Source organism: Vigna unguiculata, chromosome 3 (assembly GCF_004118075.2).
Source record: "Vigna unguiculata cultivar IT97K-499-35 chromosome 3, ASM411807v1, whole genome shotgun sequence".
Classification (NCBI taxonomy): Eukaryota; Viridiplantae; Streptophyta; class Magnoliopsida; order Fabales; family Fabaceae; genus Vigna; species Vigna unguiculata.
The window spans coordinates 2,205,280-2,349,458 of record NC_040281.1 but is presented as its reverse complement, the minus strand read 5'-3'; the positions used below and the strand labels follow the sequence as shown (position 1 = coordinate 2,349,458).

Here is a 144,179-nt window from a genome sequence, read left to right as displayed (position 1 = left end):
ATGAACTCATTAACCTGCTTTTCGGTGATATCTCTAATTAAAACTCTCCAGAAAAAATAATAATGACAATAATGATGACAGCGGTGGCCAAACGATGATAAATAGAGAATTATAGTGACAAAAACAATAACAACCACAACTAATTCTAATGGTAGTAAACATTTAACACTAGGAAACATAGGACAAAACGAGAAAGAACAAGTTTAAATGTGAAGCCTTTGAATTGTAAATGAATAGTAGACTAATTAGTAGGATAATTAGTCTTTATAATCTATCAATAAAGATATATATAATAAAATAACAATTCAATAAAATAAAGATAAGATTATTTAATATTGCTGAATAACACAATAGTACAAAAGATCGATCAATAAAAAGTTATAATGGTGATAATAATAACCACGATGATGATACAATAACAATAAACTTTTAATAATAATAACATAAATAAATGATTAAAAAACAATAAGAAGTAGTTATTACCCTATTGTGGATAATTAAAATTATAAAACTGGTGATAATGCTAACAATTATGAATTATATATATATATATATATATATATATATATATATATATATATATATGTGTGTGTAAACAATGGTTATAATTTATTTTGTTAAATATTATTAATTTTTTAACTTCAATGAAAATTAAAATTAATCATTATTTAAAATTTTAAATCAATTTAACATTCATTCAATTTAATTCTCATTAATACATAAAATTTAATTTTTTAACCAATTATTTAAGTTTCAAATATACTTTTTAACTAACATAAAAACAAAAACATATCAAAATAATATAATCAACTCAAATATTATTATAATACAATCAACTAACATATTTAAAACAATCAAATCAATTTCAAACAATTTGGTTAAAAATCATATTTAATCTTAATTTCTTTCATAGCAATGATAATCATGTAGTGTGAAATAGCTCTAGCAATAAACGATACAAAATTACTATATGAAGCCACCTCAAGTTCCTATTACACATGGTTCTAGTGCCTTAAAAGCTAACCCTTCTTTAAAATAAACATAATGACGTTGGTAAGAAGTATCTTTCTATAAATGAGATCATTTATAATTATTCTAATTTTTATAATAACAAAAATAGAAGCAATTAGATATAAATTGTCAAAACAATAGTTAAGATATTATAAATTTAAGAGATAAAGCTAAAATAATTAAAATAGCTATTTTTAATCACATTCTAATTTCAGAAATTTAAATCTCAAAATTACAGTTTCAATTATTTAAATCTTACCGAATTTCGTGATTAAAACCGCAAGACTCAGTTTCGATTTAAAATCTCAACGGGTATCATTATGTCTGGATATAATGACTTGTTGATTGGCAGTCGTCGTTATTTCATCATCGATCTCGTGGTTTACAGTTTACACACTTCAGTTCATCCCTTTGCAGATTTAAAATCTCAACGGGTATCATTATGTCTGGATATAATGACTTGTTGATTGGCAGTCGTCGTTATTTCATCATCGATCTCGTGGTTTACAGTTTACACACTTCAGTTCATCCCTTTGCAGCAGTGCGAATTAAAATGAAAATCAATACATAGATGGCGACAAAAAAATATATACACATTCATTTTCTTTTCTTAGTGACACTTGCATGGCCACTTGCACAAGAAGCGAGAGATTCCCATAGCGCAAAAGAAAACTATAACTAACGAAAACTGTAACTAAGGGGTTCAGTCTAGTCTACTAACCCTTATCCTAAATACGGGAAAAACTTGCTTAAACATAAAAGAAGATAGTAAGTGGTAGATGTAACAAACAAATCTCAGCGGGTCCAAGAGATGGGAGTTGAGGTGTTGTGAGGAAGCTGAGGCAACAAGCAGTGTTGCTGGAATCCCTCTGTTATTCCAGAGTGCGCTGTTGGGTAGTGAATGCTTGATGTGTAAGTTTTAGGGTCACTATCAGTGTCACCTTCTTGTTCAATATCCATCATCATAGAACCCCCACCTTCTTCCGTTTCATCAGCTTCCATCAACTCAATATTTGAGTCGTCGTCAATATCATGAACATCGGAGAACTGGTAAGAAGAAGAAGGTACCCAAGGCACGAGAGCCAATTCATCATTACTCTTCTCACGTGATTGTAACCCTGTCACAACACCATCACTCTGTTTGGACAAGAGAAATTGATCTGCAATAATAATAGCAATAATTTGATCATTTATCAATTAGAATTGATGCCATTTCAATGAAGAACACTAGTAAATAAGATGAAAAAAAAATTAAGTTTTAGGTTTGACATCCTCAATTTCCGGTCAACGTGAGTCTTAGTCTCCACATTTTCAAAACGATAAAATTTTAGATATTCATGTGCCTCCATCCTAAGAAATTGGGTCGCGATCGTTCATGCACTTAATTCTAGCTGAGGATGCAATTAGACCAAAATTTCATACAATTCCGATTAAAGGACAGCAGTATGAAAGAAAAATGAATTCAATAACTACCGGCTAGAAGGATTCACGTATTACTCATAATGAATGAACTTCGCCTCTTAATCTAGCATCCCAAGTATCATAAAGAGGACGAAAATCATCTATTATAATATTGCGAACACTAAACTCATTATTATCAAAATATAGGAGTTTAGAGGAGTTTTAATTGAGAATCGAAAAACCTAAAACACATTTTATCAAATTAAATCAACGGAAGAAAACACTTACTGTTTGTAATTTCATTGATAAGGTCAGAATCGACGGTGAATGAGAAAGAGGAAGGGGAATGAGCAAGAGGTTTGAAAAGCACGAGAGCTCTCTCATCGTTAGAAGACGGTGACGGACACGGTGAAGGTGACGGCGACGGCGACGGTATTGGTTCCTCTTCTTCCACAATTGGCGGCAACTCGGCATCCTGAGACGGTGCAAACGGAATCGATTAGTATAAAAACAATTAGGTTAGTTGTAAGTAGCGAAGAAATTAAGAGAGGAAGCACTCACGAGACGGCGAATCTTGGTGGCGGGAGAAGAGAGAGGGAAATCGTCGTTAACTTCATCGACGCATCCTTTCCTTTTCAACAATCTGTGTAGCTCCATGGAGATGTGAAACTAAGGAATCGAATCGAACCAACGAGTGGAATGAGCGACGAAGATGATCGCGTGAGGTGGTGGAGAATTTGGGTATGTTGAGTAGTTGTTGGCGAAGATTGGAGGGAGTAGTATTTATGGAGTGGGGTCTAGATTTTTCTGGAATTCTCCAGTGTTTACCATTACATTCCCAAACCCACTACTTCCTAACACACGTGTTACAATCCTTCTTAATTTTATATCCTTTTCTTTTCTCGTGTTAGATAAAAACGTTAAATAATAGTTAAATTGAAAATGATAATTTCAATTGAAATATTTATCTTTAATTTTTTTTACAATCTCTCCAAATTATTAAATATTTAAAGAATAAAAACAGATTTTAAACATATACCAATTATCTTGTTTCTTAAACAACTCATCACCATCTTAACTGTATAATTATTACTTTATTGATGAGTGAGAATCTTAAAAAAATAATGTGATAATTAAATGATTTTAGTACGTGAGAATTGTTTTTAAAAGATATTTCCACTAAAATTCTAGATATTTGATGAATAAAGTGTTTTATTTTAAGTCTTTCATTAAATTTTACAACTGAATCAGTTCCCAAGATGATTTATTCTTGCTGTCACGTTATATATCCCTAAATAATTTTTATATTTTACTTTGATCTCGATTGCCTATTTATAAAATATATCAGTGATTTCAAAGTAAAACGAATTAAACTAAAAGGAGTTTTTTTTTTAAAATAAAAATTGTATTTACTTATTTTTAAAAACAACACATTTTTTTAAGGTTCTTGAACAGAATATCATGTATATTTTTCTTATTGAATTTTCCATTGTACACACTTCATTGATATTAGATTAATAAGAGACGTTAACAAAAGGTTTACCTTGGTTGAGAAAAAAAAGGAAAAGATGATAACATTATTTTTGCTGAATATGGGTGGTGTCATTTTCGTATAGAACAACCTCATGATACGACACGACTTGTTAGTAAATGTGTTGTTCTAAAATTTTACTATAATTGATTAAAGTAATTATATAAATTATAAATTTAAGTGACGTCCACATTCATGATTTTGCAACTTTTAACAAATTTTGGTCAAGAAAAAAATATAGCAAAATATGCTTTGATAACACTTGTCAAACAAATTTAAATGGCCATTCTTTCTTTTCTTCATCAAAGCAGACACCAATTCCTTTTCTAGTACGCATTAGGTAATTCCATACTACTGATAATGGAGATCTTAGGCACATATATTGCGTGTATTCGTATTAGAGATTAAAAAGACAATTAACAATAAAAAAAGGGGTCAAGGACATACCTTTACGTTTTGGGCGCTTAGTAGCCAGAAGGCAGAGTGGCTATAGATGTCATAGAGGGCTATGTTCTTTAGAGTGAATTCAATATTCAAGAAAAATGGAAAGCTTAGAGGGTGAAGGTGCTCAGGTTCATACCTTCACAAGGTCAATTTTTGACCTTCAAGTGCTCCTTTCTCTGCTCCCTCACTGGATGAAAGGCGTTACAAAAACGTGGAGCAAACTCGCTCAAATATATTGCGCCAATACAACTTATCCACTTTTCCATCATCGTATAATTACATCACTAACTCCTTATTGTTTCCTTTCCTATGTAAACTAAAGAAAATTTTGGATACATTTTTTATTCCTTATTTACCGATCGAACGATTTCTTTTATGGTTAATACTAGAAAGAGAAACATTAAAAAAAACTGATAATAACAAGGAAACACGATTCTCGAAGCTACGCATTTTGATCTGGAGTGCGCAAGAGGATAACGGACGAATAACTAAGCATGGGATACATATTGGCGTCCAGAAAGTGAGCGTACTGTTGTATAGCAATTTCTCTTCCAGGAAGGTCAGGGGTGAGGAAATCATATGGCACAGGCTTGCTGGTATCTACAAGAGGTTCCCATCTGTACCCAGGACGCTCTGGTAATGTAATTGTGAAAGGTAAATGACTCGTATTGAAAGCAACGTAGATTTCTCCCTTCACCGAGTCTACCTGTATTCAAGTTCATGCCAAATAAGGGTGTTAGTTATTTATGGAGTATCCAATAATAGAACGTTTAGGATTTAACATTCTCGCTAAGATAATTACTAGTAAATGAAAAAACTGAGATTAAAAGTTCCACTGATGCTAATCTGAGCATGTCATTGACAGCTTTGAAAGAGCGGGTATTGGTTTAAGTCCTGGAGCAGCTCAGCCTATAGTTTATACCATGTGCCAATATATAATGTTCGATTATTTGGCCCTTCAAAATAAAATTTGGGGCTAAGAGTAAATTATTCTTCACGTGTTCAAATGGTAACCAGAGATGTAGCAAACAATCATAACAGGAGTTCGTACTCAACTTGCTACATTTGTTCTGCCAGCCAATCTTAATGTCTAGAGGAGACTGCTAACCTATGAAGCTCGAACACGCCAAATGTGTCCCGTGTCCGAAACTATATTCGATTTGAAAGATATTTTTTTATCTTTGATATGATTTTAACATGAATACAACACAAAATTAATAACCACAAATCTAATGATTTTGTAAAAAACTCATAAATTTGTAAACTTATTACATAAATTTCTATTATGATGATTAAAATAAGGAACAATTCTTATATGATCAATAATTTTCACTTTTTGGAAATTAGATAGTTTTTATGTTAATTGACAATATATTAGTTGACAGTTTAAAATTGATATTATATACACATCGTGTTCTGTATCTCATACTTTTTCAATTTAATCTTATCTTTGTGTCCGTGTATTCATATCCGAGCAACATAGCTGCTAACCATAGATTCTTTGTCCTTAAGATAGAAGCACCATGTTGATTATTCCTCAACCTAGCTAGGCAAGCACATACTGCCATTGCCAGATGCTGAGTTTCTCTGGTCGACTTCAACTCATAGACTCAAGGTTTAGTTATTGGAAATACGTCCAAATTCCACATTTTCAGGCCAGGTTAAAAGAAATAGATCCCAAGATTTGATTCTTGCAGTCTTTACCATTTACAATTCTTATGCACGGCAATATGGCCAACAAAATTATCTTACCATGGTAAAAGCCACAAAACGGCTAGTATCGGACCAGTCAGGCCTTCCAGGAAAACGACCATGCCACTGCAGCCTCTCTGATGTTGGGAAGTCATCTAAGCCCAGAGATTCACATTCCCTGCAGATTATAAGGTTGGAATATGATAAAAAAGCAAAAGTCTAACGAGAAAACAATTAAACTGAAGAAGTACTTACTGGCGGAACTTAGTCACAAGGCAACAAAATCTGAAGAAGTCTGACGAGGATTCTTCCTTTTTGTCCCATTGGAAGTAATTAAGCTGCAAAAAGGTTGAAATCAATAGAATTAAAAATGTGGTGGGGTATGCATCGAAAATTTAAGTGGACAAGAGGATCACATAATTGTCATGACAATAGGTATTATTGTTTCCCCCTTTTGTGTGTCCATATTCATCGCCCATATATATCATTGGAACTCCCTGATAAGATAAACTGAAAGTCAGTAAGCAGAATTTGTGCTGCTAACATTTATATAAATAAAGAATAATTTGATCAATGTAAAAAGCCAACAGCATTAAACTACAGTAATTTCACATTTTAACTGTTTCTCCATCTGTGCATTACAAAGTCATATTATACTTAAAATCCAACTAATGACCACATTCCCCAGTTATTGAAGTAGCAAACAATACTTTATTGTACACCTTAAACGAGTCTTTATATGTGCTTCCACACCATAGAGAGATGCATAAAGCAAAACTTATTATTAACTGACACGCAACACAAAGAAGTTCTTTCAGTCCAAACAAATTTGATAAGGAACTATTCTTTTAATTGGGTCTTACCTGGGAAACCATGAGAGAGAGAAAAAAATTCCGCATTTGTCGCTTCCTCAATTTCTTCACTAAGGGACTGACAAATTCCCCCTCCTACATTAGTTATAAAAATGGAATTAACATTTAATACAAAGGTATGTCATGTAACTTTATATAAATAATCTAATACTTTGAGCATAACCAAGAAAAATTAACATTCTAAATTATTACTTTGCCCCCACTAAAAGAAAAAATACGGATCCAAAGAACCAAGAAAAAATTTGGAGAAAGATTCTAAGCAATGTTCCGAATGACGGGAGCACACTGGACAAGTTTGTCTCCGTCGTGACTTACAACAAAAGAAAGATTATATTAGCCCCATGTATCCTCTTTATTCATTTTCTGTGAACAATTTTGACCAACATATTAAAATTTATCTACATAAATCTACTATGTTCATTTCCTAACTGCTGAAGTATTGAGCTTTAGATCTTGCCATGAATATTGAAATATTAATGGCATTCATGTTGCTTAAAAAATCTTGAGATGAAGTAACAGCATTCCATGGAAGGAGAAGTAAAAGAAAATCACTTTAAATGCGACTCTGAAGCAGGTTTCTAAGCATTACCTGTCCACAGTTCCAGCTATTATTATGATTTTCTCCATCATTATTGTCTTCCCCATTTGACAAATTATGCTTGCTGTTATAGGTCACCAAATCAGCTAGCGTGAACCCGTCGTGTGCACATATAAAGTTAATACTATTCCATGGTTTTCTTCCTCCTCCCTGGACCAAAGACACAAGTAATGTAATGTCCATTACAAGAAAGAAGAAAGTACAAGAAAAGAAGATGGCAAAAAAAAGAGCTAAAGATACAAATTTAGCTGAAATTAAAACTAATATATATCAAGCAAATCCGAACAGCCAAACAAGATGTTTACTGTACAAAGTGGGAAAATAAAACAAAAAAAAGACCCATTAAAGCAATAATCACTGTGACAATAAATCAATAATAATTATCACAATTGTAAGAGTATATGTGGGACTTTATATACAAAGTAAATTATTATTATATGATGATATGAGACGTCAAATAAACCTGATATAAATTAGGACTCCCACAAAGGCATTCAGCAAATGCTCCAGCAAAGCCATCTGTACCCTTGATAAACTGGCGCACCGTGTCTCTATACTGCAAAACAATAGATAGTTGATAACTCATACACCTCACCACAAGTACACTATATAATTTACAATTTGTGGATCATGCATTACTAAGAACATATGTGACCATATTGATTAAAGAGACATAGATGGAAAGCAAAGAACTAACAATGGGGAGGGGAAGGGGAGCGGCTGGCGGCAGAGGAGCTTGTAGATGGGTGAATGCATTTGGCTAAAGGTAAACAGTCCATATATTTTGGTTAAATTCTCAACATTTTAGCTTGTGTCGAGGAAATCAATGAAATTCTCATTAAATGCATGCATAGGTAATTCCATACTACTGATAATTATAAAATATTGCAGACTGGTCTGGAGAAGAAGAGAATTCATTGTAAATTAATCATAACAAATAATTGACCACTTTTGTGCCAAGTTCATAGTCCAACATTTTATTCAAGATTGAACATTTGGAAAAGCCATGACAGTTTTGTGTGGTTTACAGTAATCCACTATTGTATAGCATATCTGTCATAAATTAAAATTGCGGAGAAATACTGAAAACAGAATATAAATTACATACAAAGTTTAATTGCATTTCAGTTGACAAGTTCATATAACTTAAAACCAGGTTATTTTCAGTAAAAATGAAACCTCATGCAATTATTCTTGCAGTTTCATTTAAATAGGCTACAGGATGCATATGATATGATGCAATAGAACAGATGCAGTTATGACCTTTGTGTCTTTTGTTATCAAGTTCAAGATGTGCTACTACATGCTTTTGTTACAGCAAAATAACAGGGTTATGAATCCAACAGTTACTTTTGTACTAACCTTCCCGTTCCATTCTGACCAAATACCCCAGTGAGGGAAGGTGCCAACTTGGTAGAGGCCTCCAGCATCCCAAGCTTCAGCTATAAGCTATATACAAGAAGAAATTAAGAAACTTGGCATGTTAGCTAACTGCTTCCAAATGATTGAAAAACTAATCTATAAAACAGATAACAATGATTACAATGACCAACAAAATGCTGAAGCATGACCAAGTCCAACGAATCGTGCTACACACTCAATATAGATGAGGTGAGGCAACAAGACAGTAAATGGCACCTAGAAGGAAACACTACTTTAAAAGGCTGTCTTTAACCTGTAAATATTCTAATTCAAAAGTGACATAAGATAATAAGGATCAACAGTGAGCACCTATTGCAAAAAAATAACACTCAATCACCTAAATCTTTGTGACCAGTTTAGCCATCTCCTTTGAAATTACTCAATCAATATATTTGTCTATTTAAATCAGCGGACTTTCACTTGTGATACTAGTTCTAAAGGTTAAGTATATTAGAATACGTACTTAGTGTTGAAATTTTTCAAAAGGGATATATTGAGGGGGTTTGATACCAATGAACCACGAGCAAACCTATATAAGACATTATGACACCACTTTTAATTAAAAACCTTTTAAACAATAGGTTTGTTGAGGATGGTGGATTTGATTTCTTGGCGCCAACTACTTGTAGGATGCGCTGAGAGTTTTACAGACTATGCAACTTCGAAAGCATGTTCCACTAGAAGGTAGTCTAGGTGTAAGGAAAACTAGTTTAATCATTGTTTGGGGAAAAGGTTCTGGGCTTAAAGAAGCATTGAAGGAAGGTTGTTGGGTTTTTTTGGATGACCATCATCTTGCTCAACAATATCTAGAGAGGTTTATTTGTACAATCCCAGATAACTTACAGAAAATCCTAATTTCCAATCCAACAGGGCCCATACTATCATTTTGGTGAAATCTGTTTATTTCTTGGAAACTACGTTAAAAAGGATTCCTTCAATTCAGATTTTACTTTGATACACTTCAAAAGTTAATTTAGAAAGCACGGAATTGGGATACAGTGTATCTCCACAAATTGATGACAAACAAAGGTACACAATTGATTGTAAAGAATTAAGTTGGAAAACCTTCACTCCACGAAGTATAGGATCGTTACTGATCAAGTCAATTAATGGTGGACTGCCTAGAGGGGTTCCAGTTGTCAACAATTCACCTTCTATTGGAGCACCAAACACATTAGTTGCATCCCAGAGACTGGTAATAAGCAATGAGAGGTAATAAGAACAGTAAGATCTATCAGTCTACAGAAATCTTTTAGAAACAATGCACTATGTATTACCTACTACTCCTGGTCATAATAGAAGCAAGATCAAAGCGAAAACCATCCACGTGCATTTCTGTAACCCAATATCTGTTGCACAAGAGAAAATTAGTAAAATATTCTATTAGCAACTTGTAATAAGCCCAAGTAAATAACAACTGAAACAAATCTGACCAGACTGTAGTAGTAAACTGAAAGAGCATAGCATCATGCACTGTATAAGGGTAAAAGATATGGCATTAAGGTAAATTACATAGGAAGTGAAATGCTAGTTGTATGACAGCAGACTCGAAAATTAATCACTAATCTAGGATCTAAATTTTATATGTTCTCTGACGCTTTAAGGAATAGTCTCTCTCTCACACACACACCCCTCTACATCTGAAATTTATGATATAAAGCATGCATGTAATTGTACACCTATGCCAAGCATGTAAATGCCCACAAGCAAAAAAGTCAACAATCTTTTAAATATCTGATTATAAATATTTGTCTTCAAATCAAGAATTGGGACATATAATAATAACAGAAAGAGTTTTGACATGTTTATAAACAAAATCCACGAGAAATATATTTCATATTTATTGTAATCATACCTTAAGCAGTCCACTATAAATTGTCGTACAACTGGATGACTGCAATTGAATGTGTTTCCACATCCAGAATAGTTATAGAACTCCCCCTGAAAATTCATAAAAGTATATCTAGTAATCTAGTTTACATTATCCGTGATACATAATTAGAATTAGAAGAAACAAAAGCTCACAAGAATAAATTAAAATAATTTGAAATTATTCATAGAGCTACAAAAACCTAATCTGCAAAATTAATTACTATCCTTAAGAAGTAAAGACGCAGACCTTAAACAAAATTTGAATTTTATTTGTCAGTTAGTAATTAAAAAATTAGAAATAATTGTACCAAGAATCCCCTTCTTATAAATATACTACCTTGTAGTGTAATATTTGAGTTCTTCCTCTTCCAACAACAACAAAAGTCTTTTCCTACTGGATGGAGAATGTTTTGAGTTATTACAAAGCTTGAAAATTTCTAACTTATGGGCCATTTATAGTAAACACGAGAAGGAAAAAGGGGGAAGGAACAGTTAATTCAGGCCAAGAGAGTCAAGGAGTTAGGGCTGACAATCAAGGCCAGTGAGTATATGAGAGAGGACAGCAGCTGGAAGAAAAAGTAGTTTGTAGAGAGAGAGAGGAAAATAACAGAAAGGACAGGTGGCATGAGAGGTGTAGAACAGGAATTCTGCTAATAATTAAGGAGGACTAAAGGAGGCGGAATAGAATGGCACGGTAGAAAGAATTTGAGGATTTCAGATGATCCAGTAGTCTTTTGACTGACTAAGGGAATTTTCCCTGTAATTTGGCAATTATCTCATTTTCCACACTATATTTCTGTTTTGTTTATCCAAGGAGAGTTCTGTTAAAGAAATTCAGTCTTAACCCCAACTTACAAGCGGAAACAGGGAGCAAAACTATTGAACTCACCTTGGGTGCTACCATGTAATAGATACTGTTGTCCACACCTCTGAAAGAAATAATGGGACCATTCTCATTCCCTTCAGCTGTATGATTGAAAACAACATCCATGATAACCTGAAGCAGTAAAATAGCAATGAAAACATAATTTCATTTAAAAATAAAAAAGAAGCAGAAAACAGTGAATGAAATGGAATCATATATATTTTTGGTGACCTCTATTCCTCGTTTGTGTGCCTCTTTGATTAGTAATTTAATTTCATTAATCCCATCACGGCCACAATTTCTTATGCCAGCAGATGAGTATCTGATCATTGGAGAGAAGAAATTGACGGTTGAATAGCCCCAAAAATTGACCCTACAACAAAGGGATATAATTAAGATAAACTCTAAGAGAAGTCAAAAAACGAATTGTAATATAAGATGACTTCGATTCCAATATAACCTGAAGTCAATCATAATAGAAGTATTCCATGAACAAAATAACTCCCTTACCTGTAGTCCCCTTGTACAGAATTGTAACTGGAGTATTCCAGCTCATTGAATTCATGACATGGCATTAGTTCAAGACAATTGACTCCAAGTTCCTGCAAAACAAATAAAACCACATGAAAACAGTTTCATATGGATTAGAAAACATTTTATATATTCATATCTGCTTTTGTCCAGTAGCGCAATATAGAGGAAAAACACATAAAGTAAAACCCCAAGTTCATGAAAAAAAATATATATTGTAGATTCAACAGCATGGGAGAATAGTATGGCTGATGAACCTAGATGAAAGTATGACTCAACCCAAAGTATAACCCTGACCCTGAGTTCAATTCAAGTGCCTTTAAAATCATGCATTGTGTTATCTCGCTGAAAAAGTACCTCTATTTCCTAAATAAAGACACAATTCTTTCCTTATACTGTTGAGGAGTTCATTACCATTATTTCAGAAATGCACAATCTATTAGATTCAACAAAAACTTCATAAAAAAAAATACTGGACTACTTTTACATAATAAAACTTCACAAGGAACTCTCCAAATTATCCTAAAAAATTATCAGAAACTTCACCTTTAAGTGGTCAAGCTTCTCCACCACACCAAGATATGTACCAGGGAACTTGGTGTTGCTCGACTCATGCTTTGTGAACCCTCGCACATGCATCTCGTATACTACAAGATCCTTTTGTGGATACTTCAGAGGCAAATCTCCTTCCCAATCAAACTAAACAAGTTGCACAAGTGAAACATAATGTTTAAAAAGTTACAGTAAAAACTAAAAACCATTAAAACAAATAAAGCACCTCATCATGATCAGAAGGTACCATGCCAGCCATCTGGGGCCAGCAGTTACCATTAGGCCCTAAAGCCCCAAACTCCCCTCTGCTTATAACTGCCTAGACAAATGAGTAATATATATGATTAGGGTCCACTCCAATAACTAAAGAAAACACAAAAGATCATCAATAGATGGAGTTTTGTTGCGCCACTCTTCAATTTGTACAAAATAATCAAAAACAAGAAGAGGCAAACTGCACAGGTACTAACTTTTGCATAAGGGTCCAACAGTATACGAGAAGAGTCATAGTAATGCCCCTCCAGAGGAGAAAACTTGCCATCAAATTTGTATCCATAAAGCATGTCACTAAAATCTCCTTTCAGGAAAACATGCCAAACACCTCCAGTCTTATTTACCAACGGATCAAGAGGAATAGACTCCGTCACTCGATTCTGCAACAAATAAACCCAAATGGTCAACAACCACAAACTCCCACCGAATTAAGTTTTCAGAAGTTTTAATATGTATTTGGATGATCCTTCGGAAACTTGATTTGGAATATTTTTAATTATTGTTATAATGAATGAATGTTCTTATTCCCGAAGCAAGTTAAGAGTACTTTTGTTACTTAAATTGCTTCAGGTTGAGACCTAGAAACGTTTCGTGGACGTCAAACAAAACATGCAAACATTTTAAAGTGATTATAGAGCATCGAACGTGAATCCACATACACAATTGGATTATTAAACTCATTCTAGGGGATCGGGAGACGGAGAGAGGAGTGACTCACATTCTGAAAATCGGAGAGAGTAAACAAACAGAGAGTGGCGGAGAGTGCATTGAGAGAGTAAATGGCGAAATTGACTCCACCGTCTCTAACGGTGGCACCGAAGGGGGAAGGGTAGCCAGTGGAAACTTGAAAGAGACTCTCCAATTGCGGTTTTTCCACCACCGCGGTTTCGGTGTCGAAAGCGCCGCCATTCCGAGCGGCGCGAGTCTTCGCCACCGAGCGAATAACGGAATCGCTCTCATGCAATTGGGAGAACCTGTTGGCGAGAGAAACTCTAACCGTGACAGCGCATTGAGGGAGGATGGCGAGAGTGGGAACAGAGAGTGAGGGCAAAGAGAAGCACTTCATTGGAGTGAATCGTTGATCAAACAGGTGCGGTGCAGGAGTTTCAAAGATGTGGAACGTGATTATGAGTACTAGTGAGAGTGAGGGATACTATGGGCATTGTTGAATTGAAATATCAACATGCTTCTTCATCGTCATCATCATCATCATTTCTTGAATACAACACATTCTCTCTGAATGCATATTCGACACCTTTTCAATTCAGACAAAGGACGTGTTTGTTCGCGCTTTCTGGTGGGCGCCACCACCTTCTTTTCTTTGCCACCGTTTGTTTGTTACTCCTTCTGCACTCTGTTCCTGAAATTATGTTTGGATTTTTGTTGGACGTGGAGTAGTTCTTATAAAGTATTTTGTGAATGACTCCTTCTTCCTAAAAATAAAAGATAATTGTGAATTATAGATTCTGTGCTAAATATATTACGATAAATATATTACGTGGAGGATTTAGATTTGTTCACACACCATGAAAAAAGTTGGAACAAATCATGCATGTGAAAGGTAAAAAAATAAAAAATAAAAAAAGCCTTTGCGAAGTATAATTACTGGAGTAAGTTTTAAATGCATTTAAAAAAAACAGGTAAGCTTGGAGGGATACCGAAACTCAATCTTGGACCTGATTGCAAGGCCATCGAAGCCCACTATTTTCGTCCTTACTGGGCTATCAGAGGCCCGTTTCTAAAATTATTGGGTGGACAAAGAAAAGGTTTAGTTGTCTTCACATCTCCTGTCACTTTTTTAAAAAGAAAATGTTTTTACAAAACTATTCCTTTTTGAAACAACACCAAGAAAAAAACTGTGAAAACTAGTTTCCATGAAATATATTTACACCACCACTGTCATTGTCATTGCAGCTGCCACCGTCACCAATGTCGCTGCTGTCAGTAAAAGAAAAAGAGAAAAATACTAAAATAACTAATTTTGGAAAGTTTTTTTTTTTGGAAAATATTTTATGTATTTCCGAAAGTTCTTTTAAGACACATGTAGGAGTATTCTAAAAAATTCATTCCGGAAGATATTGAATGTATTCCAAAATGTTGTTTCCAAAAACACATGTTCTAGAATATATTTGATGCATTGCGGAAATTATATTTTGAAAATCTTGCTTTTTGAAAATTTTATTCTGAAAAGTTTTATACCAGAAATTCAGAGAATCCTATTTTGAAAAGTCTGTTCCGGAATTAATAATCCGGAAGACTTAGCCATTTATAAAATTGATGGGTGCAGGAACCTAACTTTTAAATGCATTTAATAAATAAAAAAAAAAAAAAACTGAGCTTAGAGGGATAGCGAAACTCAATCTCGGGCCTAAGATTACAAGGCAGTCCGAGCCCACTATTTTCGTCTTTTCGAGCCTATCATAGGCCCGTTACTAATGAATGGACAAAGAGAGGGTTAAGTTGTCTTCGTATCTACTATCACTTTATTTATTTTTTAAAAGAAATTGTCTTTCACAGAACTATTGTTTTTTGAAATATCACCATGAACAAAACTGTGAAAACTAGTTTCCATGAAATATATTTACACTATTAATGTATCCACTTTACATTACAAATTACAGTACAAAACTTGAAGTATCGTACTCTCAATTTATCCTCTCTTGTTTTTATTTCAAATTACAATACAAAGTTATTCTCAATCATTTCAACTATAATCACTTTATTATATATTTAATATTTTTATCCCTCATCTCTCTCAATTTATCCTCTTTTATTTTTATTTCAAAATTGAATTTCAATAGTCTTTCTTGAAATATTATTTTATTATTACTTACTTTCTGTAGACCCAACAAATAAAATAAAACTTTTTTTATTTTTACTATTTTTCCTTTTTCTTCTTTCTTCCAATTTTTTATTATTATTTCCTCTTCCCTTCCGTGGGATCATAACTAGTATCGTGATGCGGACCAAACTGTAAAAACTGCCAAGGTCACGTCCCGGCGTTCTAGGCTAAATTATCTGAGCAAGCATCACGCGCACAGAGGCGTCTGTTGGAAACAGCACACTCCTCCGACGCTCGTGCCCTGCACGTGCCGACAAAAGTGTGGGTCGACGGTTCTACTTGCTGACACTTTGATCTCACGAATCTGTACTTGGTGAGCGTGATTCCATTTTTTACCCGACACAAACCTCTGATTTCTGCAACCTCACTGCTCCTTCTGCACAAAACTACCACCGTTGCTTCTGCATGGCTTCACACTTTTTTATATATATATTAAAAAAATGATAACATTTCTAAATCATAGCTTTCTTATGTGTGCAAAACAAGTTTAATTCATAGCATGTGATAACAGAGTCATTGTCAATAATTAATAGTAACTTTAAACACAGAATCCTGTGCCACGTTGACATGATGTTCTCAAAATGTTGTAAAAAAGGAGGTGAGTTTGGCAAAATCTGTAGAGAAAAGAAATTTCTACACATTTAAAAAAAAATGTACTTGTGTATTGAATATGTACTTGAGTTGTACTTAATTTTGAATATTCATAAATCAAGTTATTGTTATCCGCATAAATTTAGTTCTATTTATACTTTGTCAAAACTTGGTAGATATAAATTCTTTGTTAATAAAAAGAACGTGGTCCTTGTAATCCTGAAGCATTGTTAAGTACGTTTTTACCTACTAGTTTTGTTTATTAATGACTAACAAATCTGGTTAGACAATTCTCATAAGTAATGGCTGAGTTGTTGAGTTTACCTAATGAAAATGTTTTCATATACGGATTGGACATGTAAGAAGATGTTAGGCATGTGATTTGAGAGATTATTCATCGTACCTAGAGAATAAATAAAGTTAACTTTTGAATTTGGAATTTGGAATTCGGGTGTAGGATTCTGATGTAGAGAAATTCATTATCCAGTCCTTAAGGTGATTTTTTTTTTATATGTATATATTTCTCCTACGACGTATCACATCCACTTTCATTATAGTTATGTGTTAATCATTTTGAACCATCGACTTTTATACCATTTATAACTCAAGTGATATATAAAGTTGATAAATATATATTGAGTCAAAATGAATGTAATTATAAAAATCAAGTAATCCAACCTAAAGAATATGTAGATATAAATTTTAAATAATAAAATAGGAAGTGATAGATGGGATTGGAAGAAATAAGAGAAGTTAAAGCCGTCAAAGTGGATTAGAATCCGTGGACCAACATCATTTTGGATTATATTGAGATTGTATTCAAGTTTATTTAAATTTTAATCTAAAATATAATTTCTGACTTAAGAAAAAAATTAAATTTTTTTAATTAATTGTATTCAAGTTTATTTAAATTTTAATCTAAAATATAATTTATGACTTAAAAAAATTAATAATTTTTTTAATTAAGTGTGCTAGTGAGCCAATTCATTTAACTCACCAACCCGTAATGAAATAAACCGAATTTAAATTTCTAACTCGTTAATAAATAAATCGAATTAAATTTGACCCATTAAATAATCAATTCGTAATAAATCGAGTTGAACCAGGACGACCAATCCATTTTAACAGCTATGGGAGAAGTGCGTTGAGCGGTTGAAAACGGTAGGTAAAGAATATTTTAATGGTTATGATTGGTAAGTGTTGAGAGAGTAAGAAGAGTGATTTGCGGCAAGGGATCCGTAAGCTGCGATGCGATAAAAAAAAAAAAAAAGAAAAGGAAAAAAGTAAGGTTTAAGGAAGAGAAAAGTGAATGTGGAGAGAAGAGCGGTTGAAGAAATCACGGGTGTAGTGTCCCAATCTTCATGTGAGTGGTTAGTAACTAATCTGCATCACACCCATGTGAAGTGACTCAGAAGACTTGACCGGTAAAACTATTTTTTTAACTTTTAAATTGTTTTCGTATATAAATAGTAACTGTTCTTCTTGGTTTGCGCACAAGCAATAAATAAATTTTATAGAAATTGATGTGATAAGAAAAAGAAAAGAGAATATAATAATGTGTTGTGAAAATGCATGAGATGTGATGGAAGAGGAGAGAGAGAGCATACGGAAAAGTACTACGGCGTTCTCCCACAAACTCCGCCCTCTGCTGCACTAACTTTTTTTGCTTTGTACGGTCACAACTTTCTACTTTGTTTTTCGTTTTTCATTTAACTATACTTAAACAATATATTTACTTATTATTATTTAGACATTTTTGTTTAACATTTATAATATTATTTATTCTCAATTTAAATATTCAAATTATTAAAAAGGTTTGACTTAGTATTACATAATTTATTCTTCTGAACTTTCATCGACAATATGTATGTTATTAGTATGTTTTGTTAATAAATAAAACCATAATTAGTGGTGCGTACTAATGCCAAACTTAAATAGTAAGATATTTACATTTGAAATAATAGATTATATTATTAATTGATTAGTTGATTTTATTTTGGATTGTACATATGTTTCTAATATAATGGTTGACTTACATGTTTATACATGAAATTATAAAATACTATTATTTTATTATTATTATTTCCGTTGAGCAAGTATAGATACAAATATAGATAATACTTAATTTTTTTTTATTGGAATGGAGATGAACACATACACATATTCCTCTCACATTCTTATATCTGCTATAACACTCGGTTTAAATTATATAAATTATACACTTTCTATATTTTTTATTTTAATTATTTAGTTTGTCAACAAATTTATTCATATTCATATGATAATTTCCTTTCTTACCATTATTTATGTGTAATTGTATTTAAATAATACAATAAATATTTTTTATGTTTCGTATTTAAATATTTTTACTACTTTTTTAATATTTTTATTTAACATGTATTTTTTACATAAAAATGTCTAATTCTTGATATAAGTGTTTAAACGTTTCATTATTATAAAAACTTTATCTTTATTTTCTTATGGAGAATGTTAACTAGGACCCTAAGGACACTAGTTAAGATATAATTAAGTATAATTAATGATGTTTCATTTTATCTGGACATAGAAAACTATAATAGTTAATTTTACTAATTAATTATATTATAAATTCATATAACATAATTTTCAAAAGACAAAAATACTCTTTTAAAATTTGTAAGTAACATCTCTCTTATACAATACTAGCGCCTGTGTGTACGCATTTTTTACATATGCATGATATTATATTAGCAGGTGATGATATTGTAATATTATTAAGTTAATATGTAAAATAAAATTATATTTATTAAAATAAAATGAAATATATCAAAAAAGATAAGAAAATAATTGTTGATAAATAAGAAAAAGAGAAGAAGAAAAAGAGATAGACGATTTAAAAAAAAATATATAAAAATAACGGTCAATTTTCAAAAATTTAATAAATAATTATATTATAAATGGTAAAATTGAAATTTTAAAATGTGTACACAAAAAAGATAATTCTCTTTATATTATATATATATATATATATATATATATATATATATATATATATATATATATATATATATATATATATATATATATACACACACTTCCTATATGTTCTTAATTTTAATTGTTTGGTTTATCATGAGCTTTATTTATATCTCCATGATAATTTTCCTTCTTACATAACGTTTGTACAAATGTGTTTAAATAATGTATGTCAATTAAATATTTGTTATGTCTCATATTTTAATATTTTTATTATTTTTTATATTTTATTCAATGTGTATTTTTTTCACATAAAAATATTTAACTCTCTATGTAAGTGTTCAATATCATAAACATTTCATTAATATAGAAACCTTATATTTTTTTCTTGTTATTACACTTCTTTTAATCTCTTAAGAACTTTGTCGATATTTCAAAAGTTTTGTTATATTTATTAGATATTTTTTATCTTATAATATTGTTGATCATTCATTTATTTTTCTTTATACGATTTTCTTCACTACTTTGTCATTTTTTCTAAAACATATTTAATATTTTTTAAAATAATTTTATTTGTTGTTTATCTATATTATGTAGAATACTTTTTTTGTATTTTTTTATATGATTATTTTTATTTTCTAAATCATTATCACAAGTGTAATTCTATCATTTTAATTGTATAAATAAAAATTTTTGTTATTGATTACTCCTTCTGTCTCACATTTTAAATTTAAGAAAAAAATGGAATGAACTAATTTCATCAGTATCTAATTAATAATTAATTATTTGTTTTAATCATTTTCTAAAATAATTATTATCTCCGTCTAAATTAAACTAATGTGTTTTTAAAACATAATGCATTTATTACTATTCTTAATTCGTATAAAAGAAAATTTTAATTGTAATTTTATATAAAAGCTAAAATTATAGTTTCGACTTTTGTTTTCCATAATTTCAGTACCTTATGTAATTATTTAAAAAAAAAAACAGGCTAATTGAGTGTATTTTTTTTAATAACTTTAAAATTAAAATTTACTGTCTAGTACCAACATTGTATGATGATGATATGATATCTCAATTTATAACATATATATGATATTAGGTATGAACCGATATTCAAAATCTATAGTCAATTTATCAAATCTTAAATTGATTGATTTTTAACACCTTTTATATTGTCGCTGCTAGGTCATTTTAAAGAAAAATTTGGAAAAAGTGAATATTAATTTGAGTATCAAGTAAATATAATGTAAAGAAATTTGGAAGTAAAATTTGTGTATGATAAAAAAATTTAAAGATTAAATTTATTAAATTATAATTTTATTCTCATAATTAAAATATTATTATTATTATTATTGTTATTGTTATTGTTGTTGTTTTAATTTTAAAAAAATGATGGACGGTGTTGAACTGTTTTTTCCACTTCATTATTTCATTCATACAATGATGAAAATTTTCCAATCTCCTTCAAATTCATCATGGCAAATTACCACTAATTTTTAGAAATAAATTAATTTTGTTGATCTCTGTTCTCCTCTCTAACCCTTTTAAACAGAAAATATCCAGAATCAATAAAAAAATTAGAGATAGTTCAATGTTTTTTTATAAATTCTTAACTTTAGCAAGAATAAAAAACTAAAAAATAACATATATGATAAATTTGTGTTGTGGTGCAAATGTTTTCTCCCAAAATAACTGTTTAACCCTAAAGTGGTTTTATTCAATCACTTTCATTAAAGAAAGGTACCCATAATGAAATTTTGATGATTTTATTCAACCAATAAGTCACTTAAAGAAAATATTTATCATGAAATTGAAGATGGAATAGAACTATATAAGGGAATGTTGTTAGTGATCATATAAAACTACAAATAAAGCTACAAACAAGAGTTTGAATTCAACACGTACTTAGTAGACAATAAGATTCAATGAAAACGAATGTTATGTTTGTGGTACTTTTAAACCCGAAATATCGAGTTATTAAGTGTAATTTAGTATATTTTTAGTTATTTTTATTCATATGTATTATTTTACTTTTATATGGTATTGAATTAAAATACCTGTTAATTTAATCTTCAACTTATTGTATAACATATATATTTTTGATTGAGATAATTTGTAAGTAAAAGAATTGGTTTTAAGTTTATTTGTAGAAATTGTGCTTTTGATGTAGGCCATGGAAGACTGTTTGTAAAGAAAGTTTTAAGAGAGAAAAATGCACGTGAAATAAAGAGAAAGTAAGGGATTTGGGAGTCTATTGAATAAATTATTATTTTAATTTTATATCAAATATCTAATTGTTTAAAATAATATTTTTTATTTGATTTTTAATTCTAAATATTTTTTATGATTAATAAATAATAATTTTAAGATTTTTTATTTTTAAATATATTTTAAATAAAAACTGTTTATATTTAAAAATATATATTTCAAAACAATTTTGACATTATATTGACAAATAATTTATCAATCTTTATTAACTCAACCAAACCAAAACAGTTACATACATTAATAAAAGTTCAATATTTTTTTATAAATCAAATAACCTCATTTTCATATCCCATTTTCTCTAAATTGATGGTAAACTAAATAATGTATACGCGGAGTTGAATATTTTAAATATAGAAATCTTTAAAAAATTACAAATAATTTAAAAACTAAAAGTAAAAGGTTATATAAAAAAACAAAAACCCAAAAACGGCAAAGTGTACCAAATAAAATTATAATTAAACCAGAATTAAATTACATTTACCACGGAATAGGAAGGAAGTGGAAGATAGCTTATTTTAAACTCGATAACTTATATGCAAATTATTAATTATTTTGTTACAATGTAATTAATAATTTATTAAAGTGGCTTTTGAATCAATAAAAGCACAAGAAAATAAAATATCAGGAGTTAATTTTTTTGAGTGCATTGGTGATACATAATGTTATATCACAATACTCAATTTGAATCTCGCTAAATAACGGAAAAAAGTCACTGACATGTGGCGATAATTAATTAATAAGTTTTTTTAATTTAATGAATAATTAATTTTGTGATTGAAATAAATAAATAAAAATTAGTCCTATGAATGTGTGAATTATTATGTTATGGGGAAGATAAAGGCACTTAAGAGAAGTAAATGGGTATTGGGTTGGGTTAGGAAAAACACAATCATTCTCTTAAGCAGAGAATCGGTTCACACTCATTACTCTCACACTATTTTATCCCTCTCACTCGCTTCAAAACTCTTTACAACTCAAAAACCAAAACCTTCTCAAATCTTCTTCTTCTTCATCTTCTTCTTCATTCACCCTTCTCCAATGGCGGGTGTTATGAATAAGAAGGTCGACAAGATTCGGCAAATCGTGCGTCTCAAACACCTCATGTCGCGGTGGAAGCAAATGAGCCTCCGCCGCCGCTCCGAGGACCCTTCCTCCACGCGCCGCCCTCCCTCCGGGTTCACCTTCGTCTACGTCGGCCCCGAACGCACGCGCTTCGCTATCCCCGCGCGTTTCCTCAACCTCCCCGTCTTCGAGGGCCTCCTCAAACAAACCGAGGAACAGTTCGGACTCCGAGGTAACGGCGGTTTGGTCCTCCCTTGCCAAGTCCCCTTTTTCTCTAACGTCGTTAAATTTCTCCACAAGGACGAACACAAGTACGGAAAACTCTCTCTTCAAGACTTCCTCAACTTGGTCTCCGATGCTGACGTTTCCGATTCCTGTAAGGAAAACGTCGTCGTTTTCACCCCTCTGCTGCAGAAAGCAGAGGTTTGACGTCCCCTTTTTCCTTTTCTTTTTCTCATTGTTAGAATCTGAATTTGTAAATGAACAACTACCCAGGAATCTTTTTTCTTTTCCTTTTTTTTTTGTAATGGGTTTTTGGTTCTTCTCATCCTTGGATCCACTCCTCAAATTTTCAAGGGAGGGTTTCAACGAGATGTCTTAGAACTTTTCCTTAGGCTCTGTTTTTTTTTTTTTCTCTTCTTCTTTCTTTTTGCTAGATTGGGTTATCTTTCAATGTTTGTTTCACCGGATGGATGCCCAATTTTATGATCAAATTTTAGTGATCAATGAAGAATTTCATGGTTAGTGGTAACTCTGGATCTGTGTTTTCTTTTAGAATATCTAGCAATTTTTTTTGGCTTGGTCTTATCTTCCTGAATGCACCAAATGGGTATATATGTATAGGCTAAACATATAGTAGTTTATTCCGTATACGTCTCAGGATTCTCAATTTGATTGGTTATAAATGCAACCGGTTTGGTCTCTTTCGCGTTAACTCTTTTGCACGTTTCATAGTTGATTCTTCTTGTTCGTGTACTTCACTTTTACTCTGATTCATACACATGTAAAACAAAATCAATCTCTGATTGAACAAACCAGTAACGATAGTCGAATGTGTTTGCATAATTACAAATGGTTTCGCTTCAATTTTGAAACTTGTATAGTGTAACTACAGTAAATAATTTAGATTAAAAAACTACTACAAACCCATCAAGTAAGCTGTTTTCCAACAGTGTTATCTGGTTCGATTAAGATTTTTTTTCTGATATGTTGTGAAGAAACAGACATGTGATCTGCAAAAGAAAATTAGAAAACTAAATTTTTTACTGGCACGCGAGTGTTTTGCTCTCTGAGTAAGATTTGCTGCATCAGCATACAAAGAATTTGTGGTGGAGAAAGTGTAGAACTTTTTGCAATCAGAACAGTGATGGAGTTAGCAAAATAAACACGCATCTTCAGGGGCAAGCGTGCATTTTACAGAGCCCTATTTCAGAGGGCAAAAGTAACATCAAAATAAAAAATGAGGTGTATAGAAGAAAAGTCTTATCTGATCTAAATGATATTATGGGCAGCTATAGGCACTTTCGTGTTTTTTATTACCACTCAAAAAACAGATTTGTTGTCATTCTCTATAGTCTAAACATGCGCAAAGAGATTCTGTGATTTTATTTTTTTTTTCTGGTTGAATTTTAGCAAAGGAATCTGATCTTTCTGTTATGTTTTCCTAATTTTAGAATTATATTCTGTTGATGAGGCCTATTTAACCTTACTACCCCTGGAGCTTAGATTCCGCAGATATCAACAAAACACCGCTACTTTTTTTCTCCCTTTTCTTTTTGTTTCTTATTGGAGAAAATATTGGGCATGTGTCAGTCGTTGGCGTGAGAGATTCCGATTATCTTTCTAGATTTAATAAAAGTGTTTTCTTCTGTTTTAGCTTAAATTGTTCAGATGCCAACCAAGTTTTTCCACATGACTTCAGGTAAAGCTGATGCATTTCATCAGATTCTCTCATTCTTTTGTTATGTGCTTGATTTATGATGTTAGTCTTTGCAAAATACATGGATTTTGTTTTGCTTCTCGTTTGCTACCATAGATTTTTATATTTCATCGGTGTCGTCTAATTGTTGCATATATATATATATATATATATATATATAATATCCTCTCTCGTGATTAATGATTATTAGAGACAAGTTGGAATCCACACTAATTTTCAGAAATTTGTTTTATTTAAGAAATGAATTTTATAAATTTAATTTAATTCTATAAAATTGTATTGGTAAATGAAGTTTTGTATTATTTATATAATATCATTCGATTTTATTTATAATCGATATGGAAGTTTTATAGAATATTTAAAAAGTTTCCATCAATGTTAAGATATTTAGTGTGGAACTAAATATTAAAAAAATATTCAATAATTATTTAATAATAAGTGATATAATATACATAACATATAACAAATTTTATTATATTAATAACTTTAGTATCACCTTAAAAAAGTAACTTTAAATGGAACTAAGTCTTTTTGTTAGTTTTGCCATGATATAGTTAAGATGAATTAAGTCCTAACTTGAAAAATGCCGGTTCTTTAAATTATAGTTTTTTTTATTTATTTAAAAAACCAGATTTTATCTTTTTGCATCTATAATATAAAAATCTAAAAAGAAAAATTAAAATTTTATAATTCTCCAACTGTTAAGTATACAGTAAATTTTGACTAAATTTATCATCTTTAATTATTTTAAAATTAAAATATTGATATAGTTTATTTTTAGCATAATAAGAAAAAAAATAGCAATTTTTATATAAAAACTTTAATTTTATTAGTTGGGTTAAATTCTAATTATTTTATTCATATGTATTCTAAATCAATATTTTTCACAGTATGTTATCATTACAAATGGAATTTAATTAAAATTAACATAATTAATTTTCATACTAACTATTTATTCAGTAAAAGAAATATAATAGGACAGATAAAAAACTGGACAAATCATTTTAATTGACATGCTCACACAAGGACTTGCCTATTTTGAAAGACTTTGATTTTACTAAATTGTTTATTAAGTGTTTTATTGATTAATTATACTCTTGAATGTTACATAATATCTCGTGATAGATGACAAAATAAAAAGAAAAAAAATGCATATGCTGATTTCCTTATTCTAATGAAGGGAATATTATCCCAAGTTAGCATTTGTAGTCCACAAACGTCACCTTTTCTACTAATGACAAAGTTCTTATTATTTGTGAGTAGTGATAAATCGATGCATGACATAACTTTAGTGACATGGTGGAACACTCATGACGGCTACATGCATGATCAGAACAAAAGAAACAATGAGAAAATTCAGACACGCAGCTTTATGCAAAAACAAATAAATTAAATATAAAATATTAACGATAAAAGTTTATAATTATTTACAATAAAAAATTAAATGGTTGGTAGGTTCCTTGACTCATACGAGTTTCGCTTTATTTGGGTTTGACCAGCAAGTTGAAATTCTTATCCTGTGATGTTACTGAAAAGCTGATAGACACACTCTCGTCCCTACTTTTATAAATTACTAATTTATTAAAATCTTAAAAAATATATTATCTACCATTCTCTTATTTTACTCAAATAAAATTATTTAACAGCATTGAGAAACCACTTTGTTAATAATAATTATTCTACTCAATCGTTTTGTTGTGCTAATATTCTATTCAGTTTAGTTTCTCCAAAGTCTTTAACTTGAAAAATGCAACATATTTTAATACACCGTTGAAACTCTCCTTTTTTTTTTAATAAATATAACAATGTAGCTCTCACTTGAGTTATAAATTGTACCACTTTTCAGAAATAAAATATCTTTTAAAGTTTAACGTCTAGTTTATTTCTATATGAATTTTCCATACGGTCCCATAAAAAGTTCGATGTAACAATGTTAAAAAATATATTTATAACATTTTAATTTTCAGCAACAGTTTTCTTTTGGAATGCAAGAGAGTAAAAAAGGAAAAAAGGAAAACAGATCCTAAAAATCTTCGATCAATAAACGTTAAATATTAGAAAACATTAATCCAAACACAAAATCAAGCCTTAATGTGTAACATAAATGGTGAAAATTACTAAATAAAGACATTTCATAATTAATAAATAATAGTATATAATTCTCATAATATATATATATATATATATATATATATATATTATAGTACAATTATCCAAAAGCAGTGTAACCATAAAAAAACATAATATATAAAGAAACCATTAAGTCTAGAGTTTTTTCAAAAACAAAACATGTCAATAAGTAAAAGTTATTTTATCATATCTAGAGATGTATCAACACCTACATCTTCCTCCTTTCACACCCTTCACACACATGGTGATTATTGCAAGCAGAAGAAAATAAACACACTGGCCAACAAAACACGTAACATACTAAGCTAGTTGAAAAAAATATATATGACCACTGTTTATTGTTTATGATCGTTAATGATGTAAACGATGTTAGAAAAAAAAATTACACAAAATTAATGAAAATTAAGACTTATTTGAGCACAAAAATAAAATTATGACCGATTTGCAAAACTTGACGAAAACTGAAACCAAAAGAATATTTTAACCTTTAAGTTTCAACTAATATATAATTAGTTTTAATAAAAATAGAATATTAAAAAGTAAATTATTGAATAAAATTATGTATATTAAATAGTAAATGCATTATTTATATAAATTATATATTTAAAATTATAATTATTATAATTATCTTTATTATATTAATTAAGATTTTCATTTTTTTATAAATTTTTTCTATACAACTAATAGTAAAGATTAAAAGATAAACCGTTAGAAATATTAAGAATTCAAAATTAATAAATATTAAAAATCTAACAAATATAAAAAATCATATTTCTAGAGAGTAAAATTATATTTATTTATTTTTATTATAATAATTCTGAATTAAAAGGTACAATAGATTCCCCACAACATCGAGATCGAATGAGTTGATGCTTGCATTCGGCGTAAGGCCCATTCACATTGGAACATTGACAGCTTCTTCCTTCCTGCACCCCTACCAAAGTTTTCTCTACACCCAATAATTCCAGATTTTATTTTCCCAAACGCAGTAACTCAATTTTAAAAATATTTTTCCAGAAGACACTCACCATACAATTACCACTTATTTTTGGAAAATATTTCTGAGATTGATTTAGTGTATTTTGGAAAATAAATTTTAAAATAATAAGGGGCATTAAAAAATTTTATAAGATGCGGGAAGAAACTGTAACATTTAAAACCCTAATGATATTGGTCTATCACAAATTTAGTCCAAGTTTAGAAGACTATTTGCTTTCTGCACTCTCACTAACGCCTCTACAGAAGAGGATGGAGAGTACATGGTAAGAAACTCATTTAAAAAGAAATAAATGAATTTTTTAAATATTTTATTCTGAAAAACTCATTCCAAAAAGTTCAGTTCAAAATCTATTATACACGTTTAGACAAATTTATTCAAAAAAAAAATTTTTAAAATACATTTGTACGTTTTGAAAATTCTATTATAAAATTTTTGTCTCGCATTTTTTATTCCAGAAATCCTAAAAAGATTATTCCGAAAAGTTTTCAAAACACACATTCCCTAAGTCGCTTATATAAGTAATTTTTAAAATTTGGAGGTTGCACGAAAGAATTGTAGAGATAGAGGAAGTTATATAATCTGAGGAAAAATAAGGTATCACATGGCAAAGGGAATTTTTTTCTTTCACTTCCATATTTTTTATTTTGAAAAAATATAAAATTCATTTCAGATTTCACAGAAATGTTTTTGAATTTTACGATCTAAAATATATTTTAAAAAGTTATAAAATTTAAATTATACAATTCAAGATATATTTTCTAATCTAAAAATATATTCTGAATCACATTGTCTTTTATATATTTAAATTAATGATAAGTCTTTAATTTTATAACCCAAAATATATTATTTATTCGAAAATATATTACGGACCAATTTCTTCTTCCTAATTCTCTTTCATTCATGTATTATTGATGTTAAATTTCATCTATTCCCTTGTATCTATTTCACTTTCATTTTTCTTGCAAGTGTTTTATAATGTCACATGTATCACCGTTAGACTTGTTAATTTGGTACAGTTTATAGGATTTAATCCCGGTCCATATGGATAAATATAAAAAATCTATAAATCCATATGAATAAAGATAAAAAATCTATAAGACTGACTCAATTTAAATTTTGATCAGAATGAATTTCGTTTAACTTTTGATCCACTTGAAAAGCTTGTATTTATAAATTAATTAAAATTTTATTGACACATTTAATCACCACACCATAGGAAACTCAAAAACCAAAGGCCAACCATTCACTCTCTTCCCCTTCTCTTTTATTTGCAAGAGATGTCTTAATTTACAATGCTATAGCACACTACCACACCACACCACTAATGGAGTTGGTATGCATTACGTAGCCAAACATTTAGGATTAAAATTTAAAACTATGAAAGTAATCTTACACCAACCAATACATTTACTATTTGGTGTTGCGAAAGAATAGGACATTTTCCACATTACACGTTTTTATTTTCGTTTAATTTAAGATAATATGCATCGATTTATATTTTTAAAAATTGTATTTTTATTTGAAATTGTATATTTTGGTAATTTCAAAAAATTATATTTTTCCAAACAGATATCAGAAAGATGTAAAGTAACAAATTTTCGTTAGGTGAGTACAATTTTAAATGGTTATGCTGTCAGACATGACAAGACGGCTTAACGGTCAGCGGTTTAGAATTTCCACGGCCTAACACTCTTGTAAGAATGAAAAATACCTAAATAATCAGTAACTTAATATTTTTTATTTACTAATTAAAAAAATGATTTTGATAAAAAAAATACTAGACTAGTATATCTTATAATTCTAAATATTTTTTACGCAGTTCATAACTGAAAAAATTCATTATTCTTCATGAGAATTAATAGTCGAAGTAATAGTAATATGAGAACAATTTTAGATAAGTTTTTATGTAATACGTTTAGATTTTTTTTTTCTTTTTATTTTTTGCAAAGTTATGTAAATACAATATAAGCATATAAACAGAGACGGAATGATAGAAGAAAAAAAAATCAAGGAGAAGAGAATTTACCATAACGTAAATAAGATTAAATTGATTACTATCAATATAAATAATTGCTTCAAAATTAGTTTAAAATTTAAAAAATTATCATATATCCATGTAAGTAACTAAAAAAGATATTTATTTATTTATTATCATCATTAATGATACTCTTCAATCTTGTATTTCATAAAACTCTTCCATAATCTTTTTCTATAGGTAATTATTTTTAATATAAAGTATTTGCAAGAAACCAATGTTCGTATTCATGTGACAAAATCAAATAAAAAACAATAAATTAATTAATAACTTTAAGATTGGTGATTGTCGAAATGCCATATAAAATGAAAGTTTTAAATTTGATTATTTTACTTTGAAAATATTAAGATTAAAACAGACAATTTATGTCAAATATTAAAAATAAATATAAAATGTAATCCCTTGAAAACTCAACTATTATATATTAACTATTTATCTATACTAATTCTTGAAAATATTGTCTCTTTTTATGAGTTAAAGAGTAAGAACAGGAATAATGTATTCGTGTTCACGTATGAAAATCATAATCTCTTTTGTGTAATTTCTGTCCGTATTTCAATAATCTTAGATATTTATAATTTAATTGTCATCAAATTAAAATATTACTTATGGAATATAGAGTTAATATTTAATAATATTTATAATTTGATTTTCATCAAATTAAAATATTATTTATGGTATTATACAATTAATATTTAATGGCATATATACTTTTAGTTATATACTTAATTAATTAAACCACTTTACTAGTTTGACTAATAACATGATGATATTCACACATTTAATTATTTATTATATGTAATTCAAATTACTAACACTACTTTCCGTAGAACCTTATTTGATAAATTTAATAAAAAAACTAAAGAAAACAAAATCATGTTATATAAAGTTATATGTAAGTTAAAGATTTTAAAATGAAATAATAATGGACGTTTATTTAATTTTTATTAATAACTTTTATTTTCTACTAATTTTAATTTATTATTAAAATATTATTAAATATTAACTTATAATAATTATATAAAAAAATAATAGATATTTTTTAATATTAGATAAATTCAAAAGATATTGGTTATTTACAGTATGTTATGATATTTGAATATGTGTTTATTTACTTTTATATATTAATAAAAATTATATATATGGGGTCTTCATATATTATAATAGATTGTAACAGGCTTTTTTTCAAAATGGGTCGTGAAAATATGATTATTATGAAAGGAAAATATTGGATACTATTATTTTGAGTATTTTAATTATTATAAAAGTTAAATTCTATATTTTTATATTTATAAAGAAAAGAGAAACTGAAGAATAAAATAATTAATACAAAGTTCTGTCAAAATTTGCTGAGTATCAGTAATTATTATGAAATGACCTCTGGGACCATTAGCATTAAATTCAACGACACACGCACCACCTCACAGTATATTATATTATTGTATATTCATCACAGATTCACAGTGCACCACCTCACAGTGCAGAGGTTAGTGTTCGTTTTCTAAATCTCCCTGAATTTCTGAACCTTTCCCCGCAGTTGCAGAGATGGATGCGCAGTGTTGGCCTTCTCTTACCGAGGTACGTGTTTCGTTATGTATATCCTGATCTGCTCGTCGTCATTTTTGCATAGCTTAATTTTATTGCTTCGCCGTTGTTTCCTGACGTTGCCGTTTCGATGTTATTCGTGGTGCTGTGTTCTACGCTCTAAAGTTGTTTTTCCGCTGAACCATTGGAAGCTAACAATTGGTGTGTTTAACTGGAAGTTGATATTTGCGTTTTCAAATCAATCAATGGAAGGATACTTGTTTTCTTAAATACAAAATCGAGAAATGATCGGTAGCTGCATGTCATTTTTATAATTGCGTTGCTTTAGAAGGCAAAGTGTTTGAATCGGTTATTGATTGTATTCTAAGAATAAAATTGATTGATCGAGGGCAAGGAGTTTCTGGCGAATCCTCTTCATAGTGGCTCAATCTAGGATGGTGTTCAGGATCACTATATTGTGCCAGCAACTTATTTAATTCATAACGAGATCTTGCCTATATTTGTCATTGTTGAGATTTTTGAGTCATTTTGGAAATCCACGAATGGAATGTTACCATGGAAGTGGGAAAATAACTGAAAAATAACAAGAGGATCTTTCCATCAACTATTCCTCTTTCCAATAGCATTGCATATTTGCGACTGATCTACTTGTAATCTGCAGCTAAATGAAATCAGAGAGAAAGTTTCCAAAATGGCGAATGTGAATACAGAGGAGGTTCGAGTTGTGGTATCTCCCTATCGAATATGTCCTTTGGGGGCACACATTGATCATCAGGTATTTAATAATCTTTCTGTTATGTTATTGCAAAAGACACTTGAGTGAGTTATGTTATTTGATTGATCTTGAGCAGTGAGTACTAGAACAGTGGTGCTGGGCAGTTAAATCTCACGTATTCAGTTGCCAGACAAAATTTTCACAAATTGCATTTAAATTTGAGTGAATTCTCTTGCAATATTTTCCGCTGTTTGCAGGGTGGGACCGTTTTAGCTATGACAATCAATAAGGGAATACTTCTGGGTTTTGCTCCTTCTGCTAATTACCAGGTACAAATATTGTTCTCAATCAATAATACTAAAAATATATGAGAAAGCATCTGGAATTTCTTTTTGTCTAATTAGCATCAGCTTAGCATATATATGGTTGTAAACCTTATATAACCTGTTTGACGTTTTTACTTGATATGTGCCCTATGCTCACAGACTTGTTATTCATGGTGCTTTCCTTTGTGTGATGAATGATCCCTTGGACTTTTATTTTAGGTTGTAATTCATTCTGGACAGTTTCAGGGAGAAATTAAGTTCAGGTCTGTGGTCAGTGATTATAAAGCTTTGCTGTTTATTAAATTTTTCATGAATTATTTTCCATTTCTTAAAAAGTTATCCACGGTGAATGTATGCTAGATGCATTAAGTTAGATATGTGCTATCTCTATCCAAAACATTAGGATTACAAGGCATAATAATGGTCGATGAAGATGAAATATAACTGTTTACTCTTAGTAATTGTTTAATGATGTACAGCTTCAGTATCATCAGGTATATGGCTGAATGATGTGTCTTGTATGCCGTAATTGGGATATGATTTCAACTTCCATTCTTTATTTCTTCTTTTGGTTAGAAAGGAGGTGCGGGTAAACTGGGCAGGGGAGGGGATAGCCATCCTGGTGGACATCAAACCTCCTACATCATCATCATCATCACAGGGCCAATGTTGATTGAGCTATTGCATGCATTTCTACTGTCATTCTGATCTCGGGCTATTCTTGTTTTTATTGCATAGTTTTGTTATCTAGAACATTATATAATCTACCCAATTTTTGAGATATAAAGTGATCGATATTTGATAGAGTTGATGAGATTCAGCAGCCAAAAGATAAGTGTTTGGCCAAAGATTCTTCTGAGCTACATGAACAATGTGACTGGGGGCGTTATGCTAGAGGAGCAGTATATGCACTACAGAGTAGAGGAAACAATCTCTCCAAGGTCAGATATATTGCCAGAGGTTCTCTTTTCTGTTCATCACTTGGCTATGCCATCTTTCGGCTATATCAGATGGATAGCAGTTTTATATGTTTTCTATTTTAACCTGTCAATTTGATAATAAGAATGATGGGTCAAGACAACTTTTAAATTGAATACTTAAAGCTCTGCCATATAGGTTAGTTAGGGCTTACAAGTGGTTAACTAAAAGGCATAATTTCCCCTAAGGTCAATGTTCTGTACATTTCGGGCAAAGGGATCCATCCATTTTGATTCTGTATCAATATATATTGTAAACTTCCCTACAAGTTTTTTTGGTGAAACACTAAATTAATTAGCAAATCAGACTGAAGCATTTTTTCTTTGTCTGTGCTTCCCTACAAGTGGTGTGAGAGGCATTCACTGATTTCTACTGAAGTCTAATTAAGCATTCAGTAAATGGTATGACCACGTTGCTTATAGTGGTTGCCATGATTCTTTGCAAGTAATATGGCCAGACTGCTTGTAGGGGAAACATTAAACCTGTCTCATTTTTGTGACCTTTCATCTGTTATGGGTAGATATTAGCAATAGATAATGTTTGTGACAAAAATTGTAGTCCGATTTAGTAAACTGTCTTTCTCTGAAGCAGTTCTCCGAGACAAATCCAAAGGAGTAGAGTCTGATTAAGTAAATCATGCATTACAAATTCGACTCAAAGCTTAAGAAATTTGTGTTGTTTGCTGACTTCATACACTTGTTGAACATCAAGAAGCCAGTCTTGGGACATCCACATGTAACATAGAGGAATGATCAACCCACAAATTAAGGAACCCAGAACCCTAAATAAAAAGACTTCCTCTATTGTAAGTAGTTATTCCTCTGTTTAGATAAACTTTTAAACTTAATAAAGTAGAGATTAACAGGAGAAAATAATTTAAACGGCAATCATAACACAAGTTGAATTCAACTTATGCTCTTTAACTTCTGGAGAAGTTAGACGAGAAAACTTGTATAAATGTGAAAGTGCGTAAGTTGGTTTTAACATAATTCATTTTCCTTATTATTGTCCTGGTTGTAGGCGTGGTTTATGGTAATCCCACATATCTTTAGTAGTAGAAAACGGAAATGAAGTAAGTTGTTATTTGTTAACCATTGGAACTTCAATGGAAGTGTGAATCCAAGTTACAATCTAGGCATCCTTGGTCTGCCATCCCTCTAGTGTAGTTTTGTCTGCAACAGTAGTTGATGTCCCATCTAGATAGCCCAACAAACGTTCCTTTTCACAAACATCTTGAATTGAACCCAAAACTTCTTAATTTTGTGAGTAAAGTGGGCTCTAGGTTCTTTGATGCCATAATGATACTGCAACAAAAAAAAAAAAGAACTAGAGGCTGAAACCATATTACCACAAATAGCAAGAACTAGGAACCATCCCAATTGATCATGAGACTAGTTATATCATAAACCACAAACTACAACTGGAAATTGCAAACTGATTATTTTTCTAATTGATACAACACATAATAGAAACACGAAAAATAGTGGGTTCCGTGACTAACAATGTGATCTACTCTCCTCATTGGTGCTCCATTGGTCTCCTTTGCATGTATCCAAACTATCTTTACTGATTTTTTGACGTCAGTATCTCCTTGTAGACAATCATTCTCGTCCTTGGAAAACTCGACAATTACTATTATAGAGTATATCATATAGAAATTCAGGTTCCTAGGAATGTCGTATGAGTCATTCATCTAATCCCAAGAGATCTTTCCGACTCAAGCTATTGAGAAATAGGATCACAATTCCTACTCACCAAGTGTAAATGACTCTTTTCAGCTTTCCGTCCCTTTCAATAGAAAGGGTCACGGCCTAAGTCCGGCCGGACCTTGCTCAATGATCAATATCAAAATTTGTTGTATAGATGACCACTTGAATTATGCTAGAGAAAGCAGCATGAAATAACAAAGAAATTATAAAGATTCTTAGAAATAATAAAGTATTGGAATCAGGAGACCAGTTTTTCGTATTACCATTGATCACTCCTTGGTAAGCGTACCAACTTTTCGCAACTAATAAATAGACTAAGGTATTTAATCTACAAAGAGTTTTTATATAATTATTTAATAAAAAGAATCCCTACAAAAATAAATCAAAAGCTACTAAAAGATAACCTGAAAGAATGATAAGTGCCTTCTATACTCCTTGATCTTGAGAGATCGTCTACGTTTAGTGGCTTGTAGATCATTCACCTACTCTATTACTGTTATTTTTTAGAAATCCTTGTTCTCTTTAGATTTCTTATTCAAACCTCTCAGGAAGACGGATTCGGATTTTCTCCACCACACGTTGATCACTCAGTTCTTCTCCAAGTAACCTTATCGTGTGACCATTTTTAAAAGCCGATCATTAAACTATTTGATGGGTTCAACGTCCTTCATTCTGACAACTTCAAACTCTGTGTTCATATTTAGTGCCTGCATCATTTCTGTTCTATCACTTCCTTGAAACTCCTCCTTCAACTCATCCTAAGCTTTCCATGGCGGTTTCCAAAGTAACGATTTGAATGGAAATATCATCATGTAAAGCTGCTTATTTGATGACAGTGTTTTTCCTTTCTTGCTATTTCATCATTGTGACTTTTGAGAGTCGTGCTACTATCGGATTTCCAGGTAATGGAGTTTGAATACTGCCATTTTCCACGCTATCTCAAGTAAGTTCTCATCTTTGCAAACCGCAGATGAAAGTTCTCATAAGAGAAAATGAGAGGTGAAGGTAACGAATTGCCGGAGGCCATTTTCGTTTGGAGGTTTTTTGTGAGTTTTTTTTTTTGACTTTTCAGCTTCTCTCATTTTTCTCTCATAAACCCTCCAAGAACATTCAAGCTCTTGGTACCATGTTAAAGTATTAACAATGGAGAAAATTATTAGACTAAATGCGGACTAAATTTTTTGGAATACAGGTTAGACAAAAATGGACAAGAAAATGTTTTGTATATTACCAGATAAGAATGCTTCGCAATTACAAAAAAATCCAATTCATACAAATGAACTGCAAGAGTTGCTTTTGTAGGTAAAAGAAAAAATAGAAGACAAATGATTAAGTAGATGCACCGTCTGCTAAAGAATAACCCATCAGAGGGTAAGCCCATTACACTGTAGCTTCATTAGGCCTGAGAAGTATTCTCAAATTCTAAAAAGAGAAATTATTGGAAAAAAAAAAACATTTACTGCTCTTTTGTATTTCTGATGCATTAGCTATCATTATTTTTTTTCCAACAAAATCCTTCACATTTAGTTGCTTGAAATTAACCCTCTGGGTTGTCAATGAAATCTTTATATTTTTATGCTCTTCAATTAAGGCTATTAATGATGAGTGGTGACATTCAATTTACTAGAAATAAAATACAACTCTGTCAGTCAGCTCAATCCTGTTTAGGACTGCTTGCCAGGTAAATGTTAGATGGGTGCAAGTGCAACTGTAAATATATTCTCTCCAGCATCAGGGCCAGAAAATGAGAAACTTATTGTGTAGTATTTATGGTTTTCTTGCAATGATGATCGCTACTTGCAATTTATTTCCTTATATTAAAATGTATTCCCACCCATCTTTATTACAATGTTTACAGGGTATCACAGGATACATATGTGGTTCTGAAGGTTTCGACAGTTCAGGGTTAAGCTCTTCAGCTGCAGTAAGTTAGTGATTTGTCTCTGTCTACTTTCTCTTCATTTGATCCTTAAAATTACTATGATTATGAACGACCTTTTAATGAAGAATGAAATGAAGTTCATCAGAAGAACTAACTAGTTTAGCTTCTTGAGCAAAATTCACTTTTGAGCATGGGTTGGGGACACTGGAATAGAAGAGCTTGGACAGTTGAGAAATTTTGGTTGCCAATGTTATCTGCTCTCCTTTGTGTGTCCGTCCATGTGCACTTTAATTCCCAGTAGTAAAAGAATAAATGATCATTGTAGAAATTATCAGTATTTATTTATCTGACTGTAACATTATTGAAACTTTTTTAATCCTGGAATTACTAATAATACTTTAATTACAAGCAGATCCCAATATATTATTCCACTCTCCAAATAATGTTAATATCTTTTATTCTGATTCTGTGCTCATTTTTTGTTGTTTTTTTTAGTAAGCTTTTCATTTTGGTTTCTTGTGAAAAGCACCATGTTAGATTCCTGTTAGCAACTACTCATGTCTTCTAATTTTTTTGGGGGATTTCAACTTTTGTTGCTTGGCAGGTTGGAGTGGCTTACCTCATGGCTTTGGAATATGCAAATAATTTAGTAATATCTCCCACAGAAAATATAGAATATGATAGGTAAGTCTACCCAGTCCTTGGAGACAGTCAAAGTGCATTTTTTCTTGAACAATGGCCAAATGTATGAATCAGTGCAGTCAAAGGCATTGTCATGTGTAATTGAAAGCATTTGATATAAGGTGTACCCTCATTAGCAGAACCATTTGTTAAAACCCTCTACACCTCTCAACTTTAACTAGCCTTATATGGATTAAATTTAATTTGTTAGAAAAACGACACTATGTTTCTTCAAACTTCTTTGTAAGCTTGTTACATCTCTTTGTAAGCTGGTTACTCACCATGTTGGTAAGTAAAATGCTTGTAAAAATTGTTACTATCTAACTTAAAAAGTTGCCACCAAAGTTTAAAAGGAATTAGATCCTCATCCATTATAGATATGCTACCGAGTCATATCCTAACTGTATGCTTGTATTAGATCCACCCTCTTAAATGTTACATTTTTCTCATTATAGGTTGATTGAAAATGAATATTTGGGTCTGAAAAATGGCATAATGGATCAATCAGCTATATTACTTTCAAGACATGGTTGTTTGATGTGCATGAATTGCAAGGTAATAACTGGATTAATGTGTTGCTGTCGTAAGTTCTGAATGCATTTTTATATTTTGAAGCATATCCAACTGTTACAGAATCAGATTTGGTATATAGAATGTTGATTGTGTTCCATTTTGTCACTGAAGCTTCTGATTATGATCATATGTATATGCATCTTTTTCACCTTTATGGAGAGAGTGGCAATGAAGGCGCATGTGTTTGAAAAGCAAGTCCTTTGACCCTAAAACATTTATTTTTTGGGACAGCACATGACTTGCTTCATGATGAGGCAATTGAATTAATCAACAAAAAACACTATACTCCAGTAGTCCTAACTTGTAGCATAAGTGGTCCTCTTTCAAATATAAGGAATTGCTTGTTCCACAAACTTGGATTAACTGCTAGATCCGATTCATGTAGGCATTTATTTTTTATAGGTGCTTAGCTCAGATACATGAAAACATGTTTTGGTTTGGAGTGCAGTATCCCTTGGATAAGGATAAGCTGGATAGCTTTTATGTTGTAAATACCTGGTTGTTTTGTTGATTTTGATTACAGTTGTTTACCATAAAACTTTATAAAAACTTTTCTAAGATATTAAGCTTGTCATTTTTAGCTGTTTTATGAAAATAAAATAAAAAATAATTTTTTTCTTTTTAATTTCTTAGTCATAGACCACAGTATTAGTGACCCATGGATTTCCTTCACATCCATCTTATATTCATGTTATTAGTGTATTCAAAACAAGTAATTAGTATGATAGACTTGTAATAAATTGTCTACAAATGTCTTCCTCTTTCCCTCCTTTCCTCCTTTAGTTCCAACAAGTTCAAAGTATTAGAAATATGGAATCCACCTCGAGAATAGTTTTTCCATTCCATTGTGTTGATTTCATAGAACTTGATTTTTGTCAAACCCATACCTTGAGAATAGTCTCACGTTGTGTTTGGATGAGGTAATTTAGAAAGTTAATTCATTTATTTGAAGAATTTAGAATTTTTGGATGAAGTAATTTAGAAGGATAATTCATTTATTTGAAGAATTTAGAATATTTTACACTAAAATGATTTGTTTGGATAAAGTAAATTATAAAGAAATTCAAATATAAGGAATTTTGGAAGGTATTTCAAATCAATAAAATAGAAAAATTTCAAATACCGTCAAAAGTATAAGAAATTTGAGATTCTAGTCCTTCTCACTCCAATCTCATTCCATTCACGAAGGTCGAGCTGAGTTGTCTCAGGCTCAAGGCTCGGTCAAGTCAACCTTGGCTAAAAGCTCAGTTGAGTTGGATCGGGCTGAAGGGTCAATATAGTCAACCTAGGTTGAAAGTCAAATTGATTTCACCACGGCTCAAGTTCAAGATGAATTGGCTCGAGGCGAAGGTCAAGTCGGGAAGGTGTGGGCCAAAGGTTGAGTTAGGTTGATTGGACTGTAGGTCGAGCCAGGTCAGCACAGGCCGAAAGTCAAGTTGATTTAGCGTAAGCCGAAGGTCAAGTTGATTTGGCATAAACTAAAGGTCAAGCCGATTTGGTATAAACCAAAGGTCGAGTCGAGGCTCAAGATCGAGTCGAGTCAACTTGTGTCGAAGGTTGAGTTGAGTCAACCTGGGCTGATAGTCAAGCTAAGTCAGCTCGGGTTGAAGGTCGAGCCGAGTTGACCTAGGCTCAAGGTCGAGCCGAGTCCACTCATGTCCAAGGTTTAGTTGAGTCGACCCGAGTCGATAGTCAAGGTAAGTCAACTCGGGTCGAAGGTCAAGTCGAGTTAGCGAGGCTGAAGGTCAAGCTAAGTCAACTTGGGTTGAAGGTTGAGCCGAACCAACCCGAGAAAAAGGTTGGGCAAAGTTGGCTCAGGTTGAGCCGAGTCGGTTTGGACCGAAGGTCCATTCGAGTCGGCCCAGGCCGAAAGTCGAGCCGAATCATCTCGGGCGAAAAGTCGAGCCGGGTCAGCCCAAGCTGAAAGTCGAGCTATGTCGGCCCAAGCCAAAAATTGACCTGGGATAAAGGTTGAGCCGAGTCGACTTGGACCGAAGGTTGAGCTGAGCTGGGCTACGTCGATGATCAAGTAGAGTTGGTCTGTGTTGAAGTTTGAATCGTGTTGGCTCGGGCTGAAAGTCAAGTCGAGTCACTTGAAGGTTGAAATCAATTGATCTCAGTTTCAGGTCGAGACGAGTCAACTCAGACTAAAGGTCAACTCAAACTAAAGGTTGAGCCTAGTCGGCCTGACTTGAATGTACTAGAGGTGATTGGGACCGAAAATCGAGACGAGTCTTCCTGTATTGACGGTCAAGCTAACTCGGGTTCAAGGATAGAGTTAAGTTTTTCTTAAAATAGGTATTAAATTGCTTTATCCAAACAATAAACTTGAAATCTAAGATATTTCATTTATTCCATCCAAAGAAATTATTTAGGAGATGAAAAGAATTCAATTATAAGTAATTCAAGTGCTATGTATATAATTTCTCGGAATTGTTGAGATTCCTTGTCCAAACACAAGGCCAAGGTTTGTATTTGTTGTACATGCTCACGAGTTCTAGCTTCTTTCCGCAAATGGATTCAATAATTCAATTTCATTATGTTTTTTTGCTGATAGATTTTGTTTTCAGTTTACTGTAGACTAGTTCTGTTCTAGCTTCTATTTATGCAATTTTGTTAAATTTTTTAGATGGTCCTCGTCATGTTGGTTCTGTTTCAACGTATGATTTCACACATTGGATCCATTCTAACCCGTCTTTTCTCGTATATTCCTGTCATTCCTTAGATTGGCCCGATCCTAGATGCAGTCTTACTCTATCGCATATTCCAAATGCAGTCTGGCTTCATCTCATTCCCAGATATAGTGGTCCCCTGTCACAGATCCCAAATGTTGTTTGCCCTATAGGCCATCTGCCAAATTTGACCATGTGTACTTGAGGTAGGTGGATATGTTAGGGTAATTAATACAATTACATATTAGTACACTTATTAATTAACAACTTTATTTGTAAATAATTGTCTTCCTATTCGTTGTATTCATCTATTATCTTATCTTATTTCCCATGCTTTTTTTCTAATGCAATGGTAGGACTATATATAGGCACTATAAATTGTCTACCCTCGCCTTCACATTTTAGACATACTGCAAATATCATTCTGAATCTCTATTTGTTCTCTTCTTCTGTCTCTACCTAATTTCAGCAAGCATATTCTTAGCAATTAACTTGTTGGTCCAAGTGAAACTAAACTCAGATTCCTTAAATAAGTTCTCGGGTTTTAGTCTTGTAGATAGAAAAAATATGGTTGGAAAAAGATACTCCACTTAGGGTGGCAGCTAGGTTTTCTAGCAGATATCAGTCATTGACAGATTTGGTGCATGCTTTGCAGCGCATGCTTTGCAGCACTAAAAGCCTGCTGCAGGACTTGATTCTTTTCATTCTCTCTTATTTCTTGTATACACGTCGTCTTAACTAGTTGGATCACTTGCTTTTTAATATATAACATCAGAGACTGTAAACTTTCCTGTGAAGAAATGCATTTTACTTGCACGTAACATTGTTGTTTCTGTTGTCATTGTCATTTCTCTATTTCATGCGTTAGTTTGGCAACATGCAGACCAAAGATTATAAGCTTGTCTACCAACCAAAGGTTCTAGAATACAAGGAGAGTGAGCAACCGAAGGCAACCAGTATATTGGTTGCACTTTCTGGTCTGAAGCAAGCTTTGACGAGTAGCCCTGGATATAACAAGCGAGTTGGAGAGTGTCGAGAGGCTGCAAAAATTCTTCTTGAGTAAGTTATCTTCTTCTCTTAAACGTTTATTATTGTTTTCGGGGGTTATTTTAACAAATAAGAACTTGTCTTTACTTTACATGCATTTCAAAATATTTAAGACATTTCTAAAATTTAGTGTCTTGAGAACTGTCGCTGAATGTCAGCTTTAAAGGGTGACAATAAACTGAACTAGAGGATGGAAGTAGTTAATTACCGAAGTGGATAAAATATCTTTTTCTCCTAATATCAACTAGATCTGTCATATAAATTTAGATATTGTCGAGTTTGCATCAGTTTAGTTTATTATAAGATGAGGAAGAGCCTTGGCATTGGCAGAATTAGTTGCTGCCCTGTGACCCGAAATTCAAGGGTTCAAATCCTTGAACAGTCTGTTTTGTGTAGCAAGGCTGCATGCATTCACCTTACCCAATGTATTGCGTCACTTTTTCTCAGTCTATTAAAAGATGAATGATGGAAAATTTAATTCCAATAAGAACTAATAAGACTGTTATAATTATAGAAATAAGGAGTTGATTATATATGTATTATTAAGAATTTTTTTATTTATTCCCAATTATATCTTTGTTATATTCATTTCTTTCAACTCAATGTTTTTCTCTTTCCTGGAATTTAACAAATACATTAGCAAGATAATAATGTTTCACTTATTGTGATTAACATTTCAAGAGATATTTGATAAAGAGAAGAAAAATAATTATAGAAGGAGCTAAGCAAACTGATTTTAATTTTTACAAACAAGCCACGCTCAAACTTCAAACTTGGCTCATTTAAATAAATGAATTAAGCCTGAACATCATTTTTTTTGTTTTCATGCAAATCAATCTAGAGTTTTAAATTTTGTCCGTGTAGTTTTTACTCATTGGGTGTAGGTTCATACAGTTTCTTATGATTAAGGTTTTGGTCCTTAGAAACCGATTAACAAATAGAACTAAATTGGTGTGTATGATTTTGGTGAGATAACCATGGCTCACGAAGTTTACACTTGGTTTATATTCTGCAGAGCATCTGGAGATTACAGAACCGAGCCTATCCTATCCAATGGCCAGTATCTTTCCTTCTCACATGCGAACCTAGTTATATATTTTATCGAAAAGCTAACTTATCTTATTTATTTTCTGTCTTTTCCACTGTGCAGTTGATCCAGAAGTTTACGAGGCTCATAAGGTATGAAGCATTGGTATGTTAAATCGATAAGTTTACTCCAATCGATATTAGAACGAAATTCTGACCGATTTTGAACAAAAATAACATCCGTGGCCTTGGTAAAGAATTATCACTGTAGATATTTGCAAAAAAGTAACCATCGACTAATGTCAAACGAGATCATTTATAACTGTATGACACTTTGGCAGTTATATGTGAGGACTGTAAATCTTTTAGATAGAGTGAGTTTGTCGTTACAGCCGAACGGTGACTGTTATAAATAACTGAAAAGGAAAAAATATTACAAAGAGGAGAAGGAATATTTCTTACAGATGTCATGCTTCGAAGTTTTGGCATTTTGAATGTTCAAGTGCAGATAAATTTATGCATGTTATATCAACATTTGTTGGGAAGTATCATACATTTTCTTACTCTGCCAGTTAATTTAACCTGTTAACTTGTTCCAGCTTATTTACTGATGTTTAATGCTTCTTTCATATGCTATAATTCGAATCCCATATATGATTTTAGCATAATCAAGGAGTCTTACATTTTCTTTGTCCAGCACAAATTAGAACCAAATCTAGCCAAAAGAGCAGAGCATTATTTCTCAGAGAATATGCGTGTTATGAAAGGTATATTTAGTTGAATTGCTTTGATAAATTCCATCTTGAGGGCCAATGCCCTTCTCAATTAACCCTTGTTGCTATAATGTAATTTATTTAATTTTTCACACAGGACTCGAGGCTTGGTCGTTGGGCAAGTTAAAAGATTTTGGAATGCTTATTTCAGCTTCTGGTCGGAGTTCCATTCAAAATTATGAATGCGGTATAACCTACATCCCGAAATTCATTTTTGGAATGTTTTGAAATTCCATCTTCTTTTTCTTCTAATATGAGAGTGTGATAAAATCGGATAGAAAAACATATTTCTTATGCAATTTTTTCAACTTCCCAATATTCTGAGTATATAGCCCTAAATAATTATGAAAAAATTAAAATTTGAGGTTGGAAACCACTATAATAACTTTTTACACAAAAAAAAAAATGTTGTTTCGAATACTCTTGAAGTATATGGCCCTAATCTGCTCTTTCCTGCTATATTGTTCGATATTTTCCTGTAAAATATTTTTTTATTGCTTTTCTACCAAGCTTCGTACATGATGGAAATTAATTACTCAGTCTAAATTCTCTGAAATGCACTATTTATTTTCTATTATAGTTCTCCAAAATAAAAGCTTAGCTGAATTGTTAGAGGAATATGATAGTTTCATCAAATACATCATGAACAATTTCTCACCAGCTTTGATTTAAATCAATTGAAAATTTTAATGTAATGTTGGTGTTAGTTGGGGGATGAAAAGTGATACGTTAAAATGTTTGTAGTTCTGGGTAGGTGTAGAGGATAATCATATGATTGATATTGTGTTTTCACTTTGTATAAAACAAAAAGTAATACACAAGAAGAGAGTGTTGAATTATATATATTAAAAGAGATTTATACAAGGAATTTCTATATTGGTTTGTCTGATAATAAACTATGTCCATTTTTTTATTAACATGATCAAGTTTCACCAACAAAAGCAAGATACAAAGACAAGTATTATTTAGACCCAATTCCTTTTGGTTAAACATTGAATAATATTATTTAGACCAAGTCACTTTTAACTAAATACAGTATTGTTTTAAACAGAATCATTCCTAACTAAAACTAAGTATTCTTTGGACCCAGTGACTTATGGTTGAAACAATAAGTATTTTTTTGTCACAACCACGTCTAGTTAAGCACAAGTAAGCTACTTCTAGTTGAACACTTTGGTAAAGAAAGAGGTGTGATCTAAAAGATCACAAGGTTTGCTAACTAAGAAAGTGGCATTCTCAGAAAAATACAAGATGATAAACACTCTTTTAGGTTGCTTTGAAAGCAAACACTATTCTTGCTCACAAAGAGATGGCTTAAGGATTGTTAAAGATTTAAGAGCTCTAAAGTTCTCATTATGATTTTTGTAGTTGTCAACCTTTCTTTTCATGAGATCTTCTTTATAAACGTTGAGAAGAAAAGTTTCTGCAAATCCTTTTAGAGTCGTTCTTCTTCTTCGTCTTGTGCTTGTCCACGTTTGAGCACACAAATGCATTATTCTTTTCATATTGCATTATGTCTTTGTAAGACTAACATTCCTCTTTTTCTGAAAAGCTGTTTAGATGTGTTCTTAAAAGGACTAGACATTTCAAAGGGAGATACTCTTGTAAGAAACGAAAAGGCTCTGCACACATAAAAATAACCATTTATAAGTATTTAATGTATATTATGAAATGTTTCAGACTTTTCATCTGCCAGATGAAATATATTAATTGTCTATCCAAGCAAAAAATCAGACTAAGCATATAAACAAAATGCTTGTGTTTCTTTGGCTAGACAAAGTGTTTGTGTCTGTCGAGACTTAATACTTGTAAAATAATATTTTTATATTTTGTTGTTGAGCACATAATAAAAATGAAAGATATTATCCATCGAACTTTAATCTAACAACTTTGTATAACTAGCTCACCTAGTCATTTTTTTGGATTTAAGTATAACAGAACAGTAGAGTTTAATTCAACAGAAGAAATTATAAGATTGGAGAATCTCAAATAGTTTATTTTACTTGATGCTTAACTTTTAACATTGTCATTCTTGGATTGAATATTGTAGTCATTGAGATTTTAGTAACTGTTATTTGTGTGTTCAAAATGATGATAATGAAAATAACAAAGTAATGATGATGTTGTCTGGTAAGGGTGTGAACCACTGATTCAGCTGTATGAGATCCTTTTGAGAGCTCCTGGTGTATTGGGAGCGCGGTTCAGTGGTGCTGGGTTTAGAGGGTGTTGCATTGCATTTGTGGAGGCTCACCTTGCAACTCAAGCCGCATCATTTGTGAGGACAGAATATCTCAAGGTTCAGCCAGAGTTAGCAAGCCGAATACACAACGACACTGCTGTTATAATATGCGACTCTGCTGAATGTGCTCGTGTAATTTAAGCTCCATTCTTTCCGTTAATACTTATATTCCATTCTTCTATTACCTTGCAATATCTCCTTCTAGTTCTTTTCATTTATTTCATGCTCATCTCATGTATTAACTCACGTTACATTCTATATGATTCCTTTGCATGCTGAAATGTAGAGTTATCATCCTTAGCTTATAAAATTGAAATTTTTAATTTCTTTATAATTTATTATAGTCTAAATTATACTTCTGTTATGCATTTTGTTTGTAGGATTTTTTTGTCTTTCATCTATTTTATTTTTATGGAATCAGGAAGTTACATTTGTTTCATTAGATCCGTTATAAGATCTAACTATTAGAAGAAAAAATGTCATAAACATTAGTGAAATTCGTGTGAAAAATTGAATTTCAGAAAGATTGTCACATAATATATAATATTTTTATTAATTTTTTTTTCTAATGATATATCTTACCTTAATATCCTAATATCTTAAGTATTTCTTTTTTAAATTCACAATAATTTTCTTTTGTAATAAGAAAAAAATTGAAATATGTCTTAATCATCTTGAAGATCTTGAAAGTTTTTATATAAGAATTCAATATCTAATTTTTTTATAAATTTAACTTAAAGTAGTTATTTAATTGCTTTTATATAAGGTTATTTTTATATTGGTGTTCATAATTTTGGCTGTTTTTGCTTTTATTTTCCCAAATTTTGATGCTATGAATTTTTTATTTTTATTTTGATCTTTATAACTTTTTCTTAAATTGAGATTGTAATAATGAGAAATTAAAAATGAAGAAAAAAAAAGATATTTACATTTGTAAATAAATATATAAAAATCATGAGTATATCCTCTTTATATCTAATTTTTCTTTTATAACTACTCCCAAACCATTATTTCCGTTCCACTGATTTACTTTTCTGACCTTGTAATCAAGCCATATAGTTTTGTTAACTCTTATAATTTTTTTTTCAAAGATAAAATAAGGATTAAATATGTTTTTGTCCTTAAATTTCGAAATTAGTCCATTTTGAAATTTTAGATCAATTTAATTATTCATCTTTTGAAATACATGAATTTAGTCATTTTAATCAAATTTTGTTAGGTTTATTTGATGTTTCGTACGCATTTCAGGATTGTATTTGAGTTATTTATACTCTTTGACACATTTTTGCTTTAATGTTAAGTCAAATACTAGTATGAAACATGTTTGAGATGTTAAATAAACTTAACAAAATTTGATTAAAAGAACTAAATCCACATATTTTAAAAGATGAAGAACTAAATTGATCCAAAGTTTCAAAATAGATTAATTTCAAAATTTACTGAAAGTTAAGGGACCAAAAACATATTTAACCCATAAAATAGAGGTAAAAAATGCCTATTTTTACCTGGTATTTTTAAGATGCTATTAAAATTATATTCATATAGACAAAAAGTTAAATTAAGGGAAAACACAACATAATGTTTAACATGAGAAGTAAATGTTTGAAATGAAATCTATTGCGGTTAATTGAAGTAGAGGACCACAAGAAAACAATATAAGAGAATATTTGTAACAATGATGAAGTCAATCTCCTCTTCTAAAACTAAAATGATTTTTTGGATTTTCAATTGAACTTTAAAAATATATTAATGAAGATCATTGTTTCAAAATATATTAAAAAAGCTAATAACCACCATTATGTCAGAGTTATAAAATTATTTTGATATAAAGAAGGGGTGGATTACCAATATTTGAGTATTTGAGTTATAAAATTAATTTCAATAAAGAAATAACGACAAAAGTTCCAAGCTCAACTCTTTTAACCGATAAAAAAATTATCAACACATTTTAAAAACTTAATTAAAAAAAATTAACAAAATTTTGACAGAAAATTTGAACTCAAATCATTCCTCATTTTTGCTATTTCTCACGTAATTATCACTTTTTTCTCACAAAATATCTTTTCTCTTCTTATAAAGCTGGGACCACTCTATAAAATTACTTCCTCTATTAATTGATCTGACTTGGAGTTTTCAGTTATTGGAATGGACATTATTAATTAATGCTCTTGGTATAGTATATACACGCTATCTTCTTTTTTTCCTTGGTATCCAACTTGTACAAACAAAACCTTAATCAGAATAATTTAGGTTTTTTTTTTTTTAAAAAAAAGGGCCATGTACAATGTATAAAGAATTTGTACAATATGATAAGGGGATTAATATTTTAAACCAATAATACATAAACATTAAATTCTAATTTTTGAGGTTATACCATGATAAAATAATAAAGTTGAAGTTATAATATCCTATGTTACGTTACCTCGATCCTCACCTTATAAACGGACTCTAATGAGTTAGTTCTGTTTTAACTATTAAACAAAGTTTACCAAACTCCAACTAACTCAAATCAATCCTTTGTATATGGTACGAATATTGATAGATTTTATTTAGGTTTAAATATATTTATGTTCCTTCTAATTTTAGAATTATTTTTTGTTTCTTCAATTCAAAATTTTTATTTGATTTTGTTAATTGTTATTTTACAAATATTTAATTGAGTATACAATTTTATGAAATTTCAAAAAAAATTAAATATATTTTCGGGTCCTCAAATTAGATTTATCATAAGGAGACTTCTAACCTACTTAAGTTTAGGATGAGTTTGACTATATTTTAAAAAATATAATGTAATAATAATAATATTAATGTGAGAGTAAGAGTAGTTCTTGAAAAAATATGATTACCCACACACAACACGCGGCGTTTCCTTAATTACTCCGCATCTTGTAAACGAGTGCACCAAACAAGACAACGAACAACCAATCACCTTAGTCTTTGTCTTTGTCTCTTCAACCTGCAAATTCTACTCAACCTTCTTCGTCTTTTCTATCCTTAATTGGATCTCACTCAACCCTCTTTCTCTTTCTCTTCCACCTTAACAACTTGCTTCTCTCTCTTTCTCTTCCAAACTCCCATAACCAAAACCTCGGAAGAACCAGCAAAATCACTTAAAACAACTCCATCGAACATGGGTTCCAATCCCTTGTCTGCATTGACTTCCACAAAGCCCACACCACTCCCAACCCAAGACCAAGACGACCAAGACTCACCTTCATCAAAAGCTCTTCTCTCTTTCAGCACAGATTCTTCCGACTCTTCTTCTCCATCTTCATCTTCGTCTTCCTCCAAACCCCTCTTCATCACTCTCATCATCATCACTTGCATTGCCCTATCAACATCCTTCGCCTTCGCCTTTCTCTACTTCTCTTCGAACCCACCAATCTCTTCCACCGCTCACACCCCTTCTCTCCTCGCTCGCCCTCTCTCCAAACTCAACCGCCCCGTTATCCTTTTAGTTTCCTCGGACGGCTTTCGATTCGGTTACCAATTCAAAGCACCGACACCCCACATTTCCCGTTTGATCGCTAACGGAACCGAAGCAGAAGCCGGTTTGATTCCGGTTTTTCCCTCTCTCACTTTCCCTAACCATTATTCCATCGTCACTGGCCTCTACCCTGCTTACCATGGCATAATCAATAACCACTTCAGCGATCCACTTTCTGGGGACGCCTTTTACATGGGAAGCCATGACCCCAAGTGGTGGCTTGGGGAACCCCTTTGGGAAACTGTGGTCAACAATGGATTAAAGGCTTCAACTTATTTCTGGCCTGGCTCTGAGGTAAAAAAGGGTCTTTGGACTTGCCCTTTCGATTACTGTCGCCAGTATAATGCTTCTGTTTCGTTTGAGGAAAGGGTTGATACGGTTTTGGGGTATTTTGATTTGCCTAGTCACCAGATTCCTGATTTCATGACCCTTTATTTTGAGGACCCTGATCATCAGGGTCATAAGGTTGGTGCTGATGATCCTGAGATCACTGAGGCTGTTGCCAGGATTGACAGCATGATGGGGAGGTTGATTCGGGGTTTGGAGCAAAGAGGGGTTTTTGATGATGTTACCATTATTATGGTTGGTGATCATGGAATGGTTGGTACTTGTGATAAGAAATTGATTTTCCTTGATGATTTGGCTCCTTGGATTGATGTTCAGAAAGATTGGGTTGTGACACATACTCCTGTGCTTGCTATTCGTCCTCCTTCTGGTCACGATGCATCGGATGTTGTTGCTAAAATGAATGAAGCGTTGAGCTCGGGGAATGTTCAGAATGGCAAGTTTTTGAAGGTGTATTTGAAGGAGAATCTTCCTAGTCGGCTTCATTATTCAGCGAGTGATCGAATTGCACCGATAATTGGGTTGATTGAGGAAGGTTTCAAGGTTGAGCAGAAGAGAACGAAGCGCCAAGAGTGTGGTGGCTCTCACGGTTACGACAATGCGGTTTTCTCCATGAGGACCATTTTCATTGGACATGGTCCTCAGTTTGCTAGAGGGAAGAAGATACCATCTTTTGAGAATGTTGAGATTTACAATTTGGTTACTTCTATCCTAAAGATAAAGGGAGCAACTAATAATGGATCTTCCTCATTTGCAGAGTCTGTTCTTCTATCTTCTGCATAAGACTAATGGAGTTTTTGTTGGTGAACAGCATTGCAGATGTGGAACACTGAGTGAGTAAAATACTTGATCTTTAACCTGCATGAAAGATAATTCGCTCTCAGAGTGATGCTCAGATCAGAAATATGAACATCCTCAAGAGAATTATTCTGTTTGTAATAAGGTTGTTCGTTCCAGCTATTTGGTTCAAAATTGTTGTGATCATTAGCACAGTAGAGGGAAAGCTTAGCTTTAACAATGTGTTATTTTGGGTATGTAAGTAAATATATACGATCACAGGATTTAAATTTACCTGAGATAGGGTGAGATCCCCATTTGGATCTCTGATCACAGATTGCCTATAAACAAGGATGCACTAAACTGTTCGTTCCCATCTTTCACTTGTTTTAATTTCTCAGTTTTCATATTTTCTGGTTGATCTTCTTTACTCACTACTTCATTTGCGCATATTAACTTTGTTATGGAGTTCCCATAAGTTTCATCTTTTTAAATTTTTGCATTTGGCAGAGCTCTGTTAGCTAAGTATAGAATATGTGATAGCTACATTAACCTGCGAGACAATTTTTCTTCATTCATTAGAAGTGTTACAGAACTCTACTCTGATTCTGTCAGATCTCATCCATGTTGTTTTGTTTTCCAACACCAGATGTGTTTCCATGCTAGCTTTTGCATCAGTAGACCACCTAGTACAAAAGGAAAGAACAATTGAATTAGGTAGTATATGGTTTTAGTTTACTCATTGTCAAAATCCTTGCTATTGTGCACATAGAGATTTAATGTTTCGGCCCAAAATCATTATAGTCTTGTGAAGAACACAGAGGATAAGGAAACTCTTGTACACTGTTATGTTAAACTTTGTGGAGTAGGTTGGAAAATATGTGTTCTCTATATATAGAATATTCTATAATTCAATTTCATTTATTTCTTTCGTCCGTGTGTGCTTTCTGTATTGTTCAAACCCAATAAGAGAGTACAAAGCTTGGTTAGTTATCAAAACTGATGATATGGCTGTGGAAATTGAATTATTACCTAACAAATAAAATCTTAACTTCATTCCTTACAAAAGTTGAATTAGATTTATAAGACATTTTTAATTAAATTTAAAGTTTATTTCTTATTATTGTTAGGTGAAGATGCTATTCTTTAGTAATAACATTTTAACTGTGATAAAAGTTTTTCTTTTATAAATAATCAAAGACTCTAAATATCTAATGAGTACATCCTCATGGAGAATATTTATCCTTTTATCGTGACCTATTTTTCTGCTGCTTTCTTTGGAGGAAAATTTGCATATTATTAAGGAAAAATGGTTGCTTGCAAGATATGCCAAAATCTGAAAGAAAATGCAATATTTTTCAAGATATGTCAAATCCTAATAGCAATATAATGTGAAAGTTCTCTTCTGCAAACACTTTTTGACTGCGTTATCATACCCCAATTTTACAACAACAAAAATAATGTACAATTTTTTTTAATGATCCTAACCCACATCACATACAAGCAAAATTGTGATTACAAATCTGGACCCGACTTCAGTTGAAAAAGATTAATGTTATTTTGAGAATTCTTATTTTTTATCTAATGTTTTGACAACTTCATTATACTAATATAATGATTATAAATTTAATGCTATTTTACTATAAATGAGAAAAAAGTTATCAACATATCATTATTCAAGAAAGAGAAGCGAATTTATAGTAAACACCTTCAAGAAACTATTATACCAAAAGTGTACGAAAGAAATTAAAAAGAAACAACTTATACAATAAATAATGTTTGATTTTTTTTAAGGTTTGTTTCTGAAAGATTTAACTAGTTATTTTAAGTATTAAGTATACATTTTTTTAGAATTGTATACAGGAAAAGTGTACTAATTAACCAAGTATCCCACTTATTGTCTTCAAAGGTTGATGCATGGTGCAAAAAATGTTCAATATTTTCGGTACTAAAAAAATAGCATCAGGTGATGGAAGTTCAATATATACAATATATATATATATATATATATATATATATATATATATATATATATATATATATATATATATATTAATGAACAAATTATAACTGGTAATTGTTAAAATAAAAGATAAAATTATACTGATAATAAATACAAAAAAAATAAAGGTTATATTTGTTTTTCGCCAACATAAAGGACCAAACTGAGTAATTGGGACAAACTGATTGTCTACTGTTATATGAAGGATGAAATTGGCTACCAATGTAAAAGTATTATTATCTGCTTCAAACATGTGAACCACGTGTTTGTGGGAGATTATCTATTATTAAAATCAAAATCAAGTTACAGGTAGGGGTGGCAAAACAGACCAGCCTGTCTTGACCTGTTGACCCGTTTTAAAAAAATAAAATAAAAATAATTAAAAAGATTAATTTTTTATATTATATATTTTAAATGTATAAATATATAATAGTATTGTAATTTAAATCATCAACACTTACAAATTAAGTTTGAATTATTAGTTATAATTGAATAATTTAATATGTAAATTTAATAATTATTTTAACTTATATAATTAAAAATATTAACTAATCAATTAAAAAGTTAAAAAAAAACTTTTATTTGATTAAATATGACTTTAATAATAATTTATATGTATATATAAACAAATTTAAAAAATAAAATAAATTAAAAAAAAAAAAAAAACCTGAACGGGCCAGTCCGACCCGACCTGTTAGTCCATCCTATACGGAACGGATTGTGATTATTGGTCCGTTTCTATTTGATTGACCAGTTCGACCCTACCCATTTTTGACGGGTCACACCGGATCAAAATGGGCCAAATGGCCCGTTTTGTCGCCCCTAGTTACAGGTGCTGTCTTTTAATCTTTATGTCTGTCCTCGTTAATTTTTGTCCTCTACAATTTCTTGATTCCACAGTTCACAGCAGTGGCAGCCTTAGTTAAGAGTTAGGTTTAATTATGCCTTTGGTCCCCATTTTGGAGTCAAAATCTCAAAATGGTACCCAAATTTTTAAAAGTCTCAAAATGGCCCCTTTTTTTGTTGAAACGTCTCACGTTTGTCTTTTCCGTTAAGTCAAGGTTGGCGCCGTTAGAGGGAGTGCCACGTGTCAGTTCCTCGATTTTTTGACTTTTTTTATTATTATTTTTTTGAATTTTTTTTAAAAAAAATAAAAAAATTGCCACGTGTCAAGCTGTCATCGTGCCACGTGGCCACGTGGCAGTGACAGTGACACGTGTCATATTACGCCACGTGTCATTTTCTTAGTCTCAAATTGGTCCCTTTATTTTAATTTGTCTCAATTTAGTCCCAATTTTTGAAAAAATGAACAATTTTGTCCCTCTTCAAATTGAAACAAAATTTAATTTTATATAAATGTTATACAAATATTTTTATTAAATTTGATATTTTTATTCAAATTGATATTTTTATTATATATTTTTAACATAGCTAAGTTTATTTAAAATTATGTTTGACATTCAACTTTACTTAAAATTGTTTTCAAATTTTAAATTTATATGTATTTTATTGTAACATGAACTAGTTAATTTATGAATTTTTTTCTAGGTTTAATTACTCGGATCATACCCATTTTGGTTCAAAAATTTCAAAATGGTACCCACTTTGAACTTTGTCTCAATTTAGTACCCAATTTTGATTATTGCATCAATGTAGTACCCTCCGTTAAGTCTTCACAAACGACGTTAACTACCTTGCCACGTGTCAGCCTCTGGATTTTTTAATTTTTTTAATTTTTTTTGATTTTTTTTTTAAATAAAAATTTGTCACGTGTCAAATCTTTGATGTGACACGTGGCATTGTCAATGACACGTGGCAAGATATCGCCACGTGTCAAGGTACTTGACAAGTGTCATTGTCTTCATTTCAACTTAGTTCTCACATGTGTCTATTTGTTTCAATTTAGTATCCATATATGTTTATTTGTTTCAATTTAGTACCCAATTTATTTGTTTAAATTTTATTCAATTTTTTTTTTTAAATGGAGAAATATTGTATCTCTTTTAAGACAAAATTTATTATTTATATAAATGTTATATTGATATTTGTTTATAAAATTAAGTATTGAAATTTATATTAAAGTTAATGGTAAAAGTCATGAATAACATATTTGTAAGTCATTTTTAATAACAAATATAAATATAACATTTATATAAATAATAAATTTGGTCTTAAGGGAGACATAATATTTATCTATTTTGTAAAAAAATATTCAGACAAAATTAAAAAAAATAAATTGGGTACTAAATTGAAACCAATAAATATATATGGGTACTAAATTGAAACAAATAGACACATGTGGAGACTAAGTTGAAATGAAGACAATGACACTTGTCAGATACATTGACACGTGGCGATACCTTGCCACGTGTCACATCAAGGATTTGACACGTAGCAATTTTTTTTTTAAAATAAAAAAAAAAAAATCCAGAGGCTGACACGTGACAAGGTAGTTAACGCCGTTTGTGAAAACTTAACGGAGGGTACTACATTGATGCAATAATCAAAATTGGGTACTAAATTGAGACAAAGTTCAAAGTGGGTACCATTTTGAAATTTTCGAACCAAAATGGGTATGATTCGAGTAATTAAACCTTTTTTCTATTAACATTATTTTCTATTAACAACTTTTACACCATTTTAAATAAAGTTCAATGTAAAATATTAATTAAATGAACATAATTTGGTTAAAAATATTTACTTCAAATATCAATTTTGATAGAAATATTTGTGTATATTTATATAGAAATTAAATTTGATTTCAATTTGGAGAGGGACAAAATTGCTCATTTTTACAAAAATTGGGACTAAATTGAGACAAATTAAAATAAATGGACCAAATTGAGACTAAGAAAATGACACGTGGCGTAATATGACATGTGTCACTGTCACTGCCACGTGGCACAATGACAGCTTGACACGTGACAATTTTTTGATTTTTTTAAAAAAATTCAAAAAATAAAAATAAAAAATAAAAAAAGTTAATAAAAAATTAATAAAAAAAGTCAAAAAAATCGAGGAACTGACACGTGGCACTCCCTTTAACGACGTCAACCTTGACTTAACGGAAAGGGCAAACGTGAGACGTTTCAACAAAAAAGGGGACCATTTTGAGACTTTTAAAAATTTGGGTACTATTTTGAGATTTTGACTCCAAAATGGAGACCAAAGACATAATTAAACCTAAAAGTTATTATATGCTTTTAGTTTTTGTATTATATTATGATTTTTATCTCTCGTTCTTAATCTTTTACTTACAAGAAAAAGTTGTAATTAGTTGGAAATTTAATTGGGAGTCTTAAGTTTTATATCGAAAAGTAAAAAATTAAATATTAAATAAGGATGAAGTATCATATATTTATGTCTTAAAATTTTATTGATTTTGTATTTTTTAGGAAAATTATATTGTAATTCTCATTTTTTGACTCTCATTCTTTGTTATTGATGTGGCTTAGTGTATGTTATTGATGCTTTTAAAAATAAAGATAGTGGTACATTAATCAATGACTCATATAAGTCATGTAAAAAAGTAAAAGATAAAAAAAATGAAAGTTATAGTACCATTGTCCATTTCTTTAATAATTTTTTCTCAAAAAATTTATCAGTAATATTTAAAGATTCGTATTGATGATCGATTCGAACTTCCTGAATCGTACTAAAAATTAGTTTGAAGGAGGAGTAACGATGTAAAGGAATTCAGACTTAAAAAAGAAGATCGTATCTCTTATGAATGGTTTTAACTCATCTCTATTATAAATAACAAGAAAAAAAAACAGTCTATGAATAATTTTTAGTAGACTTCATTCGCTTATGTTATCTTTATAGCATGAGTTTTTGTTAAATAAAGGGTTTTTGGTAGAAGAAAGCTGGTAAACAAAATATAATAAATGTGTTAGAAAGATAAAAAAGTTAGAAATAACGTGTTGAAGTGTAGTGTTTAATGTACATAGAAACACTGTATATAATGCTGCTGCCACACGAGCCGAAAAGAGAAAAATATTTTGACTATTAAATTTTAATAAATTTTTTTTATAATATAGTGTATTATTTTTTAAGTGATTTTAGAATATTAAAAATGAAAAAATGAAAAAATATTTAAAAAATAAGACCAAAAATTATAAAAGTTTATTAAAATTTAATAGTGAAAAATAATTTTGTGTAGCTGAAATGGTGTCCAGTTGTTACATGAGAGAAAGACATTGGGTTGATGATTGTGTTGGTCTGTGATATAATCATAGAGACGGTCTCTGTTCACCATGGATCAGTTCATGAAGCAACAACAAAGTATAATCATAGTACTGCATTCAGAATTGTCCCACCTCAAGTCACAATCTTTCTTCACCAAATTTCACATTTCTTTTTACTTACTATTTTGCAATCATTTTGTTTTCTTATCCATGAAGCTATCTCATTCTCCATCACAACCTACACTATTGGACACTCATACTATGTTTAGTAATTAACTCATAAATTCACTATAAACTCTCAGACACACCGAAAACACACTAGTGCAGTCAGGGCTTTTGTACAAATCATAATAAAGAACATAATACAAAAATAACATAGTTTCGATTAAAATATTAACCAATTTCAATTATATCCAAAGAAGAATTTATTACATTATATACCTTACACACTTTAATCAGTTTTTTTTTTCAGTAAATTCTCGTTCAGAATACAACTACTCAAATATATTTAACTTTTATAGAAACTCTCTCTTACCCTTTGTCCACACATGCAAAAGTAGAGTGCAATTTACACATGGTTAAAGAAACACGAGCTTTCATGTATTGAGGAGCAAAGTTGAGCATGATATGGTGGTAATTGCAACTTCCAAAAGTAGTTTGAATTGAAGTGATAATAATGCAGAGCACCTAGTCCTGTTTCATAAGCCACCAATGTTCTTTACAAAGGAGTTGTGCTTAGACGAGTAGGATAGAGAAAAGTGTTGATAACAACCTTAAAGTTTGCTCACATTTCATTAAATTAAAATGCTTGGTTTCTTTATCCTTCTTTTGTTGTTTTTGGGTAGGGGCTATTGGAGGAAATTACCCCTATTAAGAAGTTCATATACTTTTCTGCATTGCTTTTTACCTAAATTGTGGTATCACAGTAGGCCCATAAACAAACATTTCATATAGCTTCTGCACTAAGAATGCTATTCACAAAAAAGAAACATGCCTTTCAGGCTATCATTGATGGGTTTATTTCACACACTTTTTTCATTATAACTTAAGGTGTCTTCAAAAGCTTCAATAATTCTACCAAATCATACTCCACAAGGATGATCATTTACCATCGTCCAATAGTTTTCAAAATACTATCACAATTGATTCTTAGTTTGGTAAACCCTTTGCTTTGATTAATTCCTAAAGCAATACTCAAGATATAAATTTGAAGTACCTATCTTATTTTATCTGCAGATATAAGTATATAAATATTTTTATCATTCCAAAAGTCAATAAACAGCAAAAATTTAATAAGATCACAAAAAATTAATGAAAACAAAATTAAAAGTTCTTAAATTTATAGTTAAAACATAATTAAACATAACTAAATTTATATTAAAATGAATCTGAACTGTTGATTTATTCTTGATCCTTTCTTTTTTTTCTACATTACTTATCTTACCTTCATCATGTTTCAACTATTCCTTTCTTAATCATAAACTAAAATATTTTTAACACATTGCCTCGAGTAGAGAATGTGCAGAGGCGCGCTCGGACACTCGTGTTCACGTTTGATTGGTGTCTCTCCATTTACCAACTCAATTGGGCAGGAAAGACAAAAAGTGATTATGAATTAATAATAAGAAAAAGGAAAAATCCATTTTAATTATAAAATATCATATGGAGATGATAATAATAAGTATATAAAAAATATGAAATAAAATAATATAAATGGTTGGATAATATATACAATAAAGGAGGGGTGAAAATATTTTATTCGTAAAGATAAGGCATAAATTAAGAACATCTTATATTACTATTACTACTGATCATGATCACATGCATAGTTCACATGTAGATTCCAACGAAAAGCTTGGATGAAGCTATAATCCTCTTGTTAAGTAAGCGACGGTAACTTCTTTTGATTCCACACGCACATATTAAAAAGATTATAACAAAACACGTGAAACTGATCCATTTTAACATCCAAATTCAACCTAAACAATAAATAAATTAAAGCTTATCAACACACGATCGCTCATCAGCTTCCATGTTGTCCATAAAACATGTAAAGCATTAAACTGTTTCATTAATCATAGTAGCAGCGATTAATAATTCATTCCAACCACAACATCTAAAGCAACGATGTTTTTTTTTAGTGTCATTGTTGCTACTGGTTCATGGAATCAGGGTGGTGAAGGTTGGGAGTGGCAAAGGAATGTGCTGAAGTTGCAATCGGGCGAAATGGAGTGAAGCAACAGCCTCGCCGTCTGCTCCTGTTTAACGGCGGCGTCTTCCTTCTCCACCAAAACGGCATCCACAATGTCGTGGTAGTCGCCGCCGCCCGCGGCGACGAAGGCGACGAGCGCGGCCTGGACGGGGCCGAGGCTGGGATTAAAGGCTGCGGATTCCAAGTAAGAGCCTTTGTAAATATTTCCGTGGCGGTCGAGGAGGGCGACGCCGGAGGGGGAGGCGGTGTAGGGTGCATGGGATTTGTTGGCGGCTTCGAGAGCCGCATTCTTGAGCTTGTGGTTGTGGAAGTGGCCGTTGCAGAGGGCGTCGTCGTCGTCGACGGTGTGGTTTGGGAGAAGAGTTAAGGCGTTGTGGTGGGTTTCCAAGAGAAGGGGAGTGGAAGACGAGAGGAGGTCGTGGGGGCCGAATTGGTGAGGGAGGAAGTGAGAGAGAGGGGTGAATTGCGGCGTTTCGTGGGAGGTAATCATGATATTCACGTCGGAGGCGGCGCGGAGTTCCTGGAGGAATTGGCGGCAGTGGCCGCAGGGGGCGGCGGAGACGGCGAAGGAGGTGAGGTTGGCCTCCGCATTCAGAGAGAGGTTGCTGACGAGGAACTGCTCCGCGTGGACCGCGTGGTGGAGGGGGAGGCCCGGAAACTCGAGGTTGACACCGACGAAGATGCGGCCGGAGGGGCCCAGGCCCACGGCGGCGACCTGGAAGTTGGAGATGGGTGGCCGAGCGAGGGACTGGGCGGCGGGGACCAGCCTGGGGAGGAGGTCCGGTAATGTGACGGCGGCGGACTCCGCCATGGCGAGGGCTTCCGATGCCTCGATTAGGAATTTGGGTGGTTGATCCATTGGATCGGGAGTGGCAGAAGAGTGCTACGTTATTTATAGAGTGTGAGAGTGGATTGGATCTGGCTTCTACTGATTCATGAACAATGATCGTATTTATAGACATGCGCGAATCAGATCCTTCTGCTACCGACAAAGGGGTAACCATCATCACTCTTCTCGCTTCCCTGCACCCATCACACGTCATTTACAATAGGGTTAAAATCGGTATTTACTTATTACTTTACTTTCACACCCATCACCGTTGACCACAATATTCTATATTTTTTTCAGTTTAAATCTTTACATATTTCTATATTTTGTAACAAAATTTCAAATAATTTTATTTTTATTTGACTTAACTGCATTCTTGTTTTTGAAAATTCCTTATAATTAATTTATGTTCGTTAATTAATTATGTGTCACGTGGATTTTTTAATTATTTTTATTTTTAATTTTTTTAATAACTTTTAAAATAAAAATAAAAATTGTTACGTGTCAATTTAACATGATATCACGTGACATAAACGATGTGATGTGACAATAACAGTACCATATGTCACTATTTGGTCCTAATTTTTCTAAAATTGAATCAATTTCATTTTTATATCAAATTTAGTTTTTATATAAATTTTACAATGTTATTTTTATAATAATTGATATTTTACTTTGAGCTTTATTTAAATATTGTTTCAAATATTTATATATCAATATTTTATAGACATATGTTAGAGTTGATTTAAAAATAACAATTTTATTAATTGAATTGTAAAATTTTAAATAAATATATTTATTTTAAATTGTTATAAAATTGTTTTTAAATTTTATATTTGAATTTAGAAAGTTTTTATCTTTAAAGCAATTCTAACATTTATCAAAGAAATTATAGATATATAAAGATTTAAAACAAAATTAAAATAAATATATTTATTTTAAATTATTATAAAATTGTTTTAAAATTTTATATTTGAATTTATAAAATTTTTATTTTTAAAATAACTCTAACATTTATCTATAAATTATAGTTATGTAAATATTTAAAACAAAATTTAAATAAAATTCAATGCAAAATATATATTTAAATAAACTTAATTTTGTTAAAAATATCATTGTAAAAAATTTACTTAAAAATTAAATTTGATATATGGTTGAAATTAATTTAGTTTTAACAAAATTGGAATTGAGATCAGATTGAGACAAAATAATAAATAGAGGGATGTACTGAGACTTTTCACATCCAATAATGATACGTGACACTGTCGCTGCCACATCACATAGTTTCTATCACGTGGCATAATGTCATATTGACACGTGACAATTTATATATTTAAAAAAAAAAACACGTGTTAATACGTAACATATAATTAACATCGTTAAAGTACTATTCACATAAAAGACCTAGTTGCAACGAATTTTCTAAAATAGACATCCAATTAAGTCAAATAATAATGAGATAATCTATTTTAAATTTTGTTACAAAAATAGGACTTTTAGAATGATTTAACATTTTTTATACATCATAACAAGTATATAAACTTGTATTTTTTTTATTTCAACACATAGACAACATAAAATTAAGCGTATGTTTCGACCTGCGTTAAAAAATTCGATTTTGATGGAATCGATTAACAGACGCGAAAACTGATATTATTTCATTCTGACTAGACGTGAATCTTTTAATTTTAAAATCAAACAAACATATACTTTACGTTGATAAATCAATTATACGTCTTTTTGACGTACAACCAAACATCCCCTAAATATATTAGCAACTCCTTTAAAAGTCTAAAACATTAGCTGTTTTAAAATGAAAGTAAGAAAGGTAAAATATAAATTAGAGAATTATATTTAATAAATTAAACTTAATGGATTTATTTTAGTTATTTAAAAAGTTGTGTCCACATTGCCTGATTAATGCTGTAAAAAGGTATACTGGTCGTGACAGTAGATAAAAACTAAAAGCTAACGATCGTAAAATTGGCATTAATATTTGAATGTTAGTGTTTATAGGTTATATTCATCGTTTGTGTCATAAATCATTTTAAAAATTAGGTCCATGAAATAGAAGAATTCAATTAGGCCCTTAGAGTAATTTAGTGGTAGCTTTGGAATTACGAAAAAGAAATTGCAGTAATCATTAAGATCATATTTTGTGTCTGTACATAATTAAAAATAGTTCAAGACATAATTGTGTTTATGTATTATGAGGGTAGTGTTTTTGTTTTTTAATAACATATTGTAAAGAATTTTTTTCTCACGTGAGATTATTATGAGTGTAATGTGTTGTAAACATTGTCAATTATTAAAACAAAATGACAGATATAATTTGTATTAGTTAATACATTTATTATGAATGGCGGTTCTTAGGACTGGTTTGTTTGTTTAGGTTTGTATTTATATTTTTAACAACTAAAAATTAACATTAATAAACACTGATAATTTTTAAAGTAGAAGAAAAAGTTAAATTTAGATCAATATTTTAAATTTTCAATAAAAATAAATAATTTTGCTGATTAAGATAATAAAAATGTTAATAAATTATGTTGAGGTTAAAAATAATGATTTTAATCAGTGATGTATGTCGACTAAAAATTTTGAAAAAGCAAAAAATAACATATTTAAAATATATATTTAATTATTGACTATATATATATATATATATATTCAAACAATGATAATTTTAAAGTAGTATTTTATATGAAATCCATTTTAAACATGTGAAAAAATAAATTTGTATTGTTTTCATTTTAGATATTTTCCTTTTATCACTTAAAAATAAATTTATTATTTTATTTTTTATATACCTATTTAAAAAAAAATTACAACTAAAAATAATTTACCAAAATCTAATAAAGATGTAATTATTAAAAGAAAAAATCTATAATATTCAATTCACAATCAAAAAATAATTATGAAAAATCATACAGTATATAACTTTTTTTCAAAGAGACAAAAAAAAAAAAAAACCGGACTCACACAATTTATATATTCTTAATAAATTTTATTTAATAATACAATATTTAAAAAAAAAATAGTGTATTAGGAATATGTTAGTATTCATTCCAATTTTCTTACGACTTTTTTAAAGTTCTTATTATCAGTAGTACAACTTTATGCAGCAAATATTTTTTTTCTTATTTAGAATATATGATGTACATGATATTACTATTTTGTATCATTACATACGCAGTGACTTTAACATATAATCCCAATAAAAATAATTTTATAAAGAAATATTCCATCAACATTAACTCCTATTATCCGAATTCTTTGTATTAAGATACGTGAGTTTTTTTTTTTAAGGTCATCATTACATTAAGTATTGTGGCATAAATATTAAATAGAGTTTCATATATTACATTAGTCCATGCAATATTGTGTTTTTTTTCTAGAATAAGTTTTAAATTAAAGTCTTAGATAAAATCTCATTTTCGACGGGTTTAATATATGAAAAAAATATTGTTTGAAAAGTTAATTTCCTTTTCTTACATTAAAAAGAAAAGAAATTTTAATTAGTCAAACAAACACATTAAAATTCAACACAAACAAATAAATTGTCAACCAACATGAATTGAACAATTTTTTTTAACTTATAGACCAATGATACTCCAAAATCACTCTGTATTTATTATTAATGAATTAAATAGCTTAGTTACCCACAGTACTGGATTTGAGTTCACAGTCCAGTAATAATTACTCAGTCTACTAATTCAATAGTCATATTCTTGCTTTCACATTATTGGGTTCATACTTTAAAATCTAAAACTGACACAACTCGTGTTTCAGACTTTGACGTAAATTTGGTTTTCACATGAACACTTCAAGTTTAATGTATATATAAATATTTGTTGGTTCTAGGAAAACTAAATTTAATAGTCTTTTTAAAAATAAATTTTGAATTCAAATCTTCTAGATAAAAAAACATAATCAAAAAGACCTTTTTTCTAAAAGATAGTCATACAAAAATAATAATAAATTGGTGTGTGTATATACACTACAAACATATATAGAAGTCAATTTAGTAGGATTGCAATTTGCAAGTGAAGCTATAACTCTATACATAAAAGATAGTCTACTTGGGGTATTTATAATATACTTTACATAAAATTATTCTTTTTCCAATTTTTTATAATAATGGTGAAAATTTTGTTATTATATTATTTTTTATAGTTTGTCACCTATTGCGTACTTGATTAAATTAGTTTGATAAACTAATAAAGAAAAGTAATTTAGTTTGATAAAGAAATTTTAGGAGACGAATCTAGTAATTAAAATGTATATAAGAAACTAAAAATTTAATTTATCCATTTTTGTCATGAGTAAGAAGTTATAAAGGAGCATTTCTAACAACACGTCAACCAAAATTATAATTAGAATATCTTAATTTATTAAATATTATCCATAAGTTTCATTCTATTTTGCACTTTGACTATTTGTTTTATAAAATTTTGTCTGTGGCTATCTGAAAAGAAGTAAAAGAAATAGTTGGCCTCCTAATATAGAAATTATAGCTCTCACATAACTGATTTCATTTTAAATTTGGAAGAGTTGAATCTTTTATTAAAAGATTTAATGCTTCATGAATTGTTTTTCAGTATTATTGTTATTACCATGAATTCTGCTTTGGCTGAAGTTTGGGCTAAAGTCAAAGTTTTAATAAGGCAGTTTCTTATTGTATCTTCATAAATTTTCTTTTGCATCTTCATATAAAAAGATTTTCATTTTTAAGCTCAAATTATGTAATTTATGAGTCCTTTTTGCCATAAAAAAATATTTTTTGGATTGTATTATCTAAAAGTTTTTTAGGAAGAAAAATAGTTTCAAAATTATATAATACGAAACTTCTTTAGTTTTCAAATTGTATAATGAGTTATAGAGTTTCTTAAATTTTGTCCTTATCTAACTAAGTATTTAAAAAAGTGAATAGCAGCATGAAGTACCAAAGTTTATTTAAAACAAAAATGTACAATAACAACTCTATATATATTTCATCTAATCATACACTCAGAGAAAGTATAATTAGAATATTCTATTCTCTGTTTTCCCTGAGCAACGAGACTCGTATTACTTCCAATATGTACACTAAAGACAAAGACTTTAACGAAGTTACATGGACAAGAAAGAACGATAACCAAAAAACACAAAAACTTACGTTAAGAACTTCCGAGTATTGAGAGTAAATAGGATCAAACCCAACCCTGTTTGTAACGGTTGAAGAGGTCTTCTGTTTGTGCATTCCTGAAGGCACTGCAAGCGATGACATAGACCCATATGAGGACAACCACTGCTACTATGAGAATGATGTTAGCTTTCCTCCATTCTTTTCTGAGGTTACCCAATAAACCAGCCTTGCACGCATTACAATCGTAGCATAGTTGATTTTGATCATTGCTCCACGAGTAGCAATCTGGATCAGCTGTGGGATTCACAGGGTTTGTCCAAAGTATGGGGCTCACAAAGCTGTAACCACAAACTGTAGGAGGTTTGCAACATCCTGACTGTAAAATCAGTCAAACCAATTCATTACCACAATTTTAATTATACAATTTCTGTTCTGTATTGATGCAAATGGTAAGAGTAAAATAGAAAATCATGTCAACATGAATTTGCTGACTGAGCCATATAAGAGTGTCACATTAATATTTATGCTAAATATCAAATGCCAAGTTAGAAAATAGAACTGAAATTACACATCTGAATGTGCAAAATGAAAATACACAGAAGCACAGTTAAATTTAATAAAAGATGGATCTGGGAGTCTAACACAGAAAAAGGGAAGAGGGGTGACTAGCTACCAAACCACAACACTGAGTTGCAGGCAGCAATAATATAACTTTATCTTCTTGTGCTATAACGACAAAACAATGATCTTGACTTTTCTTGGATGATTAATTTAATATGGCCAAATTTTGCATTATTTTTCTACATGTGAATCAATGAGTGAAAATTTCAGCTGCAATGAACTTTCCGGGAATCAATTATACCGGAAAGGCCCCACACAGCACTAATGTGTAGTCACTCACGCTAGTAATAAGGGATGTCTCTAATGTCTTCTAAAGAGGCATTCTCAACTCATGCTGATTTTGTGACATCGAAAGTTACGTAAAATGGACATATATGGTGGTTAGATTTCTATGAACCTCAGTGTTCTGCTGGTGCTAACATTAAATTTTGCACTAAAACTTAATCCACACCTCAAGCTAGGAATAAGAAGGAAAAATCATATGATACATGACGTTTATCACTAAACAAAACTGTAACAATTAGTTTGACAATTTAAAATTAAAGCATGTTAAGAACATAGCTCCAGCAGAGTTTGAACAGCAATCCATGGTAATCGAGAATCTTCACTGGTCCCATCTAAAAAGCAATGGTTACTATCATTTCCCAACCACCGTCCGTGAAAATGGAGTAACTTCACAACTAATCCATGGGACACAGTCTACAGGTAGGAAAGGATGGACACGGTAATCTTATCACAACCGTGGAAGACTAAGAGAAAAGCTCATAGATCCAATCCACCTCCCTAGAAAGAAGAAAATAGTCCCCAAATTCAGCCATTTGAAAGCGTTGTTGAAGACACAACGTGGTGCCATGTGATGTGGGTCCAGCAACAACAATTGAGGAATAAAAAATAAAAAAAAACTTTAAGAAGCAATATTTCTACGCAAGTTAAATCTTGCTTGTTTGCGAGAAATCACTAAGTGTTTCAATGCCGGAGAGAGTAGAAAAGGAAAAGTAAATTCTCAGGTAAATGTAATCATCCACGTAGTTAGTCAATTCTAAGCAAAACCTAGTTGATACTATTTTAGAATGTAAGTAGTTGGAAGGAACTGAATTATGAAGGAACCTGCAAGGGGGAGATGTGAGAAGCGAAGAATTGATCGGCGGTGATGTAATTGAGCGTGAGCTTAGTGCAGACATCGGAAGCAGCCAAACAGGGTTTTATCTTGTGCCAGCTGCCGGAGCCGGTGACGCGGTTCCGGAACCAGGAAGAGAAGCCGCGGAGGTTGTACTCCTTGTAGGATCTTCCGGGGACATCGTAGGCTCCGTCGGGTCGGGTGACGACGAAGGCGAAGACGAGGAGGATGAGGAGGATGGCGATGAGGAGAGCCATGGAGAAGAGGTAAAGGGCGAGGAGGCCCTGTTTGTTCCAGTAGGCACCGACAAAGCCCGCGAGAGAGACGAGGAGGATGAGAAGGCCCATTATGAGAATGGGCCAGCGGAAGTTGGCGACGCACTCGTTGTCGGGCTTTGAGGCCAGCCAAATGCCGGAGGCTATGATGGGAATTGAGCAGATCATGGCCACAAAGTTCAGCACTGCGGTTATGTTGTTGCTCACACCCATTCCAATCTCACTTTTTCTGCTTCACTTCTCTGGAAGAAGAAGGAACTCACTTTGAGGGAGAGGTTTTATTCACTGTATCTTCCTCACTCACTCTTCTTCTATGCTTCAACTTCAACTGTGTTCAGTTTAGTTTATCACTTATCTGTATTTTTTTTTTTGTTCACAGGGTCATTCTCACGTATGGGCCCACTGGCTCACTAGTGAAACTAAAATGGGATTTTGAGATTTTCCTTCACACAATCAAAGATCTTTGTTTGAAGGACGTACACGTACTCCCTTTCTCACGCAATCACACCATACTTTAAGAAAAAGAATGTTTTCACACCCATTCCAAAAATTACTCTCGTTTTAATAATATTATTTTAATGATATAATCATATATAATAAAAATTTTAAGTTCAAAATTAAATATTATTAGTTTGAGTTGTTAAATGGATTTTTTTTTTCTATTTGGTGGGGTCACATGTCACCACTCTATTTGAAAGTTCTTTTACACATTGAATATAATGATTAATATAGTAGTTTTGTAAACAATTTCTGAAATAATATTGTTATTGCAAGTATTGGGATGACCTTCTTACACTAAATATATTAAGTAAAATTTAAATATCATGGTTGGTTTTGTAATATTGAAATACATATGTAAATTCATTTATAATCATGATATGATTTTGGAATCATTTTAAAAAGTTTATCCTAGAGATTAGTTGGTGTGTTTTAATTTTAATATATCACACAAGTTATAGAGTTTCCTAATACTGATGAAAGTATAATTAAAAATAATTTTATAAAAAATTTTAAACAACATTTCTATTTGGGGAATTAATTAAAAAAAATTATAAATTTTAGATTTAAACAGGTACAACATAAAGTGAATGTCACAAAATAAAAATTGAATATAAATATTAAATGAAATTTGGTCCTAATTTTGAGAAGGATAAAATTGTTTAATTTTAAATAAAATTGTGACTAAATTAAATAAAAATAACAAATATAAAAATTAAATTAAATATAAAACATTAATTTTGATACGTGATACGCGACAAGGTTGACATGTGAACATTTAAAAAAATAAATTAAATTAAAAAATAATGAAGTGACGTGGCAGTCACTATTTATTGTTGTCAATAATTTAAACGGTGTTAGTAAAAAATAATCAAATTGAACATAAATATGAAAAATTGGAACCTATTTAAGCACAAAAAATAAAATTAGGCTTGATTTGATAAAACTCGATGAAAATCGGAACAAAAAAGATATTTTAACCTGGTTTTTAATATCTTTAAATTGTTTTATATTTTCAATATAAAAATAAGTCAATTCATCCATAATCATATTTCAATTATGTTAATTTTAATCCACAATAGTAATTTTTGAATTTTTTTAACCCAACTTCATTTAAACCCATAATTTTTGATTTGTTTTTGACCCAACTCCATTTAAACGCATAATAAAAAAATTTAACTTACAAATTATTACCTATTGTCATACCTTTAACTTTTGTGTGTGGAAATACTAATATCTAGGTATAGTTTTTGGTCTATAGGATTTTTTCAATCTTGATACTATCATTTAGAAAATTACACATATATTATATGATTCTTCACCTTACTTGTGAGGACTACTCCTAATAAAATATATGCTAAGTTCGTATCATGTTTAGTTTAGTTATGTTTTAATATACTCAAATCTCGATATTGACTTATTTGACTCTTCATTTTCTTCAAGAAAAAAATTTAACAATATATTTTTTAATAGGGGTAGGATACATTTTTTCATGGATTGATAAACCAAATTTATTAAAAATCATAAAATTTATGTGCATCATTTTTAATTAATTTAAGAGTTTTATTTACCATTGGAGCAGCATGCAGGCATAGCTTGCTTGCTTAGACTAATAATAATACGCGCACCTGTAAAGAAAAAATAAAGTTGAGCAAAGAAAAAGTTGAACGAAGAAAGGACACCACGTTAATTAAAGGAAAAAGAAATCGACATACCATTTTGAATTTTTTTTTTTATAAAATAATCTTAATAAAAAAGTTCATTTTTATATTTTTAGAAAAAAAAGAAAGTCAATAATAATAAGAGGTAATGTAAAATGATAATATAAAAAATGTTAAATATATTTGTAATCTTTTAATTTTAACCAAAAATTAAAATAAATTTTGATACATTTTAGTCTCTAAACCTTAAAAATGAATAAACATAATTATTTTAACTAAATTACGTTAACTTTTTTATATGTGTCCAACACATTTTCTAACAGATATTAAAATAATATAAACAACTTCAATATTATTAAAATGTAAAAAAAAAATAAAATTAAATTTAACATAATTAAATTAAAATAATTATATTCATTATTTTTTTTAAATTTTAGAATTAAAATATATCAAAATTGGAAGACTAATTCCAATCTCATATCAAAATTCATATACTAAAGATATATTTAACCTTCGAAAAAAAGATTAGTATCAAAGTGTAATTTATTAAAAGTTTTTTTTCTATGGAATCAAAGATCACGTTTACAGGTATATATATTTGGTACTTATATATAGCGGCCAAAGCCATACACGAAACAGAGAATATATATATATATATATATATATATATATATATATTTGTATGCAAAATGTAAATACTATAGTTTCAACTTTCAAGCCAGAATATTTCCGTTATTGTTCATGTTCTTCATGGATTCAAATCGAGGACCCTTTTCACCAAACTTGGTGCTGCCATAGAGCTTCAAATAGTCAGCATAAAGGAAGTTGGTTGGGTACAAGAGCTTAGGAGCTGGTGAAATAATGGCTTCTGGAATGGGGTTGTAAAAGGTGGCTATGGAGATTCTGCTTCCATTCTTGTCAGCCATCACCCTATGCACCGCACTTTTGTATAACCCATTGCTCAAAACTTCCACTTGATCACCCGTGTTCACAAAAATGGCATTGTTCTTGGAGGCTGGAATCTTCACCCATTCGCCATCTTTCAAGAATTCTAGACCCCCCACTCTCTCATCTTGCAGCAGTAGAATGATTCCACCAGCATCTGTGTGCTCTCTCAGTCCCCTCACAAGCTCTGGACGCGCACACTCAGGGTACTTTGCCACTTTTGTTCCCACAGCAGCACCGTCTCCATCACCTCCACAAAATGCTTTCTTCATGTAATCCTTCTCCAAACCAAGATTTTCACTCATTACCTCAGATAGCTTCTCTCCCAGCTTCACCACTTCTGCAACGTACTCATCCATTGTTTGCCTGCGTTTAACAAACATCTTATGTGATCCGACTAAAATAATTTTAAACCTAAGACGAGGTTTGCATTTTAATTGTATACTTTAAAATTATCTTAGGTCGATATAGACTTCAGAAACTGAATAACAATAGAAAGAGGGTTAAAGAATGTGTTACCAAAGTTCTTGAGAGATGTTAGGAATTTCATGGATGGTCGAAGTGGGGCGATGCCAGATGAAGAAGGAACTTTCCCAATCTATATCAGAAGCATTCTCATGTTTCTCCAACCTCTTTGCTATCTCAGATTGGTAGAAGCTTTCCTTCAGATTTTCTTCATAGTATGTGTTGATCAACTGCTTCACCTTCTCCATCAGTTGTGTGTCAATTTCATGGTTCTCAACCTGCATAAAGTGAAATTGGAGGAATGAAGAAGAAGAAGAAAAACAAAAAGGGACTAATTAACATCAATATTTTGATTTTCTATATACCATAAAGAACCCCCATTGCTCACAAGCTTTGTGCAATAGGGCCATTGTGTCACCCCTCTTCTCCCCATTGAGCTCACTAAAATCTATCACAGGGATCTCCATACTCAATGTTTCTGTGTTGAAGGTAAATGTTACAGAGATATGGGGTATTTATAGGGCAAAGAAATGTGTAATATTGTAAATATCTATCTTAAATATTCTAAGGGAAAGGCTATTTCATTGCCATCTTTTACTCTTCTATGCCAATGGTCAACAGATTTTCCCTTGTAAACAAAGTTTAAGTTTTGGTTCTTTTCTTCTCAAACGAAAACTTCACCTTACGTTAAGTCGTCGTTTTGATCTACACACAAATATCTTAACTAAAGTTATTTCTTTGGTAAATCAACGACTCATCAAGTGGATAAAAATTAAACCAACATGTTGAAAGGGAATGTGGGTGGATCAATTAATCAAAGCAGTGGGCGGTTTTGGCTGAATGCTGCGACATGATATTACTGATTACGATGAAAATCACACACTCTTGAGTGTTTATTTTATTGAATCTTTTGAGTTCTAGGGTATTTAGCTTTGCATCATGCATGACATAATAAGTGTGAGATCAAATTATTAGTTCCAAGACTTTTTTGGTTTTTTCTGACTCAAGACAAACATTTTAAAGAGTTTAGGTGGCGCACACAGAAAATGAAGTTAATTATACAAGAATTAAGAAACAGGTTTCAGAAGTTTCAAGCTCTATCTCCACAGTAACCGCGAATATAATCTGAACACAGACATGGATATACTAAGAATCTTGGCTGCTTGCATGGTTACTTTTTGCCGCCTCTCAACACAAAAAGGTTTTTGCTCCAATCTGATATTATTCTTTGCTTATTTTTTTTGATAATGATATTTGGACTATTCAATTTTAATAACATGCGATGATATTTTTAAGTGATTTTAGAATATTAAAATTAAAAAAATAAAAAATTACTTAAAAAATAGTTGTTAAAAAATTTAGTAGTGAATTTTTTTTTCTTTATAAACATTTTATTTTTATAACATGTGTCAATTAAATTAGATTCGATGTTTTATCTTAGTGACAAATTCTACAAAATAAATGTAATATTTCTACGAAACTCCTCTCGAAAATATATTTATATTACTAATTAATAGGAAAATGTTATATTAAACTAATTAAAGTAAATATAAATAAAACTTTAAGATAAAGTAATACTAATATTTATGATCGTTAAATGGTAGTATAAAAAAAATAGTGTCAAATTATCATGATGGAAATTATAACTATAAGTTGACAAACATCCAACAAAAATTAGCCAGATAATTAATAACAGATAAAAAGAAGTTTTAAAACTTTGGTTTATACTTTTTGAGAGCAAATAAAGTAGGTGTTCTTTAATAAGATAATATAATTTTTTTTTTAAATATTAAAAATCAAATCTTTTTGCAAAAAGAACTTCTTCGATACTCTTTTATTTTTCAACTTTCTACCCTTTCACTTCCTTCATTCACAATAACTAATTATATATTATATATTCAATACTTTTATTCACAATAATCTTTTTCCACTAGTATTATTTCTTATAGCTTAATTATATAGTTTAAAAATTGCAGTTTGAGATCCTAAAAGAAATACTCATTTCATAACACATTCTGATTATAAAATATAAGTCAAGTTAAAAAAAATTAAAATCATATTTTGGATTGTCAAGTGATTTTATTTTTTTTTATAAATAAAGATAAAGATATCACCGATTCACCGCCTATATTTCTTTACTGAGAGTTTCAAGATAATACTTCATCGTCGCATAGAGATCTCTCGTAAGTTTTTAGAAAAATCATACAAAGTTTTTTAGAAATGTAAAAACTCGACTAGAACAGTTATAATTTATGCTTAAAATAATTCTATATTATATTTTTAATGCTACGTAAATACTTTTTTCCTATTCAAAATTTATGAATTCGTTTCCAACAAATATATTTTCTGGTTGAGTTGATGTAATAAATGGTTTTCATTTATCAGTAACGTATATAGCATATATACATAGGAAACGAATAATTTACACCTATGCAAATGATTCTTTTCCTTATTAAATTAAAACAATTTTATTGAACATTTTATTAATAAATGACCTTTCATGGAAAATATTTGTCGCATTAATAATATATAATTTTTTAATTTAAATAGTTTATATTTTATGAATATAAATTTAAAATATATGAAAATAATACCTATTTCATTATTTTTTATCATTATTTTGTTACAAAATAAATTTCCTATAATATTTTTAATTATAGAAATAATAATTTATAATAATTATTGAATAGTATAAAAAATTTAATAAACAAATCTTTAAAATACGAAAATCACAATATCTTAGATATTGGACCTTATCCAAAGGTGGTAATTTCATTTGTAAAAATATCTTCAACAAAAAATAATATATTTGTAAGTATTTTATATTTTTTTATAAATAAGTTTTTCATATTTGAGTTTTTTTTTAAGTTTTTATTTTTCTTGTTTACCTTGAAATAGACATTCCATAACAGATTTAAAGTGTTTTTTGTTTTCAAAAGAAAAAAATACTAATAAAAACTTAAAATATAACAAATTTAATATATTAACTAATAAAAAGAATATTTATATAAACTTGAATATGAAATGATATTTTAACATAAAAGGTGATAACAAAGTTAAAACAATTATTTAAGAAATCAAACTATAAAAATTAAATAATATTATATACATAATATATATATATATATATATATATATATATATATATATATATATATATATATATATATATATATATATATATATATATATATATATATATATAAATTAAAATTATAAAATAATATAATGGGATCCAAACCAAATACGGTCAAATTCAATTGGAACGAGTTTAAAAAGGTATAAACTAATTCTTTTAAAGCTCAAACTTTTTAGTACGGAATTAACTATTTTTTATTCATACTCCAGGGTAATTTTAATATAATAATATCTATAAAAATTTATGATTATTTATTTTCAGAATTTAAATATTTAGTTATTTCAATTGCTTGTTTTTTTTTTCGAGATCTCTTGTCCTCATGTTAATATCATATTTTGTTTAAAAATTTCAAACGAAAATTAGAATTAGAATATGTTTAAAAAGTCAGGTTTAGAGTTCGATACTCACTGACAATAATCTATCTTGCAAAGTGAGAGAACACTTGGAACGAGGAATTGGTGTGTATTGAGCTGCAGACCTGACACGACCCTCTTGATAAGAAGGGTGTTACATTCTTCAACACTATATACCTAAATACATTAAACAAAATAATACAAAAGAAAAAAATATAAGTATATATAATTCATAAAGCTCAAAGTGTAAACAGTAATTTATAAATTATAGTGACTTCATCTTTAATAAATAATACAACTTTGGAATATATTTTCACCAAAGTATTTTCAAAATCATAATAATGAATATTTGTAATTTGAAAAATATTTCTGTAAATACAGAAAAACTGTTATTATTGTAGTAAATGTCTTCCTATATCATACCATTAAAACCCGTCTTCTAAATTCGAAATGCAACCATGGTATTAATTTTGTCAACAAAACCTTGAAAAACGGGACCATAGTTAAAAAGTCAATAGCAAAAATAGTGAATCTATTTTAATTTTTAAGTAGCATCAACCTCTATTTAACTTCTATGTCTATGAACTTGGTCATTTATGTTTAGTGAAGTAATGTTTTTCTTTATTAATAGTCAAACTTTGAATGAGGAGAACTTGTCGATAATTTGCCCAAATGACCAAATACACTTGAGCACATATATGTGACCATATAAAAAGATAAAGAACACTTATCTCATAAATTAATCTTATTTTTAATTTTTGGTGGTAAATTACATTGTCCATTATTAAAAATATAATGAAAAATTATTAATAAATTTTGTAAAAATTAAAATAATTTTGTTCAGTTTCTTTTTAACCATGTATAATCATACATATAATATATTTTTAGGTTTAATAACATTTTCTATCATCTTTGTAATAATGATTTTTTCTCTGTTTATTTTATATTTTAAAAAAAATAATATGGTTCCTCCGTTACCTGAATTATTAAATAATTTATGTTATTGTTCAAATTCATGTAACCCCTTGTCCACCATAATTTTTCCATATTTAGTCCCTCACAAGTTTAAAAAAGGAATAGTAAAAATAATAATATAATAAGTAATAGAAATAAAAGAAAAGAAAGAGACAAAAGCTTATCTTGCAATCTTTCTCCTTTCATCGTATATTCTTCATCACAGAACCATATTCCTTCCATTATTTTTTTTCCCAATCCACCTCTTATCTTCATTTATTTTAGAAAATTTTCACACCCCTAAGTTGGAATTTCAAGGAATATTTTAAACCAATAAATTTTATCTTTCGAATAAGTTTAATTTTGATATCTTTTTTATTAAAGTGACATGTTTAGTCTTTTGCATGTGATTTTTTTTTTCATGTAATTTTTTTTACTCTTTAGATGGATTTCTATCTATTTGTGATCATAAAATCATGTTTCGGTTGTTAATCAGACTTTTGTTTATGTAGATAGAACAATTATACATTTTGAAATTGTGTAGGGAAAAAAACAATTCTAGGAATTAGAGATGTACGGAATGGGCCAAGCGAGTTGATCTACAGGCTCACAATTAAAAATGTGTGATAAATTATAATTTTGAATTTGTTGATCCACTAAAACTCGACTCATTTAACGCGTAGTCTATGTGGACTCATAATCATGTGCAAAGTGCTAGCCCGTTAGACATTTTCTCGATCCTCATTAGTGAAAATACTTATTTAAAAATCCTTATTTAAAAATCCTTATTAGTGTTCTTCTCTAATGTTATTTTGATGTCCATGATGAGGAAAAAGAATAAGAATTTATTTTGATGTTCATGTCGACCCCTATGGTGGTGAAAGATTCTTGTTATTCTTCTCCTTGTTTTATTTTTCTTTGTGTGAAGGATGAAGTGAATCCATATTTGAATCTTCAAATAGTCGCAACGTGAGGAAAATATGAGAGCAAAATTGAATCACATTCAAACAAAGACATATGAACTTCCCCTTCCAAGCACACACCATAGCATTAATAACTCAAATAAGTTCCATATAAAGATAATTTTGCAGGTCCAAAATAATAGAAAAACTACTAATATATTTTCCTGTATTATATTTAAAAATAACACTACAATCATTCAAGCTCAACAGTCTTTTACACCATAATCAATATTCATTTTGATCCAATGTACTTTAAAAAATTTCTATATATATATATATATATCATTAAGATTAAAGGAAAAAAAGTATAAAACCGAGTTGAAATACAAAATAATTTCTACATCTTAAAATTATATGTTATTACATATGGATTTAGAATAAGAAGAACAAACAGTAACATATTAATACATTAAATATATGTTAGTTTATTGTCTATTCTTAAATTAATAATTAAATATTCATTGAAGATAAAAAATATTAAAAAAAATATTTTGATGACCCTTATTAGTTTCTCTTATTTCTCTTTTACAATCCTTTTAAATAATAAAATATTGTATCTAGCTAATAAAAATTAATATAAATAAGATTTTAAAATAAAATAATAATTTTTAGAATTATAAAATGAAAGTATGAAAAAGAGAATGTTAACATGTAATGGTCCAAAAATATTCTGTCGTTCAAAATGAGGAAATATATGATAAACGGGAAATTTTGAATATCCAATAAAGTGAGGTGAGCAAAAGTTCAATCCCTTGCTTCTTGGCCGTGTCCGTAGATTGTTGGCAACGTTCCTTGCTTTGCATGAGTCACTCAGAAGTAAAGTAAGTGTATCGGCTCTGCAGTGACAAACACGCGCCTCGTTGAGCATAGCAAGTGCCAAGTGTCCACTCTCGCGTTCGAATTCGAACTTCCGTTTTCAATTTCTTCTACAACATCGAATGTCGAGGACCATTCGGTACTTTCCCACTCGCACTCTACCTGTCCCTCTAACCCACTCAACTTCTCTGTCACATCTTTCTGCGCGTAAGAGATAAACAATTCGCGCGCCAAACACGACGGTGCTGCTAACTGCCAGCGGTGTCGTTTCGTTTCAGAGCTTTTCCATTGCTTTCTCTCTCTCAGTCTGGGAGATGAGGTTAACGTCACCTGCGATTCTCAACCTTCTCTTTCTATGTGATCTCCTTCTTTGGCTTCTTCCCACATTCTCTTTCTCTCTCCTCGCCGCTGACGCCAAGCCGGAGCCAGAGTTTCTCCTCGCCGGAAAAAACGCAACCTCCATCGTCAATGCCTCGCTTGGGAGATCCGGCGATCATAGCTTCGCGAACATGATTGATCGGGCTCTCGAAAGAGAGTTCCCCGAGAATGAGCAGAATGAAGGTTCGCAGATCTAGCTTGTCGCACTTTAGTTTTTTAATGCTCAAGCGTTTCTAAATATTTTCGTGTAAATTGTTTCGTTGGATCGAGGTTGTCGTATGCCTTTGCAGTGTGAATTATCGAAAATGCCGCTCAATTCGAGTTTCGTTTCACTTCTTCTTATGCCTTTTTCTGCAATTTCCTGATTAGCATTGTGCTGCTGGATTTAACTTGCCTTTTCTGTAAAACCTTCTCGTAGTAACGTGTGTGATGCGATTAGAATCCTGCACTTTGCTGTATTCTTTTTTTGGCTTTTATGAAGAAAAACCAATGAGACGCTGTTAACTTCCAAATGTTTTTATATGGATACGTTGTGACGAATGTGTTGATTCATTGACGACGTGTGAGTAGTGTAGTGGAAAGTTTAATTCAAATGAATGCTTTCAGTGAACTTCGCCGAGTCTTTTGCAGGTACCGATCCTGGCGGTTTCAACAACAGTGTTGCTGAACAGCAGGTGTGCAGTGAATTGCTTTACATGATATATGATATATTTAATTGCCTCTAAATTTTTGTAATCCTGGGGGGAAATTGACTGTAGCACTCTAGCGACCTAATTCAGGTAGTTTAGGTGTCTTGTTTTTGGCTATACTTCAATCTGGTCAGGACTTAACAGTGTAGTTGGAAAACAGTTCATTCTATACAAAATAACGTTCTTCTGTGTTTGGATTTTGGCCAGAAATCTTCAAACTATCACATGCTTTTACGTGTGCAAAAAATAAACCAAACACCCACTCAATACTCATGCTTCTCTGTTTTCTCCCTTGGAAAATGTGAAAGTCTGTTTTGGAGGCTCCAAACGAGAATTCAAACACTTCATAATATGTTTGTATACATGTTATATCCATGTTGCACTCGTTCAAAAGCACTGTTATGTTAGAAGCATCGATTTGTAGCTTTGAGTAAAATGTCGTTTAATGACTTCCAAACTGAAAAACTAACGCAATAAGTCAGTGGATGATAATTCATTAGAAAAGCATTAAACTGATTCAAGGACAGAAGTTACAATTGAGAAGAACTTTCAAATTTTACTTATGACTTGTCAAATTTTGTTTAAGATTCTCTGGGGTAATGAATTTTAGGGTGGGAACCTCTGTCTTGGTCACTCCTTTTTTGATAAATATCACTTGTAATTTTTACGGGATTTTATGTATGTGGCTTATTATTTTCACTTGAAAAGATCGTGATCTGTGGTCCTTCTCATATTTTTTTAATGTATCAGGCTGTCTTGGAAACTGTTGCCAGAGTTGTCCCCAAGAAAAATGAAAGCAAAGAAGAAAAGTATGCACCTCTTTCTTCTAAAGTCATAATTTTTCTCATAAAGGGTACCGAGTTTTAAAATATTAATGCAGAGGACTTTACTTTGAACCATGACATTTGTTAAGTTTTTTATCAGGTCATTTCAGTTCCACAATGTTTTCAACTTGGAAAATGAGAACAGAGCAGACGATATGCCAACTTTAATTGATCGGAAGGTATGTCTATTGAAGAGGTTGAAGTTTTTCAAACATTGAAATAATTTTTGTTACAGCCACATCATCACAATATGCATAAAAACTCAATTCTACCATTTTTGTCAGAAGTTGATTTAATATTTTGTAATTTTCCAATTGTTTCAACTACAGGACAACGTCTTTATCATATCCAATCCCAAGTCAAAATATCCAGTTCTCCAATTAGACTTGAGGTTTACTTACTGTTCGTATTTTTTCTCTCTTTCTCTAATAATGTTACATGTATGAGTGCCTGCAACTACTAACTAGTTAGGGTGCTTATCCTTTTTATGCCATATTTTCAGATTGATATCAGATCTCGTGGTTGTCATTGTGTCTGCAACCTGTGGCGGCATTGCCTTTGCTTCTGCTGGACAACCAGTTTGATTACAAACCTTGCTTTTTGTTTTTAACTAGATATATCTAGCATATTTCTCCAAAAAGTAATCCATACATACCCATTTTCAGGTGATAACTGGATATCTGCTAGCAGGATCAATCATCGGACCAGGAGGTTTGAGTTTTGTTAGTGAAATGGTCCAAGTATGTCACCTTTATAGTTCCTTTGTCATGTACACTAATATCCCCTTTCCTTCTTTTAGCTAGCCACATTTTTTTACAAAAATAAAATCATTGATTGAATGGAATCACGATGTGTCATGGATACTCTCTTTCTGTAAGACATATTGAAATGAAGTGATGATTGAATGTCATCTATTTTTGCTTTTAGTAATCTTGCATATTGCTTCCACTCCTTGCAGGTTGAGACAGTTGCTCAATTTGGTGTCATCTTTTTGCTCTTTGCATTGGGCTTAGAGTTTTCAGCAACGAAGGTTGGCTGTACACTTATTATTTCTTTTAGCTTGAACTTGTATAATTTTATCTCAGCCATACTTACCATATATATATATATATATATATATATATATATATATATATATTTCTTTTCATGTTTGCAGCTTCGAGTTGTTCGAGCAGTGGCTATCCTTGGAGGGCTACTCCAAATTTTCTTATTTATGTGCTTGTGTGGAATAACAGCTTCAGTATGCATTTTACTTTTAGAAATATTTATTACAAAAAGCATTTCCACCTTGATGTAAAGGAATTCCTCATGAATGCACCTAAATCCTGCCTGCAGTTATGTGGTGGTAAATCATCTGAAGGAATATTTGTAGGTGCATTTCTATCCATGTCTTCAACAGCTGTGGTAATTTCCTGACCTCACTGTTACGTGATTTTTGGTATCCCTTTTCAATATTATACCATCTCAAGTATGATTGCAACTTTGTTGGACAATAAACTTTTTATGTTGTTTAGCATTTAACCACAGGCGTATAGATGTTGGACAATAAACTTCTTTTCTAGATGTTCTCAAACTTCTTTGGTGTCATATCTATACAAAACATTATCTTCAAATATATTATTTCCACAGCTGGGAACAAGGAAGATTCATATGTATTGCTTGAGTGTTTCGAAAAACACCGAGCAGAATATCATATATCCACAATCTGTTTTTATTTACACCGATAAAGAAAAAAAGTACAACCTAAGGTAACCTATTTAGGCTTCTACGTACTAGTGCTGGTAGAAGCAGTAGCCTGTAGGTAACAAAAAAAAGGCTTTTCTGGCATATGGAAATCAGATTTTCTAACATTTTTGTTATTTACTTTAAATTTGCTTTTTTTTTTCTCTTCTTTGATCCCCAGGTCTTGAAATTCTTAATGGAAAGGAATAGCGTCAATGCCCTTCATGGTCATGTTACAATTGGAACTCTGATACTGCAGGTTTGTACTGTTATTTTTGTGTTAATGAATGCACATGCATGACTGAAACATTGCTACTGGTACCTGTGCAAAAAGAGTGGAGTGGAATGCTATGAATGACCCTGATATTCCTTGTTAAGATTTTTCTTCTCACATTTGTCCTCTAGTGAAATGTTTGAAATTATTGGTTCTTTCCAGGATTGTGCCGTTGGTTTGCTCTTTGCACTGCTTCCTGTTTTGGGTGGAACATCCGGTGTTCTTCAAGGAGTAGTATCCATGGCTAAGTCGTAAGTTAATTGTAGGATGAATTGTTCCTCGTTTATCTTCTCTCTCCATAATTTATGAAATCTATGATAAAAGATATTAAACCCCAAGGTTCTCCAACGCAGCAACATAATATTCTCATCGTGTCTTTCCATTGCGTCCAATTCAAAATATATTTTTTGATCCATGAGGGATATTCTGCTCATAGTTTTGATCTTTTCTTGTTACGAGAGTTAAGAAATTTTGGATGAAGATGCAAGTGAATTAAGAAATTTTGGTGTGCTTGACCAGTCGGCCACTTCGTACCAGTACTGAGCATGATATGTTAGCATAAAGCTCTACTACACTTATTGAGTGCCTCGACATGTAAATTTATAAAGAGAAACATCGTGGTGGTGCATAAATTGCCTTCATCTTTTCTTATTTTAATCTCAGTATTGTCTACTATGATAAAATTATTCTAAAAATCTTTTATAAAGAAAATAATTATAATTATAAGAAAGAGCTACCAGAAAGGAATTCATATAAAATAGTGCACAAAATTCTTCCCTACCAAAGGCAAAACAACAAAATAGAAAGAAGATAACAAACTCGTGAATAGAATAAAGCTTTTTGTTCATCTTGCATTCTTGAGATGAAGACTTCTTTGGTGATGCCATGATATGGGACCAGATGAATGTCATAAAAAATCTTATTTCTATCACATAAAATATCTAAATTATAAGTACAAGTATTATGCTTCCATAATTACATAACATATACACCATTTCCTTGTTGAATTTCGTAAGACAGTCAGCTTCACTTGATGTGCTGATGATAATAACTTTCTTCATCGTACTTGGTTGTATTTTTTTTGAGTCATTTATTCCTACTGGTTTACTAATTCTGTTATTTCAGATTGGTGACCTTAATTGCATTTTTGGCCATTTTGACAATATTATCTCGTACTTGTGTGCCCTGGTTCCTTAAGCTAATGATAAGTTTATCCTCTCAGGTGAAGATAGATCTTTTGCTCTGTTCTTGAATGTTTATTTGTGCATTAGGTTTTAACTATTTTTTTTTTCTGTGCAGACGAATGAACTTTATCAATTGGCATCAGTGGCTTTCTGCCTACTTGTTGCTTGGGTGTGTCTTCTATCAAGTCTCAATCTTTCATTACTTGCCAAACCTATTCCTCTTAGTTGTCTGTTTTATCATCTATAATGTATAATGCCCTTAATTTTTGGATGAGTCTGTGGTTGTTTCCCATTGACGAGTAATATGCACCAAACTTTATTTCCCTAAATCCAAGGGGTTGCTTAAATGCATGTATGTCTACCAACAGGGGTCTATCTCAGTTGACAGAGTTGTTGTCAACTCCATAGTACCTATGTTCACTTCCTATGAATAAAGACAATGTATGCATGTCTGACTTATTTATACATAAAATTTACAATGCCTGAACAACATGTGTGCCTTCAACAAAATGTTTTAATATTTGTTGTTTCATTTCAGTGTAGTGATAAGCTGGGTTTAAGTCTTGAACTAGGTTCCTTTGCTGCCGGAGTGATGATATCAACAACAGATCTTGGTCAACATACACTTGAACAAGTAAGAAATAATTCTAGGGTCTGTTCTTTGTAGTGATTAGTTTTACCATGTTCTTGGGTGTAAACTTGCATTTTGAGGAGTATCATTTGCTCAGTATTTATTATGTTTTTTCTTTTTTTCTTGGGTATCCTGTTCTTTGTCATGTTAAGCGTGTTTAGTGGAATGGGAATGTTTTTATATTATGCTTGATACAACTTTGTATTTTCATCATGGATTCATGTAAGGTGGTGACACCCAAATGAATTTTAGGAAACCTTCTTGAAGCATTAGCATATATATATATATATATATATATATATATATATATATATATATATATATTGAGATGACTCGTGTTTTGCTATAGTTTTGAGCTTACTCAAGGTTGTTAATATTTAGGTTGAGCCAATTCGCAATTTTTTTGCTGCTCTGTTCTTGGCCAGCATTGGGATGCTTATACATGTCCATTTCCTTTGGAATCATGTTGACATTTTACTGGCATCTGTTATATTGGTGATCATTATAAAAACAATTGTAGCTGCATCTGTTGTTAAGGGGTTTGGATACAACAACAAGACTTCACTTCTTGTAAGATTTGTCATCAATTAATACAATTACGTCTGTCTGTTGATTACATCATGCATTTCATTGACGGAAGAGCCTTAGGTTATTCCACATGTGTAGGTTGGGATGTCCCTGGCACAAATTGGGGAATTTTCCTTTGTTCTTCTCAGCCGTGCTTCAAATCTTCATTTAGTTGAGGTATGTACTTCATTTCAAGACAATCATTTCAGCTACTTTGTTTTTATGAAGACAGCAATTTATCTTTCTGCATTGTAGGAAGCAATTTATAAATAAAGGAAATATGTTTTATTTTAAAAAAAATGCAGTTTTCTGGCAGTGCTTATTGTAATTTAAAATGTGAATGTAATTGCATTGTTTCTGCAGTTACTTTAACTATATGGATTGAATGTCTGATTCCTACTGCAGGGAAAGTTGTATCTATTGCTCCTGGGAACAACAGCTCTTAGTTTGGTACGCATGCACTATTTTATAGAATAACAATGTTGCTCCTACTGGTCCTTGTTATATCTAGTAAACTAGTAATTATCGATCATACAACAATGTTGAAATACTGGTCTTTTATAGAGTTTTGCTTTATCATATGATAAATTCATGGTCTTAATACTTTGGCAAGTTGCTATATCCATTATGATGCTGCTGCAAGTTGCTCCTACTTTGGCAAACTATTGTTTCAAGCCCTCCAACCGTGATCATTTTTTTCACATGATATCTCTACACTGCAATTTAAAATATAAAAATGGGACTAAATGAAAAGTATGAGAACCATTCCTTTTCAGCTGAAAGCATACCGATGGACACAATACCAGTCATTAGCTTTCAGGGCATCCTTATAGCCTGAATAAGTGACATCCATATAGCCTGAATAAGTGAAACCGCGTTGTGTTTTCGGTAGATAAATTCTGTTTGTTGATCATCTTTATTTTAACTGAGCAGCAGGGGATTAGTTACTAGTAAATGTGATTGAAGTTTAAGAAGTTATCACTAGTAAAAACATTGGGCCGTCCTACGCAAAATTATTGTGCCAGTTATGCTTTAGCCAGTTTTATGTGTAATCCTGATATGTTTTTAGTATTAAGTTCACAACTATTTGTAGAGATTTTGAAGCTTACACAAACAGAAATAGTGCAGGTGACTACACCTTTACTCTTCAAGTTAATTCCTGCAGTTGTGCATCTTGGTGCATTGTTGCGGTGGTTCCCTCCTGATAGTTCAACTGAGGTATCTTATGGCTTTAATAATTGACAAATGATATAAATATTTATAAGTTTTTGTTGCTTCAATTTCTAAAAGATCCTGACTTTTGAATATGATTTTACTCTCAGATTGCATTTAAAGGGGACAGCTTTCGTGTGGACAGTGCTAAGCGTATTACTTTGATGGTTCAAGGCTCTCATGATTCATAATATTCACATATATTATGAAGCAGAAATGAAAATTTCGGGCTTTAGACGGCTTCTCAATACCACGGGAGGACAAGTGCCAAAAAAAATACAAATAAGGTTTACTAAATGAAAGTTTTCCATTGCAAAATACTTTATATACTCTCTGCTTTCAGAACACGCACTGGAATAGTTGGAATAGTAAAGAGTAAATGATGGCAAACGAATGCCAAGGGAGCCAGGAGTTTAAACCGGATACAGCAACTAACCTAGTAACTGGGGCCATGTTATTAACGTGAATGGCCTGCTGTGTATAAAGTAATATGTAGTTGCAGTTAGTGTATTTCATTTTAGATACAATCCTCTTGAATTTTTTTCCCTCACTTTTCCTTTTTATTTTATTCAATTTTTTTTGGGTTGATTAAGTTTGGAATGTGTAATTTTCCCTGTATAAGTTATAGACTTAAGGCAGTCATCAAAGTCAAATGTACCATGTTCATAACTTTTGAAATTATTAATGGAAGATAAATTGATTTGCCATTCATTTCTTGTAATTCATTACCAAATACGTGAAATATGTCGTTTGTGGCAAACAAGCTTCACCCGTTACTGAGTAACCTGATCCGTCATCAACGCCCAAGAAACCGCTGGTCTTTTCTTGAGTCGACTTATATAAACCAGCAACTGTTTGAAGTTTCCAATTGCAAACTGTCGTTCGATGGTGTTTGTCTATACTATCTTCGCATCGGTGTCTAGGGTAACAAAGTAAGAAAAAAGCTCAATTTTTTTAAAAAGAAAATTTAACAGAAGAGGGGATTCGGGATGGTATAAAAAAGTAGGAGTGTATAAGTATTGCCTTTACGCGAAGTGGATTTTGGTTTCTTAGACTGAAGCTAGCATTTTTATTTTGGAAAATCATTCATGTCTGTTACTTGATTGTTTTAGAAGCTATTTCTATAGAGTAATTATTTTCTTATCGATGATTAATTTTTATAAGATTGGTTAATTTGTACCAAAGTTTAGAATTTTTCTTTAAAGTTTTATGCAATGTTAATACATAATGTTTTCCTTGTTCATAATATATAGTATTACTTTGAAAATAGTCACTGGAAAAATCTGAAATACATAATGGTTTCTAATTATAAAAATTCCTTACACCCTCAGTACATACGTAGTGTATTTTGAGTATTTTCTCTTATTTTTAATCCGATTCAATAAGACAGAGGTAAATATAACAAAATAAATGGATATGTGGTGTATGTAGGAGTATATCTCTGGGTTCTGTGTGTATTGAAATGCATTTATCTGCAGTACGTGGTGATAAAGCCACACAGGGACAATGACATTCATTATATGTACCTGATTCAAATTTTACAGACATGACAAAACGCATTGGAACAACTTTAACAAAGCCAGAAGGGGTTTGGTTTGATGTTTTTGGCATCTGATGCATTTGATTTAAATCCCCTGTTCATCATTTAAGCACAAGCATGTGCTGTCATATCATGGGTCTAAGAATGAATGGTTGGAAGCCCGGTGACGTTGGTCTCTTCCAAATCCAATCACTATTTAGCAGGTTACTTGTTCCACATTTTTGTTCATTCACAATTCAACATCAACCAAAAGGGAATCGTCAGTGGTCCCCTTCATTTATTTCCATATTTTAACAAATGCAGCAACCAGAGGATCCCTCCCATTGGCCCAAAATATTGTACCTTTGTTCTTTCACAATAACAAATCCTTAAAATGCATTTTCTTTTTACTATCTTCATTTTTCAACTAGATACCCACGTTTAATTCTTACACCATAAACTCAAATAATTTCTCGTTTTGAAAAACTGCATGAGCTGTGATTAACCCAGTTTTTCTTTTTTTTTTTATGCATTTTACTTTTTATGGTATTATATAGGTGATATTTTGTGACGGATATATATCATATGGGTTTGTAGTATGAACTTAATGGTATGTGGTAACTTGCTAGGTCATGAGTGGCATAATTGCATATTTAAAACGACATTGACAGAAGGAGGAACGAGGTAGGCGTCTATGGAGAACATGGCAGCATTTATTTTGCTCCAAGGAAAAAGGTGGTCCTTCAATGATATTCCTTTGCCCATGTCATGCTTATGAATGTTGAAGATAATTCCACAACCATGTTTTTCTTACGGAGTTTATGTATCTTAGTTTTCCTTTGTACACATTAGGATAATTTTATTAATTTAAACACTGATTGTTACACTCTAATAAGCTTGTTTTCTTCTTTTGTTACTATCTATCTGTACAAATCTGAATGTCATCCATGGCGACTACACTTGATATATTCTCTTAGTACATCAATTTGCATATTATGTTCCTCCCTCATAACTAGGTTATAGTTTTCTCAATCAAGTCAAAGGTGAGAGTTATTTTTTTTTCTCTGAGATGCTATAGCTGATAATAAAAACTATAACTTAAAATTAATATCATTAAACTTTCATCCTCTCGAATGCAAAAAAGAAATTGACTAAAAAAAACTTTAATCTCTCATCTCTCACTAGCTCTACATATAGGATACATCCCTCAGTTTTTCTCATCTATCTTTTTTTTTCAATCTCTTGCTTTCATACTGATATTTGTAATGATAAGAAAAAATGTTTAAGAAAATATACTAACGTACCTACTTAAAAAAATATCTTATTGATTAAATAACTTATTCTATTTTCTTCACAATTGCATTATTTTGTAAAGTTAGTTAGTTATGTTTAGTTAAACTAGTTATAGATTTGTTGATTTTCTACTTTGTATTCTCACGTTAATGAAAGTTCATTTTCTTCCAATTAATTTTACATTTTGTTTTGTTTTCCTTTGAGAATTTCTAGGTGCAGTCATAAACAACAACACTTTCCTTATATGTGTCATTTGATCCTTATGTTAGAGTAATTAAGTGAAAAAGTTTTAATGGTGTATGCGTATTATGATAAAAAAATTACTTTTTTTCTAACCTTTCACCCCTATAAATATGTCCATTATAAACATTTACTAGGTTTACATCTAAATATTTATTATTTAATCACATAATCATATTAAATAAACAAATTTATAATTTTTCGGGCAGTTTAAATATAAGATGCATTTTCAAACAAATCAATAATTTTTATTTAAAATTTTAATATACAAAATTATCAGAATAATTTTATAAAATTTAACAATTAATTCGATTGGTTAAAATACATTCGACACACAATTAATTGCTAAAGTAAATGCTAAGCATCCTATCGATCTATGTAATGGCTAAGAAAATCAAATTAAAAAACAAAAAAAAAAGCATTTATTAAAAAACATTTGCTGTTTAAAAAATTATATAGGCGTAGACCTAAAAGTTCAAGGATTCAAGATTCAAGAAGCGCGTTAACAAACTCCAATAATATTTTCATATGAACTTCACCACAATTACGCCATTCAACACATGAAGCTTCTTTCACTTAACCTCTGTAATCAAATTATTCATGACGCCAGTTTCTCAAATTTTTTGCTACTCATATTGTCGTTATTTATCAATATTATATATTATTGAATTGTATTATATTAAGATAATTTTGTGTCAGATGTTCCATACCAAAGATGAGACAATTTAAAAATATACAAGTAAGCTACAAATTTTATCATACAAATTAGTTTTATGAGATTAAATTAGACTTAAATTCTAATTTTTAACATTCGTAGGATTCAGACTTAAATTTAATGAAACTTGGGATGTATTAATATTCTTGGTAAGTAGTTTTACTTTCAAAGTTTAAAAGCTAATAGTAGTATCTGAGAAATTGAAGGGAAAAAGTGCTTCCACAGCATTTAATTAAGAAACACATTCGCATCCAATGAATTTTTTCACGCAACACCTCGTGAATGGATCTTACCAAAAATGCACCAATTAATATCAGGTTTGTTTGGCATATATTATCTGCAAAATCTTGTGGACGCGCTTTTATTTCGCTTCTTTCCTTATCCTCACAGTTATAATCAACATGAGTATGAATCATATATTCTTCGCTTACTATATACTCACTCTCACAATAATATAACATTCTATCATCAATAATACTTCATACATATAATTTGTGTTCATGAAAAGCTAATTAAAGTAACAACAGTGTTATAACATCTAATCTTTTGATTGATTTTTTTTACCAAGTTGTTTACACTTTTCTATCAAAGTATAAAACCAAGAAAAAACATATCTGGTTGACAAGAACATCAAAAAGAAAAAGTCAGCCTATGAATACACCAATTGTTTGTTACAAAAGTTAATGACAGTCATGTCATATATATATATATATATATATATATATATATATATATATATATATATATATATATATATATATATATATATCAGATAATAAATGAGTTCTGTCAAGTCAGAAACACAATTTCTTAGAAAATCAATCATGAAATTAAGGAATTAGAAACAATAATCAATTGTTTTTCATTTTTTACTATTTAATTAATTTTAAAAATTAAATATATATTGATTCTTAGAAAATTAATTTCATAAATTAAATTATAACAAAATCAAACTCAGACACAGAGAAATTAAGGGATCTGTAAAAAGTAAAAGAAAACATACGATTAATAGTGAGTCAAAGTAGGTGTTGGATATCCAAGTAGAGTTTAAGTACTTATAAACTTATTGTCTTAAGGTTTTTGGTTGAGAGTGTGTCAATATCTTTTATATATATATATATATATATATATATATATGGTTGGATTCAGGTTTCATTAGTGTTTATCTCCCAAGTGAAACTTCCTTTATAAAACTAACAAGTGGTATCAGAGTCGATAGTTAAAACTGATTCAAACGAGTGCAATATGATCCTTAAATCGAAAGTTTTTCTGTTAAGAATTTCAAGTAAGCGTGTCCTTTTTTCTCTGTAAACCTATCAGAAGGATAGTAATAATTTGTTGGAAATAAAAGCAGATCGAAAATTTGGCTCATTTAGGAGTGTGATTCTATGTATGTTGTTGATTTGTTTTACTAAATTTATGGTCGAGAAAGGTAGCATAGTGAAGACAAAAATGTCTGTGTTGATGTGGGGGGCCATATGGTTTGTTCTGAAAAGCATACGAGTCTGTTTCTGCACATCCACATCATCATTTTGAATGATGTGAGAGGAAGCATATGGTATATGGTGCCAATGCTGGTATCTATCTTCGGCTACATATACATACATATATATAGATAATGTGCATGAAAGGGATTTCCCTTCTCGTCACTTCCAAACATGTTAATTGCGAATCACATCACAAAAAAAAAGTTGTTACTCATTAATTGTACTCACAAATCAGAATCACAGAAACGAAGTTCCTAGAAGAAACAGCCTTCACCAACTTGCAACTAAAACTTTATGAATACGTACGAACGAACGAGTAATATCTTAAGCAGTTTTTGGTAGTGAAATAAAAATTATTGATTACTCTTACTTGTCTAATTTTGTTAAATTTATTTTGTTCAGCAGTGAAGGACTCTAAAACTTTGACAGTGTAGAAGAAATCAGCACCACACTTACGAAGGATCTGAAATATTTACAGAATATGGGTGTGATCTGTTGTCAAACACTCAATTTTGTTAAATTATGTTAAATTAAGAAAACTACTAATTAACAAGTTTTAGTGTTCAACTTGCAGTGCAATGCACGTTCTACTTTTCTTCTGTTTATGCGAAAAAAAAAATAGTATTCCACGCGCGAGGGACAAAAAAAAATGGATAAGTTCTCTTTGACATTTCTTAAGCCAATATATAGTAATAACTACTGAATTTCCAATTTCTTCTTCCAGAAACAAAATTTGCCTTATCGAAACCTTTGCATATGCATAATTTGTTTGCAATTATATATATATATATATATATATATATATATATATATATATGAATTACATGCCAAATGTCATTAATGAGAAAAAGAGAAAAAATTATTTAAGAATAAGAATATCTTGTTTGCCGAGCTTTAACTGATGTTAACGTGAGCGAAGATGATGAATTTTATTATAATAATTAGAAAAAACTGTAATGTGTACTTATTCTTTTTAGGTCAACCTTTTTCTATCTTAATCAGTAACAATTATGGGTTATTTTTCTGGAATTTTTACCTAATGATATCTCTTTCCATTTGGCTCATCACTTTATTTACAAGGAAAAAGTTGTATCATGTGTCATCTCTTTTGTCTGGTCTATCAGGAAATAATCTGCAATATTGAATTTTTAGGTGTCCCTTTTAAGAATTTGTAGCTTCTCTTTATTTATCTCTTCTGATTTACTTATATAAGAGTTATTACGCTCAAAATGAGTTATAAAACATTGATCCAAATGTTTGATATTTCGGACATTTGGTTTTTCTGTGGTTAGTGATTCTTTCTTTCACTGAATCCCTTACTAAAAATAACAAACATCAGAGATACATATATACTCTTGATAATGGTTTGGGCTCTGAGTGAAAGTCTAAAACACTATTTAATCAAACTAATTCGATGTGAATGATCTCATTAATTACGTAGCCTAAATGTGGATTCCACAGAGATTTTATTTGCATATAAATATGTTGTATAATTTTAGTCAACCATTATATATAAAGGATCTGATTATTCCACAGATAATAGGGACTAATAACGACTATCACTACAATTGCTGCAAAGAACAATGTGTTTCTTTGACCATATGAGTTGACACTTGAGAACAGATAAAAGGGTACATTAATAATTCCTGAGACAATTTTTATATGCATTTATATATAACACATCACTGATTTATATAAGTCACACTAATTGTCCCAAGCAGGAACGAAGAGTAAGCTCCAGATTAGGAACTTGATGAAGCTTTTCTTGCTTCTTATTATAATCTGATTTCGTTTCTTGTTCAAAGTAGCTTATGCGCCCTAGCAACGACAGAGTCGCATCATTATTCTTAACTTCACATTTCGACTCATCTTTTTCATGACAACCTCCAACGTTGTTGCTACCAACCTGTTAATTCAACGACAAAGCAGAAGAAGCAAAAGTGAAAAAGTAAATCACTTTAACATAAATCACGTTTAGTTTGAAATCAGATTAAAGAAGAACATTGATAATTACCACGTCAAAGAGACTCGAACGTCGCTTCTTCTTATCTATAGTTGCCAATCTGAGAAAGTACTTCTGAGCATGGCTTGCAACTTGTGTTGGAGTTCTTGTTGTCACAAAGTTTCTGGAGATTCCTCTCCAATCACCCTTTCCCAGCTTCTCCAATCCGACAAGGAATATTCTGTGTTCTTCTTCTGTCCATGGCACTCCTGATAAATATGCATAACAGACACCAATGTTGGGTATTATTTAATGAAATGGTAGATTCTAGACAAGAATCAAGGAAAAGAAAAGTAGTGTAATAAGTATAATGAAAGATTTTCCTGAGAGGTAGGAAAGATGAATAAAAGAAAGAAAGAAAATGAATGATATACCTTTCTTTCTCTCTTGAACTCGACCTATGAGACCATCTGAGAGATACCCAAAAGAGGTTCGGTCGGAGTTTTCATCAATGGTTAATCTTGAAGAAGAAAATGAGGAAGATGATGAAGAGGGTAAAGAGTCCATGCTGAAGCTTTTCTTGATGGTAACACAAGTGTCTAATTGCACGCCAAAGAGACGAAGCCCAACGAAAGAAGAGCCTCTCAAAGATGTGCAGGTCCTTGAATTGTGCCCTATCACTCCACAATGCGAGCACTTTCTCCCCATTATTCAGATTTTCTGAGAAACCCCTCAAATCAAAAACCAAACTTTATGATCTATATATGCATGTAAGTGTGTGTATGTTATAGAGAAATAGAGAGAAATAGAGAGAAATAGAGAGAGCAGAAAAATGGTTTGGTTTGAAGGTATATATGATGATGATGATGATGATGGAGTAGGGTGTGGGGTTAATGAAAATGTAGTCACACCCACGAAATTTTATTGGATGGATATAGTTTATTCTTGGATATTTTTACAACTTTTTTTTTTCCTTATTATTAAAAAATAAAAAATCATAAAGATAGGGATACCTTATCTTATTTGGAGCATTTATGTCCTCTGGGACTACACAGGATCCATCTATATCTAACCTTCAACTTATAATTTTATATAATATTGTAGCAGAGTAATTTATAGAACTCTCTTTCTGCACCTTCTATATGCTCTAACTTTACCATAAAATCATATATATATATATATATATATATATATATATATATATATATATATATTCTTCTCTTATTTTTCTTTAAATTTGTTCCATATGCATATTCTTGTTCAACACATCATGAATATTGAATTAGAGTGTAAAAGCAAGACTATCAGGAATTTCTCTTCATTCAATCAAGGTTGGTCTTTGTATGACTCAAGAAATATTATAGGAAAGGAAGACTTTGAAAGTTGTGTCAGTCAACCAAAATTTCATTATTCGAAGGGACTTGCAAAACGCATATCAAATTCACACTGTTATTTAAAAGCGTGAAGTGAACGTGATGAAATCATAAAACTTCTGACTTTCCAGATAAATTTATACACAAACCATATATATCTATCTATATATATGGCTAGAAATTATATGGTACAATTTTGCCTAATTAATTTAGTTTTATATTGAAAGTGTATATTTAAACTGAAATGGTGGTGACTCGTAAATTATTTACTTCTTCTGAAAACTTATTATTTATATTTATATAATGAAACTATAATATGTTTTTAGTAATTGAATTAATTAACTAATTAAATTGGATCAATAATTAGTTTCACTTTAACTTTTCTTTTTTTATCCCAACTCATAGATTACGACAAACTTTTAAGGTTTTTAGCCAGAATATTCTTGGTAATACTGTTCAAAGTCAAAACACTAAACCATTTTGTGGGTTGGTCATTTTATTCAAACATTTGATATATATAGTAGAGTAGTGGACTAATTTCATTGCAAGAGGGTTATATTTTCTTACTTCTAAGTACTTGTTTCATACCAAGTCATAGTTGTAATTGTTATTGTAATGGTTTTGTTTAAGTATTTTCGTACAATTAAAAAAATGAAAAAAAATACATAAGTTGCAAGAAAAGGAAAACATCAAGAAAGAATAACACGGTTACAAAGAGTATTTCTAGTCAGATACTAAGTAAAGTCGCTCATTAATTAACTATAAAAAGTAAAGTGGCTTATTAACTCTTGATTTAATAGTTATTAAACAAGGTTGTTGATAAATAATCACTTCTTTTTTTTTTTTAATTTTGTTTTACAAATTAAATTTTAAGTAAGTTATTAAATGCATCTCGTTATTTATCCTACCCTTAATTATAATATCTTAATATTTACTTTTTGTTTTCTGTGTAGAATGATTATTGGTATTATCATATAACACCAATTGTTTAAGTTTGTCAATACACTCTAACGTCAGAGCATACAGTTACCTAAATTGAAAAGCAGATTAAATAAAATCCCTGTTGGTTTTTCTCTAAACTATTAATCACATCACATCAAGAAATTACAAATATAAGAACTACAAAAAAAAACATTAAAAGAAAACATATATGCTTATGGTTATAATTTACAAACAATTAAGCAATGAACATATCGCTCAAATCAGGGCTTTCTGCCGTTTGAAAATAACTGTAGAGAATTCTCAACTTGAATTGTTTAACTCAACACAAAATAATAAATTCCCTTCTATGTTAAAAATATAATTTCCTAAAGATTTTTTATTGATTCCTTTTCTTATTAAGTCACATATGTTGTTGTCTCATTTATTTATTTTTTCTTTACATTTCTAGTTATTTTCCCTCCACTCACAGAAGTTGAGTTGAGTTGCCACGTGATGAAGGTCGAGTCGAGTCGACACGGAAGGAAGGTCGAGTTAAGTCGACACGGAAGGAATGTCGAGTCGAGTCAGCACTTGCTAATAGTTGAACTTGGTAGATCTGAGACGAAGGTACAACCCCATTGACCATGACCAAAGATCGAGCTGAATCGGTCAAAGCTAAAGTCAAGTTAAGTCAACCCAAATTGAAGTTGAGTTGAGTCAACTCAGGTCGAAATTCGAGCCAAGTCAACTCTTATTGAAGGTTGAAATGAGTTAGACTAGACTAAAGGTCAAGCTGAGTCAGCATGTGTCGAGAGCCAAGTTGGCTCATGTCGAAGGTCAAGATGAGTCGGCTTGTGCCGAAGGTCCAACCGAGTCAGCCTGCCGAATGTCGAGTCAAGTTAGTTTGTGTTAAAGGTTAAGTCGAGTCGGACTAGGTCGATAGGCGAGCCAAGTCAACCCATGATGAAGGTTGAGCCTAGTTAATTCAGGTTGAATCTTTGTGAATTGATCCGAATTGAAAATCAAGACAAATCGTCTTGAATCAAAGGTTAAGCTAACTCAACTCATGCTAAGGATAGAGTTGAGTTTGCCTTAAAATAGAAATTAAATTGCTTTATTCTAACAAGAAAATTGAAATATAAAATATTTCAATTACTCCATCCAAACAAACTATTTAATAAATGAAAGAAATTCGATTGTAAGTAATTCAAATACTATACAATTAAATTTCTTGAAAAAAGCCCTCATCTAAACACAAGGGAAATGTATTAAAATTTTTGAGTATAAGTTGAAGTTTCATATTTAGTAGAGATGAAAAAGTTAAGTACCATGTGAGGAAAAAAAATCGCTATGAACTTATTATTTTAAATTTTTGAATTAGAGTATTGTCAATCTTTTATGTGTAAATTGAACTCATGTCTTATTGATATTATATCTTTTGGTAATCATTCCTCACCGTACCAATCAAAATGTATATTTTATTTAAAAATGTGTGGCAGAAAAAAATTTATATGTGATAAATAATGTGATAAGACCATAGGGAGACAGAAAAAGAAGGTGAAAACGAATGATAGACGCATGATGCAAAATCTGGTTTTGCCATGGATATAGGACCTTTCTCCATTATTTAGAATCACTGAATAAAGAAGTGATTCCTGATGAGGACATTCCTAATATATGAATAAAGTTTGCAAATGAAAGCAGAAATTTTGGATAATTATTTATCTTGATGAACCTAGCTTTTTCCTACTAACCTAGCTACTCATTTTAATATCATTATTGTATCTCGAGGCTTAAGAAATTGAGTTAAAAGCAAGTTGGAGCTTTCTTTAAGCTTTCAATTCATGAGAAAGACGACACATCCATATACGCCCTCATCTAACTCACACTCATTTGGCATTATCATACAAAGGAATCTTCTTCAATATTGTTACCATGCTTAATTATTTTTTACAATTTCAATAATCATCACAAAATATTATAATTTATCTTCAATCACTCTCTAATTAGTTAATGATTTCTAGCCATAAAATTAACAAACTATTTTTCTATCGTACCTTTTCATGTGTACTAACTACTACTTTACGTATTTTTAATGGTCTTGTTAGATCAATCTCTAAAAGACGAGTTCCTTAATTGAGTGGCTAATTAATTATAGATATTAGTTTTATAATTAATACCATTAATTATTTCCACTCACATTCAAACGCCAAAAGTCATGTTTATGCATATAGCAGTGCGCCACTAGAAAGAGTTGCATCCAATAACAAAGTGTTTGATAAAAAATTAGTTCATGGTTTCTTGAAGTAGAAAGATCACTTTTTGCATTATGCTTTTTTGGATCGAGTACAATTACTATAGTATATAATTTTAGTGAAAGTACGATACTAATCCTTTTGCATATAAATAGCTTGTGTTAAAATATTATAAAATTATCCAATTCTGAGGAGGCATGGATGCAATATTTGCTTCTTTTTTTACCAAATTGGACCATCCACTTGATCCTATATTGGATGTGGAAAAGGACAACGGGTAAAGAACGAGGTAGGTTATTTCACAGGTCAGAATCAATTCAAGGATATTCAGAATATATACTTGAAAATATTTATCAACAATAATAATATATATACCAAATATTCTAAATTATTTAACAATCTTTTTACGAATGATTCGGTATCAATTAGAACAAGTTTAAAAGATTAAGACACTTTTTTTAATTCAAAATTTAAAATAAAAAGTTTATAGATCTTATGTCTGTATATTATTTATCTTAATATTTTTATTGGTATTTTAACTTATCTTGAAATTTTATCGTGTAATTTGTTTTTGTTTCTGGTATATTTATCACCAAGTTAAATCCTCTAGTATTGGAATGTAGGGATGAATTTTGATCCTCTCATCCTAAACCAAACAAATCTTTTCAAGTGTTCTTTACTTTCCTCCTCCCATCATTACATTATCTTAAAGTTGTTGTTAGCTTTCTCATGAATACTGTGATAACTAAAATCGCCATTATAGTTACTTTTTTCGATCATGACCAATCTTATTATATCTCAGATAAATATTATATCATGAAAAGATAGATTGCATCACTAAAATATTGCAGTACTATAATGAAGTTTTTAACTTAATAAAGTCCAGCGCAGCACTTTGAGTTATTCTCCAACCAGTTGAAAAGAAAGTTAGACCGATATGTATAAATTGATTGTTCTTAAGTTTTAGATTAGAGATACTTCATAATTTCATAAATTTATTGTTTTACAGTTTTAGTTCCAAGGTTTCAAAAATATTAGACTCATGTTTCATTGATGTTGTAATATTCTAGATCGTAAAATAACAAAACCAATTGCTTTTCACATTGAATTTCCTAGAGCTAGTTGCGTAAGATACATTAGTACAGGTAGGAGTAGCCCTACCTAGAAGTTTTAACGAAATGGTGGCACCACTTGGTCGAGGCGAAGGATCACTATATGCATACTTTATGTTTGTTATATTGACAATCATTCAATTTTCTAATACATGATTCCTCGAAGTGGCTTTCTAATTTTCAAAGAGGTACTCTTCCTAGTAATCGCTTTCTGTAAAGTCAAAAGCAACATGGAAAATTTGGCAACAATGATTGTGCAAATGAGGAAACTGGGTCTTCTATTCGCCACTCTCTTTCTGCATTTCATCAATATCAATATCTAATTTCCTTCTTATTGCAATCATTTCAATAGTTTATAGCTGCTGAGTTCATCATATCGCCAAATATCAGTGAGCAATTATATACATTAATCACCTTCAATACCATCGAATCATATAGTTTAAGTGTGTAATTATCACTGAGATACTACTAATGAATGAATACATGAAATGCACAGTGAGATTCCTCTCTCTCTCTCTCCTTGCATGGTGTAACACAACTCACTCATCAAAATAACATCAAAGAAGATTAATTATTGGATAAACAATAAAAAAATTATGAAACATAGTTAAAAGAAGGTTACTGTTAAGATATATCCGATAAGTCTCACATCACTTAGGAGTCGAAATTAAATGCAGTTTAAATACTCTTTCCTTCCTCCATTCTTCAAAAACATTTTTTAAAGGCAAAATCGTAACGGAGTTCTATACCGTTCCTAAACGAACAATACCTCATAAACGTGATAGTTATTAGTAATTATGCGTGTCATACAAAAACATTGGCAAACAGTTGTGTCTACTTTTATCTAGGATAAACAATAAAAAAAAGGGAGAACTAAAACAAGACAAGTTAAAGGTGGTGAGATAAAACAATGACAGATTGAAGAACAGTGTAGAAAATTAACAGGTCCCCGCGTTTCTACTAATTACAGCTCATTACTCTAAATTGACAATTTATCTGTAATGGATATTGATTAGTCCAAAAACAGAAAGATGGAAACAGCTCTGCATTATTGACTGCTGAAGTTAACACAAACATATAGAATGCATATACGTTTCCATCTGTTTATTGTTTCCCAAAGATTCCACACATGTTCCGAGGATTTAATATCACAAACACTTCTTTTCTTAATCTATTTTATTAATTTGTCACTCTCTTCTAAATAACCAATTATTTGCGCCTGCTTCAATCAATGGAAATGATAATTAAACAAGTAATTTTTGCTTGTAAAAAAATTGAAAAAATGTGTCTCCTTTTATGAGACGTATAAAATGTTTGAGACTTGGTATAAGAATAAAAGAATGTAGCTAGAAAAAGAGTTGATGATGAGAGAATTGAAATGGTATATAAAGCCAGCTGTTATGAACTGGTTTCTTGAGCTTCGTTTCACACGTTGTGATTGTCGCATAAAACTAATCAGTGGATCGACCCAGTGATGCACTGTACGGACATTTTTAACAAAAAAACATCATTTTCTCGCACCAACTTTGCTGTTTGAGTGTGGAAGAGCTGCTGAATTATCTTCTTCTTCTTCTTTTAATTTGTTTTTCACTATATATGTATACTTTACAGAAATACCTATCACAATAAATTAGGTTTCTTGTGTGATTATCAACTATATGCTATCTGTTGTCATTAGACAGTGTAATCTGGTTTTAAGCAATAACAAAAACTTTCTTCTCTTCCCTACATAGTAATTAATTATATTTGAAGACAATGACATTGTATTTTTTTTCTATGAAATTGTTAAGGAAGGAAAGAGATTGCAAATTTTCTTTCGTTTCGATGTGTTGAGATCAAAATTAAGCAATTTTTCATCTTGGATTTCAGATTTCTAATTCAGAATGATTTGTATGCAGGTAACTTTAAGTAATTAGTAGCTTTTGTTCAAAGGTAAATCTTGGTGATCGGTAAAAAATAACTTAACATATTGTAAAAAATAATAGAAAGAAATGAGAGAAAAATAAAATAAAATAGAAATGTTATAATTATAATATTACATTATAAAGTGGTTATGAAGAAATTGGTATTTGCAGATATTATCTAATTAGTTTTAATGTTTTACAAGAAATATTTGAAGTGATTGGACATAAATATGAATGGGTATAGGTAAAAGAAAGTATATAAATACTTCTTTTTTAATTATTTTATACTCTAATTTATTTGATACTTTAGTTTATAATTGATATGTTATAATAATTTCTTCATTATTGTTAAGTACAGGAACAAATTTATGAACTTTTAAGATGTTTATAATATATGATTTTTTTATTTAATTTTTATTTTAATAAAAGTTTATTTAATAAATATTTGAATAGTACTCATGATTATAAGCTTTTACTTTAATTGGATACGGAGGGTTTGTATAAGTTTCAATGGAAAAGTTTCAACTACAATTATTAACAATTTATTAAGTTATACAATATGATATATATAAATTCTAACAAGTTTTTAGTGTAATAACAACTGATGATTGTGGGAAGGAAAAAAAATTGTGATTTTACAAACTCAACGGATAAAATCTACAACAAATATGAAATAAATAATTTTTAGTAAATATACACAGTATAAGTATTTTAATTGTCTTTTTATTAATCAGAAAAATATAGGCAAGTATATGATAATGTCTACATTCGCGGAAGCTACTAATTTTGTTTATACATTTTTTTAAAATTAACTAATTAAAACATTTATTTTAAAAAAATAGCAATTAAGAAAAGTTCAAAATTTCATTTTATATGTACTTATATTTTTTATTTAAAATTAAAGTATGTTTTTTTTAAATGCATTTACTTATGCTTTGCGGTATATTATTTGAATTTAATTTTTAAGAATACTAAGTTCATTTTATCCTAATATTTTATCATGAAAAGTTATTTCAATTATACTTTAAGATTAAAATTGATATTAAAAAATATTTATCTTCAAATACAATTCTCTACTTTATCAAATACACTAAATATTTATCTTCAAATTTGTAAGCTCTATGTATGTAAAGTTTATCTTATTTTCTATTCTCATAACAAACTTATAAAAAAAATCATTCTAAAGTAGATCCTATCTAACAATAGAAAAAAAAAATAGTTGTTCACTTCAAGCTTCATATGTTTCATTATATAATGGCAGAAAAATACATGTTTGCTTGAATTTTGGAAAACATTTTCAAAACCACTGTCGAAAATTGATACACTTGTCTTTAGTTGTCAAATATTAAAAAGGAAAATGAACGAAAATAATGTGAAATATTCTAAGCCATCAGTTATATATCTTTATTTTTATGTTAAATTTTTAAAATTAAGTAAAATTAAGGTTCTTGAATAAAATAAAAATATGAAAATTCTTTAACGTTATTATTTATTTTTTAAATAATGTTTTATTTCATCATAGTGATAATCCCATTCATTAATAAAACAAATAACCAGTCATATTCTAACATAAACAAGATTTATTATGTATATATAATATTAACAATTTTGATTTTTCCCTTATCACTTTTTTTAAAGTATTGACCCAATAGGCGATAGAGAATCTTTGTGGCCCAACTCAAACTGAAACTCAAGAAAATAATATTTTTTTCGGACTGTTGATTATTCACGAATGGGCCTTGGACCCCAATTGGAGCCCAATTGGACCCGTAAAAGGATGTCATTCCTTTCTTCCTCCAAATTATTGTTTTACACACCTTTCCTATTAACTGCATATTATTTTATTTATTTCAGTTGCTTTTTTAATTTAGTCCTCTCTAGTTTTTCAAGGTGAATTGTGAATCAATTTCCAAAGTTTTTCTCAAAATACTTAATATATTTTGAAACATAATTTTCATAATACTGTTTAAAAATCCTTAAGTAGTTTAGTACCGAAATAAACATCAATATACTCATTTTGTCTAGATAAGGGTAACTTTGAAATAGTAATTAAAAATGGAAAGAGTGGTGCAAAAAGTAACCATTGACTTACTCGTATTCATGAGCCCAACTCTCAAGACCAAATGTTGAGCCCATGCTCACTAATTGAGAACTCTTATGGAACCAGCACCAATAAAATAAAGTCACCATAACTCTATAAGTAGAAGGATTGGGATGATTGAAAGAATATATTAAAATATATTAAAAAAGGGTTTAATTAGTGGGATGGTACCTATTTTCATTTAAATGTGTCAGTTTGGTCCCCACTTTTAAAAAGGTGTTAATTGAGTCCCAACTATTGAAAAGATGCATTAATTAGGTCATTTTTAGCAAAAAAATGATTAGCACCGTTAACGGTATTGATATTTAAAATGACTTACAAAATTAAATATTAATATTTAGATTAAAACTTAGTGGTAAAAGTCATAAATTAAGTTAACGGCTGTAATAATTTTTGTCTGAAAGGAAGCTGATTAATACATTTCTTCAAAAATTGAAACTAGATTGACACATTTTTTGAAGCTGGTACCAAACTGATATATCTGAACGAAAATAGGTACCATCTGATTAATTAAACCTTAAAAAAATATTTAAAATATTAACACAATATATTTTTAAGTATTTTTAATATTTAACAAATGACAACACTAAAAAAAGTGTTGTCAGTAAAGAATCTGGATTCTTATCAGCTTGACATCCACGACCACTTGATTTGTACGAATTAAAATTAAAATTGTTTCACGAAATTGCCATTACACCGGGAAGAAAGATTTAACCAAAACTGAAATGTTGTTCTGTACAATGAACTAAATAATTAACACCACTTCCAATTACGCTCCTCTCCACAAAATCGAAGATAATATTTACAGCACTGCTAAAAAATCTACGAGAAAAAACTAAGCTTTTTACAAGATAAAATTCAGAAGAAGCTTCAAACTTCTGCATCCTCCGCATTGTCCTCTGAAATTTCTCACAAGACAATAATGTTGTCGTTATGATTATCCTTGTTCATGTTCATGTTCTAATTATACGCTAATGTTCCAGGAAAACGGAAAATTGGATATGCAATCACATTAGAATGTCACCTTCCAGCATCCTCAGCACCTACATATAACAAAATGCATGAACCACTGTATAGTCTTGTAACTAAAATTAACATTAGAATGGAAAAATGATAAGAGGGAAATGTAATTTTAATTGATTTTCCAACCTGTGACATTCGAGGCCTTAAATGAGGATCCCGTCCAATACACAAAGAGGAACATTGCAGCATACGATATACCTCTTGATCAACATAGCAGTTTCTTAAACTCGGATCAACTAGTTTATAAATCGCTTGTTTTTCGAGCAATGGCCTTGCCTATGCACCAGACATTTCAACCCATCACACAATGAATTTGAAACTTTTACCTCTAAAATTTTAAGATAACAAAGTTATGGGTCTTTATTTTTATATAGTGTTTAACTTTGTCTTTTTTATCAAATATGAAACTTTGACTCAACTATTTCCTGTACTACAATTTCATCTTATTGGGCGAAAAGTACTTGAGAAAAAATGCAGATAAAAAGATAGAAAAGTGGGTAAAAAAATGATACCCATTCACTTAGACATTGTTGGCCTTTGGGACGGTTTATATCCACTGCTTTTCTTCCTGTGACGAGTTCCAGCAGTACTATCCCGAAGGAGTACACATCAGCTTTTTCAGTAATTTGACCACTCTGAGCGTATTCTGGCGCCAAATACCTTTAAAGAGCAAAGGTTTTCATCATCAGCAACTTTTTTTACAACTAATCAAAGGAAAAAGGAGAAAAAGAAATTGGGTTTCATTTGCCACTACCCAAATGTTCCTATCACTCTGGTTTCCACACCCATGTCTCCATCTGGCTGCCACCTAGCAAGCCCAAAATCTCCCACCTAACATCAATTACAACATTTCATATTATAAAACAAACCTAATACCATTATCATCAACACCAAACCATTCAAAATTCAAGAAAAATACGTACTAAAGCTTCAAAATCATGAGTGAGGAGGATATTGTTGGGCCTCATGTCACGGTGCACAATACAACCCACTCTACATTCTTCGTGAAGGTATCTCAATCCACGAGCTGCTCCAACTGCAATCTTTTGTCTTGCAGACCATTCCAGCACATTCTGCTTTCGTCCTGCAAATCCAAATCACCCCTTAGAATTTCGAAGTTATAAGTTTGGTTTAGTGATAAAAGTTAAAACAGAGAGTCAAAGATTTTGGGTTCAACTTCTCTACTGATACTTAGGAGATAAAATGTCAATTTGAAGAACTTAGTCTTTGAAATAGTTCAATTATGAATCAAAAGTTCTACATTGGATAAAAAAGACAAAGTTAAACACTATATAAGAATAAAGACTCATAACACTAACATTGATATCAATATCAAAACCGATAGTTTGGTCCAATAGTTTGGTTCAGAGTGACTAACCTCATAACCATAATAAAAAGGGGTTACTTATACACCTGAAGTAAAATATATCCGTATGAAAAGAAAAAAAAAAAAAAAAAAGCTGTCATAAAAGTGAACAAAATGCAGAGGAATTTACTGTAGAGATGAGAATCCAGAGAGCCATTGCAGATGTATTCGTAAACCAGCAATCTTCTTCCATTCTCCACGCAGAACCCGATTAGCATCACAACATTGCGATGTTGTGCACAGCTTAAGACCTCTACTTCTGAGCAAAACTCTTTATCTCCCTGAGTGCTGGCTAATTTATACTGTTTCACAGCAATGACTTGTCCATCATGCAGCACTCCACGGTGCACAGAACCAAAACCACCTTCGGCCAAGAAATTCGCCTGTGAAAAACCACCCGTGGCAAGTTGCAATTCAGCAAACGTAAACCACCGTGGTGGATTGCCAAAAACCGGTGCCTTGTGCTGACAAATGGAGCACAACGGAGGAGGGCCAGGAGCTGAACCTTTAGCCAGTGAAATTGCTTCTCTAACACTTTTGCTCAAATTCACATCAATCTTACAGTTGAGCATTCCCAGTATAGGATCTTCATCCAACTTCGAGAATTTCTCAAGCAAAGCCTCGTAGGCAGTGGCCAAACTCTTGTCGCTTGATCTTCCCATGTTGTCTTCGTCACCACCATCCATGCAAATCACATTCGCAATCCATGGCTGAAAATATGAACTCTTGGACGACATGCTGAGCTTTTCAGTCTCGGAGTCAGACTCAATATCCTCTAGGTTGGTGAGTCCCTCGTGAACCAAGGTGAAACCTCTCCTTTGTTTCTCGTAGTTGTGGGAGTGGAAAAATGGTGAAGTTGCAGGATCTGAGCTTGATATCGATGATGTTCCAACATCAGTTGCAGTTAGCGGTGGTGACCCTTGTTCAGGACTGCTAGCAGGAGTAACAACTGGACCTCTAATTATACCTTCAGCATCTTCTGTGTTCTCTGTCAAGTTTCTTCCAAGCTTCAATGGAGAACCCGTGTTTAGTTCCATTTTCGGTGAACTGTTCAAATTCAAGCGCAGAATCTTTGGCCTGGATCGCTTCATGATTACAATGTTGCAATGCAGCTGCTCCATGCAGTATTTCTTTTCATGTTTCAACTTTCTGCAAATGAGAAATTGGGAAAATTTCACAGATGCATTAAGCAACAAAAACACAATCTTTTAACAAAAAGTTAGAAATTACTTGTCCAATATAACCCAGCTTGATTGAACTCTCTTGGCCTCAGCGGCCACACCTCCACATGAAGAACCAGAAAGAATCTTCACTCTGATCTTTATCTGTGTAAATTGTTTGACACTTTAGAAAAGCCGAACACTACAGACATAAAGAAGCAAATAAACAATATACAATGTTATGTCCGAACCTTCTCTGGATCGTAAAAATCATGGAGTTGAAGCACTAACTGGGAACAGGATTTTGTAATAACTTCTTTCTGATCTGAAGCAGTGCCTAAACTGGATCTCCAATTACTTGAGGCACAATCAGTGGTGAATCTTGAAAATCCCCATACCCTCTTGCCTGCAAATGCAGAAATTATATAGGAAGTTATGAACCTCGATACAAGAATGAGTAGAACAGGATTCTGGATTGTTCAGATCTTTAGCAGCGACAAGGTTCAAAACAAAATTGTGTGAAATGTGCCACCCAGAGCCTCATTCTCTGTATTCATCTTCTAGTTTTACTTTTTCTTAACTCGGTTTTATAAAGCCATTGAGTGTGAAACTAATGTAACTAAGAAAGAGCCAAAGCAATTGGGTATAAATTGAAAGAAAGAGAATGAAGGAAAGTAAGCAATACTTGAAGAAAGAACTGGAATAACCACCAAGAGCTTAATGCAATCCCCTGGTTGAACAACATGAGTCAAAGCCCACACCAGAGCAGTTCTTGAAATATCTCTGGAAGCTTTAACTGCAACCACAACCACTTTTCCGGTGGTTTCTGAGGTGCCCATTTCTTCTTCATGACGACGACCCTTTTGGTTGCTCATCTCAAATCCTCAACTTGGTAGCAGAATCAACCACCAAAAGCCATGTGAAACGCTGAATCGGCAAAAATATTGCAACTTTGCACCAATGAACAGTGACAAGAAACAACCTCGGAAACCAAGGTGTTCTTCTTTTGTGTTACCCAGAAATGAAAAAGTAGCAGGCCACACACTCCAAGGCACTTTAGTTAAACAACCTTCCAGTTAAAGCACACACAGAACAAGTGAAAATCCACGCTTAACAGTGACTCCACCGCTACAGAAGAAAGGACAGTTTTTGTTACATTACATGACATAAAATTACAAAACCAGGGATGCCCAATTCACGTTGAGTGCGTGAGGCGATGGGAACATAATCCATTACCCCATCCATCTCTGATTATTTCCATTTTCTTCTGACATCTTGTGCATTATGATTGAGACAACAAGCGCCTTTGAAAATTGAAATTAAAAAAAGGGATCATTTCCAATCAAGTAAGGACAGGAAGAAATGGACAGTTTTTAGGTGAGAGTGTAGAGACAAATTCTGTTCACTAATCCCAAAATTGAATGCAAAAAAGGACCATGCCATGTTAATCATGTAAACCACTGAAGTTAGTTCCCTTCTTAGAAACCCGAAAAAGTTCAAGCCATTTCCGGGTACCGAAAATTATGCAGATGAAAAAGGTAATGCATGAATGAGCAGTGTAAAATATGTCGCTTGAACCGAGGGAAATGGATATTAAAAGTACTAGTAGTATTATACTATGAGCAAATGATCACAAAGTTTTTTGCTTAGAAATCACTCTCTATAGTTGTCAAATAGAGTGCATTGATGACGCTACATGTGGATTTTTTTTTTTAACTAAGTGGGAAGGTACCATCTTGTGCAAGTTACAAGGCATTGAACTGAAATCTCTTTGAAAGTTGCACTATTAAGATTATTTAATTTAGCAATATTGAGTAGGAACTTACTTACACCTCAGTTTAAGTGAATCCCCACTCAACATTTGGCACAAGAAGATGCAATAAATAGAAATATAGAAAGAGGTAAAATGAGAAATATTTAGTAGAGTGTTGCTTTCGTGGTGGCAATTGGTATGATTAAGGGGAGAAAATTTTTCCTTTGTGAAAGAATGGCCTAAGGCCACCATTGACTCTATTATGCCCACTTTGCTTGGTATACATTTGGTGGGGGCAAGAAGCATTGATGGTTGAAGTGAAAGATTGATGTCATTACAGAACACTCCATAGTGCATAATCAAGCTTTGCTCAAACTTGTTTCATAGGAGTTATGATTTCTATTATATATATATATATATATATATATATATATATATATATATATATATATATATATATATATATATATATATTATATAATTAATATTGCATAGACTGATAAGATACTAGTTTCGTGAATTCAAGTACATATCGATCTAAAAAGAAGTAACCTCTTTGGCAACAGTGAGGAACTAGTGTCTTCGATATAGGATCAAAGTTGAACAGGATATCTAATATATGTCTGTATATAATAAACTCGTGTATGTAATATAAGAATGATTTACAACAAATATAAAACTTGGATAAATTATACTCTTAATAATTTTTTAAATAATGCAAATTTAACCAATCTAATTGTTGAATTTATGTTCTTGTTAATTAGATCATAATGCAAAATTATTTAAAAGTTTAAATGTTATTTAAATTTATCTTTTTCTAAAATAGATTTAGTTAAGTTTCAATATGATAAATTTAAGTATTTTTAATTATTATTTTTTAGTTAGGATTCAAAAATCTTACATTTTTCAATTAACTTCCTATCATTAATTCTTTTAGGTTAACTAAGTGATTGTAATTTTTTTCTTACTATCTTACTTAGTTATCTCCACATATTATGTTGTGTTGATATTATGTAGTTAACTTAACAGGTGAGTTTATAATAAGTTAAATGAAAATAAAAGGGACAATAACAGAAAACCTAAATATTGTGTTGGACGACCGAAATAAAGGTAAGAATGAAGCTCTACGCGAACTTTTGCAAAATTCATTATTAAAAAAACTCGTTTTTCCTATCAATTTTATTTTGAATTTTTTTTATTCAATATTTATAAATTTTGTTATAAAAAAATTTATAAAAAATTATTGTCAATTTTTTTTAATATTTTGTATAAAATATTTTTTATAATAAATTTTGTAAAAAATATTTACGAATTTTATAATTTTGTAAAAAATAATTATTTACAAAAAAAATTACCTGATTCTTAAAAAAAAACAAAAAAAATATTTTTTCCTACAAATTTTTGTAATAAATTTGTAAAAAATTCTCATATGAAATTTTTTAGTAGTAATCAAATCTGGAGAGTACTGCAAAACAAAGATTTCTTTTGTGCAAAATCAAGAAATGCAAATGTCGTAAAGTTTCGAATACTTGGAGTCTATAATACTACTCATTTGGAAAAACAAACTATGAACTTGAACCGATCGAAATGAAATTCATTAATTACGAACAAAACTTATGCATCTCAATCTAGGATCACTCATCAAACTATGGAAATGATAACTCTGATTTTCATATATAAATGAGAGTGAATAATGTATTCTAGTTCCACAGGAATTTCGAGTTTTGTTTTTCTCTTTGTTTCAGTTTACGTTCATGAACGTTGCGTGTTATGTTAACTAAAAATTAAGTCATTTAATATTAACACAATATGAAGACAACTTATTAAGGTAATAAGATAATATAATAATCTTCTCATTCCGATGAGTACAAAAATTAAATGGTAGAAGGGACTCGTTAAAAATATAATTTTTTAGTGTTATAAATTTTTTAATAGAAACTCAATTAAAAATATATAAATTTATTAGAATTTAAAACTTAATTAAGCCTTCATAATATATATAAAAATTTAATAATTAAATAACATATTTATACAAATTTATATTATGTAAAATTTGACATATTATCGTTAAGATTTTATGCGACTTCACTAATGATATGGTGCTATGTAGATCAACACTATTTATTATTTCTCCAATCCTAACAAAAATACAAAAGCATAATGTTTTCTTTTTCTTTTAGTCAAAGACTTGCAAAGACCTCCAAAAGATACCAAAAATTAATAAATATATAGTGATTTAATTGTAATACACATGGTGATAGGTAATAATATTATAGTAGGGTAGTAAATTATATTTATGCTCATCCTTATACGAGATAGATTCCAACCCATGTGCAGTTAAATAACAACTTTTCTTGTCAATTTTCATGCTTGTACTCATATGTATGCTTAAAGACTTATTACACATATTTCAATGTACTATTTTAACAAATTAATAAAATAGAATCTCCATTTTCATATTAAGTTAATTATGAAAAAGTGCAAAATAAATTAAGTGTTTGCGTATACAATTTACAAATCTAATGTTTGTGTAAATTTTATTCAAATACCATATACAAAGATGATTTATGTGTTTGCATGCATCTACCCCCTCAATTATAAAGTCATACTCATAGTAGATTAAAAGAGTTAAAAGATATATTTCTACCATCCTCATAATTACACTGAAATTTTTCATTGCTTTCTTTTTTTTTTTTCTACTATTTTTTTCTGCATGTATTATTTTGATATCGGAAAGAGTTGTGAAAAAAAAAGATTAAATTTAAAATGTGTTTTTATTAGAAGTGGACTTTAAGCTTAACTCAATCTCACAAAACCGACTTGTAAGGTAAAGTTTACACCTTACTTATATATTATGAAATCGTCTTATTTCTAGTCGATACGAGACTTTCATCAATTTCAAAACAAAAACTTTAATAATTTGTTGGACTATATATAAGTTTAAATATTAAATATTCTATGTATGTAATTTACTCTAATTTTAATTGAGGTTAGGTGTAACTAATTGGGTACCTTGGGTTTGAAATGGAGAACATAAGAGCACTATTGTATTGTATATAACGTGGCACAGCTGTTTGAGGTTGTCACATTTCCTTACAGCTTATCACAGTTCATTATAGGAGGAAGTAGGAATTCCGAACTTTCAAGACAAATTTTTCTTTTATACAAAATACAACAACTTTCAAATTTGGATTCTATTCTAGACAATGTTAAGCAATGTCTCAAGGTAATAATTTTAAAATTAAGATTTGCATATTCATTTATTATTTATAACTATAAGCATTTTATATTTTAATATTTTAGATGTGAAATTTTTATATTGATCGAGTTATTTAAATTAGATATAGACACGGAATAAGAATATAAATATATATATATATATATATATATATATATTTATTCTCATTTAAATATTTACTTTTATCCTTTTTAAATTACTAAAATTTTTATATTTTAGATACCTAAAAATTATATATATATATATATATATATATATATATATATATATATATATTATGCATCTTTTTCTCTCTTTTAATTGTTTATGTTTAGTTTGTTTTGTATTCACTCACTTTTTTTCTTTTATCAAAATTTTGATTACATATTTATTTAAAAAATATTGTTTTACTAAAACAATTTTCATTAATAACTGATTTGAAATCTAACAATAAATATAAAATATAAAAGATTTATCTCTAAATTCAAATTATTACTAATTTTATTTTATTTTCTCTCGACTAATGTGATTTAATCTTTATTAGTATAAAAGAAGATATTTCATTAGAATTTATTGGACATTTGAAAATTACTCCAAGTTTAATAATATCATATTTTATTTAGTGTGATTTTATTTTATTTTTGTATAAAATCGTTTAATTAATATTAGAACAATGACAAATAAGATATATTCGTGATCCAGTAAAAAAAAGCGTATACTCATTATATATAATAATGAAATGAGGACGAGTTTTTTTCTTTAAAAATAGAAAAGAATAATGAAATCATCCACCAGGTTTTGTCTTATTATTTTTCTAATTAGAAACACTTTGGGAACATCTTTTTAATGTTGACTTAGATTCTATATCTCTACTTTTTAATTTGAAATTTTATATATGTGTAACTTTTACTTTTAGTTTATACACGTAAAAATATTTTGTTTTAATTTCTAGATTAGTATTTCAAATTTTGTTCTGATTTATACACTTACAAAAATGTTAATGTTGTTAAAAATAGACGTAGTTTATAACTTATAGCTTATTATTAATTTTTAATCATTTCTATCTAAAATAACTAAATATGTTTTCATATGTTATTTAATATATTTTAAAATTTAATTTATTAATTTGTGCTGTAAGCTTTGTACTGGAAAGTCGGTTTGAATTTAATGAAACCATATAACACGGATTTGTTAAGTTAAGATGGTTCCTACTTTTATATTTTTAAGCTTTATCCTTAGTTCATAAAAAATTATCTTCACGTATATATTTACTGTAAGTTGTATCTCTTGTTCTCCTAATATTTCGACCATATTTTGATCCATTTTCCTTATTTATCTTTTACCCATTAATCTAATTATTTACATCATTAAAAAAATCAAAATAAATAATTAAAAAATAATTATTCTTTTAGATCATTAAAAATAAGTCAAAATATTATTATTCTTTAAATATATCCCATCACATTTACCCTATACAATTTTTATTTTTTCAAATATCCTTTAACGTCTACCATATATGGTGTGTGACTCTTTTCATAAATTTAGAATGCTCGATAGTATCATATTAAAATATAAGTTTACGTCTAATTTAAATTTACAAAATTAATTTATACAATTTAGATATATTATATATTCTAATTTAATTAGATCTTTAGATTATATAATCCCACAAAATTAATTTATAAATTGTAATTTATATCTATATATTCTATTTTAATATTAGATCTCTAGATTATATAGAATCTATAACCATTTGAAGATACTATATCGAAATGTACCTTTTTTTTTATAAAATATGGAAACCTAGCAACATTTATGTTTATAGGTCCATAACGGAAATAGTGGAACATGAGAACATGAAACAAAATTTAAATATGGTTATATAAAATAGTAACTCTGAACCACAAATTTGTAAGATTCGTTCAATGCATAGAGTCATTTCATTGAGAGTGTTGATACTTTGACATCTCTTGAAAAAAAATCTAATCAGTTTACAACTACTTTTACTTGTATATGACCATAAATAATACAATTACAAAATATCCTTTACCTGTTATATCTGTTCTTAATAAAAGACGAGTTATATACTTGCTAAAATATCTTTTCTATTACTCATTTCATTAAACATGTGAATACATGATAAAAGTCATAGATGTCTTTACTATCAATCTCACATCTCATTTTTTGATGATCATGAAGCTATGAGTTATAATGATCTGGTCGTTGCGAAGTGCAAGGCTACAACCCTGTAATCTCTGACTAGAGTGATTGAGTATCAAACCAAACATTAATCATACTTTGAGTGCTATGGTATGAAATATTAGAAGGTCATCAGAATAATGTTTCCTTTTATGGTTCATTCCAAATAAATCTTTCATGGATTTTGGTTGGGTTCTCTAATAGTTATAGCTAGTTTTCAGATGAGCTTTTTTTTTTTTTTTCTTTAAATTAATGATCAAGCACCAAACTGGTTCCAGAAACTGGTCAAACTCACAGTTTTAGTTTTTAGAAGAATATCTTCTGTCAAAAGTCATAAAAATTATTTTCAACCATTAGAAAAAATGCTGCAATTGTAGAAGAGAGACAGAGGAAGGAGAAGGGTGTGAGTATCTATCCTACCCAGTAGTGGTGGGGGTTATTTTGTTGATAAGGTTGAGTAGAATGCTCTCAAACTCCTCCCCATTGCTCCAATCATGAACTTCTGCAGCAACTAATTTTGGGTCACTTTGAATCCTGTTCCAGAGAGGATAATTTTTCCTTGGCATCACAAAATCACCTCCCTTCAGCCTCAAAGTTGGGCAATAATCACCTGTTCCATCTCCAAGGTAGATCAATTTTCTTTCATTTCCAGGAGAAGAACCTCGAATTTGGTCTATCACTAAACCCTAAGATAGAAAAAAGACCACGGTCATGTAAATAACATACTTAAAAACAAAGTTCATTTTTCATACATATTTAAATTAAACTAAATTAAATCTTAAAACATGTATCTAATCTGAAATAATTCCTATCAAATTATCCATCCTCAATGATAACTGCTATTAGTACAGTTTAATTAAAGTTAATGTAAGTTTTCATGCAACAAGTTAATGCTGACCTTGCACATATTGGGAGGGCAGAGAGAACAAGCATGAGGAGACAAGGTTGAATCATGAAAGGGAGTGACACGAAGACGTCCTTCATTATCTACAAAACCAGGGTTTGTATTAATCTGCGAAAAGCAACCTAATAAACCATGGTGTTCCAGAATGGTACGAATTGAAAACATATTTGCGTCACTAATTATCCTCAAGTCGCACCTGCAAATTCAAATATCACGCGTCAGGTTAAAGCAAAACCAAAATTTAAAGATGAAAAACAGAGAAGAGGGTTAAATTACCCGAGAGCGTGTGCAGATTTGATGGCTGAAACAATGTTGGGATGCAAGGGGGTTCTTTTGAGGCACTCTGCAATGTGATCGACGGTGATTCCGTGCAAGTGGAGCTCCTCCATGATCCTATCCTGAATCAAATTTCGAACACGAAAATGAGAATGGAGGGTTTCAATTGCAGGATTCATGCACTTGTATTACTATACCATGAGAGAGGTCCAAGGCATGGTGTGGCGAAGTTGGTTGAATAGGTGGGTGAGACCCAACTCAGTGATGATCCATCTGTCACTGTCATCGTCGATTATGGTTCGATCGAAGTCGAAAACCACCGTTGCCGCCACGCTTCCGTCCATTTTAGCCATGCTCAATCTACCACTGATTGAAAAAGTTGAAGGTAATAATGTTAATAAATACCCTAAGAAAAGGGTGGGAATTTTTTTCTCAAAAAATAAAAAACAAATACTAAAACAAACCCAACGTCATTTTGTTTACTCAACGTCTCTTTGCGACCAATCCAACTTGGATTTGTTAGTACTGAATTTTGACCTAATTTCTACGTTTTAAAAATATTTAATGAAATTAAAATTAAAAATAGTTTGAAATTGTTATACTAAATTAATATAATAAATGTAACTTCAAATTAATTTAAATCACTAATTTAAGATATTAAATGAATAAGAAATAATAGTAACAATTTAATGTTATAATAATATTAATTAATATTAATAATTTAACAATTAGAAAGTATTTTCAATGTCGGACTTGTAATTATTATTGTCTCGATTTTAATTTAATTTTGTAGTATATTTATTTGATTTAATCTAATTTTCATTTGTGTTTTTTTTATTTAATTTAGTTCATAAGAATTTAAACATATTATGACTTTTCGTTATAATTACATTTGTGTCATTGTGTTTCAGGGAACTCTATGACTTTACTACATTTACTATAATAAATTTGTCATTTTCACTTGAGTCTCCTCTCATTTGATATAATAATTATTACTTTTATTATAAAGATATCATCCATCAATTTACCAGATGACAGCCATCATAATAAGTCATTATTTATTATGCTTTTCTCACTTGATGAATAAAGAAAAGATAATATATATATATATATATATATATATATATATATATTAATTATTAATATTAATATAACACGGTCATGTGAGATTGTACAAGGATCCAAAGCAAGAGTACTAAAATGTGCATAATTTCTTATGCGTAAATTGTCTTTTACAAATGTTTGAATGATTCCTTACATAGAGATGTTTTCAGAGTTTTGAGGACTTTAAATAGCAATACAGGGGTGCCAATAGTGGGATCCATATGGATTGTGGTCGTAGCTCAGACGGCCCAAAACTAACCCATGAAATTGAAGATTGGAAAGCACGAAATGAACAGAAAAGAAGGCAAAACACAACAAAAGGTTAAGAGTGAAAGCATAGAGTCAAACAGAGCATCCTTAGTGCTTGCTGCGTCGCAACTCACCGGCGGCGACGGAGAGCTATCTCAGCGATTTCCGATCACTGCACCGTTCATCTTCACAAGGCAACACTCTTCCCCTCTCTTCTTCTTCTTCTTCCATTACATCCATCCCCTGATATCTGCACTTGACATATTTTTCCTCGTTCTTTTGCTTTTGTATTTCATCTTCAGATCTCCTTTATCTTCTCTACCCGATCCTCTTCTCTCTCACTATCATGTCTGTCATTTTCTCCCCTAAACTCAACTACGTTCCATCTATACATGTATCGCCCAACTTTATTTTATATTATTTATTTGGTTGTAACGTGAAATGTTGATAATTTAGGGTTTTAACTTGGTGGCTAGATTTTTTTTTTGTTTGTTTAAGTATCCGTGGATTAATGAAATTAATCCTTTGAGAGACTAGAATGGAATTGTCATTGCTGAGTTTTTTTTTTTTTTATTTGTTGGTTTACATGGTATAATAACAACACTTTGATTTGTAGAACATTTTTTCTTTGTGGGTCCGGTATATTACTTTGCTGGAACGAGGGATGTTGAGCTAATAAACCTTTACGTTTTATGGGATTGGGCTCTTTCTTCCTCTTGTATATTTATTTAATTTAGTTTAGTTATTTGTAAAACATCGTCTGCAGGGCCAATGCCCCTAATTTAGGAATAGAAATGGATGAGGCAGCAACATTTAGTGTCAATGGCCATGTCGTGTTCTAGGTATTACCTGAAGATTAAGCCTTTAGCTGTTGATTTTCCTTTTATCCTTACTATTATCAGTGTTAGTAGAAGAATTTATGGCATGCAGGGTCTGTTTAAATAAACACCTGTGTAAGTCATGTCTAGGAGAAGGAAATAAAAGTCATGAGTTAAAATTGGCTCATGCACGAGATGAAAGTTGTTGTGTAGAAAAGTTGATGTGAGAGAATTTCTACAGATTAGTTTATGCATAAGCTAGTTTTAGCCTATGAAGAAATTCATTTCATTTTTCTTTCTTATTTCTAGAAATGGTTTTGAAGAAGTCTGTTCAAGTAAGTCCTTGAAGTATATCTCTGCCCTTATGCCTTATTCTGATATGGCCTTTTCCCTTTGGTCTAGGGTTTTTGTTATACTTAACTTGAAGACTTGATGGCGTCAAAGTTGCACCAGCTGCAGTCCAAAGCATGTCAAGCATCTCAACTTGTAGCCAAACACGGAAGTAACTACTACAGGCAATTGTTGGAGCAGAACAAGCAATACATTCAGGAGCCTCCTACAGTAGAGAAAGTCAACCTGCTTTCAAAACAATTGTTTTACACCCGTCTTGCTAGGTTATATTTTCTCCAACTACCTCTTTTCCCCCAAATAATGTTTATGTCTGGATTCACTGTATGAAATTCTTTTATCGTATATGATTGTTGGCCATCTTTTATTGATTCAAATAATTTGTTGACACACTTAAATACACAGGGAGGTTTCTCGTCATGTCATGTCGTCTAATGGCTTCTTACTTCTTTTTGATAGACTAGGGGAAACGTCATGAATGATTTGGTTGCAGGTTCTAACCTACTTTATACTGCTGTATCATGTTGGTTTTGCCCTTTTTGACTGAGTTTCTAAAATATGGACTATGAGATATAAGCTCTCAGTCATCAATATTCTAAATTACAACAAATTTGTTGTTAGTGATCATTTTTTTGGATATTGACCTGTTTTATGTTGAATGTGGAGGGCTTATATCTGGATTGGCTGTGAGACCATACTTGGAGTTAATGTCTCACGACTAGTACATGGGGAAAAATCTGCTATTTTCTTCTGTGTTTGTATACTAAGGAGATAGGGTAAGAGGGACTCTCTTGCATATTTATTATAAAATTCTATCGTGGTTCCTATGATCTCCTGGGTTCAGTGAAGCTATAATTCGAAGCTGGGGGGGGGGGGGGGCTTATATTGATCATGTGGTATAGAATATGATTATGTTTGGGAAAAAATTGCTTATTTATTATAAGATTTCTCATAAAGATGGAAAAAATAATCGGTTATTCTTCCAAAATAGGTTGAGCAAAACAAGCACCAAGTCAGTCAACCCATTACCTGAGACTTAGGTTGGATAAGTTCACACCACGTAGGCATGGAAGGTTGATTGTTTGAGTCAATTAGGGTCGGGGAAGCTGACTCTTGAAAAAGGTAATGAACAGTGTATGAAGCATCTTGCTTCTTGCAAGGAGGGTTGGTAGATACTAAAAATGTGCTAGTGACCATGTACTTAAAATCAGTCCTTTCTCAGCACTGAAATGTTAATTTGATTCAACCCAGAAATCTGTTTAGATCAGACTTTGTAGTTAGTATTGGATCGTAAGGGAAATATGGGGATGGGATGGGGAGGTATTGGAGATAAGGGGTTTGTGTGGAGAGTCCACCTCGGATAGTCTTGTGTTGGGAAGAAACACCAGAAATATATTCGCTGTATAATTTAGTGAATATTGTTCTAAATGCATTAGATGTACAAACTACAAGCCTGTAGATTTTGAGAACTAGCTGGACTCTTTGAGTTTTAAGGTGTGAAGTTATTGACTTTCCACTGACTATAATTAATGGAATGTCTAAATACAAAGTATACCAAACTACGCATCTCTTTAGCAGCTCTATACATTTGCAATAAACAATGAGCATTTAGTAAAATAAATATCTATTACAGTTTAATAATTATTTATCTACATCACAGTACAAAGACATGCATATTTTGGAAACGAAGTCTCATTGCTTCAAATTTTTTCCATATGGTGGTCATGCTGATTGACACCCGGTGCTTGTTATCGTGCGACTTTTACTTGTTTATGCTTAACTTAGTAACCTGATTTGGATTTACACCAACATGCCCACAATTGAATGTATGTGCATTTTCATGACAGACAATAACTGCTTCCAATGGTTTCCAAACCCTTCACTGGGACTTGATTGTTACGTGCTTAAGTAAAATACTGCCAAATACAGATCGCTGTTGTGTACATTCTTGTGACATCTGTACTGAGTTTGTATTGTTGCATTTTGTCTACTAAGTGCTTGAAGTGTGTAAATTTAGTCCCCGATCTTAAATAACTTTTTATGTGACTTTGATTTTATATAAAATTGAAATATTGTTAACGGGAAACTTTTTTATTGAAATTATCTGATTGCCAGTATATGATTATAATGCAAGTCTTTTCATCATAGCTTGGTTTAACAACTGTATGACTTGAATTTAGCACCAAATAATGTGCTTGCCATTGTAAGCACCTATAGTTTTTTAAGTCTAACTTATTGTTAGTTGGTGTGTAATCACATTAACAATTCTGAGCTCTTCTTTTTCTGCCCTCGTCATTGTCAATGCTTACGTGACTGACTTTTATATGTTTTTCAAATCTGGCATGTGTTTTCAATTATGCTAGTTTTGACTACGATCTTTAGTGAATCAGCAAAATAATGATATAATGAACTCTGAAAACCTATTCCGCATGCTGTATTGTCTGTATGTAGAAGTCTGTTGTATGCAAATTTAATTTTGGGTACCCTTGCAGCTACATATAACTCTTTAAATGTTTTGCAGTATTCCGGGTCGTACAGAGTCATTCTGGAAGGAACTTGATTATGCCAAGAATTTATGGAAGAGCAGGAAAGACCTAAAGGTGGAAGATGCAGGTATTGCTGCTTTGTTTGGCCTGGAATGCTTTGCATGGTTCTGCGCTGGCGAGATTGTTGGAAGGGGATTTACTTTCACCGGTTATTATTTCTGACAAAACCACTTGAAAGTGTAGATTTTATCAGTGCTTATATACTCCTACTCCTAAAGCCAGCTGCTCTGGACATAAACTGGAATATAGCATTCTACAAGGCAATTTTTGTTATTCTGAGTTTTTTTCATTTGGGGAAAAGGTTTAAACCCTAGTGCTTAGCTTTCATAAGTCACAATAACCCCCTTGTAGTTGAAAGCGGGATGAACCTTGCGTTGTTCTCTTGAGATGTCGAAAAGCTGGTGATGGATTCATGATGTACTCCCGCAATTCTTTTCATATTTTTCTCATGCTTGTTTTGAAAATTTATATTGCTGTTTATTCCAATCAACTATTAAAACCAAAATAAAATTGTGTTATTTGTTACCCCTTAGAAATGTTGGGATCAATTTGAGACACTTAGTTTATTTGTTAAAATTTATTAAAATCACAATCTCTTTGGTTTTCACATACTATCAATTGAACTTACTCATACTGTTATTGGTTGTTAAGGGAGTTTTAATATTTAGAATTGAGTGTATTATAAAGTGTATTTTTATCAATTTTCTTGTTGCACTTGATTGGAATTGGCGATAAGATGCAACTGGTTATTGCTAAATTACTACATTATAAGAGCGTGGATGTACTGTGACTAATTTACCATATCATTCCTTTAAATATTTTTCACTTAAAAGCTTCTGTAAAGCTACAGGTTGTATAATCAATTTTTAGAAGACATTCTTTGGATTAAAGGTAATCATTTTATTTTTTAAATTTATAAAGAGGTGCAAAAATCTAATCTGACTGTAATATAACTTTAGTTTTAAAATATTTATATAAAAAGTTATAATTTACATTAATTATTTCTAACATGAGTTTCAAATGTAATGATAATATTTTACATTTTATCAATTAACAAACGTTACCATAATGTGTCGAAAAGAAATCGTAATCAAATATTAAAAAAAGGTAATTAAAATACATTGAAAATATAATATTTTAGACCAGACGTTAGTAATTTGTAAAAAAACTATCAGAAGTTTTTATATAAAATAATATACAATTTAACAACTATATAATTTTTATACTTATAATATTTAAAAATGAAAAAGACTTGAGGAAAAAACGAGAGCATAACGCATGTCTTATGCAATTTGGTGGTCGCTCTCAATAACTTTAGTGTAAAAGGTGGAAAAGATTTGTCGCTTAAAGGAGTGATAATAATTTTACCAAGAAAAGTGATGAGAATATTAAAAATTGAGTGGTGTGTGTGACTATGAAAGTGTCTATGGGTAAAGAGGAAAATAATGTCACTCATATCATATCCACCGATTAAAGCAATTGACCATTTCATTGATTAGTCACATTGATTGACAAAAACCATGCAACTCAAAAATATTCAAATTAAATTCTCAATTTAAATGCTTTTTATCTATGGTTAAAAAACTACAATTTCTATATTCAAAAACAAATTATTAATGAATGCGAGATTTGTAGTTCACATCTTATGTAAGAAAAGAACAAACCATATTATTATTTATTTATTTTTATATCTATATTTTAAAATAAGATCAAATTACTGACCATAATTTTTCATAAATGCTGATGTTTCAAAGTCAAACAGCAGTTATTACATAATGGAAATTTTATTTTTTAAAATAAAAGTAAATAAAACCCAAAATATCGGGAGGACACCAAATTTATAATAAAAAAATATATTTGATGAAACGTTACAGATAAAGTCTATTATTTTAAATAAACGTATGAAAGTCATTTGTAAAATTCTATATGAATAGCAGTTAAGATTAACTTTTCCACAATTTCTTTTACAAAAAAGCATAAAAAACTTTTGATTCCTTATGTTACATTAATAACTTCTTTGATGGTTTATCCTAGGGGTTTTCTAGCAGTTTAAAATGTCTCATCACGATATTAGAATCTCCTTATGAAATATATAAATCCATTTAAAATATAAATTGAATTCTTTAGAAAAAAGAATTTTATTCGACGTCAGAAAATTATAAATTGTCTCAAACTTACTATGAGATGAATTAAGTTTTTATAAACTCCGCAAATTATTTATAACGAAATTAACATCTTTATTAAAAATATATCAATTAAGAAATCAAATTCCATTGATTCACCATTATTGAAAACACTTAAATATTAACAAAAAGAATATTCATTTACAATATGAATATTATCACAATGTATCACAAGCTCTACCATAGATTCTACTTGAGACTCTATCACAAGTTACGTCACTAAAATAAATTGTCATAAAAATAAAATGTATTTATATTTCACTACTTCAAAAATATATTAGAATATCTCTATTGTACAATATTTTAATTTAATTTTCTTAGGTTTTATTTTGTTGCATCACTTTTAAAATATATTTGTAAATTTTATTCGAGTACAATAGTTTTATAACACTCAGACTTTTATCAATATTCTGTTTGATTGGTAGAAAAAGATACATATGTTTAATACAAAAAGTAATATATTTTATTCTCATATCTGAAAGTCTTTTTCTTATGTCACAATAGTATATTTTATTAAGGAAGTTTATTAAACATATTTTAATTTTACAATCTAATGATGACCATGTAGTAAAGATGCTCTTAATTGGAATATTTTAAAAAAATAGTGCATGATTTAACTTAAAAATATTTAATTAAAAGGAATAAACAATTTCTTAAGAGAATTTTATAAATAAAGATGGTTGTGGAATGAGAGATACATGTGATGGAATTTGACACTTGGAAGATAGCATGTAAAGCTAAGTGGAAACATGATTTGATAGAGTTTTTAATAATTAATTAGTATTAGGGTTTGGTGAAGATGAGAAAGAATATTGGTAAATGAATAAGAGATGAGATGGAAAAAGCCAAAGCAATGTGTATGAAGATCATTAATGATTGGAGTCAAATGAAAGCCAAGCAACCTTCCATTTTTTAACTTCTAAGCTCCCTCTTCATAAACACAACTAATTAATTACAAAAGCTATAATTTTTTTCAAAAAAAATATCTTGAAAAAATTATATAATGCTTAATGGTGAATAAGTTCATATAAAATGTCATGACACTACTTTTAATTTAAAAGTTTCATTATTTTATAAACAAATTATTTAATTTACTCATATTTATTTGATGTGACTTTTTTTAATAAAATAAAAAAAAATGTATAAAAAATTGAGACTTGAAATGAAACATGGCAGTGACAGGTGTGGACGCACAATAGGTTTGGAGGGAAGGACAGAGGCACTGTTGGGGTCAGAGAGACACACGCATCCCGCAAATTACGACCCTTTTTAGATTTTGTTAGGTTTTCATCATAACTCAAAACAACTACAATAAAAACCCTAATTTACTCAGTTTTTTTTTTATCTCATTGATTTTTTACATGTGATGCAAAAGTAGTGTAAAATGGTTTTTTTTTTTATAATGATATTTTAATTTATTTTTTTATTTATTTTTAATTGATATTTTAATTATTATTTCATATTATATTATTAAAAAAAATTAAAATAAATAATTTAATGATAATTGAAGTGATAGATTAAAAGTAGGTCTAAAATATCACTATTTTTTTTTCTTATAAAGTAATATAAAATTCGTGTGAAAGAGTATTATAGAATTGCATTAGTTATATAGACTGGCTTAGATAGGTGAATACTATCTTAAATTGTTGTTTTTTTTTATCTACAAGTTTAAAGATGTTTATTTGACCTATTTAATATTATGCTTTCAGATAATTTCTCTTTTTCCCTTAGACAAAAAAAAGAGAAAAAAAAATCACCAAGGTATCTTTTAAATTTATTAATTGCTACTTCAGAATACAAATAAATTATTGAAGTATAAAAAATAAAGAAAAGATTTTATTAAAATGGGAAAGTTATAGTAAGATTAAGTTTAAGAATGGAGACCAATTTAAAATAAAAAATAATTCTAATTGGTTACAAATTTAGAGAGCGAATCAAATTATTTATTGTTTTTAAATAAGAGTTGTGTTTAAAAATTAAATTGAAAAATAGTCTTTATAGTAAAATATAAATACGACTTGTGAATTCAAAATTGCAAACAAATTTATAGACTAAAATCACAAGATTAAGTTTAAAAAATAAAATAAAATTTCTTTAAATTTAAGAAACAAAAATCATCCATCCTTAATTTTTTTAATAGATAAATAAACAAGAACTAAAGAAAAATAAGGAAGGAGTCGTTTCAATTTATTGGAAAACAAATTGAATAAAACAAAATTTAAGTGAAAAAAGACATGAAAGAAATCATGTTTGTTAAATGAAATTGTAAAAAAGTGCAACCTAAATTAAATGATTCAAAATTATAGACCAATTTCATATTAAATGAAAGTAAATTAATTTATCATTAAAATCCACGTGAAATTAATATCCCAATCACAAATATTGAATGTAGTCAACTCCTAGACTTAAAATCTGAATAGTAAAATATTTAAATATGATTTCATCCATAGGTAACATAAACGCACTCACCTACCAATTAATCTTTCTTAATAATCAATTAAGTTGTAATAAAAATTGCATGAGCAGAACGACGTCGCTTTGGAGGAGAAAACGACGTCGTGGAGTGTGCAGGCGCAGTAAGAAGATAAAAGACAGCGTCGGTGGTTGTAAACCGCAGGTTAAAAACATTTGCAAAAGAGAGAGAAAAAGACAAGACAACACAACAAAAGAACAATCCAACTGCTTCGTATATAAGCCATTAAAGGCACAAGAGAGACCCTTGTATTCCATTTCTTTCTTCAACCTCAAACTGAAAGCATTTTAACATAACCATAATACAAAAAATATAAAAGGAGCAAGAGAGAGAAACACCCACAAAGGGGAATTGGTGGGTGGAGGCTTTTCGTCATTAGGGAGAGGCTTCCATGTTCACCACAGCCATGCCAGAATCCATTGATTCCGTTTCATTCGACATGGAGAAGATCTACCTCGGTGGAAAGGTCCCACCCATTTCATCTCTTCTCTTATTTTCGTTTTCAAGTTTTAATCTTTTTTTTTTCTTTCTTTCTTTCCGAGGGGTGGATCCAGTTCCAGTTTTTCTCACTTGGGTGTTCTAACTTTTGTCGTCTTTTTTGGTTCTTGCTGCCATCCAGAACATGGCATTCATTGTGCAGCATTTTTGGTTCTTGGATTCTGCTGGTACTGAATGGAGATAAATTATATGCCAATGGCAATTTTTTCCTTTTGGGGGTCTTTTTTTCTCGGGCTGGCGGTTGCTCTTAGGATCTTTGTTGGAAAATTTTACAGAAAATGAACCGGAAGCCCTTTTTTTTTCTTCATTTGTTTTGACTATTCAAAATTCTTGGGGTTGTGTTCCCTTTGTTTACCCTTATTTACTTTCTCTGTGTTCTTTCTTCGAGTTTTATGTTTATCATATCTTCTGAAGATTTGGTGAGGGAAATAAATGGCGGATCTGCTGTGCATTCCTTAAATGTCGATTGCCATGTACTCTTTTACTCTTCCGTCCTCCGTTTATGAAGTTACTGGTTTTTCTGAATATTTGATCGCCTCGTTGTTCTCCTCGGTTTTCATTTGGGGAGGAAATTTATCCGGATGGTGTTTGACATGATTTGGAAGATGTAGGAAGTTTTATTTATTTTCCCTTTTGTGTTTAGTTTTTCTGGTTTTTAGGAATACACATACCAGCTATTGAACAAGTTTTAGTCATTCTTTTCCTTTTAAAAGCCAAAGATACTCTCCACTTTTTCTCTGTCTCCCTTATTATTGTTTTCTTGAGCATAATATGATTGGAATCTGGAATTACTTATTCCACTTTTCTGTTAGATCGTGATATTAATGTGTTGTTATTGCTTCATGGTTTGGGTTGCCCAAAAAAGCAGCAAGAGCACATGGGGAACCATGTTAGCGGCCGAATAGCTTGAAAAAGGTTCACGAATGAATTTTAACATTACTCAAATGGAGTGTATACTAAATAAAGAATATCCCTTGCTCTTGGGGAAGGTTCTTTTCTTTCTAAAAGTTCCAACTTCAATTTTTGTACCCTTTTCTCATTCCACCATTCGTTTTGGATTGCCTTTCAGGAGCATCACATTCGAACTGGCTGTGGTTCTGTGTCTGTCATAGTCTATGGGGATCCTGACAAACCAGCTCTGATCACCTATCCGGATTTAGCACTAAACTGTAAGCACTGCCAATTTATTTTCTTTTACATACTTCCACTTGTTTAAGGATTACCTATTGTTTTTACCACCTGTTCCTGAATTTCTCCGAGTTCCTTTTTAGGTTACATAAATGATTCCATTGTTCATGTGTATCTGGAAATATTATTCAACATTTGACTTCTGTGTATTGGGGCAGATATGTCATGTTTCCAAGGATTGTTTTTCTGTCCAGAGGCAGCTTCTTTACTGCTTCACAACTTTTGCATTTATCATATCAGTCCTCCCGGACATGAGGTTTGTAAGTTGATAAATTTTAATGGGTTCTTTATTGCATTTAGAACTGAATATTGTTATTCACATAGATTTTCCTCTGGAACTTCAACAAGAGTTCTTGCAGTTGGGAGCAGCTACAATTTGTTGCGAGGATCCTGTTCCTTCTGCTGAAGACTTAGCAGATCAAATAATCGAGATCCTCAACTATTTTGGGTAATTAATATATAATTACAGTGTAGCTTTCGTTTTTCAGAACTTTTCCCTTGAAACTCAATATGTAAGTTGGTGTTGTGCTTTGCTTCTCTTCTTTTTCTCTATTTACTAATGGCATGAACTATGTTCTTGTCTAGGCTTGGTGCAGTGATGTGTATGGGAGTGACAGCTGGTGCTTATATCCTTACTCTTTTTGCTGTATGTACCCTCTTCAACTTTGAAAGGAAAAACTGTGCTATTCATATAGTTAGTGCTTTTCAGTCGTGCACTGATGAACTTATTCACTTTTCTTTTGGCACCTTTTGCAGATAAAATATAGGGAGCGTGTTCTTGGTTTAATACTAGTATCTCCCTTATGCAAAGCACCTTCTTGGACTGAATGGTTTTATAACAAGGTTTCTTTCAAAATTCTTGCAGATTTTTTCCTTCTATGAATTCTCTGATATGAAAACATGCTAATTTGCTATGAAATGTCAAATTTTAGGTGATGTCAAACTTGTTATATTTCTACGGTATGTGTGGCTTGCTGAAAGAGTGTTTACTTCAGCGATACTTCAGCAAGGTATTGTAGTGGAACTATGCAAATCCCTTAGGTTTTCTGTATTCCCTCTTTTATTTCAAATGTTTTGAGTTTTCTTGGTCAATTTTAATAGGAAGTTCGCGGTAACGTCGCAGTTGCAGAATCAGAGATAGTCCAAGCCTGCAGAAAAGTCAGTGCTAACTGCTACAAGCTAATTATAGTTGGAATGTCGTTGTTATTCCTTTTCTCACTGTTTCCTTGTTCATTTACCTTGTTTTTTACCAGCTGCTGGATGAGAGAAAGAGAACAAATGTTTTGCGGTTTCTTCAAGCAATTAATCAGTAAAATCTGCTACATTTTTGCATCCCAATTTTACATATAAAGTATGTAAAATGGAAACTTATGTGCTACCACTTTGTTTTGCCATATTGCAGGAGGCCTGATATTTCAGAAGGATTGAGAAGACTAAAATGTAGAACACTTATTTTTGTTGGAGACAGTTCTCCTTTCCATTCAGAGGCTCTATACATGACTTCAAAACTTGATAGGAGATACAGTGCCTTGGTTGAGGTATGTACAATATGTATGTATGCATGTATATATACATGCATGACAAGAAAGCATAGCAAATGTAGATGTTTTATGTAAAGTTTACCACTTTTAATGGCAGTATTACCAAAATCTATTTTTGAAGTGTGTGGTTAATAACTAAAATTATGTTACTTGGTATTTTTTTGTGGTTGGAGTGATTGAAGGTGTGGATTGAAAAGGGTTTTTTGATTATGCAGGTGCAGGCTTGTGGATCAATGGTTACAGAAGAACAGCCACATGCCATGCTGATACCAATGGAGTACTTTCTCATGGGGTATGGGCTTTATAGACCAACCCATTTCAGTGAAAGCCCAAGAAGCCCACTGAGCCCATCGTGCATCTCTCCCGAGCTCCTTTCACCGGAAAGCATGGGACTGAAGCTGAAGCCCATAAAGACTCGTGTTTCACTGAAGGGTTGAACATAATAATAATAATGATGATGATGATGATAATAAAGCTTTGAGTTTTGTAATTGGAAGCAGTTTATCTTCAAATTTTTTTCATTGTTAAGAGAGAGGGGAAGGGATGGAGAAGGTTGTAGATAGAAGTGAAGGGCATGGGAAGAATACGTGAAATACATATAAAACCTGAAAATAGGTAAGAGAAGTCGCGTTCATTCATTTGTAGGTTTGTCTTCAATAAAGGAATCCTTGAGCTGTATCTGTAAATTCCACATGGACTATTAATTTATTTATCATTTGTTATTTCCAATTAATGTTCCCATTTATCATTTTTTAAACTTAGAGAGTGGAAAATTGCATAATACATTATGTAATAATATATTATTGCATTATGTTATGATGCTTTAAAGGAAAGAATTGGTTGGGGCCCGCCATACTAAGCTTCACTCAGCTAGTGATGTTAAGTTTATTTCAGCGTACGCAAGCATTGAATTTTGTCTCCGTTCATACTAGAATTCTTAGTTGGTATTAAGGTAATGCTTTTAATTATGAAAAGTGGAGACTAGGTAATTGTGTGGAAAGGTGCTGTTTTTGACATTTTCGGAAGACAGTGATGTTTCAATTCATTGGTCTTGTTTAGTTAGGGAAAACGATGTTCTTGAACAATTACACAGGATTACGTGTTTGAAAGTTTTCAGAAAGATATGAATGTTTTATAATATATATGAAGGATCTTCCAGAATTTTGAAGATAAACACAAAGATTTATAGGGATGACTTCGTTGGCATCCCTATAAATCGCCTCTTGAGATACTTCTTTTAAGTAAGATCGCTGCAAAAACTGGGTGATTTAAACTATCACTAATTAATAAAATAATAATAAAATTTAAACAGTACCAAATAGATTTTTCTTATTTGACATAAAATCATGAAAAAATAATAATTTGGTACTTTAGCTGTTTACACGAGAATAAATAAGAGAAATAAATAATTTTAATAGCTGTGTATGATAAAAAGAAAATTAGAGAGAATAGGAAATCCTTGGAGTTGCGGATCAAAAAGACATTGCTTAACGATAACTTACTTGATGGGATATGAATTCTATAGATTTGTATGAATAAAAGTATAAGCATTCAAAAATTTTCACCGCAATGATTAACTATTTCAATTCTCAGTTCCATTGAAATTCAAGTTGAAAACATTTTTTACTCTAGCAATTCCATCTCTTTTTTTTTTTTCTTTTACTTTGATTTATCTAATCAGTAACTTCTAGATTTTTTTGTTAGGATAGGTTAGATAAACTTTGATTTAACTATTTTACAATTGATTCTTGCTTGTAGTCTTATTTTGTATAGTCTGAGCTTTGAATTCGGTACCTACTGTTTTTTATTTGATTGTCCATGAGCTGTAACTCGAATTTCAATTGAAAGATTTGGGTTCTGAGATACAACTAAATTACATCAATCGTTTTGATTCATGAGGAAAAAAGTGTTAAATACATTAATTTTCATAAGGTATTGAATGAATTCTAGTATACACTTGCATTGAATATTGTTGGTCTCCCAAGATATAGTTCGAAATATATCTCATGCTACCTCAGTATGGGATTTTTCTCGTTGGTTAGTTGTAGGTAGGCATCATTGTCATAATTGAACTGATGTAACTGAACATAATGTCAAAGAACTGTCATGCATATGATCCTGTTTTTTTTCATGGAATTGAAGTGAATATCAATGGATTGTGATTTCGTTAACTTGAGATTCTTTGATTTCATTTTATTGCCTTTTGTTTCACAATGTTATATTATACTTCTACCCATTTTTTCTCTCTTTCTCTCCATTTCCACTTTACTGGAGACAATTATTGTCACATTCCACGATGGATCGGATCAGTGTCAAGGAATTTTTCAAACCCTCCACATTGTCAACTCCAGATTCAGACAATGAAGTGAAGTGTGAAGGGTTAGGTAGTGATCTATCCTTTTACTAAATAGTTCAATGTGATGCCTTGGTCAAAATCTTTACAACAGTTAGAGAAGAATCCACTCCAATAGAATATGTAATTATTATTTATTTTAAATAAAGAGACGAGTCCTAATTGTCATGTTCACTACTTTTCATAGTAGTTAAAAAAAATGCTTTTGAACCAAAAGATCTCAATTGTATTATGTTATTCACTGATAGTCAAAATGCTTTGGCATACAAGCATTATATTGTTTCAGATATGAATCAACTTGAGTTTTAAGTATTTCATTTTTAACGACTTGTTACGATTGGTGTGAACAAACAATGCTCGAGATTGTGGTCTTTCTGATTAGGTGTGATCAATCCATTTACTAAAGAGTCACATGTGATACCTAACATTGTATAAAGAGTTGGAAATGAATATACTCTGAAATCTATAATTTAAGTTGCGTTAAATAATGAAGGGAGTTATAACTTCCATGTTTATTTGCGTTCATACTGGTAAAATAAAAATTGTTATGAACCAAAAGATCTCGATTGTATTATCATAATAATTGACAAACAGTTTGGCATCCAAGCATTGTGTTGTTTCAGAAATGAATTAACAAGAGTATTATTAAAGATCTTGAATTTTGTACTACTTACTACAATCAGTGGGAAGAAGCAATGCTTGAGATCGTGGTCATTGGGGCATAAAGGTACCACATATGATCCTCTCCAATAGATATGTTGTAGTTATAAATTGTATGTTGATCTACTTAATTATTCTTCAAATTTAATGTAAGTAAATGTATTTTTCAACTTTTTTGGGCTATTAACAGCTTCCTTCTTATCAGCAACAAGTACTATTTTTTTAAAACACTAAAGGCAATGGATGATTAACATTGATTAGGAGTAATCTCACGATTTAAGCACTTCTAATTTCACTCTCAGAACCTGCTCCTCTATAACATCTCAACTCAAAACATTTGTCAAAGGAAACGAAGCTACAACTGAGTTTGATATTCAAATGCTTATATCGAGATCTTTTATTTGGGAGAGGGGAGGAGGGATTTAGAGTGCAAAGAAGATCATTTTAGACACGAGACAGTTAAACAGCAACTTGCACTCCGTTATTCATTAAAAAAAAAAAAAAACTAAAGATGACGCAGACCTGTTCAGCTTAAGGAAGATTGAAATCAAGATTAGATTTCTAATCCATTTCAAGCATGAGTAGAGATGTTCTTCGCTGGCCAAGGTGCCCCTGCCATCACCCTTTCAATCTCGCCTATTTCCCTGGGACACTTTGTCATATTGTAGCAACCATTGGCAGTGACGAGCTGAGCACAACATAAAGAAATAAACAAAGTAATTATGACAAATTAATTTATGTTTTAACTAATTTTACTTTATGATGAAACTAGTTTTAATGTTTCTTTTCTATGGAAAAACTTGTCTAATGTTCTTAGTGTTTGATAAGCAATGAAGAGTTTAAAATTAATGACCCTAAATGAGAAAGTTGCTTTTATCATATGAACAGTCAATTAAAACACAAATTTCACATCACTTTACAAGTATCTTTAATCAAGAGAGAGTGTGTATATCCCCTTGTTACAGAGAGAAAATATGACAACTCTTAGCAGTTGTGATTTATGAGAATATTTTACCACAGCCTTTTTTTTTCTTTGTCCTGTTAGGAGTATTTTCAAGTTCACTAGATCATATTTAATCACGAATGTCCCGTGATCTTTTATTAAATAATAAGAAAATCACGTGAAATTTATAATTTAGTATGGAATTTAATATTTTTTTTTTAAAGGAGCACACTAAACAAGTTACACCTTTAGAAGTATTTTACCATATTCATTGTTGTATATGGCTAACACACTCCTAAAAATGAAGTAGGAGAAACTTTAGCCGCCCCCTCACAAAATATAGGATTGAATATGTATGTTGTTACTTGAATGAGAAATGATAAAATGATAGTATAGAAATGATGTGTAAAAACTAGGTTATCCTTAATAAGGTTTAGTAGTAAATAGAGGAATACCACATCACTCTCAATTCGAACTCCACCAAAATCTTTATATCTATTAATCACTTCCTGGTTCAAGAACTTGGTAGTCATTGGACTAGTCATGGCAGGAAGTAATAAGGCGTCAATAAAGTAGCATCCAGGCTCCACAGTGATAACCTACAAGTGTATAAATGATGGTGTCGGGGATCAGGGAGAAAGGAAAATTCGTATAGTATTAAGTGTATAAAAATAAAAGACTTGGACCAACGGATAACAGACTATAGCCATGTCTACAAGCATTGAAAGCAAATCTGAGCAGGTTGGGAGCGCTCAGTCCCTCCCAGAACAAGAGTATGCTTGCTTGCCTTTCTCTGTTACACTACCCCCAGAAAAAAAAAAAAAAAAAAAAAAAAAAACCCTTCCTCGTCGCATGTGTCATGCCACACCATAGCTAGCTAGGCAGTTAGTAGCCTATTCTCCCTCCATAGATTAGTTGAAACAGACATATTCTCATTTTTCCTATACACACCCAGCTTTCTATTTTGGGCAGTATCAATTAACAAAGTTTCCTCAAATTCATATGCATACTTCAAAAAATAGAGCATTAACTAATAGAGATCAAAGGAGTAGACTCCAAACAAAACTGAAGCAACCAGGGTTCACAAATTACAATAACCATTATTTGATTTTAGCTTCACATATTAATACTGTTGAGATCAAAACTTGGAGCAAACTCGGTATTTGACGATTTGATGTGCTCCCAACCACGTATGTGATAGTGCAAGTGATGAACACTATCATCTTTTGATTAATCAAGGTTTCGGTTGTAATTTGAGTTCTACATGTGCTGTAAACGATTACTTTATCCTTGATATTGCAGTAGTTTAATCATTTAGAAGTGTTTTAATAGATTAAAAATAGTTTTAATTTGTTAAAAAAAATTGGGCTCGTCGGGTTTGTAGGAAAAATCATTTTAATTCATTCAGTTTATCTCATTGAATCCTTATGCAATTTGATTTGAAAAGGTTCCAAAACTTACATAAAACTGAGATGAGCTTTACTTCTGTAAAACCACTTGTTGGAGCCACATTACTACAAAAATGACATCAAGATCATGGATTGAGCAAATCATATTAAAAAGATCACCATTTCTTTTACTCTACATGTTGAGAAAAACTTGTCCAAGTGATTTGTTCCTTAATCTTCTTTTCACAACTGCTGTAGAAGATCTTATAAGATTCAAAATGTGTGTTGTATTTATTTTTTTCCATCTAGTGACTGTTGTAAAACTTGAAAATAGTGATTGTCTTAAACAAGATAATTAAGCAACTGGATGTAACTCCCTCGTGACAATAAATCCCATTCAGGGTCTAGTATTTTTCTTTTTCCCACATCTCCAACATATTATATATGATATTATTATTAATTGTGTGAAATTAGAATTTCTTGGAGTTGGAACTTGCATTTCTATTCTGAAAATCTGTTAAAAAAATTAAAAGTTCAATTCAATCCTCCCCTCTCTAACTCGGACCTTAATTTTAACAAGTACATCTACAAGATACAAACAATCATTCCAAAGAAAACTTTGGCAAACACCTTTAGTCGATGAGATTGTAAACACCAATCACTTTAATTTACAACTTAAAAAGAAACCCCACTTTAGTTACTAACTAATGATACGTTTGAACAAGCTTCTCCTAAAGGACTTATAGGAGAAACAAGAAAAAAATTAATTTAACTACTTCATAATTTAAAATTAGTTTATGTATGCATAAACTAACTCAAATCTCATATTACTTCTCAATATTTTTTTAACTTTAACTTGTGAATAAGCTAATTTTAGTTTATGGAGAAGTCAATTTCATTTCTTTCTTATATTTTTCTCCCAGAAGTCCTTATGGAGAAGCTTATTCAAACGAAACTCATAAAACATTATTTACTTTAGCATGTAAAGACAACTAGATCTCTTAATACCAGAAAAAATTAACTCTCAAACATAAATGAGAAAGTTTAAGGGGGCCCCTCATTATCCCAATTTGAATCTAGTATAACCCAAAGCAAAACATCAACAACTAACATGCTTCTAATCAGTTGCTACTTGCTACTAAACAATTTTTTTATTACTGAAAGAAGCAATAAGTGTACTGACCATTCCTTCTCGGAGATCTCTGATTGTCCGCAAAGATTTTAATCCAGGTTCCTTTCTTCGTTCCAGGCCCTGCAATTCGGTATGAAAAAGTTGTCATTACAAGAATAACTACACAGGTACATTAATTAAGGAAGGGGAAGGGATAAATTTAAAATGCAACTGCAGATGAAATTTACAAATACCTGTAAGTAGCCTCCAGGATCATGTGTATCAATACCAAGGAAATGCCCCAGACCATGTGGCATAAAAACTGCACCCAAGCGTGCAGCCATCATGTCCTCAACATCACTACACCAAATTCACAAATATGCAGCTTCATAAAAGATTGTAGAGATTGTATCAAGATGAAATTTAGCCACCAGATATAGAATAACACAAAAATTACCCCAAAAGAATGTTTCCCCTCTTCAGTGACTCGAGAATAACTTTTTCAGCCAATCTGCAATTTTAGAAAGGGTATGAGCATAAACAACGAAAAGTAGCATGATAGAAGTGTATATTAGTAGTTTGAATTTTCCTTTTTCTTTTCACAAAAAATAGACGGCTCATGGATATTTGGTCAACTTATTTAGATTTCTTATTATCTCTGTATAAAGCCATTGTTTTTTCAACAGCAAAGTAGCGTCACAAAACGCACGCTTGTTTGTTTCACAATGAAATCTAGTGATGGCTATCAGCTAGATTTTCTCTTAGGTTCCCCATTCAAGACAATGACAGTAATTTCTCAATCAAGCTGCAGACGTCAAAATAATGCTTGGGACTGCATGTGCACAGATTACCTCCGTTACAATTCTGTAATATACTTATATTCCTATTGACCTATTCAGTTAAAAAGTCAACAAACCTTCCTCTCAAGAGAAACACTAATAACAACCCAGCTATTACCACTTCAAAATAGAAACCAAGCAAGGCAGACCTTTAGTTGCTAAAAAAAGTGATCAGTGTAGTCGATCATACATGTGCATATCAACCCAGTTTACTCCAGGTTTCATTGAAGATATAACAGCATTATGAGCATCTAGCACAGCCTGCAGAACATGAAGAGCAACAGTGAATAAATGCTAAAAGAAATGCTATAAAAATCAATCCAGAGGTACACGGAAGTTCAAATTTACTTTGGCTGGGCCATACCAACATTCACATGAATGTCTAAAATTAGGGCAACCCTTACAGAAAAGTAATACATGTGTTTGAAAGAAATGCTATAAAAATCAATCCAGAGGTACACAGAAGTTGGAAATTACATTAGCTGGGCCATCCTAACATTCACATGAATGTATAAAGTTAGGCAAGCGCTTGCAGAAAAGTAATACATGTGTTTGTTTGGGATTTGCTCTGCAAATGCTTGTACTGGCTCAGTTTTTTAGATATTGAGTAAAAAAACATAAAATACTTTCTTTCCCTTTGACAAAAACGGTTTTATGAGGGAGCACTTACATTATATATAAGAGATTGATCGCTTGTAAACTTTCCATTTATCTGCATCACAAATTTAAAGTTGAGTAAATACTAATTACATTTAATAGATGCTAAATAACATTTGACCCAGCTCTTTTAGTTTCTATCCTCAAAAGTAGAAACTCCTCCAGCTAGTTTTCATGGAAGCTATATATTTTTACTTTTCCTTCATAAAAAAAATTCTATTTTCATTTTGTAGAGCTTATTCAAAATTGTATTTGGCCTGCCTTCACCTTTTGAGAAGAAAAGCCAAAAAATTAGGTAAAACACTAACTGATGTATTATTAATGGAAAGACTTACAGGGAAAGAACAGGTTATGTCAGACCCATAGAAATTGTACTCAGCTCCCATATCAAACAGTGCCATGTCCCCATCTTCCAATGTCTGCAGAAGAGTCATGCTTTGAGAAAAATTTAAAGAATCGAACATCCCTAAAATAATCCAACTCATACTATAATAACTTCACCTCATCTTGTTTCTTAAGGAATGAAGTTTTCAATATTTAATATGTCAATTAGCCAAATCCAAAGTCACCCACATACCAGAGAGTTTATTTTTTCCTGTTTTCAAAGAGTTTCTCATCATTATGCTTTTTTTTTTCTGTACTCCCATTTTTACATATTTCTGTACCAAGTACTTTTCAGACTAGCTAGTGAAAAGAGAAAACACAGATAAGTACGCATGGTGCCGATTAATTTCACGTTTCGATGAAAGAAATAATGGAAATAATAAATAGTATACAGAAAACACAGGAATTATGCCCAATTCAATTGTCCAGAGTCAGAATGCACGAAAGATCTTAGGAAAGTCATATAACCAATGTTTAAAGATCAACATTATGATAGCCAATGATAATTTAAAAAGGGTACTTTTATTATGCCATACCTTGTCATTAGGAGCTGCCGCATGGCCGTAATGAAGAACAGCACTGCATTAATACACATATCATAGCCAGCCCACCTATTTTATGATCAAGGTAGCTACTATTTAAAACATAGAAAACATACTACCTCTGTCCCTAAATATAAGGCTCTTTTACCCAATCCACACCGTTTGAGAAAATTAGTTAATTTTGTTACACAAATTAAATTGTCAATATTTACACCAACTAAATCACCTTTTCCCACTTGATTAATTTCACCTAAGCAACTAATTTTGGAAAAGAAAAAATGGTAGCATTGTGATCTCTGTCTAATTTTAACTTCGCCAATGCTGGAGGAGAGAGAAAGAGAGATTTCCCAATATTTATTATTTATGAATTTAAGAATTGTAAATTAGTTACAGGTATTTTTCAAAACATATTTAATACAAGTGACAGTCAAAAAAATAGACTTAAAGAAAGGGACAACTTTAAGGAAAAAAGTCTTATATTTAGGGGTAGAGGTAGTATTTTTTTTTTGGTAAATCCATTTTAATTACAAATGAGCACCTAGTAAGTATTGTTAAACAAACGTATTTGAGAACCACATTTATTGTGGCAAATACGGTTACAATATCAGAATTCAGAAATGTATACCTATTTTCACCAGTAGCACAAATACATGTATAGGAACAATGCCGACATCCACCATACATGTAGGTATGATGAAGAAAAATGCTTTCAAGCTGATACTCCTTCATTCCCACCTTAGTTTTTCTCATGACCTGTTTCGTTGGAATGTATATTACAACTATTACGAAAGCATTTTCACAGAGCATATGTATAAAGTCATTCATACTTCATCATATACATTGTATATTCTTCTACTAATCAATAATGTAACCATGCAAAGCCCGCCCAATGATATTCCTATTTCAACAAAAAAATGCCAAAAGTTTTGGTGAAAAGTGGGTACATAGCCAGGTCTAGGAAAATAGTACTGTTTCTGCCTTTTTTGTTCTATACTTAAGCTATTTTACTTAGTCAGTTAGTCTTAAGGAAAGGTCATTACAGAAAAGCCAAAAGATACCTCCCACTTCCCAAAATCACTTTCTTTTCACAATCACAACTACAACAAATAGACTCCCACGGAAGAAACTAAACATTAAACTGTCATAATTACAATACTAAAGCCCATTTCCTCCTATAGATCACTCATAAACCATATTACACTTCGCATGAATGTTAAAATATGTACTCAACATACCAACATAACTTTGGCAGTTTAAGATTAGTTACCTCAACATGAGCTTCGGAGCTTATATCATTGGCAAACTGAATAAGCGCAATTTCGAGCTTTGACTTGATGACTCGGCACTCCGTCAATATAGGATGCAAAGTAGTCAAATCCTTATCAAACTTATCAATGCCCTAAATCAAAGTTAAAAATATACAATACCAAGAATCACTTTTTCAAGAAAGATATGTTAGCTGGTATAAGTATTACCATATCATAAAAAAAAAAAAAACGAATAGGACTGGTACAGAACAGGTTTTATTCAATGACAGTTTAGGGGTGAGAAACAATATGCATCCAACAGTTCACCCACTGTCCTGATGAAAACAATTAATAAATGGTCGCGGCAAAGGGTAAGAAAATGAATGGTTAGTGTTGAGAACCTGAAACTCTGCCGGTTTAGAGAAATTACTGCTATCTGTATTAAGTCCATGCAAGAGAAACAGTAAAGGTTTTCCCGCACCCTGGTAATGTTGTTGCAAAACACTTGCAATTTCATCTGAAAAGGATGTTTTGCTAACCATGTAGTGTTCCTACAGAGAATGCATAGATATGAACAACTAAACAATAACACGGTATGCAAATCCATTAAACATTTATTATTGGAAGAGTTACCTTAAAACAGGACAGTTCCTTAATCTTCCCCAACCAAACAGCATACTCAGAAGGTAGCCTGGGAGCAAACAGGAGAGAATCCCCAGTCGCAATGTCCTTCAAAAACCAATAACACGCACAAATCAAAAACTACTAATTTCTACAACTTAACGTGATCATGTTTGTACGCATTGCAAAAATTAAAAAGTGTTTGGCAGTAAAGATTGTTACACCGCCAACTAATTAGATGTCACCTTAGATACAACATACAAAATAACCATCACAGAAGTAAATATTCTTATCATACATGTTAATTCCTAACTAGCTTTAAATCTTAAAAGCATTTAAATAAAATTAAAATTAAAACAAAAAAAACACAATAACATTGTAACAGAGAAAAACAGAACGAACAATAGCTCCATAGAATCCAGGCTCTGTCACTCCAAACAAGTAAGCGAAGAAACTCTCCTGCCTGCGAAGCACGAAGCAAACGAATTATAGATCGATAGGCAACCATTGTAACGGTGATCATTCAAAAAGTGAAACGGTGCGGAGGATTTAGGGTTAGGATACCTGAAGAGCTCCAAGTGATCGGTGTCGTAACGCGTTTGCTCTTCGCCACCCTGCGCGAACGAAATTGGATAAATATTGTTAAGAAAAATGAGAAATGGAAGGAAGATGAATGCAGACAAAGAGAGACCTGGAGAAGAACGAAGCCGTGGAGAGGACGAGAAGAATCGGAAAGGTGTTGACGAAGAGATGTGAGAAGCTTCTCTCGGTTTTTGACGTGAAGCTCCATCGACACCTTCGGAGGAGGCCACAGAGACGAACCCATGCTGATTCTGTTCTCTTCTCTCTATCTTCTTTTCACATCATTTGCATTCATCTCCATCTTTCGCTTAACATAATACAAAGAGTTAATTACAGTAATCATATTTAACATCTCATAGAATTTTCTATTTTTTCCATGTTTATCTACACAACAATCAAATTTCACAACATTCCTGTTAGATTTGAATTAACAACCTACGCAATGCTCCATATTTTATATTTTAACTGTTATTTTTGCGCTGCTAATAATTATTTTTCCAGTGTACAAAATATACTTTTAGTTTATAAAAAAAAAGAAAAAAACACAGGCAAATCAAGAGGAATACATTAATTTTAGGACAAAATACGGATCACTAACTAATGTAAGGAATTGTTTTGTGTTAAAAATAAATATATGAGATCAATTATAAAATGATAATAAATTTAGAGTATATTAAATTTTTAATTTAAGATATATAGATGATATATGTATGTTAGTTTTATAGTTTTATAAAGAATGATACTTATGTTTAGTTTAAGCTGAAGAGTAAGAAGTCAGCAGTTTCCTGATGGTGTATATAGCAAATAGTTTGGGTTATTGCTTTGTAGAAAAATAGAAGAGGTGAGCTTAATAATTGTGGGGTGCAACTCTCAATTAGTAATTGTGGGGTGCAAGTATCAATTCTTTCTTTCATTTTCCTCTAATTTTCTATATATGTATATTTCAACTTCAAAGAAAAACTTAACTTTTCTCGATATGATTTTCAAAGTTGGAGCTAACTTTTAATTCCAATATTTAAGTATTTAATAATATATTTATTTTTGACTCAATTGAATATATGTGTAAAAAATTCAATATACAGTGTCATGTTTAAATTTTAGATTTTCTAACTGTCAAAATTTGAATTATTATTTTATCTAAAAATCTCTTTAATTTGACACATACAATCTTAAAAAAAAAACTTCAATTCTGACACGTCACAAATACAGATTTTTATACATGATACTTTCAAACAATAATAATCAATAATAATGCAAATTTTAAAAAAATTATCATATTAAGTTTTTTAACAAAAATTGGAACTTAATTAAGTATTTTTTTTAAAACACTAAAATAAATAGATAATAAAACGAATTAAATGTATACATATATTAATAAAGTTATTCATGTTTCATTTTCCTCTCGCTAATTTTTATCTTTTCCTATTTCATGCATGTCTAGGATCAGTGAATAAAAATGATTTTGCATTTGAAATAAAAAATAATTTTCGGTACAATTTGTATAATTTATTTTGATGGTGGAATAAATTTGATAATTGAAATAAAATATAATTGTTTGGTTTGCTTTAAAGTCTTTGTTGGGCCATATTGCATTTTAATAAATGGCACCGATGCTGGAATGGTACAAAGAAGACGAGAAAATTGACCCAAGAAAAATAAAATAAGACAAGAGAAACTAAGTATGCTTGCTGAGGAGACAAAGTACATTAGAGATACTTCGACAAAGTACATGCAAATTCTCAACTTATTAATGCATTTCAACAACATAGAAATGAGTTAAATAATACGTGTGGGGTATAAAAATATGTTAAAAAGAAAATTAAAATTGAAGAATTTGATTCAAATTAAAAAGTTTAAAACAAATGAACAAAGATAAATAACAATAGTAAAAATGAGATAATAAAATATAGAAAAGGAGTATAGAAAAACGTGAAAATAAAATAAACAAAATAAGAAACAAAGATAAATAAATTTATGTAAGAAATTAAAAAAAAAATACTAATAATATTGGCTTACTTTATAACTCTCTTACTTTAAAGTAAATAAAATGCAACATGACCATTTATAAAACTAGTATACTTTTTTCCTAAATTATTAATTTCGTCAAAAAAAAAAATCACTTCATTGTAAGTTGTGAGATTAATTTTTTTATGAATTGATAAATTTCCATAAAAAATAGTGTTTTTGTTCATAATAAATTATACAATTTAGTAGTGGATATCATATTTTGTTTTAGAACTTTTCGTACGATGAGAATTTTATGTTCGATTTTTGTTTTGCTAAAAAATCATTAGAGTGACAAGCATAAGTTAATGCTATTATTTTCTGATTAGTAGGGTAGAGAAGATATGTAACAAAAATTATAGTTACAAAGTGAAAAAAAAAACTTTAAACATGCCAAACAAATTTAACTTATGACTTTATAAGTAGATAAATTGATTAGTACGATATTAATTTAAAATAGTATTTTTAAAGTACCTATTTTTTTATAATATTTGGTATTGAATATTTATATATAAACCAACTGTTTATTAATAACTGGTTTTTCTGTACTAATATTTTTACTCAAACTCTTTATAATTAATTTAAATACATTGAAAATATTTTTAAACAATAGTTTTATTTAAATTCATTGTTTTATACGTTTGATAAGATAAATATATCTAAAGGTTTTTGGAAATTGTTTTGCTTATAAATTGTAATAACTAAGATGAAAATAAAATTAAACAGATAAAGCGTAGTATTTTCAATCTCCTTAAAATCAGAAAAGTTCGCTTACTTCATCAAAATATTGTATTGCGTCAGAATCCGTGTTCTAAAACACATCATTTTTTATTCATAAATTAATGATAGTTTATGTACTTGTATTAAGAAATAAAGAAGATTTAATAAAAAATTAGAGCTAGAAAATTAATGAAAAACCGATATTTCATTTCTTTGTTGAAAAATTTAAAAGAATAATAATTCATTTTGTGTATATATTTTTAGATAAATTAAATATTTTAAGAACAATCACTAATATTATATTATAAATAATATATTTTAGTGTGAGATTAAGCGTGAAAATAGTATTACCCATTTTTTTTATTTGGTTTCACATTTGACCCACTAATCCACCCAATACTTATGAATTAATAGGTTTGGTCTACTTCGCATTTACTAACTTGTAGTCCTATATATCAATTTGCACAAACTGAAAACAACATCTAAAAGTGTTTTTTGAAATTTTAATCTCAAATTTAATTATTTTATAAAAACAGAGAATTTACTCTAAATATAACTATTAAAAAAATTTAAAGATATTTTTTTCATATACATTATTTCAAATCTAATATAACTAAACAAGATAAGATATTAATTAAATGTAATCATGTAAATTTATACGCATAAATATAAAATAATGAATAGAAATTTTGATTATATTGAACATACAAATTATACTACACGATATTAAAAATATTATTGTGAAACAAAGCAAATTAATCCATATATTAATTGCGAAACAAACCTATACTAATTCATGAATTTAAACATTTGATTCATATTTTTTTGTTGTTTTTAGTTAATTTCATATTTATTTTCATTTTGTATTTAATTATGTTTTTATTTTCGTTAATTTTTTATTAATTTAATTCTTTTGATTAATGATATTTAAATAATTAACGTTTTTAAAGAAATTATAAACCGTTTATATGACTCATCGCATTTTTATCGCAAAATAATTTAATTTGATGAACTAATAATATAACTTGTTGAAAATATTTATATCGAGGACAAAAAAATATATTATTATTATAAATTAATAAAAAAAAATATTAATATTTTCCCCTCCCCACAATTCCAATCACTATTTAATGTACAGAAACAACCTCTGCCAATAACTAAAAATATGAGAGATTTGCATCTTCCCCGAAGATCCAAATATTTGAGAATGGGTCCAGATTTGACTCAACACAAAATGAGGGACAGAGGTAACCGGAGAAGAACTTCTGGCACCGACACAGTTACCACATTCCGATTGACAAATGCCACGTGTATTTTTCTATATATTATTTTTACCATTTTTTTCTTTTATTTCAAATAAAATTTTGCAAACGTGTATTTAGTAGCTCTAGATGTACAATTCAAATGCACTTTGATCTGTTGATATTTTTAAATACTTTATACATATTTCATACCACTTTTATTCTTGTCATATCCATCACAAAAAGATCCAAAATTTGTGTCTTTGTATGATTTTTAAAAATAAAATAAGATGATGAGAATTAAATAATAATCGGTGGTTCACATTTATAAAGGTAAAGAAATAACGATTTAAAAGTAGTTATTATAGAAATAAAACTAAAGACAGGAGGTTATGGTGTGTTTGTCCAAGTTATTCATGTAGTTTTTTCTTCAAATCTCAACCCAATAAAACTGGTTTCCCAAATTTGAATTTCGAATTATTTTCTACTAAACAACTATAATAACGACTTTTACAGGTTGAGAAATTAAGGGGAGAAAATATATAAAGTTTAAAATAATTAAAAAAATTGTGAATCTTATTTTATTATTATTTATTTTTATTAATATATTTATCCCATTTTTAATTTTTTTTCCTTTATTCTTCTTTAATATTTTTTTTACTTTATTTCTTACATATTTTCATTTTCATTTTCATCCATTATGTTTCTCCCTTCTTTTCAAACACGATTCAAGAGATCTTACATTATTCTATTCAGTAGGAGGTCTTTATTTCAATCGAAAAAATAAGTGAAATTATTTTAAACAATAGAATATGTATATATTTATATGTATCGTGTTAAGTTATTTGCAAAATATTTTGTTTATTTCTATTCATGTAATAAGGGTTTCATATGCAACCATTTATCAATAATCATTTGAGGCAATCTCGAATGTTTTTTTAATAAGGGATTTGTAGATTTCAGAATGATAACAATATTGGACTACCAACCCTTCTTCATTCTACAAAATGTTCATAAAAAGTCCCTACTCCTTAAGTGGAAAGGCATAACCTTTTTTAAGTGATTATGCAAAAAGTAAACATTGTTTTTGTTATGGTGAACATATTTTTTAATTTTTTCTCGAGTGTAAATTATTTTATTTTAAAATACAGAAGCATTATAAATTTGAAATGTGTGGACGTATTAGTTAGTCCAAAGAATGATAAATATTGCATGTGCTTGGTGGTTATAATATTGTGATAATTGTTCGGTTTTTTTTTAGTATACACATCAAATCATCGCAAAGGAAGGTTTTTATTTGATAGTTCTTCAACCATAAATTGAATATTTTACGTTGAACCATGCGTACTAACCGACATATATTTCATGTCAGATATTTTATGCAAACGTAAATTTATATTTCTCACTTTTACATCAAACTTTTAACACACGTAATTAATTCTAAATATCCAAGGTAAAAAATCTCTTTTGTACCATTAAGAAAATAATATTTATGAAGAAAAAGAGGAAAAAAAAATGTAATTATTGAATTATTGAACCCTTGTATATGAAAATATTTCTTGCTACAATAAAAAGGTCAATGTCATACATACCTCTATGTATATAGAACTAACATTTTTTTTTTCATATCTCTTCTCTTGTGGATCATATATCTTATGAATCTATAACTTTTATTAGGTGTAGATGAATATTTTAAATAAGAATAAATCATTCTCCCAGTAAAAAAAAATACATATATGATGTATAACTCTGTATCGTAAAAGATGTATTTTTAAAATGAAACAATAATAATTATAAAAAAAATCAATAAATATAATTACTCATATATATATATATATATATATATATATTATAAATATAAATTAGTAATTTATCGAATAGTTTTTACGAATTCACCGGTTTCTACTCATATCACATTCCATTTTATTTTTCAAAAAAAAATCTTCAAATTATCACAATCACCTGAATTAAATGTACACAATTCTTACACATCATCTCACATTGAATTTCACAAATACTTACAAATAATTAATGATCTAAACCAAAGAATGCATAAATGTGAATTGAACTACATAAAGAAAAACTCGAAACTTGAATACTTTCACCTGAAACTTAGATGGTCCAAACTAGATTCCTCTTGATTTTAGGAGTAAGAAATATCAGAAAATATTAAAAATTTGAAACTATATGTTTATAAATGAAAAGAAAAGTGGTAGAGTTTGAGAAATAATAATAACCATGGGTACGTAGTTGAGAAATAAACATGCAGAAAGAGAAAGTGACATTGAGAGACAAATTAAATGGTCTGCGTGTCCGTGCAGACTGGAAGGCCATACTTCATACTTAGACTTTTATTTATTTATTTATTTATTACAACTTAAAATAGAAATTTATATTCTCGAAAACGTGTGTACGAACACGGTAGGAATCTGCACTGCATGTAAAATAAACATATGCAAATGGATATGATCTGCTAGAAGAAGTGCGAGTACTGGTTCAAACTTCAAACTTTTAAAGCTTGTAAGAAATAATTATAAAAATGGAATATTGTAATAAAAAAAACAGAAAGTTTAATATTAATATGAGAAGTGAGTGTATTTAACGTTCGACCTACTCAATATTCTGTACTTATCTCTGTCTTAGACACAATATCCTATCATGATTAGAACAAAGATTCCTTCGAGGCGTGTCACCATTCTAGCTACATCTTCCTTGAAGATTCATGCCCTATATTTAATTCATAAACACACACCATGTCAAATGTTTTCGATACTACAACCCTGCATTGTTTTTCATGGTTTTTCGTAAATCTATATGAAACTGTTATTGTTTTCATGTTCTTGGACTGAAGAAAATGATCATGCATGTGT

The 144,179-nt window shown here is 30.6% G+C and overlaps 15 protein-coding genes across 21 annotated transcripts; 6 read left to right on the top strand and 9 right to left on the bottom strand.

Moving 5' to 3' along the window:
* Positions 1–1,557: 1,557 nt before the first annotated feature.
* On the bottom strand, positions 1,558–3,255 carry LOC114176200. Its single transcript, XM_028061156.1, has 3 exons — positions 2,974–3,255; positions 2,701–2,887; positions 1,558–2,171 (listed from the first exon to the last, which is right to left on the bottom strand). Exons 1-3 carry the CDS (start codon positions 3,067–3,069, stop codon positions 1,807–1,809), a joined length of 648 nt encoding a protein of 215 aa, XP_027916957.1. The 5' UTR covers positions 3,070–3,255; the 3' UTR covers positions 1,558–1,806.
* Positions 3,256–4,575: 1,320 nt separating this feature from the next.
* LOC114179039 (isoamylase 1, chloroplastic) lies at positions 4,576–14,130 on the bottom strand. The gene is made up of 18 exons (XM_028065234.1): positions 13,783–14,130; positions 13,262–13,444; positions 13,018–13,110; positions 12,786–12,938; positions 12,219–12,310; positions 11,940–12,081; positions 11,733–11,840; positions 10,827–10,912; positions 10,249–10,320; positions 10,037–10,163; positions 8,912–8,998; positions 8,013–8,105; positions 7,541–7,699; positions 6,943–7,026; positions 6,496–6,576; positions 6,335–6,417; positions 6,140–6,257; positions 4,576–5,093 (listed from the first exon to the last, which is right to left on the bottom strand). Exons 1-18 carry the CDS (start codon positions 14,128–14,130, stop codon positions 4,830–4,832), a joined length of 2,373 nt encoding a protein of 790 aa, XP_027921035.1. The 3' UTR covers positions 4,576–4,829.
* An 8,415-nt stretch (positions 14,131–22,545) lies between these two features.
* On the top strand, positions 22,546–23,536 carry LOC114178982. The gene has a single exon (XM_028065153.1). The coding sequence runs from the start codon at positions 22,549–22,551 to the stop codon at positions 23,212–23,214; it is 666 nt and encodes a 221-aa protein (XP_027920954.1). The 5' UTR covers positions 22,546–22,548; the 3' UTR covers positions 23,215–23,536.
* Positions 23,537–31,315: 7,779 nt separating this feature from the next.
* Positions 31,316–46,412, top strand: LOC114178213 (galacturonokinase). Of its 4 annotated transcripts, none has more exons than XM_028063989.1 (14): positions 31,316–31,467; positions 32,096–32,209; positions 32,407–32,478; positions 32,695–32,738; positions 33,281–33,416; positions 37,021–37,086; positions 37,649–37,728; positions 38,181–38,280; positions 41,839–42,029; positions 43,033–43,073; positions 43,168–43,196; positions 43,741–43,810; positions 43,914–44,003; positions 45,952–46,412. In XM_028063989.1, exons 1-14 carry the CDS (start codon positions 31,435–31,437, stop codon positions 46,194–46,196), a joined length of 1,311 nt encoding a protein of 436 aa, XP_027919790.1. In that variant the 5' UTR covers positions 31,316–31,434; the 3' UTR covers positions 46,197–46,412. The 4 variants fall into 4 exon arrangements, with proteins under 4 accessions (XP_027919790.1, XP_027919793.1, XP_027919791.1 ...); XM_028063990.1 differs by having other exon boundaries at positions 31,317–31,467; positions 41,854–42,029; XM_028063991.1 differs by lacking the exon at positions 31,316–31,467 and having other exon boundaries at positions 33,052–33,435.
* Positions 46,413–48,952: 2,540 nt separating this feature from the next.
* Positions 48,953–51,057, top strand: LOC114178896 (ectonucleotide pyrophosphatase/phosphodiesterase family member 1-like). Its single transcript, XM_028065043.1, has one exon. The coding sequence runs from the start codon at positions 49,186–49,188 to the stop codon at positions 50,668–50,670; it is 1,485 nt and encodes a 494-aa protein (XP_027920844.1). The 5' UTR covers positions 48,953–49,185; the 3' UTR covers positions 50,671–51,057.
* A 7,575-nt stretch (positions 51,058–58,632) lies between these two features.
* LOC114176338 (cytidine deaminase 1-like) lies at positions 58,633–60,114 on the bottom strand. Its single transcript, XM_028061353.1, has one exon. The coding sequence runs from the start codon at positions 59,922–59,924 to the stop codon at positions 59,022–59,024; it is 903 nt and encodes a 300-aa protein (XP_027917154.1). The 5' UTR covers positions 59,925–60,114; the 3' UTR covers positions 58,633–59,021.
* A 4,735-nt stretch (positions 60,115–64,849) lies between these two features.
* Positions 64,850–67,399, bottom strand: LOC114175064 (tetraspanin-2-like). Its single transcript, XM_028059822.1, has 2 exons — positions 66,751–67,399; positions 64,850–65,398 (listed from the first exon to the last, which is right to left on the bottom strand). The coding sequence occupies exons 1-2, from the start codon at positions 67,246–67,248 to the stop codon at positions 65,087–65,089; spliced, it is 810 nt and encodes a 269-aa protein (XP_027915623.1). The 5' UTR covers positions 67,249–67,399; the 3' UTR covers positions 64,850–65,086.
* A 2,454-nt stretch (positions 67,400–69,853) lies between these two features.
* Positions 69,854–71,118, bottom strand: LOC114179298 (1-aminocyclopropane-1-carboxylate oxidase 1-like). Its single transcript, XM_028065586.1, has 3 exons — positions 70,970–71,118; positions 70,659–70,882; positions 69,854–70,505 (listed from the first exon to the last, which is right to left on the bottom strand). Exons 1-3 carry the CDS (start codon positions 71,069–71,071, stop codon positions 69,908–69,910), a joined length of 924 nt encoding a protein of 307 aa, XP_027921387.1. The 5' UTR covers positions 71,072–71,118; the 3' UTR covers positions 69,854–69,907.
* A 5,666-nt stretch (positions 71,119–76,784) lies between these two features.
* Positions 76,785–85,020, top strand: LOC114179843 (K(+) efflux antiporter 4). Of its 3 annotated transcripts, none has more exons than XM_028066317.1 (20): positions 76,787–77,389; positions 77,837–77,880; positions 78,646–78,704; positions 78,820–78,898; positions 79,049–79,110; positions 79,222–79,297; positions 79,385–79,459; positions 79,678–79,749; positions 79,876–79,959; positions 80,055–80,123; positions 80,623–80,700; positions 80,878–80,966; positions 81,841–81,937; positions 82,015–82,068; positions 82,438–82,533; positions 82,912–83,100; positions 83,197–83,274; positions 83,503–83,547; positions 84,263–84,315; positions 84,420–85,020. In XM_028066317.1, the coding sequence occupies exons 1-20, from the start codon at positions 77,143–77,145 to the stop codon at positions 84,472–84,474; spliced, it is 1,701 nt and encodes a 566-aa protein (XP_027922118.1). In that variant the 5' UTR covers positions 76,787–77,142; the 3' UTR covers positions 84,475–85,020. The 3 variants fall into 3 exon arrangements, with proteins under 3 accessions (XP_027922119.1, XP_027922118.1, XP_027922117.1); XM_028066316.1 differs by having other exon boundaries at positions 76,790–77,389; positions 84,226–84,315; XM_028066318.1 differs by lacking the exons at positions 83,503–83,547; positions 84,263–84,315; positions 84,420–85,020 and having other exon boundaries at positions 76,785–77,389; positions 83,179–83,275.
* Positions 85,021–91,046: 6,026 nt separating this feature from the next.
* LOC114179237 (transcription factor MYBS3-like) lies at positions 91,047–92,365 on the bottom strand. The gene is made up of 3 exons (XM_028065502.1): positions 91,940–92,365; positions 91,578–91,774; positions 91,047–91,469 (listed from the first exon to the last, which is right to left on the bottom strand). Exons 1-3 carry the CDS (start codon positions 92,211–92,213, stop codon positions 91,263–91,265), a joined length of 678 nt encoding a protein of 225 aa, XP_027921303.1. The 5' UTR covers positions 92,214–92,365; the 3' UTR covers positions 91,047–91,262.
* A 9,466-nt stretch (positions 92,366–101,831) lies between these two features.
* Positions 101,832–106,292, bottom strand: LOC114179305 (inactive protein kinase SELMODRAFT_444075-like). Its single transcript, XM_028065594.1, has 9 exons — positions 105,406–106,292; positions 104,972–105,126; positions 104,791–104,885; positions 103,691–104,709; positions 103,118–103,278; positions 102,949–103,025; positions 102,707–102,854; positions 102,321–102,470; positions 101,832–102,214 (listed from the first exon to the last, which is right to left on the bottom strand). Exons 1-9 carry the CDS (start codon positions 105,593–105,595, stop codon positions 102,179–102,181), a joined length of 2,031 nt encoding a protein of 676 aa, XP_027921395.1. The 5' UTR covers positions 105,596–106,292; the 3' UTR covers positions 101,832–102,178.
* A 5,801-nt stretch (positions 106,293–112,093) lies between these two features.
* Positions 112,094–113,461, bottom strand: LOC114177073 (inorganic pyrophosphatase 2). The gene is made up of 4 exons (XM_028062305.1): positions 113,267–113,461; positions 113,070–113,191; positions 112,788–112,989; positions 112,094–112,575 (listed from the first exon to the last, which is right to left on the bottom strand). Exons 1-4 carry the CDS (start codon positions 113,420–113,422, stop codon positions 112,306–112,308), a joined length of 750 nt encoding a protein of 249 aa, XP_027918106.1. The 5' UTR covers positions 113,423–113,461; the 3' UTR covers positions 112,094–112,305.
* Positions 113,462–114,454: 993 nt separating this feature from the next.
* On the top strand, positions 114,455–118,659 carry LOC114178676. Its single transcript, XM_028064719.1, has 3 exons — positions 114,455–114,616; positions 115,643–115,854; positions 118,110–118,659. Exons 2-3 carry the CDS (start codon positions 115,673–115,675, stop codon positions 118,294–118,296), a joined length of 369 nt encoding a protein of 122 aa, XP_027920520.1. The 5' UTR covers positions 114,455–114,616; positions 115,643–115,672; the 3' UTR covers positions 118,297–118,659.
* Positions 118,660–123,005: 4,346 nt separating this feature from the next.
* On the top strand, positions 123,006–126,746 carry LOC114175589 (protein NDL1-like). Of its 2 annotated transcripts, XM_028060346.1 has the most exons (12): positions 123,030–123,256; positions 124,157–124,203; positions 124,358–124,457; positions 124,635–124,732; positions 124,836–124,924; positions 125,062–125,122; positions 125,233–125,319; positions 125,409–125,486; positions 125,578–125,634; positions 125,730–125,785; positions 125,879–126,014; positions 126,233–126,484. In XM_028060346.1, the coding sequence occupies exons 4-12, from the start codon at positions 124,637–124,639 to the stop codon at positions 126,452–126,454; spliced, it is 882 nt and encodes a 293-aa protein (XP_027916147.1). In that variant the 5' UTR covers positions 123,030–123,256; positions 124,157–124,203; positions 124,358–124,457; positions 124,635–124,636; the 3' UTR covers positions 126,455–126,484. The 2 variants fall into 2 exon arrangements, with proteins under 2 accessions (XP_027916146.1, XP_027916147.1); XM_028060345.1 differs by lacking the exon at positions 124,157–124,203 and having other exon boundaries at positions 123,006–123,256; positions 126,233–126,746.
* Positions 126,747–129,261: 2,515 nt separating this feature from the next.
* On the bottom strand, positions 129,262–137,729 carry LOC114178523 (xaa-Pro dipeptidase). The gene is made up of 16 exons (XM_028064486.1): positions 137,454–137,729; positions 137,327–137,376; positions 137,165–137,225; positions 136,775–136,870; positions 136,543–136,692; positions 136,162–136,293; positions 135,520–135,647; positions 134,889–134,931; positions 134,304–134,387; positions 133,982–134,023; positions 133,502–133,572; positions 132,930–132,983; positions 132,727–132,832; positions 132,545–132,613; positions 130,429–130,572; positions 129,262–129,718 (listed from the first exon to the last, which is right to left on the bottom strand). The coding sequence occupies exons 1-16, from the start codon at positions 137,586–137,588 to the stop codon at positions 129,602–129,604; spliced, it is 1,482 nt and encodes a 493-aa protein (XP_027920287.1). The 5' UTR covers positions 137,589–137,729; the 3' UTR covers positions 129,262–129,601.
* Positions 137,730–144,179: the final 6,450 nt, after the last annotated feature.

Coding starts and splice junctions, on each gene's coding strand:
- LOC114176200 (XM_028061156.1), bottom strand. CDS start 3,069: ATGGAGCTACACAGATTGTTGAAAAGGAAAGGATGCGTCGATGAAGTT. Junction 2,888..2,973: donor CCACCAAGATTCGCCGTCTC/GTGAGTGCTTCC, acceptor GCACCGTCTCAG/GATGCCGAGTTGCCGCCAAT. Junction 2,172..2,700: donor TATCAATGAAATTACAAACA/GTAAGTGTTTTC, acceptor TTATTATTGCAG/ATCAATTTCTCTTGTCCAAA.
- LOC114179039 (XM_028065234.1), bottom strand. CDS start 14,130: ATGAAGTGCTTCTCTTTGCCCTCACTCTCTGTTCCCACTCTCGCCATC. Junction 12,939..13,017: donor TACCTTCTGATCATGATGAG/GTGCTTTATTTG, acceptor CAACTTGTTTAG/TTTGATTGGGAAGGAGATTT. Junction 10,321..10,826: donor TTTATAGTGGACTGCTTAAG/GTATGATTACAA, acceptor CTTGTGCAACAG/ATATTGGGTTACAGAAATGC.
- LOC114178982 (XM_028065153.1), top strand. CDS start 22,549: ATGGGGAAGATAAAGGCACTTAAGAGAAGTAAATGGGTATTGGGTTGG.
- LOC114178213 (XM_028063989.1), top strand. CDS start 31,435: ATGGATGCGCAGTGTTGGCCTTCTCTTACCGAG. Junction 43,811..43,913: donor GAATATGCGTGTTATGAAAG/GTATATTTAGTT, acceptor TTTTTCACACAG/GACTCGAGGCTTGGTCGTTG. Junction 44,004..45,951: donor CATTCAAAATTATGAATGCG/GTATAACCTACA, acceptor TTGTCTGGTAAG/GGTGTGAACCACTGATTCAG.
- LOC114178896 (XM_028065043.1), top strand. CDS start 49,186: ATGGGTTCCAATCCCTTGTCTGCATTGACTTCCACAAAGCCCACACCA.
- LOC114176338 (XM_028061353.1), bottom strand. CDS start 59,924: ATGGATCAACCACCCAAATTCCTAATCGAGGCATCGGAAGCCCTCGCC.
- LOC114175064 (XM_028059822.1), bottom strand. CDS start 67,248: ATGGGTGTGAGCAACAACATAACCGCAGTGCTGAACTTTGTGGCCATG. Junction 65,399..66,750: donor CTCACATCTCCCCCTTGCAG/GTTCCTTCATAA, acceptor CTGATTTTACAG/TCAGGATGTTGCAAACCTCC.
- LOC114179298 (XM_028065586.1), bottom strand. CDS start 71,071: ATGGAGATCCCTGTGATAGATTTTAGTGAGCTCAATGGGGAGAAGAGG. Junction 70,883..70,969: donor AGCAATGGGGGTTCTTTATG/GTATATAGAAAA, acceptor CACTTTATGCAG/GTTGAGAACCATGAAATTGA. Junction 70,506..70,658: donor AACATCTCTCAAGAACTTTG/GTAACACATTCT, acceptor TGTTAAACGCAG/GCAAACAATGGATGAGTACG.
- LOC114179843 (XM_028066316.1), top strand. CDS start 77,143: ATGAGGTTAACGTCACCTGCGATTCTCAACCTTCTCTTTCTATGTGAT. Junction 79,298..79,384: donor TTGCTTCTGCTGGACAACCA/GTTTGATTACAA, acceptor ACCCATTTTCAG/GTGATAACTGGATATCTGCT. Junction 84,316..84,419: donor CTCCTGATAGTTCAACTGAG/GTATCTTATGGC, acceptor TTTTACTCTCAG/ATTGCATTTAAAGGGGACAG.
- LOC114179237 (XM_028065502.1), bottom strand. CDS start 92,213: ATGGGGAGAAAGTGCTCGCATTGTGGAGTGATAGGGCACAATTCAAGG. Junction 91,775..91,939: donor AGTTCAAGAGAGAAAGAAAG/GTATATCATTCA, acceptor CATATTTATCAG/GAGTGCCATGGACAGAAGAA. Junction 91,470..91,577: donor GTTCGAGTCTCTTTGACGTG/GTAATTATCAAT, acceptor TTGAATTAACAG/GTTGGTAGCAACAACGTTGG.
- LOC114179305 (XM_028065594.1), bottom strand. CDS start 105,595: ATGAGCAACCAAAAGGGTCGTCGTCATGAAGAAGAAATGGGCACCTCA. Junction 103,279..103,690: donor TCTGGATTCTCATCTCTACA/GTAAATTCCTCT, acceptor TTGGATTTGCAG/GACGAAAGCAGAATGTGCTG. Junction 102,855..102,948: donor AGAGTGATAGGAACATTTGG/GTAGTGGCAAAT, acceptor TGCTCTTTAAAG/GTATTTGGCGCCAGAATACG.
- LOC114177073 (XM_028062305.1), bottom strand. CDS start 113,422: ATGGCTAAAATGGACGGAAGCGTGGCGGCAACGGTGGTTTTCGACTTC. Junction 112,990..113,069: donor AAATCTGCACACGCTCTCGG/GTAATTTAACCC, acceptor TTGAATTTGCAG/GTGCGACTTGAGGATAATTA. Junction 112,576..112,787: donor GCCCTCCCAATATGTGCAAG/GTCAGCATTAAC, acceptor TTTCTATCTTAG/GGTTTAGTGATAGACCAAAT.
- LOC114178676 (XM_028064719.1), top strand. CDS start 115,673: ATGGCGTCAAAGTTGCACCAGCTGCAGTCCAAAGCATGTCAAGCATCT. Junction 115,855..118,109: donor TTTTACACCCGTCTTGCTAG/GTTATATTTTCT, acceptor AATGTTTTGCAG/TATTCCGGGTCGTACAGAGT.
- LOC114175589 (XM_028060345.1), top strand. CDS start 123,182: ATGTTCACCACAGCCATGCCAGAATCCATTGATTCCGTTTCATTCGAC. Junction 123,257..124,357: donor AGATCTACCTCGGTGGAAAG/GTCCCACCCATT, acceptor ATTGCCTTTCAG/GAGCATCACATTCGAACTGG. Junction 126,015..126,232: donor GATACAGTGCCTTGGTTGAG/GTATGTACAATA, acceptor TTGATTATGCAG/GTGCAGGCTTGTGGATCAAT.
- LOC114178523 (XM_028064486.1), bottom strand. CDS start 137,588: ATGGGTTCGTCTCTGTGGCCTCCTCCGAAGGTGTCGATGGAGCTTCAC. Junction 136,871..137,164: donor CTGGATTCTATGGAGCTATT/GTTCGTTCTGTT, acceptor TGGTTTTTGAAG/GACATTGCGACTGGGGATTC. Junction 130,573..132,544: donor GAGATCTCCGAGAAGGAATG/GTCAGTACACTT, acceptor ATACACTTGTAG/GTTATCACTGTGGAGCCTGG.